This window comes from Passer domesticus, chromosome 3, assembly GCF_036417665.1.
Source record: "Passer domesticus isolate bPasDom1 chromosome 3, bPasDom1.hap1, whole genome shotgun sequence".
NCBI lineage: Eukaryota > Metazoa > Chordata > Aves > Passeriformes > Passeridae > Passer > Passer domesticus.
Genome location: NC_087476.1, coordinates 41,032,159 through 41,154,054, shown reverse-complemented (window position 1 = coordinate 41,154,054; position 121,896 = coordinate 41,032,159). Strand labels below are relative to the sequence as shown.

Sequence of the window (121,896 nt, the reverse complement as noted above, 5' to 3'; positions counted from 1 at the left end):
GTAATTTAGTAGAAAATCTGTGATGTATTAAAAAGGAAACAAATTGGATGGGAACAAAGAAAGCATTTAAATACAACTCTTCTGTTAACAATAATTAACAAATTCAATTTTCATTAAAAAGTGGTAGCACATCTCAGTTTTAGTTATCTGTATTCCAGCTAACAACATCATAACCTAAGTCTACACTAAGTAAGATAGAAAGATAATGTTTAGATGAGAGTTGTTACAACAACCCTGATTAAATAAAGATTTGATACTCCTTAGTTTTCAATATCTGGACTCTATTTTGCTGTGCCCCGTACACATTTATGCATTTGTACAAAGATTTGTATATCTTCATGAAAGAAATGCCACTATCCTTTAGGGGAACCATTTCAGTCTCATTATTTTAGAACAGATTATTGTTGCTTCTGTGTCTATTTACCATATCTTAGGCTGTCATTTTGCCAGCTGTTCTAGCTGTTGTACCTCTCCTGTTGTTGTATAAACAAATTGTAGAAATGGTGGAAAAGTGATTATTCCAAATGATTCATAATCTATTTTTTGTAAATGAGATTATAAAATATATTTTCAGATGGATGTCTGTTTGTGCAAGTCAAAACACTTTCTATGTACAACATTCTGTAAGAAATTTAAGTGAATTTTTATGTTATAATAAAACCATTGCAATGCTTTGCAGCCACTTCACAACTACTTGGTGTACATTCCACTTCTATAAAGTTATAAATACTTCCATCATCATTGACAGCATCGGCATCAGTAGAAAAAACTAACTTTTAAGTATCAAGAATGTTTCTTACATCTATTGCAGCTTCCAGTATTTTTCTAGTACAAAATGTAAAGGTGCAGAACTGCTTTTAAAAGAAAACAAGAGTGTTTATTTTGAGTGAGTTTAGACTTAGCAATTACCTCATTGCTTTCCTAGTTTAGGTGTTTTTTTTGCTTTTGAGCTGTTTAACGTGGGAATTGTTCTAATGTATTCTGTAGTGAAACCACCCTGTCAGTGGCCACCATTCCCTATTTAGCCATTCCACAAAGCTGTGTTCTGATTCTACTGTCATTTATACATGGAGATAATCCCTGGTATGTTCATGTGTGCTTGCACTTACACAAAAGACAATCCAAGAATCAAAAATCTTGTTGCTAAGTTCAAAATACTTGTGAGCAATAAATCAAGCATGTTAAAACTTTCATCTAGTTTTCATTCATTTCCTTTTTTCATCTATTTGAACTTATAGTCTGACTCTACTCTGCAGGTGTTTAAATAGCAAATAGTATTTTTAGAATTTGACTACAGTGCTGATACATGGTACATTTCATTTGTAGATTTCTAATTCCAAATATTACTAAGTAAACAGGGTTTTACATACAGACTGTACTTGAAAACAAACACAAGTCTGATCAGTTTTCCGGTTTAACCAAGGTGCTTTAACAAGTTTCTGTGAGAATAGCTGCATTTGTCATCTATTCATTTTGTCTTTTCATGTTATATATTGTTAGAAAAATGTGTAAATAAAACATCCAGCCACTTGGAAAGCTGTGTAATTTAAACATAAGCTGTATGTTGTACATCTGAGTTAGTGTATTTTTGCTTGTGTCTTGTCTCACGTCATCCCTGCCTGTGGAAGAGCTCCCCAGAGATGAGGCCATATCCTTGGACACCTAAGGTGCACCTCTTGTTTCCCCTGCCTTACCCTCTGTGGCAAAGGGCACAGATACAGTTTGTTCCCTTTACAAGAACGGAGTTCTGCAATTCTGTGGTAAAGCCAAGAGTGGGACTCCCTCACACGCCCGGTTTCAGTAGCAGCTGGAAGTTTGTCCATCATAAGCATCACTCCAGAGTTCCAGCTGTGAGTCAACAGACTTAAAACTTCCATAACACTTCATGGAAAGCATTCTCAATTCTGCCATTCCATGTGACACAAACAGGGGAAAATCTAGAATGCTTCAGCCAACACTAATATGTAGTCTAACTGGCACTGACAATCATTACAAAATTTCTTGAATCCTTCACTTTTCTCTAGATTTATAAGAGTTAATTTTGTTGCTCCGTGTGGGTATTAATATAACTTTATGCAATGATCAGAGAGACTGTGGATGTTTTAGGCGTTTACATCCTAAATGGCGCTGAAGGAAGGGAAGGCAGTGATCCCAGCGTAAGCAATGTGCCAGCTCATGGAAACCTCTGTCCACACAAAGGAGTGGAATTACTCAGTCCCTGCCTGCAGAATCATCCCCGGCGTCCATACAAGATACAAGACGAGCTGTTTACTGCAGGTGATTCGCCCCCCCCCCCCCCCTTCATGCCTTAAAATCAAAGAAAAATGGCAGGTAGAACTCACAGAAGTTAATTTGGATATTCAGAATAACTACTTGGAGAACTGTCCTGCTCCACAAACACTCCTTATAGCCGTACAGCGGCCTGACTTTGAACGCTCACACCCTGCAGCCGTGCAGCGCAAAGTTATTGTGTGTTTCAGTGCAGGGCACTGCCCAGAGCCTTACACCTCTTACAGGCGGAGCTGCCAGCTTTGTTAAGTTCTTCATGCAGCTTCATCAACTTCTTCGAGCCGACCCCGTACGGGACACACGGATCACTCCGACTACAAGTTACCCGTGGGGCCACGGCGCCAGGGAGCCGCCTCACGGCGCCGCAGGCGGGAAGGTGAATCCCGCTCGGCTCTCCCGGCTCCCGGCGGGGCGCGTCCCCGCCTCCCTGTCCCGTCGCGGCTGCCCCGGAGCGCGCCCGCAGTAAAGATGGCGGCTCGGGCGTTGGCGCTCCGGCCGGCGCCAGGGGAACGGGAAGCGCCGCCCGGCCGCCCTCAGCTAAGATGGCGGCCCCGGGCTCCCGTATATGCCAGGCGAGGGTCAGCACCGTGACGCCTTTCACTTCCGGGTGAGCGCCAGCGGGCGCCATATTGTCTTGTCCGTGAAGACGAGGAGTGATAGCGGGGGCAGCGCGGCCGCGGAGCGGCGGCACCGGCGGCGGCGGCGGGAGGCGGGGGAGCGCGTAAGTAGCGGGGCGGGCTGCGCTCGCCAGCGCTCCCGGGGGGCCGGCGGGTGTCGCTGGCCCGGTCTTCCCCTTCGCTCCGAGCCGAACCGGGAGGGCGCCGCGCGCCGCGGTGGCGGCGGCAGCAGCTGCCCGCCGGGCGTGAGGAACCGGCGGCGCCGACAGCGGAAACCGGCGGCCAGGACGAGAAGGGACGAGCCGAGAGCCGCTCGCCCTCCCCCGCTGCCCGTCCTGGGGGGGCGGCGCGCCGCGCATGCGCGGCGAGGGCGCGGGGGGGCCGACGGGGACCCCCGGGACCCCCCCGTCCCGCGCCGCCCCCCGGCGGGGGGCCCCGGTGGGCACGGGCCCGGCGCCGCAGTGCGCATGTCCCGGGGCCGCCCCGCGCCGCTGCCCCGGAGAGGCCGGCGCCGAGCGCGCGCCCCGGCGGTCCCGGGATGCCGGGAGCGCGCCCCGCCGTGCCGGGAGCCGCCCGCTGCCCGGGAGGCTGCGGTTCCGCGGGGCACGGCGTCTGCTCGCTTGAGCCGGTAACCTGGTTAGGGAAGCAGCATGTGCGCGGGGATTTGGGAGTCGGCTGTGTCAGCAGCCCGGCGGCTGCGGATGAAATGTATTTGTGGGCATTTGTGCTGTTTCATGGGTTTCGGGGCCGCTCCTGTGAGTTCGTTCCACTGGAGGGCTCCAGAGAACTGAAATTCACACGGCGGCATTTGTGAGATAACCTGGAGCAGTAGCTTGGCAAGCGCAGGGTGTTTTTAAATGGATTCTCAAACTGATGATGGGTTTGAAAGCCGTTTTGCTTTCAGCGCTTATCCCTGCAGTTTCTCTGTACTTCATTAGACAATCCCACAAAGTTGTTGAAGTGAATTTTAATGGGATGTGCTAGGCTTTGCAGTTAAGGATGGAGACACAAAAGTGGTCCGAGGGCTGCAACCCGTCTTCTGTGAAGACAGGCAAAGAGAGCTGGGATTGTTCAGCGTGGAATAGAAAAGGCTCCAGGGAGACCTTATTGTGGGCTTTCAGTACCTAAAGGGAATGAAGGTACTTTTGAATATGAAAAAGGTGGTAAAAGGCTTGTTACCAGGGCTCTGGGTGAGGGACAACAGTATTAAACCAAAATATAGATTTAGACTGAACGTAAGGAATAATTTTTTTATGATAAGGATGGAGAAGCTGTGGAACAGGTGTCCCAGGGAAGTTGAGCAATTGGAAATGTCCAAGATCAGGTTGGACAGAACTTTCAGCAATGTCATTTCATGCAAGATGTTGAACTAGATGGTCTTCAAAGGTCCCTTCCAACCCGAACCAGTGGATAATTCTGTGCTACCCCAGCCGAAATTTCCTAAGTTTCTGTAACAAGTGATAATGCAGAGTATTCAGTCACCTGGGTTGTTGTTAATTTCTTCTCTTATAGTTAACACCTATAAATGTTTTCAGGCAGTCTGTTGGAAGTGTGGGATACAGGAAACAAGGGGTGCCCTAAAGGCTTTGCTTTAAAGCAGAGTCAGCCACCTTCCAAAGAGAGGGAATGGTGGTGTGCAAAGCATAAAGCATGTCGACCAGCAGCCAGTATTCTAACATCATTTTCCAAAGGCAGGGTTACGAATGCCAGTGCAGGCCAGCCAACACCTGTACTGTTGGTAGGAGTAAGAAACCTCTTTTTGGAGTGCAGCTGCACTAAGGATGGCTCTTACAGGGGTGACAGATGCTGCAGCTCCCCTGACTGTGGAACAGCGGGGAAGTGAAAGTCTTGGCTTTGTCTGGGCACAAGCTGCTAGGATTGCTGACAGACAAGCTCCTGGTTCTTAATTTGTTTGGTGCAGCAGCAAACCTTGTGTCATCTGTGCTGTTATGCCATTACAAGACTTCCCTGTCCCATATGACATACAAACTCCTGCTCTGATAAAAATGCTTTCTGTACTTTGGGCTCAGAGGTGTTGTAGGGCTTAAGAGTCCACAAATTTAGCACAGTTCCACAGTTTTTTAGTGGTTAACTCACCTTATAAGCTGTGGTGGTAGAGTGGAATTTATTATTGTGTTTGATTTTTAGTTAAGTGCAGGATTATGTAAAGATTCAATGGGAACAGGAGTGTCCAGTCTCACTTCTTTTCATGACTGAGGTATATGGTGGTTCTAATGCTTTTGGTGACATATAATATTTTGGGTAGGTGTTATTAAAGTGTTCTTACTTTCACCACTAGCTGATCCCTTATTAAGTGCTAATTGTATGTATCATTGAGGTTAATATCTGCTCATGACTAGTGAGGAGCAGTTGTTTATTTTGTTATTGGCACCATTAATTTTTGTGCAGAGCATGTTCATTGCAGAGGAAGTTGCAGATGGACCATTCACTTCAGAAAAAAAATAATGCTGTGTTACAGGGCTAATTGAAAATCCTGCATCAGGGCTTTCAGTGGAATGATACATGAAAAAAATAATCAGATTAGACTTTTTTTTCCCCCCAAACCCAGCACAGTTTTGACTTAAACTGCCTAAGAAGTTATGATAATGTTTCTGTGGTAGTAAATGTTCTAGCAGTGATTTTGCTTTCCTACTCTATGATAATCAAATCATGTGTTTGTCTTTGTCTTGGAAATACAAAAAATAAGTAAATGGTCTCTGGATGCCAATATCTGGTCCTTTTGCTCTTTTAAAAAAGAATTGTGTTCAGCTCAGTGGATCTGAACTGAACTTACAGTGGATGTAAGTTTGAATTGACAGACCTTGGAAGCTGTACTGCTGGAGTGACTCCCTGAAGATGATTTCACAGTACTTTTTTTTTCTTTTAGTTTTTTTTTTTAATTTGACCTTTGTTCATGCTGCTTCATCTTGTTAGCATTGTAAATATTAGTCAGATGTACTGATGTGTGAAGCAGGTTCTGGAAAACTTCATGGATACTGAGCAAGCTGTTTTCATCAGCTCTTTTTCTGGTTCTGTATTTTGGATCTTGGTCACACATTTGAAAAGCCTCTGTTCTTCAGTCTGAGAAAGAACACTTCTGATGTTAAAGAATGCAGTGGAGCAAATTTTACTGATACACAACTATAAGTGAGCTGGAAGATTTAACATGTTTTTTGACTTGTCATCATGCTAACAGATCCCAGCAGGCACAAAGGTATACTTCTGGCTCTCAGGAGGAGAAAAGATGCATAATATCTGGGCATGAAATACTGGGAACAACTTAGGGTGATGCCCTACGTGGTGTATGGAAGTCTTGGGCCAAGTGAAGGTGTCATGAGTGAAACAGAGTAGTAGGCAAGACGGTTGCTGTAACTTTTTCTGATTTAGTGCAGACTTAAATGATGCCATAAATACTTGATTTTCTAATCATCAGCTGAGTGTAATATTGCTATGTTAATAGTAAATATTAGTAAATACTGATTCTCCCAAGTAAAATTGAAGCTGGTATGTTTTTGTCTGCATTTGTTCTGACTCTGAGTGAATGTGTCTGCAGCCACTCTGTAGTAACTTGCAGGGCCCTTTCCTGTGTGGGTGCATAGGTTACAGTGCTTTTCCAGGTCCCCACATCTTGTTAACTGCAGAAGTGTTCTGACTTACCTGGGTCTCCTATGTTAAGACCACAACCTAATGGTAGTTCTTGTGACACCCTTGCTGCATTGAATTTTTCTTCTTCGTAGGGGGGCTCCTTTGGGAATGCAAAGCTACTTTTCATTTGCAGTTCTTTTCAGCTGCACCTCTTATGTACAGATTCTTACAGAAAAGTATATTTTATTCCAGTGACACAGTCATGGATGAAGCACCCTGTTTACATTTCCTTCCAGTTGGGAGCACTTTGAAATAGACATCTTTGGAGTTTGTACCATGTGTGTCCATTATTGACTTTGGATTCCAGCTTGGTTGGATGTTGATAATACCATGGCTGAGCTACTCATTCTGATTCCTTGGGAGAGCTATGTGAACTGTTGGTGTTGTATCCCTGGAATATTTATCCACTAGTCCTTCCAGCCTCATCAGTGATGTCTTTGCTACCATGGCCCTGTTGAAGCAATAGCATAGTGGGAGAAGAGGGAGGGGGGAAAGAGCTCTGTAGCAACAGTTGTTCAGCTTCAACTCTTGGAGGTATTGGCCTTATTCTTGTCTTTCTACTAACTGCTTTGATCCTGGTGTGGTGAATGTAGGATTAGGTTTATCCTGCTTGCAACTGAGCAGTTGCACAGAATTCATCATGGAAACTCATCATGAGTTTTCAGTCACTGTGCTAAAACTTCACAGAGTCAATAACAGCTACCTTGAATGAAAGATAAAAACCTTACAGTAGAATAAGGCATCCACATGAAAGATCAAGAAATCAGGCTATTAATTTCAAGGAGCTCTGCTCCTGAAATATCTCCATTTTCCTTTAGGTTCACCTTCAGAGCCTAAATATATATATGAGCTGAAGAAACTGCCCACAGAGTATGTGATGCTTTTGAGATCCTTCTCAAGATGTGTTGTGGATGACTTCTGTAGCCCATGTTCTACAAAGAGCATCAGAGACTGATGTGCCTTTGCTGCTTGTCTTGTCTTAAACTCACACCAAAAGATTACCAAGCTAATGACACTGACTGTACAATAAGTGTGTTTCAAAACCAGTAATTGCAGTTATAAATCACGACTCCTATCTCCTGGGGTCTTTCCCTTCAACTATGTAGACCTAAATATAGTCAAAAAGTCATGGCTGCACTGTCAGGTTACCTTAGAGTAGAACATCTTTCTAGCTTTTTTTTGTGGCTTTTTTGTTTGTTTGTGTGTCTTTTTTCTTTTTTTTTCTCTCTCTTTTTTTTTTTTTGGTTGGTTTTGTTTTTTTGCCAAGATACCTGACCTGTAAATGGAGTGCAAAAGAGTGTGTTGTCTTTAAACCCTGAGGTACAAAGACTAGCTGTGTAGGGATTCTTCAAGTATGCATGATGGCCTGCTCTTTCAGCTTCTTTGTTTAATTAGATGATGGATATTTCTTTGCTAAATGCCATGCTTGTTTGGCATGCCTGCAAGACAAACCTTTAGTCACCAGAAAAACTCCTGCAGCTGTGTGTTAAAGAGCTCAATTTGCAAGTAAAACTCGTCAGGCCATCTTGTGTCATATATTGACCTGCTCTTCAGGAATGATGAGTAGCATGATCAGAAAAGTGATGCAGCAGCCTCCCCTCAGCATCAGAAGGCTCTTGATTTCTAGCTGTGGGCTCTGTAGGTTCCAGAATCTTTAGTCTGCCTGTGTACAGGGTTGAATAAACCACCACCAGCCAGGGTGTGTGTGCCCTGAAGATCAGGTCCAATGATTCTGATGTAAGAATTCCTAACCTTGATCTCTTCAGCTCATGACACAGCAGAAGGTGTTGCCACTCTCCTAGTGACAGCTTGACTTCTAGGCAGTCTTCTGATTTCTTGGAGTTGAGACAGTCTAGCTTTTAACAAATACTTGGTTTCATATTCCAAAGATTACTTTTTTCCTCATTTGTAAGATATTTCACTTTGATGGATTTCCGGGCAAGCCATTCAGAATCTGTTGAGCTGTAAGGTGTTCTGCATGGTTAGGATGGTGTGTAACATTGACATTAAGAAGAAGCAGATTGTCAGAGTGATGGGAGTTACTTAGAAGGAGCAAGGAAGCGTGTACAAGATGCACTCATCAGGACAGCGTGGTATGGTTAGTTATCTTCCTGATGCTTTCTGGAGCTGAGCTAACTTCCTAGGTCTCTGTGCTTCTTGTCTTGGACTAGCTGCATGAACTGAAGCAATTCAGTTTATCCATTAGCTGTATTAAATTTTGTTTAGCGACAGATCTTGCTTATCTTTCCAGGGGAAGTTTCTTGATATTTTTCAGTTTTTCTGCAGCCAATGTCGTAAGACATTTAAGGAAGATAGTATCTCCAGGGTGACAAGCAGGCTTTGTCTTTTGACGTTGCCAAGACTTGCTCCATAAGACTGCTCCTCTCCAGTGTTGAGAGGTCAGAGCACAGTTAGCTCTGCACAAGTGCTGTTGAACTGGTAGTGGATTTTAGGAGTTTGCATTATGAAACTGCCTAGGTAGGGTTGTCCAAGGAACCTGAGTGAGCCTGTTACTGCCCAAGTTCTGTTGGTGGCCTTGTCTAAAAGATGGCCCCGTCTTTGACATCAAGAGCCTTCACTAAGCACTGTGCCATTGGTGAGTTCTCAAGAAACCATGCTCTCCTTGACAGGGTACATTCCTCTTGGTGTGGAAATACATAATTTGCTTCAAGATAGCTGTGTTTTGTGGGAAGTGCTTGGGAGAGTCTCCCAGAGTTAAAGGTGAGCTTGTGAATTATCACTCAAGACTGTTTACTGGTAAGTACCTTCTAAATGTGTGCCTTTCAGTGTGTGGTGTGTCTGGACACATCATACAGCTATGTTGGAAAATACCTTATTATGCTAACCAATAGGTTGAAGGAGATGCCTTTTTTCCTAAAAGAACAGGTTAACATTGAGGTGTACTTTGTAATTTAGATGCATGTTACAATCAAGGATGGGAGTGGAAAGCTGCCTTTAAAAATATGTTCTTTGTCTTTACACAAAGAAAAGTTAGTTTAAATACAGTGGCAGAGAGTTTGACACCACATTTAAATGTTTCTGAGTGCTGTTGGCTCTCAGAGGTTGATGGTGATCGAGGTAAGTCCTGTCTGTATTGCTGCCTCAGCTTTTGTCATCAGCAGGGGAGCCCTCACCAGCAGTCCTGTCAAGGATGGCACATTTTCATACCAGTAATTTGCTTTAATAAAACTTCAGCAGATTCTGGTCCGGCCTTTGAATAGTAATTTAAAAAGAAAAAAACCCCAGCATGTGAAAGAACATATTTCAGAACATGTTTGCTCTTAAGAACTCCAACAGGATTTTCAGGTATCATGTGAACTTTCCATAATCTGTTAAATACGTGTAACTGAAATTAAATGTGAGTTGATGGGGTGCTTTGCTCATGTGATTGTGCTTCTGTCTAAAACAAAAAGAATCCTGAATTGGCTTCTGTTTCTTCATTGGTAAACAGATTTTTAATAGATTCAGGTTCCTGTTCTGTGATCTGACATCAGGGAACAGCTCTTGAAGCACCAATAAATGTTCTTTTGTTTGTTTGTGTGTGTATGCTAGAGAGAGAAGGAAAGGAAAAAAGGCTATGTCCAATTGAATTGGAGGGTAGAACAGCTAAGTAAAAGAACCTTAACCCATCATTGTAAAGGAGGGATAGTGTCTGCATTTGCCTTTCCAAATAGGTGCCTACAAAATGGATCCATTTTTTGAACCTGTTGCTTTTCAAACCTGTTGTATGTATGAGTGATATCAGAACCAGTATGTCTTAATGACTGCTCAGTTGAGGTACCCCTCTGTTACTAAATGTTTTGCTAACCTTTGAAGTGAGTTTAATTTTAGCCAGTGTTCATCTCCCTCCCCTCCAACTTCAGTAGAAAATAAAGTTTGTTTCACTGTCATTTGGATGCTTTGCTGTGTATTTGGTCTTAGGTCACTGGTGGGAGGTAGAGCTGTCCATTGTATTAGGTGAAACCTTTCCGGTGGTGCTCATTTGGGAACTTGTGAGAAATAAAAAGCTTGTGTAAACACATTATTTTTGTGGCAGCATCCTAAGTTAATTTTGTCAGTGCAGATTTTAGTTAGTGGGAGAGGACTTTGTGTCTCTTTTCTCCATTATTGAAATTACTACTTGTGTCTCAGGTTGTTTCTTGTCATATGCATTAGGTACAAGAGGTTCCAGTTGTTTCAAGCCTTTAATTTAGTGGTTTAGTGGGTGAGAGGCATTTTTCTTGATTTTGGATTTGTTTCCTCTTTCTCTGCCTTGGTATAGGAGGTGAATTCCCTTGCAGTAATTTTAAAATTACTGAGAACAGGCTACATTTTCTCCGCTGTGTTTTGTGAGTCCTTTGTGAAGTAGTTTGTGGCCTTTTCTGTTTATGGACTCAGGTTCAAAAGTGTTGTTTTGGTAACTCACATCTGGTTTGTTCATTACTGTATGACTTGATCTGTTTTTATTTTTGACACCTTTAAAATATCACTAGGAAGGAAACTGTCAGTGATGTCTGACAGGACAATCCTGAGATTCTGTTGGAAAGTCCTTTCATGCTCAGTAAAGTTTCACAAGCAGAATACAAAGTTACATTATGTAACTTTTCACGTTCTTTATGTAAAAAAAGAGTAACATCAAATAGCACAAGTGCTTGTTTTAGTTACCTTTTAGAACATAACCGCTGCAAATGAAGAGCTAAAACCAGGTTGGGGTTTGCCTCTGAAACTTAAAAGCAGATGGAATTATTAGACAGTGCAGTGCTTACCAAAACAGTTTTTGAAGACAATGAACCATCTTTAAATGCCTGCAGCCTTCCTGTACTAGATAAAAAACACCTATATCCAACTTTTTCATGTTTACTTTGTACCAGTTGGTGAAAACTTGGAGAAAATGCAGGAAAATAGTGGAGAACTAAAAAGCAGGGTAGTTTGTTTCCCAGAAAATGATGATGTCCTGCTGTTCCAGGTCACCATAAAGAGAGAGGTGCTAGAACTGACCTCTTCTGTTTAATGGCACTGAGCCACATGTTTAGTCTTCAATATTAAAAATTTTGAACACATCACCTTCTCTTTTTGCCTGTATATGTTAAGATTACTTCTATAAATATTTTAAGGTGTGAATTTTATTCCTTCCATATCCAATTCCTGTTTCTGTAAAGCAAGGATTGCTCAATAAGGAAGATGTGTTGAAATAAACAAAAAAATAGTTTTGGACAGTTTTCACATCATATTTGGAAAAGGGCTTCTGCATGTATGGTGGCATAAAAAAAGTGATGTCATTGCTTAAGTGTTTGTGTAGTACATATTTCTGATTAGTAAAGAATGCTTTTACACTGAATTTGATAATAAATCTGTACTTGAAAGCCAGTATATTTTATAGTTACCAACCTATGCAAATCAACATTGGTTCAGGAAAATGTAGAAGTACAAATGCAATACAGAATTAAAAGCTTTCAAATACAGTTCACAAACTAAAATTACCTGTTTCAAATAGCAGTGATTTTAAATTGGTTTGTTCTGAGCGGCATAAATTGAATTTATCAAATGTTGAAGTTCTTCAGGGTTTTACGCTGTTGTTGCTGTCTTGTCATAATGTTGTGCATCAAAATAGAACCCAGCTCCATGACTTGACCTATTGCTTTGCACTTCCCCACCTGATTTCTCTCCCCAGAATAGAAGTAGTAAGGTGAAATAATCTCTCTAGGGCAAGTTGAAGACTGGGCCATATTATGTTGCAGAGCAGTGGATCAGCTGCTATCTGTGCTAACAACTAAAACCCAGCTGTGCTTTTTATTCTGGCCCTGCAGCCAGCTGGCACTGAGGGAAAGCCTGTGACCTTCCAAACCAGACTGGACATGTGGTAACTGCTTGTGGGGTCCAGGTCCATGCACACACCTGGGACGTGCTTGGAAGCACCCAGAGAGTGCGAGGTGCCCTGGGTCAGTGCTGTTCTCTAGTGGGGGGACAGTGGGGTCCTTCAGCACCCCTTCCTGTAGCAGTGTGGGCTTGGCCTCGGTGTCCTAGGGCATAATAACTTGCTGATGGGGCAGCCAGGAGGTGAATGAGTGCTGCTGCTGTCTGAGGTCACTGCCTGTCTGCTTTATCCCTTGGTCACCATTTCAGATGCCACTTGGTACAGGGCTGCAAGGTAATATATCTTTCCCACAAGATTTATTTGAATAACTTGTAAAATAATAAGGCAGTTACTGTCTTGAGGGCAGGTTTTACTGAGATGTGGAGGCATTTGTGGTCTTAGACCTTATTAATGATCTAAACAAGTGCTTCAGTTTGTCCATAGTGAGCATCAAGGCCTGAGAGTAAAGAAGGAAAATAGCCAGAATACTGTGTCCATTTCAACTGAGAAACAGATAGAAAATTGTGTTAGCTGGAACGTGTTTAAAAAAAATCTGTAATAAAAAGATTTTAGGACAGAGAGAGAACAAGTCCAGTAAAAATAAATCTCCTCTAATCCTACCATGTAAAAGCTGTGTGTAGGAGGTTCCAATTTAGTTGCATTTGTAGAAGTGGTCTTAATATTTTTACACTTTGATAAGAGAAATTGGTATTTAACTGTGTAAATTTTAGTGCATTCAGTTATATGCAGAGCGGTCTTATTAGTAAAAAAACCCCTAAATCTTCTGCTGAGTTTTAGTGTAATTCCACAAACTTCTTGCAACATACTGTATATTGAGGTAAAGAAATGCTACCAGAATTAGTGAAATCCATGTTGATTCCTGCTAGTGGGATTTAACAGCTGGAAACAAAGGGAGCAGCACCATGAGGCTGTGCACTGCAGTGGTAGTCTGAAACCCCAATCTTATAACTTTTAATAAGTAAATAAATTTATTTTGACATTTGAAGGAATCTTTATTTTGGATGGAAAGATGAACTGAGGGAAGGAAGAAACATTTACTTACCTTTTGCTTTAGGGTGAAAATAGTATTTGCAGTTACTTCATGATATGTAGTATATGAAATATGTGTCTATCAATACCTGGAGAGCTAGTTTAAGGGGTCAGCTAAAATGTTGCATTAAGTGCATTAGTAGTAGCCACCATACACTCAGCTGGTATAAAAAAGTTACTTTCCTAGGTACAGGTAAAAATGTAAAAAGAAAGAGACAAGAGAAAGGGCTGTGTCTTCACTTATTAAAGGTTTGAATAGCATAAAAGTGTTCATGAAATGGGAAAAAGCCTTCATACTTAGTTTGGCAAGAAAAGATGGTGAAAATAATAAAGTATTAGATAGGTTTTGCCCATTACTCTCCTTGTTGCCAAAGTTGATCTGGTCTTGTTTAAAGCCCTCCAAAATGCAACTGTATGTTTCAGAGCCACAGGTGTAATTTTTGTACAGTGTTGACAGTAAGTGCTTTCAAAACAAAGGCGATCTACAGTTTTTCATGTAAAGGATTTCATTTGACAGAAGTATGCAAAATACAAGTTTGTGTTCATCTCTTCATGGCCCAGTGCCCCTGATGTTGAGTGCAGCTCTTTTGTGTGGTGCACTTTTGTAGAGTGATGCTCTCTGCCTGTGCAGCCATGCAGTCCCTTGTGTGAGCGGGTGAGCACAAGATGCCTTTGCGAGCAGGTTCCACTCCAGTGGCTTTGTCCGTGTGCTGAGAGTGGGCTCTGTCTGTGGGGTGAGTGTGTCCCACTCCCTCAGAGCCACTGGGCTTTGCTCCTGGCTGGCCACCCAAGTGGCACTGGCTGCTTTGAGCTGGTTTGCTCTGAAGCAGAGAGGCTCTATTCATCTTTTCTGTATTGCGCTTGGCTGTGAGCCACGACTGGGTCCTGTGTGCTGCTCCTGTGACCTCAGAGAATGAATTTTTCTCTTTCTTTTAAGTCTGGAGTGTTTGAAACAACCTACATGCTTGATGTTTTAACAGTGTGAACTCGGGGATTGTATATTAAATTCCATGAGGATATATGCATTGATTGGAAGGCCTGTTGAGAAATTCTTAACAGATTGGGTAGGGCAGAGGGCGGTCACACAAGCATTCCTACCATACTGGTTTTTGGGAACAGCTTCTGGAGTGAAGTGTTCCCAGAACTGTGCCTAGTCTTTGTCTTTGGAGAAGCTGTTTGGAGCAGTGCAGGTGGCTGCTCTCTGGTCTCCCATGTGTGGCAGGTTAGGTGTGTGCTGGAGGTACAAATGATGGAAGGAACTGGTGTGCCATTGCAGGCACTCCTGCCTGGACTGCTGTGCCTCATCAAACTCCCACAGAGCTGGCCTTGGAGATGCACTGTAAGCAGGCTGTGGGGCTCTGCTGCCTGCCAGCTGCAGCCAGGGCTGCTGCTGCCTGCTCAGTGAGGGTGTACACGGCACAGCAAAAATTGCTTCTCATGATTTTAAGGGACAATGTGGTAATTGCGTGGTCACATTTATCTTTCTTTCTCAGATTTGAAGGTCTATATTTAGAAGTTAAAATGAGTCTGTACAATGCATAACATGCATGTGGGCACTGTCTTGTACCTGTGCAGTTCTCCTGTGCAATCATTAACAATGTGTTTTACCATTTGGTGACTTTTGTCTTGCTTAACAGCCTTGCATGACACTTGTTTGAAGAAATACACATCTTTTCCCCAAGAAGCAGGCAAAGATACCAATCATGCCTTTTGTATTTTTGACTTGCTTTAAATTGCATTTATTGCCAGTTGAGATCTTGTCGTACAAACTTGTCATGTATCTCCTTGAACATCATTTGGTAGTTAATTTCTTTGTGCAAATACAGAGAAAGCATACTAGACTCCTGAAATCTTACAGTAATATTTCAGATATTACTCCAAAGGATGAACCATTTCCTCCAGCTTAAAATATTAAGCCAGCATTGCTTCAGCTTGCTTTGCAAGGCTTAACTATATCTGCAGTTATGTAAGTTTCAGTTATGTGATATTTCATGGGCATCTATTTAAACATACAACTATTATTTTTAGTTGAAATATAGACTATATAAAGACTTAAAAGATGTGGGATCAAGGTGGACAACCTTGGCAGCAATGGCCTTTGAACCAACAGCAGTGGATGCAGTCATTTCAGCACCAGCAAGACCCAAGTAAGTATATAGAAAGCTTTGTGGATTCATTCTTTTAATGTGTTGTCATTTAAATTTTTGAATCTTTGTAACAGAGTATGACTCATAGTTGCCTTTGTAGCTGCTCTCGAGATAATACATTTATGATGCTTTTCTGAACTAGAAAGCGTAGAAAACATGCAAAGGTTCAAATGTTTTCACATCGTTAATATATAATATGCAAATACAAACAAGAAACCTGAGTTATCCTACACAATTTACCAACATTTTACCAGTCATACAGATCAACATTTAGACCTCTGTTACCAGATATGTATCCCTGTCAGTTCTTTAGCTAAGCTAAATCCTTTTCTTAGAGAATCTGCTTTTTTATTCAGTACCTGTGTGGCAGAAGTATTAATGCAGATTACATATACAGAAGAAAACCTCAAAAGTTTTGGTATATATACAAAAAAAACCCCAAAACCTCACTGGAAGACCTATATGGTTTTTGATTTAGGTTACAACATTCATAATCATGATCTCTTGTTGGAATTTTTTTTCCTCACCAAAACCACCAAGTGCTTTAAAGAGTAGAACATAATATACCTTAAATTGAGAATGAGGTGGCAACAATTCAAAATATCAAGAGAAATAGAGAAATGGATGAAAGTGCAGGTGTGTATTTCATAGTAAGGCAAAGTGATCAGGCACACAGGTTTTACTGTCACTTTAATTTCTGTTAAATTCACTGGAGAGTTTTCCTAATTTGATAATAAGCAGAAGCCATATTAGTGTTCTTATCTGAGAGTGCAATTTATTTATTTACTGATAGGAATGGCAGTAAAGAAAAAAAAAAGGGAGAGAGAACTGTAACATGATATCTGGCAAGGGTTATATGAAGAGGGTACGCTGAAGAATAATTTTCCAACTATATATCTTTTTCTCAAATCTTCAGGAATTTGTATTATAAGGATATGTCTATTAATTTCTGATGTCAAAATTAGCTCACATTTGAAAAAGGTGCATTACTACCACCCATTCAATGCTAATGTGAATGTAAAATAATCTGCCTTGTGACATTTTGAACATACACAGAGAAACTGTACTTCAGCAAGTCTGTACACTGACATTTGCTTTGTTTCTTTTACTGTACATTGTGAATGAGTTTAAATAGTGCTCACAGTGCTTGCTGAAGGTAAACGTTGCCCATTTATCTTGAGCAATAAGACATGTAATTGAGAAACAGTGTTAAACTTCAGACGTGTGAGTTCTAACCTTTTTAACTTCCTCTGTTTATTTTAGGCCAGATTGACTGGGCTGCATTAGCTCAAGCATGGATTGCTCAGCGAGAAGCCTCAGGGCAACAGAATGTAGTGGAACAACAAGGAATGATGCCAAATGGACAGGATATTTCAGGAATAGAGTCTGGTCCAAACAACCATAATAATTTTCAGGGGGATCCCAACTTCAACAGAATGTGGCAGCCAGGTTTGTTTCCCTTCCTGTTAATTCCTTTTTTTCATGTTTCTTCATTTTATTCTTGTCAGACCTTTATTCGTGTGAACATGCCCTGTCCCTCAGGCTTCAAAATGCAAAACTACCAGTTGACTTACTAATCACAGCTCCTACTTAGAGAGCTACAGTTGCCTCTCCTGTAGTGTAACACCTGCTTTGGCATGATCTTGACATGTAGAATGAGTTCACAGTATAACTGATGCTGGCTTTAAATGTCTTAAAATCTTTAAAAAGGAAGATCAGTGAAATTCTCTATGAAAAAATATGGTTTTACTGTGTTTCATGTACTTGGGATTTACCCTTTTAAACTCAGGTATCTGATTGTCAGCATTTTTCAGTCATTTTAAGTTAAAGTTGTTTGGATGCTTATGTTAGTATCAATTTTTTCTGTATTTTTTACTTCCTCCAAACTTTATTTTTTCCCAAAAATTAATTTTCTTTATAAAACTTCACTAGATACTACTGGTAATAAGAATGGGATAGAAATGGGTTATTTTCTGCTAAGAATTTTTCTGAAATTGTTTTCTGAAAGCTGGGTTATAACAGTATACTATAATGCAATTTGAAGTGTATGAGCAACACAGTAAGCCTATGTGCATGTCCTCAGTTGTTTTGGGGAAAACTGCACTTCATGCTTGATTCTGTTAATGGTTGAAAGAATAACTGTCCCAGTTTTCACTGTCATTATCCAAATTTATTGAAAAGCAACATTTAATATAAGTAGGCTTAATATGTTATTGGTAGCTCTTACATGTGTGTAATAAAAGGGAGGCAGCCATCAGGTTTCACCTACTTGCACTAGGCTACAAGTTATTGTAGGCACATGTAAGAATTTTTAACTTTTCTATGTGGCAGAGTGTATTTTAGCTGTATTTCTGTACAGTAAGTAGAAATTTTCACAGAAACAGAAAAGCTGTAATAACACTTTTTAGTTGCTACAGTAATAGATCCAATTATGATGCAGATGGGAAGGACAGTCAAAATTAGAAAAATGTACTAAATGACTGGATAGAAGGTAGGAATTAACCTGAGAGGCTAGATACTAATCTGTTACTGGTGAGAGTTATAAGGCAGCTCTGTCATGGTCTATAAGTATCTGTATAGTGCACATAATTTTTGTCTCTTTAAGGAGTCAGTCAAAAATTATGGCCACACGAGCTATTAATTCATTCCTTAGACCTTTTTCACTCTGTTAGCCAATTGAAACCTATGTTTGAGGGCTTATGGCTGTAGCTTATTCTAGGACCTGTGCTAGATATTGGGCAGTCCAAGAAATCATCCATTATCAGGACTGAAGATTTGGAGGACAGGTTTCAGTGGTTGTGCTGCTTACAACATCATTTTCTTTCCACAGTAGGTATTTCAAGTCTATTATGCAAAATAGTAAAATAGCTCCTTGCTTTCAAAATTGATGTAGAGAAGTAGGAGAGGAGCAGATTTTGAACAGTTTAGGCAACTTGTAAGTCTTGTGGTGAACTCATTATTACTAGAAATGTATAAAAACCAATTTACAGGATGTCTGTGCCTGTCCAATTCTGTCCCCCTATTGCATTTGTCAGTTCAGCTATAGCTGTTTGTATTTCCTTCATTTAGTTGAAGAAATTATTGAGACAGTATAATGCAGTCTGCAGATTGATGATTCTTCCTTGCTTTATCATCTGTGATGCTTTGAGGAACCTTATGATAAATACAAGAACACTGAGTGATTGGTGACTCATATGAATTATACTAACTTGGTATCAAATTGTATTCTGAATCCTAAACAGAATGGGGAATGCCTCACCAACCCCCTCACCCACCTCCAGATCAGCAGTGGATGACTCCAACCCCCCCAGGTCAAATGGAAATTGTTCCTCCGTCAGAAGACAGCAACAGTCAGGACAGTGGGGAATTTACTCCTGACAACAGGCATATGTTTAACCAGAACAATCACAACTTTGGGGGACCTCCCGATAACTTTGCAATGGGGCCAGTGAACCAGTTTGACTATCAGGTGAAACATATTTGTTGCTTTAATATTGTAGGCGCGCAGAGTCCCTTCCATGGATGTGTTCCTCTAATATCATCTAGCGGCGACTTTCATTCTTCAGTTCTACAAACATCTACAGAATCTGTTATCTGCTAAGATACATTTTAACCAAACACTTGACAGAAGATACTTTAAAGTTCTCAGTTCTGTTCAGAGGCCAAAGGGTTTTATTTTTCGACAGTATTAATGAGAAACTGCTGTTGTCTGCAATATTAAAATGCATCACTGTGTTCCAGTATATAAATTAACACTATGTAGCTTTCTGTTTAAAAAAAAAAAATGAGGACAAGGAAAAAAACATTCAGACAGATATGCTTAAATATGCTAGATAATGTACCACAGGAAACAGTCCTGTATTTGCAGGGAGATAGACTGGATGATCCATTGATCTTTTCCATATCTATCTACTGTGATTCTTTGAATAAACAATGGTATTTCTAAAAAAAATAATCCATATCCACTTTTTTCTTCATTCTGGCATATAAGTTGTATAGTATAATAAACATGTAGGTGGTTTTGTTGCTAATAATAGCAGGGTGCATTGGACAGATACTTAACACGAAGAAGTTTTGTATCTTCCCTCTATTTTCAGCATTTTTCTTTCAGAACTGCTGATATAAATGACAAACTAGCTGTCTAAAAACCTACCTCCTGTTCATAAACAAATACATGGAAAGATGGGCAGAATTTTTTTTTGTTATCTTCTAGGCTATTTTTTTAATCTTCTAGATTATTTTTCCTCTCACAATTCTCTTGCTCAACAGTATTGTTAAATAGGGAACTAATAATTTTCCAATACATGAGTTTAGTATAATTTTTGTTTATTGTCATGGGATAAGGTCTTAAAATTAGCTTCCCTGAATACTACAGAAATCGTGTTTTGCATTGAATGAAAGAGATGCTTAACCTGAAATTGCAGTGTAGAGTGCCTTAGTGGTAGTCACTTAAATACTCAGTGGAATATTTGATACTGTACCCTTTTCCCTGAATAACCTCTTCTAAAATAGTTTCATTTGGCATTTCTGGGCAGTAAATATTAAAATATAAAACTTTCATATATGCCTCAAGATTTGTGACTTTTGGGTTGTATACAGATTGCCCAGAACCCAGGATCTGTACTAAAATTGCATATTATGCATTTAGTATTTTAAGCAGCGATAATAATAAGATCTGTGAAGGATTACTGGAAATTGCACAGTGCAAAATTCTTATGTAATAAAATGCTGAACTTTAAATTTTTGTTCTTATTTTGTAGTTAAAAGACTGCTAACATAGCTAGACTCTTAAATCTGAGTTTTGTACACTGTTTATTTATCTGCATGCTCTGATGCTAAGCTGGCATGGAACTGATGGAGATAGATGGTGATTATAGAGCTTAATGCTTAGCACAATATGAAAGGAGATTGGTTGAAGCCCTTTCAAGTTTGTTAAGTATCCCTGCTTAAGTCTAAGTTTAGTCATTAAATATTTAAAAGAAACTTGCTTCTTGGGGACCGCAGTGAAAGAGATTGAGAGATCTCAGTAGCATAGAAATCATGGATTCCTACTTGCATGGATTTTTGTAGACCGACTTGCTCACATGCTGCATTTAGTGTTACCATGTGAAGAAAAATAAACTGCATTACTCTTTCAGCATGGGGCTGCTTTTGGTCCACCTCAAGGTGGATTTCACCCACCTTATTGGCAGCCAGGACCGCCAGGGCCACCAGGTCCTCCAGCACCTCCTGCACCTACTCAGAATCGAAGGGAAAGGCCCTCATTCAGAGATCGACAGCGTTCACCTATCGCGATGCCTGTGAAGCAGGAGCCTCCCCAGATTGGTACATGTTAACCACTCCTTAATGAAAAAAATTAAAAGCTGTATTTTATAAAGAATTGCAAAATTTGAAGACCTTTTTCTTTTTAATAGCAAGTAAAAGAACAGAGAAAGAAAAAGCAATTATAAATGTTTTTCCCCACCATCAGATGTGGGACGTGTTTTGATGGGGATAGGGGGCTTACTTTGTTTTGGGGGACATTTTTGTTCCTTTTTGTGGGGAGAAGGTTTTTTCATCTTGCAAAACTGTAAACCTTGCTTATGTAGATGCTGTGAAGCGTAGAACTCTGCCTGCCTGGATTCGTGAGGGCCTGGAAAAGATGGAAAGAGAAAAACAGAAAAAATTGGAAAAAGAGAGAATGGAGCAGCAACGTTCACAGATGTCTAAAAAAGAGAAAAAGGAAAGTGAGGAGGCTGAAGAAGGGGATGGCCCACGGTTACCTCAGAGAAGTAAATTTGTAAGTATAAGGGCTTGTTTTTTGCTCAGGTTGGTATTTCCTGAAAGGTGTCAACTTTTTAGTCTCTTCAAATGAGAGATTCTGTGTTCGTGGTTACCTCATTGCTTTTGTTGTTTAGAGTAAGGTTGAGCTGCTGCTCTGTTGATAATTACTTGATGTTTTAAAGGTTTTAGTGGCTAAGAGGTAGAAGTATATAATTTGATCTGTAATTGCAAGGAAACAGGGATGAAATTGGACTTGTTGTTTTTGGGTTGTTTTCCCTTTTGGAACGTACAGAGCTTTTGAAAGTCAGAATTCCAAATCAGCAGCTGAAAGTATTCAGATACTTGCATTTGCTAAACTGAGCCAATTTAGGAAACCTTGCATTGCCTTCATTTTAGCAGTTATCTTTTTGTAGTCCAAAGTACATATCTGGCAGGGAACTGACAACTAAGTATTTTCTTAGCTTGTGTGGGTATGTGTACCTGCATATTTTTTAGGAAGGGAGAAAATAAATGGTTTTATTGTAATACAGATTTCAGTACAAAGTAAATGAAGCTTACTATTAAAAATAGAAACTAAGGAGCTTGCTATTTAGGTTTTTCCTGAAGTGTATGATGCTGTTCTTGCAGGACAGTGATGAGGAAGATGAAGATGCTGAAAACACAGAAGCTGTAAGTGTTGGGAAAGTCAGCAGGAGTCCATCCCCAGCTCCTCAAGAGGAGCAAAGTGAACCAGAAATGACAGAAGAAGAAAAGGAGTATCAAATGGTATTAATAATGCAGTTCTCACTAAGTATTTCTGTTTAGTTGCTCATATCAAAGTAAATCACTTTTTCTATCTCTGATGCTGTCAACAGAGGTATAGTATGCATTCTGCAGTAAAGCAGGATTATATTTGCATGTCTGTTCATAATGCTGTCTTTTTCATAGAAACAAGGTTATCAGTTATGTAACTCATATTTAGCACAATAGTGAAAGAATGTAGTGACTATAATCTTTGAATTGATCTTTACTAATTCTATGGGTTTGCTTCACTTACCAAATTTCTGAAAACTTTTAGTGATTAAATGCACCCATCTCAAATCTGTGCTTCAGCCTCAGTTCCTGTGAAAGGGAATTTAACAAATGTATTATTGCAAGGAAGTGCTACAACCCTAAATCCTAGATCACCAACAGTGTCACTGTGTCTGCATAACCTTCATACTTGTGAATTCTTGTTAATTAAGGCCCTGAATTCTACTAAGTTTGATTAATATATTTTTGTAGAGCATGTGGCCAGACATAAACAACTTAGAGAACTAGCTACCACCTCAATTTTTTTTCAATTTTTGTAGAAAATATGTAATAATAAAATGCTGCATAAGTAACACCTTATGATCGATCTTTACAGGCAGCATACCAGTCAGAAAAGTGCTCTTTATTTTTTGAAAGAATAATTGGAATCAGTCTAAGTACATTTCTGATTTACATATTCATTGTTATAATCATCTTAGACATTAAGATTAGTGCCCTGGATAGTTGTGTGCAATACATGCAGACACAGTTCACAATCAAAGTAGAAACTTTAGAGTTATGAAATCAGGTCACATTTAAACAGCTTCAGTCTTTTTGGTTTTTAGCCATGTCTTTTCAAAGAAGTTATTAAATAAAATGTACAGGAGATGACTTTCATAGTCATCAAAAGAAGTGAAGCTGTATGGATATAATTTGGATGCAGCATTTATTCAAGATGTTTTGGCCTTTAATTGTGTATGCAATTTTCTTCAGATGATGCTGACAAAAATGCTGCTGACAGAGATTCTCTTAGATGTCACAAATGAAGAAATCTATTATGTGGCCAAAGATGTTCACCGTAAAGCAACTAAAGGTATGCTGGGTTTGGAAGGGTTTTTCTTTTTAGTTTCTTCTGCGAAAATTCTGTATTTGCATGTCGTTAGAACATTTAACCTCCATAGTTCTCCCTTAAGAACAATTCCAGTATAATGCATCCAACTTGGTAGAGTTCAAATCCAGTAATCATGTACTGTCGTCCTGTGCAGTGTATTGTGAATTACTTGAGTTATTCCATTCTTTTCATACAATTCATTTCAGTTAAAATGGTACCTGTGTGTCAATGGCTCTTGAGTTGTAGCTGTTCCTTACTACGATCATCTTTATCTCAAAGCTGTTCAGAAGTGACAAGAGATGAACTTTGAGTCTTTAATTAGTAAATAATTTGCTTTCGCTATTAACATGTATTGTACTACAGAACAGATTATTTTAATATAAAAGAGTTAATCTAACTATGTAACTACTGAAATTGAAAACTATGTGCAGATGCTGTAACTTGGAAAGTGATTTATGAGTATACATTTGGGTTTTTTCTGCTCGCTGTTAATTTGCAGTTAAATTCTAAATCTTCATGGTCAGAAAATCTAGAAGTGGTTTTAAATGGATGATGCGTTTTTAATGTTTCTTCTCTCCCTCCAAAGAACAGCAATAGTAGTAGATTTAACAATACCATAGACTCATGACTATGAAATCGTGGCTATTTGTGTTAACATGTTGTTCCTGTTGTTGATGTGATACAAAGCTCCTGCAAAACAGCTGGCACAGTCCAGTGCACTGGCTTCCCTCACTGGACTCGGTAAGTATGTTCCTTATTTTTGAGAGGGCTTAAAGGGGGAGTTTCACTTTTGCCTTGCATTTCTAGAAATTGCATTTTGAAATTAGATTTTAATTGCCTGGGAATATGGGTCACTTTCTGATAACTTTATCATTATCAGCACCTTTGTTTGTTCCACAGGTGGTCCTACTGATATATAAGTGGGATAGTTGCTGGAGTAAAGGACTAGGCAGTGTGATTTAGTGTATGAGAATCTTGCCCTGATTTTGAAAATACATAAAAATTTTAGATAATTTTACTTGTCAAAGTATTGTAGTTTCAGAAGCACACTGCAGCCTTCAAAGAAAGGAATACTATTTCATACTTTTCTTCTGTTTTGATCCATATGGACCAGAGGGGAAAGTTGGTAGAAGAGTAATGTGAAAGTCTTATACATAAAAATATTATAATCTTTGTAATTATTTTATTGAAAAGCTACATAAACACAAAGGCTCTCATATCATATACTGCCAGAAACAACACAGGAAAGAGAGATTGAAATTCCAGCTTGAGACACAACTGCAAGAGATTTCTCCCAACATGACTTTTATCATCTAAAATGCATTACAGCAGTGTCAGTGAGCAGTTATGTGTTCATTACATGGAATATTGATGAATTAGATTGAATGTTATCATCACAAGTATTCATGTTTCAAAACTATCTCAGTAAAGATCCTAAGGACCTCAGACTGAAAGAAATCCGTGTCAGATGTTTAAACTGACTTTATCCTTACCAGTCTAGTAGTTAAATATCTCTAGGGGAGAAGAAAGTCTGTTTCTATTCCATCTCCATACCTGTCAAAGTGCAGTGTTTTCTTAATCATATGGAAAAAATTGATATGGCATTCAGAATTTCTGTAGCCTTGGACTACGGAGGCCGCTGAAGTCATTTCAGAGATGTCTTCTGGGAAAGATCCCAGGCATTTTCTGTCCCATTGCTGATACAGAGACAGGCATGTTACAGTCTCCACAGGGAGCTTTTTTGCCTTTCCATACAGTGGAAAAAAGTACCATGGTCACAGTGGTTGCTTGCTTGCTGAAAATAAACAAGCTGTTCCAGAAGGAGTAGAAGCAGACAGTGACCATCAATGCAGATACAGGGGCCTTGAACACACTGGCAAACAGCACTGGCACTTACCAGAATAAAGTGACTTCTTCAGAGACGAGGAAGTGAAGGAAGGGCAATGTTACTCTCCTCTTTGCCTCACAGAAGTATTAAGAACAAAGCTTAATCTTTCCTCGTGATAGACTGGACTTTATGCACGCAGGTGGACTGGGTGGTTATGGATCAGGAGACAGTGAAGATGAGAGGAGTGACAGAGGCTCTGAATCATCTGATACTGATGATGAGGAATTACGACACAGAATAAGGCAAAAACAGGAAGCGTTTTGGAGAAAAGAGAGAGAACAGCAACTACTACTAGAAAAACAGCTAGAAGGTAAATCATATGATGTCTTCTTACTGTACCACTGTATACGGAGTTTACTACTTAGTGTATGTAAATTGATGGCAAAGAAACACGTTTTAAGCAAAAAAGGTATGAAACTAAATTTATAAATGAAGTTTTTAAAATTCAAATTAAAGAAAACCAAAACCCTGTGATTTACTTCTGCTTCTCTGTACAAGGTTTGTCCTTTTTTACAAATAATGTAGGCCAAAATGGTAGCACAGTCACCTCCCAGTGCTGAAGAGCTGTCTAAGATGGATGCAATGTTAAGTCATGAACCAAGTTCACAGGTTGGAGGAGAAAGTGCTATTATGATAAACTTCAAATTGATGGTTTCCTCCTTTAACTTTTTAAATAAAAGATTGAAAAGAAAGACATATGGAACCCTTAATGAAAGGCTGGACTGGCTAAACTTTTGGTTTTCTTAATGGTCCAGTCTCTCTTTGAGTGTTGGAAGATGTATGCATAAAAGTGTAGCCATATGGAGAGTGTCTGAGTGGTGGCCTCTGTCTTCCTAGTGCGGGAAGCCAGATGTCAGTGTGGAGACATCTGCATGGGACTGTTTGCAGAAATACAAAACAAGGCTGTAAAGCAGCTGATTCTATACATCCAAAATACTGAAGAATGCTAGTGCAGAGTCTCATTTGTAGCAGTGTTTTGGAAAGGCAGAAGATTTCTAATGGACAATACAGCATCTTCTAATATACACTGGCTTGTGCCTGTATTGCCTAATAACTTGGGGACCAGCTGGAATTGTTTTCTGGGTTAAATCTGACGATTAGCTGCCATTTGGACCACTCTGGGTTTCTGGATGCAGTTTTATTCCCTAACTTAATTCAGGAAATGATGGCCCATATCAAAAGGCCATTTTTAGGCAAAAAATGTATGTCAGTTATTTTTTCTGGTTTCATTTTAAAATGGAGAGATAAAGTTGGCAGTGATGCAAAGAATCCTAGATTGAATAAAAATAACTTTTATTTTGGAAACCTCTGAGAAACACTCAGGGTCTCACTATTGAGAAATACAGCTTCTTCAGACCAGACAGTAATCCTCAAACCCAGATTAATGAGGCTCAAAGAGAGGCAGGAAGCATCAGTACTTCCTGCTGTGCTGATGAGGAGTCTTGCAGGAAGGAGAAAGGTTGCAAAAGGAAAAAGTCTTTTGTGTACATCAATTTGAGAGTTCTGGTGTTCCAGGATATTTGTTGGAGAACTTCATCTTAAACCATTAAAACTGGGAATAACGTCAGTACTTCTAAAATGACTGGGCTCTACTTCGAAACCAAGAGGACAACTTTTCTAGAATTATAAGAAAAGAGAGTGGTTTGTTAAGTAGTTGGTATAGTAGCAGTGTTTTAATTATAAGTATTATGACAGGTGCTTGGAAACTTGTTTTTTTCAATGCAGTGGTGTGGAAATTACTGACTATTGCTCGAAATTAATTTAATTTTGTTTTCCATGTACTTCTTTTTTCAGAAGAAAAGCTACAAAATGAAAAAGTTTCAAAAGAGATGAATGAATTTATCAACAAAGAACAGAATAGTAACTTAGCATCACAGGAGGCAAAAGAAATTGAAGCAGATATGGTTAATGAAAAGAAGAGATCTCCAAATGCAATCGCACCTGATGTAGAACTCAAGAAAGAGGGTAAAGAGAGGACAGGAAGGAGTGGGTCAAGAAGCTCTAGCAGTGGTAGCAGCAGCAGCAATAGCAGGAGCAGCAGCAGTAGCAGCACAGTATCCAGTTCATCGTATAGCACTAGCTCAGGTAGTAGTCGCAGCACTTCACGTTCTTCCTCTCCCAAAAGGAAGAAGAGACACAGTCGCAGTAGGACGCCATCACATAAAGTTAGGCGCAGTAGAAGCAGGAGTTACTCCCACAGAAACAGGAGAGAGAGGAGTAGGAGCAGGGAGAAAATAAGGGAAAGGAGAAGATCTAGTAGAAACCACAGTGCTGAAAGGGGGGAGAGGCGGAGAAATCGGAGTCCTTCGAGAGAGAGGAGCTGGGATAGACGTAGAAGCGGCAGCCGCTCAAGAGACCGGCGAGCCAACCGCGCGAGCCGCAGCAGGAGCAGGGACAGACGTAAAGCTGAAGACCAGCGTAGAAGCCCTACTGGAAATAGGCACAAACATAAAAGTGAGGGTAAAGATCAAGAAAGGAAGAAGGAGCAGGGTGGAGGTGTAGATAAAGACAAAAAAAAGAACAGAGAAAGGGAGAGAGATCAGGAAAAAAGAAAAGATAAGCCCAAAAAAGAGGAAAAAGAAAGTAAGGCTGGCAATCATGATGACAGTAGATTAAAGAGAAAAAGAGACAGCGAAAGAACTTTCTCTCGCAGTGATTCAATATGTGTGAAAATAATAAGACAGGATTCCAGACAAGAAAGCAAAAAAATTACTACCAAAGATAGCAAAAAACGATCAGGCTCTGAATCTAGTGCAAGGAGTAGTTCTGAATCACCAGGAAGCAGTAAAGAAAAGAAGGCTAAGAAATCGAAGCATATTCGGTCATGCTCCATGGAGAAATCTCAAAGGTCTGGTAAGAAGGCAAGCCGCAAACACAAGTCTAAGTCACGATCAAGGTAGTATACTTTTTAAGTATTTTGTCTGACTTTTAAAAAGTTTTTTTTATATTCGTCTTCATGTGTACGGCATATGAACCTTTTTAATAAAGTATGGTATTTATTAAACTTTTTGTCTTAGGCAAAAGTAACTTTGGAAAATCTTTTAAAGCTATTAATTACTAAGCCTAAACTGTGTGTGGGTTTGGGGGTATTTTATTTTTTCCAATTAACTTTTTCCCCCTTTTCCTTTATTTTTCAGATCAACAACTCCTCTTCGTCGTAAACGCTGAGGAATTTATGGCACCAGTGCTATGATGTTTAAAAATTCCATGAGTTATAAAAGGCTTGTCTCATTATAGAGGCACATTGTGGCTATGTAGGTGAAACCAGAATCCTTTTTTTTATTTGTAAATAGGTGTATTTTTTCCAAATGCTGCTCAGAATAATAGGATTTCTTTGTATTACATTTTTTCAAGAACGGTAGTGCTTATTAAGACTATAAAACAGGCCATTCTCTTTCAGCTGTAATGTTCTTAAAATTACTATTGAATGTACTGTGATGTCAATAAAGCTCTTTAGTTCATTTTTTTTGTTTAAAATTCTTGCACCTGAATTTTGTGGTAAATGGTAGAAAGTACTTAAAAAAAGAAAAAGGCAGCTTTTTTGGTATAACAGATTTTTAAAGTACTTGAAAAAGATTTAACGTGAAACACTTGTAATCCATGGACATGATAAGATTACTTTATTGGGGGTATGGAAGAATAGAGAAAAGACATCTTATTTTTCTTTAGATATGTGTAATAGATTTTTTAATAACCCTTTTTTTTTGGTCTAGCTGGTACTATATGCTGTTTGTGTAAAATATGGGTCACTGTAATACAAGGTATACTTAAACAGACTGAACCCCATTAGGAATATGTGCGATTAACTGATCTCATGTGGCAGTATTAAGCTCTGGAACTATATTCCTCACCCAGTTTTCAGAGAGATCTTTGGATGTTCAGGGATATTACACACATCTCAGAATTTTCAGTGTTTTTATGGAGCATGTTTATAAACGTTATTCAGTACACATTGGAAAACTGACAATAGGTTAACTTTACATTGTGGCACATGCATTAAATGCGTAGTGAATATTAAAGCTGGTTCTTAGTGTCACAAGAATTATGATTCATGTAAAGCTGATACATTGATGTATTAGCAATGCCACTAAATTTTTGATTTTAATATTGCCATAAAGTGAAAGAGGTCACTGATTACCTACTTAAGGAAATTGACTATTGCTGTTAGAAACAAGGGTGTGAAATGATATAAGTTAAAAAACAAAACCAACAATACCCAACTCTAGGCCAGTGACTGTTACAAAAGAACATAAATTCAGGGAGAGATCTGTGCCTAAAAGGTCTGGTAAGACAGCAGTTGTGAAAAAGGTAAAAGGTTTAACATTGAAGTAAGTTCTCTTTGATTGGCTCCATCTTCTAATAAAAAATGGTACTAGTACAGGCAACTTGGAAAGCATGTCTTCATGAACAGATAAATCCATTTAACTAAATCAGAATTCAGCTATGCAGCTTTTTGCCACTGTAATTTTTTTCATAAATAAGATGCAGAAATAAACTGCTTCAGGGCAAAGAAATACATTTTAACTATGTGTTTAATAAGCAGGCTAATTGCTAGTGAATACATGCATGTTTATCAAAACACTGTTACAGATAAATAATCAGTTATAATTTATAACACCCCCCCTCAATTATATCTTTCACTTAGAGTAAGCAGTCATATTTATTAGCAAAATAAGGCATAATTTACAACACACAATTTTTACTTGCATTGGTAGGAATATAAATAATGATGTATTGATCCAATCTCACTACACTCTTGACTCTGGGTAAGAGTGAGGAATTTTTGGAAAGTGGGTAGCATAACTGTTCAGATGTCCTAGGAGGAAGTCTTGTGAGAGACAGGAAGAAACTAAGAAGGAAATAAGCTTAAGAAAAGCTGTTGAGGAATACAGTTTCCAGGATGCATTGAATTTGATTTTCAGTTCAGATTTTATATACTCTGTCTAATAATAAAAAAGATTGTGTATGAAAAGCTTTATATACTCTGCCAACAACTGGAATTCTGTCACTTCCTGTAAATATGAAAATTATTTTTTTGACACAAATGCACTTCTATGGGTAGTGACTGTATGCCAATAAAAAGAGCATACGATCTCTGTATTTAACTGTTTCAGAAATCTTACTATAACGGCCTACTCATCACTCAGTAATTAATACATGCCGGTACTCTTGTCAGCATCACTACATTAAACTTATTTGGGCTTTGGAAACTCCCCTTAGGAATGTTTTTCACCAGAAAAGGCTAAAATAACAACCACTCTTTTAATTCCATACATCTGAAGTTGTCCTAAAATGTGCAAATACATACAAAAATGGAAATGTATAGTTTTAAAATGAATGCTGCAAAAACATTTCAGTGCACTACAGGAAAGCAATACATAGGATTTTGAATGTCATGCAGCAACGTGACATTTGGAGGATTTTCCCTTGAAAATTTTTTTAATAAATGAGGGATGGTGTGGAATCAAATGAATAATGATTTCCATGGAAATTGTTCTGAAGGTGAATACAACCAAGCCACTGTCCATATGTGCCCCAAGGAGCCCACAACACCTTGTAAGAACAAGAATTAGCTGTGGCCATGGACAGGCCAAAAAAGAGTAGTTGAGTAAATATTCTGACTTTAAAGATTGAGCAACTACATGTGTTTTGAAATATGGCACAATAACAAAAACTCTGTTCTGTATTTGAGGCTCTGTCTCATGGAATAGCTACTTCTAGTTTCAAACAAGCTTGTCCTGTTAAGTAGAGTACATGGCCAGTGTGCATGTATTTACTTGCTTGATTCTAAAATCAAAAATATAAAAGCAGTGGCAATGTAAGGTTTGGCTCTCCTGCTCAGATTTTGCATTTGCTTTGCTAAAATGAATGACAAATAATAAAGTTGAATAATATGTGGATGCATGATTTGAAGGAAGCCTTCTGTCTCTTAAGGAGGCTATCCATAAAGGATTTGTTGGAGCTCTGTTTTTTTCAGTTGCTCTGAGGTGTTATTAATGACTCGTAACTCCAGTGCACGGTGAGCTTTGTTGGATAGAAATCAGGTGAGTAGAAAAGTGAGGCAGGTACATACTAAGCAGGGTTGCCATATGTTTAATTGCTGTCAAGACAAGCTTTTTTTGAGCCCTTTCAGCAGTCCTTATTTAGCTTTAAAAATAAAAGAATCCAGACTTTCACTACTACATGAATTATACTGTATTTACAGGAGACCTGTAAACAGGCAGATTTCAAGCAGTGAGGGTTGTCTTTCCAAGCCAGGTCCGTTCATACAGCAGGCTGGCACTAGTGGGAAGTCAAGCCAGGACTGGTTATACTACAGATTTCCTGCAGCCCGGAGGATGCTCCTGCCCTTGGCGTTGTGCAGGCCGTGCCTCCTGCGTGCGGATGCCAGCATCTGCACTGCCAGGCAGGGAACCCGGCCTGTGGTCACCGGCCTGGCAGGCACGGGAGCGCTGCCAGCTCTGCCTTCACGCCTCACCTTCGCCTTGCTCTGCACTGCAGCTTTGGTTTTCACTCGGCGTTCTTGTTGGACCTGCTGCTCAATAAAGTGTCGGAAAACTAATCCTTAAAAAAACTGGCTTAATTATTTTCCATTTGTGTGTATCAGCCCTGAACTGCCAGGGCCACTCACCGCAGTTCGGGGCCCTGGGCAGCAGTGCCTGCGAGGGAACAGGGAGAGCAGAAACCCTTCTCGTTCCTGGGCCACAGCCTAGGAATTCATCTGCAAACCGTGACACGGCAGCCTCTCGCAGAGGCAGCGGCATGCCAGCTTGGGTGGCTCCCCTGAGGGGGCTGCCCCAGGCCCAGCCATGCAGAGGTTCTGCTCGGGGCCGCAGTGCCGGCTCCTGGGATCGCTTCCCTCTGAGCCTGCCCCGCTGCGAGGACTCGTACTTTGTGCCGTGCCCTGCAAGCCCGGTGTGCTTCTTGGTGATGAAGGGGACTGAAAGCTGTGGGCTCGTCGCTCTGTCATCCGAACGAGCCTGTGCTTGCGGGTCTTTCCGTGTTCCAAGACACGGGAATGACGGGGCACACATTTAAGCAGAGTTGCTCCAGGTGAAGCCCTGGCGACAAGCGCCACCGCAGGGGCTGGCATTCGCCCCGGCCCCAGCACCGGGCGGAACCTTCCCGGCGCCCGCCCGGCGAGGCAGCCGGCACCGCGGGCCGCGGACCGGGGCGGGGCGAGAGCGGCGGCGGCCATGTGGGGCGGCGGGGCGGCCCGAGCGCTCTCCCGCGCGCTGCGGCGCCGGCGGGCGGCGGCCGCGCTGCCGGGGGCTGCGGGCGGTGAGCGGGCGCTGGGCGGGCGCGGGAAGGGATGAGCGGGCGGGAGGGCCCCGGCAGGGGCGGCGTAACGGGGCTTGGCTTCGCCGGCTCCCTCACAGCCGGGCCCCGCAGACCTGCGGCCGGCAGCTGCCGGCCGCGTCCCGCAGCACTCCCAGCCTGGCGCCGGCCGGTCGGGAAGGTGCTGTTCCCCTGCCGCCTCCTTTGGAGTCCCAAGGTGTCTAGATCGCTCCATCGCTCACTGCGGCCCAAAATCGTCCTCAGGGGGTGCTTTACTCTGGGTGCAGTGAGGCACTGCTGTGATTCGGGGGCTGTGGGTAACCACAGCAGCGGGGTGTGAGCGAGTGTTCTCCGTGCTGGGGAGAGCCCTGCTAAGCACGAGTGGAGAACAGCTGAGGGATCTTGTCCCTGGCCTGTCTGTGCACCCACCGTGAGGGTTTTTTGCTTAAGTTTCCTTACCGGTTCGTACAATGAGTACAAATGAGTATGCGGCTGTGTAGGTCTCTTTCCAACACATAAAAAACCCAGCACTGCTGAGTGTGTGTGTGTTTACAGCTTACGGTCAGGGTAAACATTGTGAGGAAATTCACACTAACTGAAACATCTCAGTTGCATAAAAAGCTCTTTACCATTCAGTCTCTGAACAAATTATTGTACATCATTTGAGGAGTACAGGGGTGGTGAACTAGCATACATTCTTTTATTTAATCCCCAATTCCATAAGTACAATAGTGAGCAAATGTGCAAAGATTGGCATGGTTAGTATTCTACTAGAGCAGCACTCTTACAACTAGGTGTTTTGTCTCTGACTTCTTGTAAAGCTGATGTTTTCCATTTGGATGTCTTTTATTTATGCAGATGACCATGCTGATCTGTCTTTTCAGACAGGTCTGAGAGATATCGTTCAGGGCTACAACAGGAAAAGACAACTGAAATCTGGTAGTACCTTGCCTGTCTCTCTGACTGAAATGAAAAGCAACATGTAAGTATTGTATCTAAAATAACCCTGTGAGATGAGGGCTACCCTATTCTGTAACAATTTAATTTGACTTCCTGCCAGTGTCACATGGAGTCATTTTTATATCTCACATGGTTGATGTGGCCTGTTCTTATTTTACTAATTGCCAACTTAAAAATTAGAGGCATGCAGCCATCTGTTTTGGAACATATGTTATCGATGCAGTGTATAATATCTGTGTGTTACTAAACAAGTCTAACTTGAATCTCTAAAGAAACATGAGTTTTACCTTTTTGTATTTTCTGATGCAGTGTTTGTTTTTCCCGTATTTCAGCTGACATGGAATCTTAGTATTGGTTTAATGATGTTCAGCTTTCATTATTTAGGTTCACTGTGAAGCGGCCTTTCAGCACTTCACACTCATCAGTGGATTCAGAGGAAATTAAAAAATTCCAGCTCCTTGCACATAAGTGGTGGGATGAAGAAGGAGAATATGCAGCCCTTCATTCTATGAATGATATTAGAGTGCCATTTATTAGGTATGGTTTTGTAGACAGATGTTTTTTATATGTACTGTTTCTGTATAACCTCAGAAAATACTGTAAAAAAAGCCAATTACTGGCACTTAAGATAACTACAGCATCTATTGAAACATCTTACGGGTTCAACCTTAATCACATCCCTTTTCTTCCAGAGATACTCTGTTGAGCATGAGTAGTAATTATCATCTGGGAAATCCACTTTCCGGAATCAAGATTCTTGACGTGGGCTGTGGCGGAGGACTGCTGAGTGAGGTAAGAAACAGTGAGCTCTGTGTTTTCTTCTTAGAAGGCATGGAAAGTATTTGAATTGTTGTACTAATTACACTGCCTAATTTCTAATCCTCCAAGGAGGACTTTTTCTCTTCTATGATATGTTAGTTACTGAGTATAGTGCAGTGCACTCATACAAAAAACCCCATAGTGTGTTTGGTTAGCATAGTAATGGTGGTTTACAGAGAATGAGGGAGTTGGTAATGAGAAATTCTAAAATTCTGAGATTCTAAATCAGGAAAATAAGATTTCAAGCACTGTAAATTAAAGGAGAGGGGAAGAATGATGAAAAAGTCCTTGAATATTTCTTTCTTTCTTTTTTTTTTTTTTTTTTTACTTTATAAGTCTAGGCAGGAATACTTGGAATCATGACATTCTCATTACCAAAGAAGCAATTTTTGTTATAAACTTCTTCCACATTTGTTTATTTGAACTGCTTATCTTCAATGTTTTACATGAGGATGGGGATTCTCACCTTTGATTTGATCTCATGGGAAATGCATGGAATAATATCAAGCACCCAAATCATACCTCTCCTGTGTCAGTAGAGATTGCTGTGGTAAAGGGGCTGATGTTACAGTGGCTTCCAGAGAAGTCTGCACAAACTTGGGACTGGGAAGTTACTGTTTGTGGTGGAAGGCTGTCCACACAGGCTCTGAACAGTGCTGTGTCCCATCAATAGGCTAGGGATGGTTTGTGAATTTAGGGTTACAGATCTGGCTGACTTACTCTGGGAACTTCCTCAGCATCTGAAGTGAGGTATTACAAAGGGACCTGAATCTCTCCCATGTTTTCTTTCTTGTTTTTTTCTCCTCCTTTGAGCAAAATCATGTAGTCTCATGAGAGGGGTCTCTCCAACAATGCTGGCAAAACTGGTGTGCTGCATCACCTTCTCAGGCTGAACAACTGGTGAATTTCGGGTTGGAATATCATACATGTGGTCATGTTCTACAGCCTGTTTCAGTTTCAGAAGAGGTGATGACTGAGGTGCTAACCTTGGAGTAAGAAGACACTGGAGAAACCTGAGTGACAGCCAAGGCTGATGCTATCCTAGTAAACATCAGTGTTTAGTTCTCAGCAGTGAGAAAGTCCCAGAGATAATCATATATTAAGTAACCATTAAAAAGATATGAGGATTTACCATTACAGGTGGATGTTGAAGAAAGTAATGACAGTAATTAAATACAGCATTGTTTTCCCCCCTTTAATTACTGTGTTGGTTTTCCCCCTTTGTTTTTCCTGTATCAGAGAGTAGTAGTGGAAGAAATCTTTATTTGGTGTAACAAAATGAATTGAGAACAAGTTATTCTAAAAGACAATTTAGATGTGTGTATAGTCCACTGTATAATTTTCTAAGAAGATTAACACCGCCTTTCCCAAATCTTAGGGTGTTTTTGCTTTAATAAACATTTTAAATAAAACTGCCTGATCAGAGCTCATAATTTACTGTTGTTTGTCTTGTGTTGATGCTTTCTGCATCTTGTATGTACATTGCAAAGTTTCAGAAACCTTTAAGTAAATTGTTTTCATGCAGAGAATAAATTACACTCTTTTTTATTAGCCTTTAGGTAGACTGGGAGCTTCAGTTACTGGAATTGATCCTGTGGAGGACAACATTAGAACAGCAGATCGGCACAAGTCATTTGATCCAGTCCTGGCCAAGAGAATACAGTACAAGTCCAGTTCACTGGAGGAGATTGTGGAAGAGTCTATGGAAACCTTTGATGTAATTGTAGCTTCTGAAGTAGTGGAGCATGTGGCTGACCTTGAAACGTTTATCAAGTGTTGCTCTCAGGTGTTAAAGGTAAGAGAGTTTTTGCTTTCATCATTGGGAATATTGATTCTCTTTTATTATTGTGGCTTTTTTAAAATGAGTGTGAAAACACATCTGCACACATTCCTCCACTAAGTCAGAAACATGTTCTAGAAGTGCCTTCCATTCTTCTCCATGATGCAAATACATCTCCCCAAATTCAGTAACCACAGTTAGGGGAAATTTATTTCCCCAACTCAGCCTCAGAAAAGTGTTAAGGCATTACCTAGCATTGCAGGTTTGCATTGCATCAGGACCTTAAGAAATCTGATTTCACACAGGGGAGAGAAAATGTGGCAGTGTGCTGTTGATGGACAGCTGTGGCTGAGACTGCATAAGAGCTCTGTAATGATGTTTCTGACACAAGATTTTATTCCAGCAGTAGCATCACATCAGATGAGATCCTAGATTGCTCTTAAAGGTTCCTAGTTAATCTTTGGAGATAATCAGGGGGTTATTCATCTTGATACTAGTTCATTTGCAGAAGAAGGATGGTAAGCTTAGCACATAAATGGTAGCTTTTCTTTGATCTCTTTATCTTTCTGGTCATCAGAAGAAATATTAATTATTTCAATTGAATGCACTACTAACTTTTAGCCTGCTAGGGACAAAGAAATTATCCCTTATTTCTAACAAATAGTCCTTTAAGGACTTAGAATTTGTTTCTGGCTTTGTTTCTTTGCCTCTGTAATTATTAAAACAAGCATGGCATGGCATTCAGCAGTCTCAGAAATTGAGGAAGTATTTCACATTTTACTTTGGTTTCAGTTATAAAAGCGGTTTGTGGTTTTATTTTGGTTTTTTGCTTCATTGGGTTTTTGGGTTTTCTGGGCTTTTTTGTTTTCTTTTTTCCCTTTTTTAATTTTTCCTTTTTTGTGTGTTTTTTTTTTTTTTTTTTTGTTTTTTTGTGGGGTTTTTTTGTTTGTTTTGTTTTGTTTTTGTTTTTTACTCTTAACAGTAGATATTGTATATGCTTTAATACCTTTTATTTATCCATTTCCTGAGCATAAAATATTATAAGTGACTTTTCTAGATGTTCTTTGGGCGAGAGAATAGTTTTCAGGCCACCCAAGACCTGATTATGTTGATTCTTTGAAGATTCCTGAGACATACTGTTAGAAAATTATATTCTTTCTTGTATTAAAATGTTATAAATATCTATCCTGGGTTGAAATTACTTCTTAGTCTTGCATTGTCTAGACTGTGACATAGACAAATGATTTGTCTTAATGTGATTAAATTTACGATTTTTAAAAACCCCAAAAATTCTTCTAATTGAACATTTTAATATTTTAATTAGCCTGAAGGTTCTTTATTCATTACGACAATCAATAAAACACAATTGTCCTATGTCCTGGGAATTGTGGTTGCAGAAAAAATAATGGGGATTGTACCAGAAGGAACACATGAATGGGAGAAATTTGTTCCCCCTGAAGAGCTGGAGCGCCTCCTGGAATCAAGTAAGTTTCAGGCCAGATGGTGGGAATGGAGAGAGATATCCAAATGGTCCCTGTGGAAATGGCAAAGGGATAAGTTAGGTGGAGTGAGTGCTAGGAACAATACACAGCTTTTCCTGCCTGTGTTAATGGTTGTATATTAAGAGTATCATTACTGGTTTAAAGACACTGCTGCTTACTGGATTTTGCATAAAATAAATTAAATTGAATCCTAAGAATGCAGTGATTACTAGAACAAAATCACTGTTGCAGCTGCCCTCTGTTCAATAGCCTAAATAAAAAATTCCAGTGTTTTCCATTGTGTTCTGGTGACAGAATGTGTGCTCTGAAGTGGTTCATAAGCTCGAGGTCAGGTTTGAGGAATTGACTGTGTTGGCACTCTGGGGCTGCACTGCTGCCACTGCATTGTTTGTCGCCTTTCCTTTCCTCTGGGAGGAGGTGTTTTTATTTTTGGTTTGCTGCTCCATGTTCTCTATTCACATTATGTTACTAAAAGATTTCTTCCAAAATGTGAAGATGAAACCTACCACAAATTCATTAGTCAGTTCTTGAGAAACTCTGGGATACTGATTATAATTATTTCTAATTAAATTACCCTGGTCTGACTGCTTTTAAAATAGACAAAGCACTGAGCTGGGAAGACTTCTACCCATTGCCCTCCTTCACCACAGATGTTTTAAAACCCTCTCACCAAATATTTCACTTTGCTCTAGTGCACTGCAAAGAAGCTGAAGTATGAGTGGAGCTATTCTCTTAGCAAGGTCTTTTCTTGGCACTTTGCAGTGATGCCATAAGAAATATGACTAATACTGGTTCACATACTGATTTTTTTTTTAGTTCTTCCTTTGAAAGGAGAAGCAGGTGCAGTGGAGTGATTTATTTTGATAGGGTGTTTGTTTTCTGCTTTCCATCCTGTATCCTGCTGGGACACAGCAGATCCATGCAGTGAACTGAGTGCTGCTCAGCTGGGAGTGATAAATCACTCTTTGCACCAAGTCCTTGATGGCGTTAATCTGCCTTTTTCTTACATTTTTCCATTCCTAAAGGGAATCTGAAGAATCCTTGCAAAGATGTGCTCAGAATTTGATTTTGCAGCGTGTGATGTCAACCTGAAGCGCATCTCCACCTCCAGAAAACGTTACCAGTCAGTCAGATGGGGAGGTGTGAGGCTGGGGTTTTCAGCAGAGCCCTGCAGCTGCTGGTGGTGCATGGCCTGGCACAGAGCTGTGCAGCCACCTCCAGGAGCAGGACCTGCTGTCACCTGCGATGCCAGTGGCACTGCACGTGGGGGTGTCTGGCAAAGGCAGATCCCTCACAGCCCAGAGGAAGAACCATGTTTCAGACTTGCTGTTCTAAAGAGCTTGGTGTTGCAGTGACCTACAATATTAAGATCATCTGTTGCTTTATATGGCTTCTTTCTTTCCTAGATGGCTTTTCAGTCAAGAGCGTGAATGGGATGCTGTATAATCCGCTCTCGGGCTCCTGGAGCTGGGTGGAGAGCACGAGCCTGAACTACGCGCTGCACGCGGTCAAGTCTGGGGCTCCGGCACAGGCACACGCCACAGAGCCCCTGCCAGAGACAGATGTTCAACAGCGCTGGGCCACAGCTGGCACAGCTGGCACCAGCCCAGACAGCACTGTCTGACGTGTGTGGTGATGGACTGTCACCAGAACAGAAAATGAGCTTGTACTCAGATGGACACAATAAAACCTTTGCCAACAACAAGCTTCCTGTTTGCATCAATATACACGCGCTATGTTTGGCCAAATACTAAGGGCGCTCTGAAAAAAATCAAGTGCCCGCTATTATTGTAAAATCAGGCAACCCCAGTGTCTGGGAATGATTGGCATCTGACTCCATGGATTTGGAATGCTGAATGCTCACTTTATTAAAACTATATTATATTACATTATATTATATTAAAGAGGATACATACTATATTATACTTACTTCTAACTCAAAAACTAATGTCTCTCTGCCCGAGAGTCCTGACCCACACGTGGATCCAGTTGGTCACCTTGAGTAAAAAATCTCCAGAATACATTCCACTTGCGCACAAACACAGGAGCAGCAAATGAGTTAAGAATTGTTTTGATCACTTTGCTTCTCCAGGAAAAACCCTGAGAGAGAGGATTGTCTCTCTCTATTCAGAGAATGTGAATCCCACACACTATCTCAGGAATCTTTTAAGATTGAAAGGAGCAAAGCTTTTAAAGAGTAAGTATTTTCATGAGAAAGTAGTTTCAAATTGTTGGACAGGGAAATGCAAATTATTCTGTTGGTAGCTTGGAGGGAGCTTTATTATGTGGTGGTTTCAGTCCTGCTGGGACTCAGTTCTCCATAGAATAATGGTGTAGATGTAGAGTGAGTTAAAAACCATGATGCTGTGCAATAAATAAAATGCCTTAAGTAAGATACTGTAAAAATATATGAAACTCTTAAGATCTGCAAAGACTTTTTTTCTGTAATACACCTTTCTCCCTGAGCAGGGGAAACAAAATAGCAAACCTTTACTGTTGAGTCCTGCTGTTTCTGTAACTATGAAATGGAAGAAGAGTCTCAGTACCTATTTTTCAACTTTCTCCCTCTGCCCAAATAAAGAGAAGCTACAGGTAAAATTTTACTAAGCAACCAGAGCTCCATGCTAGAAGAACAACACATTAGCAGTCTGTCCTATGCCTGTTTATTCTTAATGTTCTAGAGCCTGGGTAATGAAAAGTCATTTACAATGAAACAGAACTTTCTAAATAAAGTGTCATGTGTGTGTCTATGACTGCATCTTCTTTCTCTTTTTCCTTTCAGCTTGTACACAGCTGGAAAGGTGTCTTGTTTTTGTTTGCAGGGATGAAAATGAAACTTTTTTTCCCCTCTTACTTTTCTCCCTGTTTTAGTTGCTTGTGCATTTCTCCTACTGTAGAAGTGTGGTGGGCTAAATTAGTTTTTTACATGTTGCATTCTTCCTGCTTTGCTGTATCTGCATGTTGCCTTCAGATCCAAGTTTCCTGATGGATTTGATGATGCCCAGCAGAATACAGGTAAATTTTCATGGAAATAATAATTATTCATAGCTAATAAAGGTTAAGCAGTATCTGGTGTAATTGCTTCCTTGACAATAAGTTCTGCTTCATAATATTTCTGTGGGCTATAGCTTGGCTTTGAGAAGAAGATTCATCATCATATTAAGAGTTCAGTGATTGAGAAGCCACACCAGTACAGAAATTGTTCCAAAGATTCATTAGTTGAAGCGGTTTAACCTTGGAACCTCAGTGATGTCCTATCATCCTCATTTTTACCTCATTTAAGTACCTCTATCAGCTGCAATTTTGAGTTCTCACCCCTTAATTTTCTCTTAGATAAGTGGTTTGAGAGTATCTCTACAGCTCTTGCCACTACATGAGAGTTTCCAAGTTCCCATGAAGTTTTGTGGTAAACATTGTTTCTGGAGCATGGTGGTGGAACTGGCTGCCACAATTCATTAATGGTTTCACTGATGCTGTCCACAGGAGGAATACATCATTCCCTGTCTGCCTTTCTCCTACAAAGGAGTCTCTGCTCCATTGGTCATGCATGCAGTGTGGTGCACAGCGTTCAGGAGAGGGGTGATGCTGGAAAAAAAATGTGGAGTCAAAGATAACCAGTGGTCTTTACTCCAAAATGTGTTCAGGTGTGTTAAACCATGTGGCTCCAGTGAGTTCCCCTAACCAAATTACCAACATCAATCTAAGTTACTACAACTGTATGACTCTTGTTTCAAATTTTGCCAGCAGCTCTGAAAAGCACTGATACCTGGACAGATTCCTGAGGTAGATGACAAGGAACACCGCCCAAGAGGCAGTCCCTCCTCCCCTGATTTGAGACTTGTCAAGTGAATAAAAATAATGTTGTAAAACTGACATCGAAAGAGCTGATTTTAGGGTTTTTTTAGGAGCCCTAAGTCCAGATGTTTTTGTGTCTAGCTGTTATCCTGGCTTTCTCATCCTTTCAGTTTTTCCTCACTTCATAGATTCACAGAATATTCTGAGTTGAGAGGGACACACACAGATTAAGTCCAACTCCAAAGTTAATTACTTATTACTTTCTTATAGTTTTTCATTAAACTGTGAACCACTTAGGGAAAGGGTGTTTTGTTTTGCTTTTTTCACAGTTATTTCTATTGCAATAGGACAAAAAACCTTTGATGCTGCCTGGGTTCTCTGTCCAAGCTCACAAGAGGGATCCTCTTGTGAGGATGAACAATGGCTGGCATTTAAACCACAGGCACATGGACATGGATACCTCTGGTTTTGACAAAAACCTTACCACAACCATCTAATCTTCTGCTCCTACATCTGTATTGAAGCCCTGTCAATCCAGGAGAGTTTTGAGAGCAGTGTGAACAAATGAATTGGGACTGCTTGAACAACTTGCACCTTTAGTATGTCTCTAGATGTCCTGATATGCTCCATCCCCAGTCCTTACCCCTCAGTTTTCTCCTGGGGATTATCCTAACTACTCTGGCTATATTTCATCCCTTTGTTTAAAACAACTTTGTCTTAAAGCAGGAATGATAGAATGCGGTAGAAATAATTTTAATAAGATAACAAACAGTACAAAAATATCCTACACTTGTGAACTGGTTTTGGTGTTTTACATCCATACCTTTTTCATAAATGTGCAGCTGGCACAGTGTAATCTAATTCAGTACTGTGCTGTGAATGTGTACTATGCACTTGTGCTCCAGAAATATTTTCTTAAAATCTGTGGCTAGAAACCAATGACATTTTCACACTTCTGTTAGCCCAGCTGCTGCAGAAATTTCATAGATGCTACTGAAATGGACAGAATTGAAATAAAATAAATTTGCAAATTTTTGTCTTTCATTTTGCAACTTATTCATGTTTATGGAGCCATAGCTTCAATGCTTACAGGAACAGTGGTGGTAGGAGGTGAAAAAAGCAATGTTATTGCAGCAGGCATACACCCAGGACTAGGGGGGAGGCAAGAGGTGATCCTTGCCTTGGGATAGGGAAAAAACTGTATTCGGGGCTTGGTCTTTTTCAGCCTCTGTGTTTATTTCTAGTTGTACACTCTTGACTCTCCTATTACCAGCCATTTATTCCTGCAACAAAACAAATCAGAGTAAGAAGCTGATTCTGGAAAAAAAAAAAAAAAATCCAGCAGAGCAAACAATGATGTTCTGGGTGGTCTTGGCTATTCAGCTGTGGTTTGGCTTGTTGTGTTGTTTCATCTCTCCCACATTGCTCCACATGGTCCCAGTCCCAGCTCTTTGCTCAGATGGATTCTTGTCTGAGGTGTAAAATTTTTTTTTCTTTCTTCCTTTTTTTTATTATGTTTCAGCGGGATGCTGCTGGTGGTTGTGCTGTTCAGGGAGCTGAATTTCCCCAGTGTGGAGGACTAGAGCCATTTGGGAGATAAGCACTGGGAGTAAATGGACAGGGAGAAGATGGGACAGAACAGCCCCTTGAGGGGCAGTAGGCTTTTAAGTTGGCTCAGTCTGTCTTTTGGAACAGCACATTCAGATAATAATTGACACATTAATTGTGCTCAAGTCCAGCTGGAATAGTACGAGAGCCTCAGAGGAGATCTGCATTTAATCTCCTTTTTAAATAAAAATACAGCTTGAAGTTTCCATGGTTCCCATTATGCTATCTTATTGCCTATTGTTCCTTTGTGGTCCAGTGACATTTCATGGTCATTTTTGCAGGACTTGACAATTTCTTTCCTCTACATTTCCACTAACACCCTGTATCAGGTTCCTTGGGGATGGAAAAAAATAGAGAGAAAGGAGTGGGAAAGAAATTGTGCAGTGGCTGTGAGTTGAGATAAGAATAATGAATATATTGTTGGAAGTTTTTCTGAAAATGGCTTCTGAAGTTTTTCACTCTGTTGAAATCTCAGTTTTAATTAAAAAGAAAGGCAACAAACAAATAAACTTATTTTCCATACACTTTTAATAAATGCTTGAAAGGAATAATTCCATGCAGTCTTGAAGTTCAGAAGACTCAGTGTCTTAATTAGCCTGATGAAGCAGACTGGAGGAGAAAAACTGAGAACATTAATTACTACGCAGGTGCTGATACTGTATTTGCAGGGGTTTGAGAGGTGCCCAGGAGTGGTGCCTGGAATGGGAGACAGCATTGAAAAGCCAGAAATAGAAGGAGGATGAGCAATGTCTGGAAGATAATTATGATTCTGATGGAGAGGAGAAATGTGAAGCAGAGGTATAGAAGGCAGTCTGGTTCTAGAGTGCCTTTGAAGAGGAACTACTGATGGCTGGGAGAGTGGCTCTGTGTCAGGCTGAAGTGTAAAAGTTCAGGAGTTCACAGCCTCCCACTTGCTTTTGCACATTAACCTCCAGTGCCTCATTCCAAATGCCTAACTCTTGCTGAGCTCCTAGAAGGAAAGGTGACTTATTAATCAGGAGTTGCTGACAGTTTTCTCATTCATGATGTTCTCCAGGTTATAGGACAAAATTCTAATCACTTGAAGTTTGTGCTGATGGTAAACCTTATTTTTATTGACACGTGTCCACTGAAGCAATACAAAATGTCATGTTATATTCTAGCAAGAAGGGCTGGGATTTCACCTAGACTGTAAAATCACCTGACCTGTCTTGACTCAAACAGGCATTAATTGCACAGCCACCTCTCAGTGCATTAGGAATTCAGGATATATACTTTGATCTCCATTTTATTGTGCTTGTATGCCCCCATGGAGTCACTCCAGCAATATGATCAATATTCACTTGTTCTAAAAATTTATAATATTTTTTTCTTCCTAAAAGGATTGTGAAGGCCATTAGTGTTCCATTAATAAATCTGAAATCTCTGTTGCATTCTCATGAGGTATGTTTAAAAAACTCTGAACAAACAAAAAACCCCCCCCAAAACAAACAAACAACACCAAAAAAAACCCCAAAAACAAAACAAAACCCATTAAAAAAACCAAAACAAACCCAAACCAATCCCAAAATAACTGGGAGATTGAATTGCTAACATTGCTTTGTATGGTAGTTGTATGATAAAAACTTACAATAGTAGAAGATAGAGAAAATGATACGGTGTTTATTTTCCCGAGTTAGAATATGCACATACAACCTGCAGACATAAAATAATTAAACAAAACATACAATAAAGGATACTTCAGAAGGATGTATCCAACTCAAATATAATCCAGCATTTACCTCAAATGCCCTGTGATGAAGCATAGCCCCAGCACTGAAACGCAGGGTTTCCTTTCCAGCTTTGCCTTCCAGCTGTTGCAGCAGTGGCAGCTCAGCACCTTGCCTTCCTTGATCCACCTCCAAAGTTATGCTTTACAGAGCTGACAGGACCTGGCTGTCCCTGGGGGACCCCTTTGGGGTGCTCCCTGCCATGGTCCCCAGCTGTAACTGGGGAGGTCCTGACCCAGATGGGCATGGCCACAGCCACCTGGTGCTCGCTGCTGCTGCTGCAGGAACACTGAGCACTGTGTCTCTCCCACACTCAGAGATGTTAAAAACCATAAAGCTCTATGCTGTTCTTTCTAAACAAAGCACTACCACGTTGCCTTTCGATGTCAAAGATGTGTTCATTATCCTCCTCTCAGCCCTCCCAATCCCAACAGCAAGACCATCCAACCTCTCAAGAGCACAAACCTTTGGAATACTGAGGCAGTTCTCTGACCATGGACTTGTCCAAAGGCCTCTGTTCTGCAGCCAGGAAAAACGATCCCTTGAATTTAGAATCACCAGAACAGCATTTCTCAGTACACCATAGTAAGAAAAGTCCTGCCAAAGCTCCCAACCAAAGGTGTCTGCTAAGAAGAAATATGTGTGGGTAGGATGGGGTTTGGGTCACACTGCTATGGCTGAAGATGAAGTGCTCTGGAGAAATGTTGTTTTTGCCTTCTCCAGAAGAAGTGTGAGGCCCCAGATGAAGACAACAAAGTCTGTGAAGGTGTTGTCAGATGAGATGATGTCCCTTGAAAGGATAACTGAGGATATTATACAGGCTGAAAAACTTAATGGCAGGTAATGAAAGAAACTTTACCTGGCCTGTCTAGGCAGGACAGCATTCCCATGTGGGTTGTGCAGCACCTCTCCCTTATTGAATCTTACCTGTGGATAAGGAAAAAGCTTCTGTCTACAGGATTACTTAACAAGCACTTTTTCCAGAGCGAAATTTATAATCAACCAAAATCCTCCTACCTTCTACAGTGCTCAACAGTTCACCTTCTTGCAGGATGCAAACTGCAGAGCATTGGCTCTGCCACTGTCTCTCCCATTTGTCTTTATTTGCAGAGCTCTTGAGAGACAGAAGCACACCCTTGCCCTCAGGAATATGGCCTCTGGAAGGGTCTCTCCTCCTCCCTGTTCCCATCCCTTCTCATTCCCCTCCCACTGCTTTCAGCTGACAGTTGATTTGCAGACAAATGTGTCATGCTGGAATGATCTCCTCTTCCCATTTTGTGGCCTGATTGCTCTGGATTGGCAGGGTTTGTTTTCTCTAATGGTACATTGTTCCATTTTACAGTGTCTGCAGCAGTCAGTGCTTTTACCTCTATTACCACCTTAGGCTACTTATAAGCAAATCTAAGGCAGATGAATTGAAGCAACTCATTTTTCCTAAAAATCTGAAGACCATATAGATCTCTTGAAAAAAGTAAATATGGTAAGGAAAGGAAATCTGTGTAAGAAAATCTGCAAAACCTTCATATATCTCTATTGTTAGTCAAATATGAACTGAGATGCCAACTAGCTAATGGCAGTATGTACTGCAAATCTTACTTCTTCTGAGGATGCTGTAAATCAGAGAGCATTTATAAATGAGCAAAGACTGGGAACCACTACACCAGGCTATGGCAAGCAATCTGTAGCAGGTTCTCAACATTATTCTTCTGTTGAGAAAATTTCATATGAAACACCTGACTATAAATCATGTAACTGCCCCCATGACATTGTGAGGGTTGTCAGTTGTCCAAAGGACTTGTAAAACAGAGTAATAAAATTAAAAACAACTAAAGAATTGTGGGACTGTGGGTCTGTCAGCTGAGTACCAGCCTGAGTACTTCCACCTGCAGAAAGCAGGAGGTTTCATGCAAAGCCTTTTCTTTTTTTTTGACCCATCAAAGCAAGGAACTTGAGTTACATCATTCAAGGCAGTCTCAGGGTATGTGTTGCCTTAGAAAGTGGCTTTGTTTACCAGCAAGTGCAAAGTAAACTCCGGAGAACTGCTGGAATTGCACTTAATGTGGACTTACGTACAGACACTTCCATATAGCACTGAAGTAGTTTAGATTCTTGATGTTCTGCATTTTATATACATTTGTACCTTTATATGTCATTAAAGTATCATTACTTCCTTTTCTAAATCCAAACTGAAACACAGCATTAGTATTTTGCATCTATACCTTGGCTATTCTTATCTGAATAATTAAAAAGACATGTTTATGAAACTCAAGCTGCCCTGAGAGATCATTAATATTACAACAAAACCAATCCTGGCAGCAGTCAGGGATTGTTTCAGAAGGATCCTGGAAGCCTGCTGGTGATGAAAAACCTTTTTTTCATCCTCTCATAAACTCAGACCTCACCACAAAACCCATTAAATCATGTCATTGGCAGCAAAGGGCTCAGTAAGTCTGGGCTACTTCAAAGAGAAGGAAAGCACTTCCACACCACGGGATGATGACCCTGGCAGCACTCGAAGCGAGAGCCCAGCCTGAGCTGGGGACAGCCAGTCCCTGTGCAAGGGCACAGCAAGGTGCTTTCACTTCAGGCAGAACAACCTGTAAAACCAACCCACTCTGATTCATGGAGCTGTCCAAAGCTCCGTGCTGCCCAGCCTTTGAGCACTTGGAAAAGAGAGGCAGTGTGTAGGAGCCACGGATGGCACCTTTGCGGGAAGTGAAAAATGGGTGGCCCTATTTCTTAATGCCCCAGGGGAGATCTGTTGAGTGAAGCTCTGCTGTTCAAACCCAGCTGGCAGCAGTACATGGAAGTAAACCTGTGGTAAGCAATGAGCTCAGCATTAGCTCTGATTTTTAAAAAGCTGACTTAGTTCTGAGCTAAAACACAGATGGGACAGCTTGTGCACTGGCACTCCACAAAGTCCCATCACAACCACTGGGTTCAGACTGTGGTTTCCACCCAATGCCACCTCAGTGGGCAGCCTGCCATGGTAACCTCAGGCTTTTTTAAAGATGTGCAACAAACTCAAGGACATTACAGTAAAAAAAAAAAAAAAGTAATGAAGATCAAGAGTCTTTATGCCAATGTAGAGAATCTAGTAAAATTCTAAGTGCCTTCCTGCCCCCAAATCAAATTGCAGGCTTCAGAAGAAAAATCTGGCTTGCTATATAACAAGCTCAGATTTATGTTAACTAAAAAAATCTACTTATTCTGTTACTCTCTCTTCCTTTAGGCAGCTGCAGTAGAACAGATTACAGATAAAAGTGTACTTTAATGTATTAGGTCTTTTGCTCTGTGTGATGTATCTGAGGGATGGCTGTTCCAGTCTGCGCTCGGTGTGTGTTTGCAGTCAGACAGATTTTGAGTGCATCACTCTTAGCTCTCATTTTCCCCACCGAAAAAAAGTGAACAGTGGTAATTAAGCAAACATGCTAAACCAGCTGGATTTCCACCCTCCCTAAGCAAGACAGCGAGGCATCTGCTAGTGCAGTGGGCACCACTTGTGAGCCTCTTTGAGGCAAATTTGGGAAAATCAGGAATATCTCAGGAACCACCCAGACTGTGGCACCTGCAATGCATGGGAGCAGAAAACAATACTCAGGTTTGTGGGCATTGCTACCAGCTAATAATCCTCCCTAGTACAAGTCATTTGCCACAGGCAACAGTGCCTGAAGGAATGGACATTGTATTTTTCCACAGCCAGGGAAAAGGCAGGCTAAGGACATACTTTTTGCTGGTTTTCCTGCTGATAAGCTTGACTACCAGGCCAAATGGAATCAATATCTGCTGGCAGAAATATTTGAAACCTGAAGGAAGAAAGGCTGGCCAAGCACCACTAGTGAGCCAGCCTAGTGTGGGACAGGTATGAGGGTACTTGTGCTCTACCCATGCTCTTTATTTGCTATCAAACTCGGGCAAACAAGATGTAGCATTGGGACCTGCACCTTTTAAATGGCCAGGTCTGGTCAGCACCATGCAGGTCAAAATCAACCTCTAAAAATCCTGTTTATGAGCAGGACAGCAAGGCTGCAGGGGTTTCCATGCAGATCTGTATCTGACATACCATGAGGTATATGTGCTGTTGCTGAGGCTTCCCACACTATTCTAGGAGACATGGTTGTGCTCTGGACCCTTTCAGCTTCCAGGCAGCACTGCAGTTGAAATGGGATTAACACAGCATAAAGTCCTCCTCCAAAAGAAGGGCAGCAGTGCCCTTACTGAGCAAGTGCTAAACACCTGACTGAAGTCCTGATCTGAGAATCCCGGGGCAACCAGGCAAAAGCTGGACTACCATAACACAGTACTGATCTTCAGAGCATAAACTGCAGTAGTGCATCCAGGTTTGCCTAACTTTTCTGGGTGTGCACTGGGATCTTCCCTCTCTACTCTCCCCCACAGGTCTCTGAAATGTGCTGGCCATTGATAAAAACACAGATTTCAGGATAATTCATTGGTCTCTGAAAGTCAAGCAGTAGCAGCAGCTGGGATGTGGATGCCCAGGACCTCTCCCTGCCCTCAGAGAAACTTAGATCTCAGCTGTAACTGGATCCCTCTTATCAGTAACACAGCAAGCAATTCCCATGCAGGAACAAAAGCTGAGACCAGCTACCAGGCTGTGACAGTCCAGATTTATTAGGCTGTCTGCCACTTGGAACAAATCTTCGGCCTGAGATTTGCAGGTGCTGTAGGAGACAAAAAGCACTGTTCTTCTTTGTCTCTTCAGTGCCCTGTCGTAAGAATTTAACAAAACCGTATCCTGCAAATGATCAGCTGTGGCATGAAAAGGCTGCTGCTCTCACTTTCCACACTTGTTTCATTACCTGTGCATCACCTGTCATGTGGCATAGCTCAAAAGCTGTGCAGAAGCTGCTCAGCCAGCACCTTGCTAAGGATGAGTGGAGGGCACAACCTGTATGTGGAATGAGATTTACTGGGACCTCTCTGATCCCATGGACTCCTGAGAGTGGAGTATCAGCACAGTCAATATTGAACACATACCTGCATGGCAGCCTGTGGCTACTGAATATGTGTATACAACATGCTCAAAGTGAGGAGCAAAACAAAATGCTGCAAGGAGCTACTGCAGGAAAGTTGCAGAGCACAGCAGCCCTCCCTGGTGAGTGCAGGCAGGAGGCAGAGACAGTTCACAGAATCACAGACTCATAGACTGTCCTGAGATAGAAAGGACCACAAGGGTCACAGAAGAACAACTTCTGGCCCTGCACAAGACAGCTTCAAGGACCACGCCTGAGAACTTCCTGGACTAGGCTTGGTGCTGTGACAGCTTCCCTGGGGAGCCTATTCCAGTATCCAAGCACTCTCTGGGTGAAGAACCTTTCCCTGCAATCCAACCTAAACCTCTCCTGACAGCTTCAGGTTGCTCTCACTGACATTGCACAGAAAAATTAAACTCAAACCTGGCCACTGATGGCACTAGGAGAAGTCACTATATGGATCTGAACTTCATGAGTTTGCTCAGGGACCTCCTGTTCCTCATTCAGCTCCTCTGTCCCACCTGTCCCATATCCTGAGATAAAGCATCTACAAAGTCTTGGTCACAGACTTTGTCCATCCCTCCTGGACACTGAATGTTTGTCCATTTGTGTTAAGGATAAGGTCATTTCTCTTGCCCGATGCCGTAATAAAATATCCAGTTTGTGTGAGCATTTTGGAGCAGCTCTGTACACACCACATCATTTGACAAAGGGCTACTTAGGCAGTGGTATTACCCAAAAAACAAAGGGTGCTGTTTTGGGGTTGGTGTGACATACAGAGCTGAGGCTATTTGGCAGAATGCAGAAGTCCTGCTCATGCCATCATGGGATACCCAAAGATCCTACTGCAGCAGGGAGCCCAGAGGGAATGCTGGCTCCCCAGTGCCAGTAAAATCTCATGACCTTGTGGGACAAGGGATTTGCTTTGAAGCCATTTTGCTTCCCTTTCTGCTCACAGGGGTGTTTTCCTCAGTCACCTCATCGAGCACCAGAGTAATAAGAAGAAAATCGCGGCGGGGTTTGCAGGCATTGCTCAGCTGCGGCCAGGCACCGGGGTGGAGGCGTGGTGCGGCTGGCTTTTTTTGTCCCAAATTCCGGGTGACTGCGAGGCTCTGCTCCCGCAGGAGCAGCGCGGCGATGCTCGGGCCGCGGGCAGTCTGACAGGGCAGGCTCACACGCAACCCCCGAGCGTGGAACCCAGCCCTCAATTCCGGACAGCGGCTGCCGGGCCCGGGGGACTCCGCAAGGGCAGGGCAGGACACACCCGGCCCGGTCCACCCCATCCCCTCCTTCTCCTCCCATCCCCTCCCTTCCCAGCGCGGTGGCGCAGCCGCGCAGCGCCGGCCGAGGGAGCCGCGGAGCCGCCCAGCGCGGCGCGGCCCTTCCCCGCCGCGGGGCCGGGCTGGGCCCGGGGCACCGGGCAGGGCAGGGCGGGGCGGGGCGGGGGGCTCGGCGGCTCCGCGGCGGGGGATGCGGGTGCCGGGCGCAGGATGCTGTGGGGGGTGGGCCTGGCGGCGCCGCGCTCCTGCGTGGCGGACCTGAGCCGCAACCGCAGCCTGTCGCTGGGCTGGTGCGCGGGGCCCGAGGAGCCGCCGCCCGCCTTCTATGGGGGCGAGATCGTCGCCTTCCCGCTGTCGGGCGGCGGCGGCACCATGGCGGCGCTGGGCTCCGACTCCTGGTGGAAGAAGACGCTGTACCTGACGGGCGGAGCCCTGCTGGCCGCCGCCGCGTACCTGCTCCACGAGCTGCTGGCCATACGGTGAGGCTGCGGGGCTGCGAGCCCCGGGCGCTCCGCGGGGCCGAGGCGGCGCCCGGAGCCGCTCACACCTGCGGGGTCAGGTTGGCGACGACCGCCGGGTTGGGGGTCTCTCCTTCACCGTGCTTTTGCCATTTACCTTTCTTTTCCCCCTCCTCTTCCTCCATTCGCCCTTTGCAGCAGCGCAGAGGCGGCTCCGCGGCGGGCCCTGCGCTCGCCCCCACAGGTGGCCCGGGCTGGGCCCTCTCGCCGCCGCCTCCGACCCGGGCAGCCAAAACTGCAGCGGCCCCTCAGGGGCTGACGAGTGCGTTGCCAGGGCCGCGGTTTCTCCTTTGTCTGTTTAACGTACTGATGTATCGTGCACCTGTCCGTTTTTATTTTAGTTTTTTTTATTCTGTATTTTTTTGACAGCAAAGAGGAAGAACTCGATTCGAAGGATGCTATCATACTGCATCAGTTTTCAAGGCCTAGGAATGGCGTTCCGAGTTTATCCCCGTTCTGCCTGAAAATGGAAACCTACTTGAGGATGGCTGATTTACCCTACCAGGTACGTTGTGCAGTTTGCCTTTGCCTTGCAGCTCTCTGTAATTGCGTGAAATGGCACATAGGCGTCCTGCCTCTCGTCCCCCCAGTCTGTCTCACCCAGGGAAATGTAAACATACACCTACAGCTAGGTGGGTATGGCAACGTTTTTATGTCTCCAGTTAAATTTAGTGTATAACCTTTAAAGATATGACTTGAATAAGATTATCTGGAACAGCTGTAGACTTAACTGGCCAAGCTAAATTAATGTTAAAATGCTGAAGTGGGAGAGTAGTCTGGAGTTTATATAACACTAAATAGCACCTCAAAACTAAAGCAGACGACTGTTTGATCCTTGAATTTCACCATGCTAAAGACATCACGATTAGACAGGTTCTTGTTTTTCTGGAGGCCTTATCTCTAAAGCTGTCTGGAAAGAAGTGCTTGCCTTTTCCTTCACTTCCCATGGCTAATGCCTCCTCCCCAGTGAAGTGAGATGGGATTGCTTTCAGAGGTCATGAATACTGCTCCTTAATTGTGGTTGGATGCATCCCATGCCATATTCCTGCAGGGAATGAAGCCTTAGCTACTCCACTGAATAAAAGCTGTGAGAGGGGATGCTTCAATCTCATGATCTTGCCTGTTAGCATTGAGGTTGAGTTGGGACACTCCAAGTGTGGCACACATCTTGTGGTGTTGGCAAGCTGTGCAGCACACAGGCTCTTTGAGACATGGAATGTCTTTTTCTGTGTGTGTTAAGCACTGAATGCCTTTAAGGTGATAAAATAATGATGATATATATATAACTAAGATCTTAGGTAGAAGAAATGGCTGGGCTTTTTTTTTTTTTCCTTTTTTCTTCTCCCTTTGTTTTTTCCTCACTAATATCAGTTTGGCATTTTACTCCATAGCAAGGTATTAGGAGAATGTTTTGTATAAGTCAAATGTTGTACAGCAGAAAACCGACTCTATTGCAGCTCTTTTTTAACACATTTGCCATTGATATTTAGCTTCATTGTGGCTAAGCTCCTTTACATTGAAAGAGGAAGAAAGTCTAATCAGTACATTTTCCTTAATTCTTTTAAAAGCCTGAGTTTGATGTTTTCTTACAATTCAGTGGGACTTGAATCAGATACTTGGGAGTACTAAAGAAGAAAACTTCCATCCTGTGGGATGTATTTTCCTCATTTAGGTTACAGAACTTGCAAGATTCTGAAACGTGAACATGTCCTTGGAGCAGGAGGACTTTGTACACATTGCTTTTGTCAAAATAATTTGGGTAGAAATTGCACGTTTGAGGGGATGACTCTCATGGTGTGATCTGATTTTCTTTCTAATGACAGCTGATGCAGTTCAAAGGTTTGTGATGGTCATGTTTGCTCTGGTGGAGAGTAGGCAAAGAAAGCTGCATTATAAAAGATGGTTGTGATGAGACATGGTCACTTCTGAAGGACAACACAGCATTTGTGTGATTCAGGATGGAGTTGTTTGGAGAGCTCACGCTGTGTCAGAAATCACACAGCTTTTTGGAGAGAGGAATTTCCAGAGGGTTATCCTCCCCTCTTCAGTTTTTGTACTGAAAGACAACATTACTTTTGGTGTTACATGTCTCTCACTAGCTGTGAGTACACGAAACTGACAAGACCATCAAAAGCAACATTGCTACCTTCAGCTCTTCCTCTTGTCCCTTCCTGCACATGGTTTTCTGTGGCAGCTCAGGCAGATCAGAGCTGGCCTAGCTGGAGCCATGATGTTTTAGTTTATTTGGTCTTAACTCAGCTTGGTTGCCCACGTGTTCTGTGTGCCATTTTGTAGGAGCAGGGATGGGTCCTGCGGGTGCTGGGAACACCAGGATGGCGCTTTTAGCCGTGCTGGCTTACATGGGTTTAAGGTGTTTGTGGGGTTACTGACCCTCTGAAGGGTTTTAGAGGTAAGTTTGGTGGAGCTGGGCTTATGAGCTGAGGACACAGCTCTTTTTTCTGGAAGAAGCAAATACTGTTTCTGTCCTTGTGTTAGGAGTGTGGTGCTGCATTGGGCTCTGGCAAGTGGAGGAAAGTATGGCTGCTGCTGTGGGATTGAGTGGGAGGGGAGCTGGAAGGGGCACTGTTCTTGGCTGGAGTCTCTTACACTCTTCCTGTAGACTTGTATCTTGTTCCCTCATGACTGTGCTACCCTTAGGATGCTGTAGGTGACAGAGGCACCTGATGGCTGCCTGGCAGGCAGCAGGGTGGGTGTGTAGGGAGCTTCAGCAGGATCCAGAAGGAGACACCTTGCTTCCCTGCGCACTGTCAGGGGCCATGATGGAGAAGTGCTGCAGGTGGCAGCTGGTGCTCAGCCCAGGACGCCTGCTGTGGTCATTCTCTTGCTGGGCAGGGACTGCTTTGAAGGGAGGGTTCTGAAATGGAGTGAGGAGAAGACAGTGAGATGCTCAGATCGCTTTTACACTTTTGATTCCTTGTGTTTATTGTGGTGCATCAATCAGACTGTTGAGTATTGTGCTTTGTGTTATGCAACGTGCTTTAATGGCACGTGAGGGTTGGAGTAGATTGACATTTTCCTACCTTACTGTCACCTGAATTTCTCCCAAAACATGCACTATTGTCATGTGCTTATGATTTCTTGAGTCTGCCTCTCTATGTGTGAGTTTCCATGAAAAATTATTTGGGAGCCCCACCCCAGCTGGGCTGTCATAATCCCTAGCTGTGTTTTCAAAACATTTGATGCTTTTCTTGGTAAAGCTTGCTTTGAAAGAGCCCTGTCTGTGTGATCATCAAGATCTTTTGGGTATTCCTTGATTTCCTCAAGAATATAAGGAACTGAGCCTTTATGTAATCTGATAAATAATTAGCACAGCAGGAATGTGCCTTTTTCATGCCAGGTCTGTGGAAATGGCAGCCTCCTTAGGAAAAGACATGAGTGAATGTAAAATCATAAACAGGAGTAATAGAAAATGTGAAATCTAATTTCTTCCACATAGTACTGTAAAATTACCCTAGAAATACCTTGAGCCATTCTTTTTGTAAATTTCTTATGAATGAGGTTCTGTAGAGCTATTGTTATTGTTGCTCTGCAGGCACTTAATGTACTGTGAATGAAAAGGCATATTCTTTTGGTTTGTTTTTGGTTTTTAATAATACTGTAGCTTTTTCCTGCTTAACAGCTGGAACAATTTTTAAGTTCATAATTGATAAATATTTGATAACAATTAGTATCAGCCATAAGGATGCAGAGGTTTCAAGCCTAAAAATGTCTGTTTGAAAACAGTGGATATAAAACCAGTATAACAGATTTCTCAAGAGACTAAGATTTTTCTCAGGTCACGGAAAGATATTTCCTATTTTGTTTGATAAACCATATGTAATGAACCACAACAGTCTTTTTAGGCAATGTATTTATAAGTATTAGATATATGTGTTTGAAGAAACGTGCAGCTGAGTAATAACTTGCTCTTTTTCTGGGTTTCAAATGGACTGCAGTAATTGTGAGATGTAATAAGCACATCTTCCAGTCCAGTAGTTTCGGCAAACCACCAGTGTTTGTGTACAAGAAGGGAAATATCTTAATGGAAGGTCTTAATGAAGATTAAGCCAGCAATGCTAAGGATCTTCTAAACATGCTGTGTAGCTCCAGGAAAACCTTGTGCTTCTGTAGTAAAGCCATAATGAAAAATTATGGAAACGTGTCAGTCAGTTTCCGTGCTGAAAGACCATTTTGATGAAGGAAAGGTCTTGGAAGGTGTAAGGACAGGGCAGTGCTGTCCTTTCAGTTTCAGACCTTCAGCGGTTTTAGAGCTTGTGCCGTGGGATTGGCCCCCGTGCCACCCACACGTGCAGGTGTGAGGGATTCAGGTGCTTTATTCACCCAGGATGGTGGATTTATTCACTGGATGATATGGTGTCTCACCCACCTCACCCCAGGCAGGGGTGAGGTGGGTGAGACACCATATCATCCAGTGTCCGTATCGTGCTGCTTGTTTGGGCACAAGCCCTGGAAGAGGCTGCAGCCAGAAGGCATTGTTTCCCAGAAGCGGTACCCGTTCGTTTTCATCCAGAAGGGAAGAGCCTTTGGGAATGGCTGTGTGATCCCAGATGTGCATTGCACATCTGCATTTGGAGTGGCAGCCAGGATGCTGGTGCTGTCAGACTGAGCAGGAGGCGTGTTCTGGTGTATGCTCCTTGCTGCCAGAGCACCTTAATCCATCTTAAGTGGATTCAGGAAGGATAAATACTTGACACCCAAACAGATCAATCCAGAACTGCAAATCCTAAACCTCCAGCAATTAGGAGCTAGGTCCTGAAATTCTTGGGGTGTCTGCCAGAGATTGAGTGCAGAGACTTTACTGTTCAGCTTTCTGTACTAGGAATTTTCATTCACTAAATAACAGGATGCGAGGATGGGAATCACAAAAAAGGAAAAAGGTTGTGCCTTGTGTCTCTGCCTTCAGGAATAAGAGAATTAAGACAAATGTCTGATTATGTTTTGGCAGCCAGCACTTCCTCTCATGCCTGTTACATGAGAGAGATATTCTCTAATCTCTGTGTTCCACCTTGTCATGGGAAAAGCACATTGCTGCTTCTGTGTGAGTGCTGTGCTGGGCAGGTATAGCAGTACTCAGCCGTGCAGTAGTGCTGTGTTCTGCTGTGCTGGGCTGTTGGGAGACCCAGCTGTGACAAGTATGTGTGTAAATCTCTGAGATTCCTAAGTTTTGAAGTTGCAGAAAGCAGATTTCCCTTCTGCTCGGGAGGGAATGATATGCCTTTGATATGTGCTTGTGATTGTGTGTGTTTTGTCCTTGTAGGTGATGCAGCCATCTGAGTTGGGTAGTGAATTTATTTTTTTAAGGTATTCTTAATATGAAAAGGGCAGATGTGTGAAGGAGTTGAATTTAGTTTTGAGTTCTGTGATTTAAAACTTCTTTAGAAAAATGGGCACAATCTTTTGGGAAGTCTGAGCATCTCTAACTCTTAAATAACCAAGGTATTTAAATAATAAATAATATAATTTAAATAATATTATATCACATGATATTCAGCATAAAAGCGTGGAATACCTTGCAGGGCCCGGAAGTAATTCTGTCTGAATTTTTATGTAGGGTAAAGCTGCTCTTCTGATTGAACAGCCATTACTACTCCAGAGTATTATTTTAAAAAAAATAAATTTGTGGATTTGTTTATTTAAGAACACAGAAAATTATTTAAAAATATTTATTCTCATTAAAACAGAACCCGAAGGGCTTTTTTGTCTGTATATTTGTTTGTTTACTTGATTTTGTTTTTTCCTTAGAACTATTTTGATGGAAAACTTTCCCCTCAAGGGAAAATGCCTTGGATTGAATACAATCACAAGAAAGTATCTGGCACCGAGTTCATAATTGACTTTTTGGAAGAGAAACTTGGAGTGAATTTAAATAAACACCTTGGTCCACATGAAAGAGCTGTCTCCAGAGCTGTGACCAAAATGGTGGAGGAGCACCTGTACTGGTAAGTGTGCCTGGCAAAGCTGGCTGTGTTCCTGTGCTGTCACATGTGTCCCTCAGCTTGGCCTTCGACACAAATGCTTCTTTTCTCCTGCAGAAATCTTGGGTACCCAATTATTAACTTCACAGCTCTCTTCATCCTAGGGAACTGCTTCTCCTTTTTGTGTATGGTGGTATGAGCCAGGGATAATTCCCTTGAAAAGCTGTGCTGTGTAAGCAAGGTAGAGTCAGACTGCAGCTTTGTAGAAGGAAGCAGCAGTGGGATGCTCCTCTGTTCAATATGACTTCTGTATAGGAGCAGCCTTGTTAATAAAGACCAAAAGATCAAGGTGGCTGAATGTATTTGTTGTTTGGGGGTGGAGAGGAATGAATCCACTGTTTGTGGTGAATCCAGAATATTGTTGTCTTACTTTTACTGATTTTGATTATGTGTGAGTGATTGCAGTATGGATCGTTGCCTTTCCTGTAACACAGGATTCTCCCGTTGATTTGGATTGTTGACGATACTGCGCATTGATAATGTCCAGCATTAGTCACAGTATCCTGAGAAGCTGAAGTATGTATATGAATGCAAAGTAGAAATAGAACCTTTCTGGGACTTCATGCATTTTACTGACACCTTTGAAAATAATTCCTGTGATTTCCTCTGTGCTTTACATTTCTGTCCTTCTTAAGTGCCCTTTCCAGTTTGGGCATAGAAGCATCAGGTGGACATGCACCTTGGGTATTGCATTTGCTGCCTTAGCAGGCACAAAGCTTTCTCCCAATAGTTTACTTTCTAGTATGCATTTAAATCCTCACTACACTAAGTTTTGCATTTATGTTGCACGTTTTTTCTTCAAAACAGTGTATGATTTTTAAATGGAATGCATTTAAATTGAATGCTTTTTCTTTCACCTTTTGATCGATGATCAGCAGGAATGTGTACATGTAGTTCTTCAAATAATTTTTAGTGTCTTCTGAGAAAATAATTTTAGCACTCAGTAATTAGCATACTGAAATGATTTGGTTTAGAAATTAAATCTTTGCCTTCCAAGAAGTGTGGCCTTCACCAGTTATACCCATCTGCAGTGTCATAGCCTCCCAAACATGATACAGGCAACCTGTAAGTTAACTTTTTTTTTGATTCATTTTTCCACCCTCAGTTGATACAGCTGCAGAAGGGAGGTTGAAGCCTTTTAGTCCCCTGATGCTTCATCCCTTTGCCTTGGTGTCAGTTGTTTTGTGGTTCATAGATTTAACTGTGTTAAATGTGTCATTACTGATGGCAGTCTTATTATGCTATTGTGTTTCGATTACACAGGGCTTTCCTCTCTGAAGCTGTTGTCCATCCATCCAGGCTCCTCTGGAGCTGGCTGGGCACTGCTGGACATGACATGGGCAAATGTGAAAGAATTCAGGCAGTGGTCCAGAGAGGGGCCACCTGTTTTAACAGGTGGACAAAGTTACATCAGGAACAGAGATGTGCATGCCTGGCTGTGTATCCCTGTTGCCTTTCCTGTGTAGTCACACACAGCTGAGTTCATCCAAGGCATGTATTTTTGCTGCAGTGCAGTAAAAAGTCCAACTGTAAGTCTTCTGTATGTCCCTCTGGCTGTACCAGAGGCTTGATATGTTGGTGAGGTTATACTTTGCAGATTCCTTGTAGTAGGCAAAGCCTGAACCAAGAGGTGTTGCAGTTGTACTGTTGTAATTCCTGAAGAAAACTTTGACAATCCTGTACTTAGACCAAAGTAAAATCAGGCTTTCCCTGTGTACGACCGTATTTCTCCTTGACAGCATTGCATCTGTGGTTGTAGGATCACTACACATCTGTCCCTGAACATTCCTGCTAGAAGCTTAGACGCTTTTCTTTGTGTCCTTGTGTCCCATGGTGAGGAATTTGAAACAGTGATATTGCCTTTTTGCAGAATAAGGTATATAAAACCAAGCCTCCAAAGCAGTGATACATAATGTGATTCCTACTGTTTTGTGCCAGCAGCATGCAAAGTAGCTTCGTCATAAATTAGTAATACTGTAGTACATTTATCAGACAAAGAAGAAAAGTGCATCCTGTGGTGTGCTGTCTCTGGGTGGAGCTAATCCTGGCGAATGCTCAGCATTTCCTCCAGAAATGTTTAGTTTTGCCTAGGCAGTGGCTCATCTTCAGCAGTTAGTGCCTCTTACATGTGGAAGTGACTGCTGTGGCTGGAATTGGGAGCAGTGTGGGGCTGTTGAGAACCTCAGCCTATGGACACCTTCTCTGTGCCCCAGGCTGTGGCACCTGGCAGAGCTCAGGCAGGAAGACAAGTGAGCGTGCCTGTGTCCATGCTGGGGTTACACTTACCTCTGAGATGCACAGGACTGATTTGGAGCTGGTGCTGGAGCTGCAGTCCCTGGAGAAGGCAGTAAGCCATTAGGCTTTTGCTGTGTTTGGTTGGTGAAAGAAAAAAGTCCTCTAAGCTGAATGGGTGTTGAGGTGAGCCAGCAGTGAAGAGATGGAAATGAAACAATTTTGTGACCCCAGGGCCTGGATCCAATGCAGACCTCTGTCATCTGCTGTAGGCCTGCTCTGAGTTACCTCTACTGCCTGCAGTGACCCGTGGGCCCCCAGAAACCAGTGGGGCACCCACAGCCACCTTTGGGGAATGTGTTGAGTTTTTGGTGTAACTGCAGCACACTTGTGGGATCAGACCTCTGAGTAAGAGAGGTCTGATTCTCTCTTCTGGAGCTGGCATGCTGGGCTCGACAATACTGCTGGGATTCAGGCCAGGCACCTCCTGGGTGCCTGTAGGGCTAGTAGTTGCTGTGAAATGCTTTCTGTCACTTCGATCTCAGGAGACAGATCTTAGGTTGGTGACACTAATGTGCTTAGTGAGAACATAAAGCCTTGAATATTTGGCTAAAGGAGACCAACCTATTAGATTGGTTGAGCTGTATTGTCAAACACAGCTGTAGTGATTTGTAAATGTGTGTGTATGTGTGTGATTTATAAATGTGTGTGTATATATCTATATATACACTTGCAAATATATTTGACTTGTTTCTTGCTTTTTCTTTCAAGAAGCAAGCATCATATGTGATGAATGCTTGAAGTACAGCAAGAGCATAATATGAGAATATGGATGAATCTGACTTTGGTCAGTATTCAGACTTACCACATGTTAAACATAAAATATTTTTATAATGTAAATATGTTTAAATACATCAAGCCAATTTTAAGAATAGCATCTCTCCTACTGCTAACAGTGATGAGGCTTGAATGCTGCTGGTGACTTAAAAGCCAGTTGCTCTGAGAAGTTGCACAGCAGGTGGGGTTTCTGCAGCTGATTGTGGAATGAATTTGTTAAAGTCCTTTTGTATATCAAGAAATTCTGGTCTGCACAGGTTCAGATAGGAAAAATAACCCCCTGTTCACATCCTTGTGAACGCTTTCCCCTTGCCTAGAAGTTCAGACAGTTTTGGGATAATCAGGCAAGCTACTGTTGATGAGTCACTTTCTTCATCTCCTTGCCTGATTTATGTATCGAGGCCAAGGCTGCTGTTACATTTAGACTTTGGATTTACTTCACCCCCACAGCATTGCTCTTTAATGCATTATTGTTTTATTTATACTCTTAAGATTTGTACAGATGTGCTGGCACAAATGAGAATGGTAATGTTTCCCAAAATGCTCTATTCAAGCCAATATTTAAAATAATTATGTAATCCCATAAATACTTACTCTAGTGTAAAATGTATAGTTATGCTGTACTGAAGTAGATTATGTAGGCTGCCCAATTTCTGGCTTTTCCTAACCTTTTGTAATATGATAATACTCCACTAATGTAGTCTGAATATAGGAGTGATGGGTGGAATTAAATGCTGAGAAGCATATTTTGGCAGAAAACATAGATTAATGAACCCTTGAGTAGAATTCTTTTAACAAAGTACTTGTAAAGCCAATTTTAAAAGTGTTTTTAACTCTCCCTGAATTGGAGCCTACTTTTTGTCATGTTTTGTCTACTCAGAACCGTAACATTTTGGAAGTAAACTCTGTGATTGTCTATTTAGCTGCCTTCATTGCCCATGTAAATTTGAGATTTGGGACATGTAACAATTCTGCGCATTCAAAGAAACAAGCAAATGTCTGAAGATTTATGCTTGACAGTTTAGCCTAAGCAGGATTACCTAAATCCTGTGTAGTTCTCTGTTGCTGTCCTAGTCATTAAACTCCTGGTCTGATTTCTGCCTCTTCCAGACCCAAAGACCTTCTCTCCCAGGGCAAGCAAATGAGCTCTGGGGAAATGTATTTTTGCATTAAAGTATGGGTCAGTTAGCTTTGTGGGAGACCTTGTTCATTATGTTTTATGAAAATAAAACAATTTTGGACATGGTTGATCACTCTTGGTGTGATGCCAGCTCACTTGTGTGGTTGGAGTGAGCAATAACGATGGCAAGTCCATAGGGCCAGGTTTAATCTTGTGAAACTGGGATGACTTAAAAAATGCTGCAATGGAGTTCTGTGTTCTTTTTTCTAGATTTTTTGGACTTATTTTTCTTATTGCCATTCTCTAGGCCAGGCCTGTTGTCCAAAGTAACTAAATTGTATTGCAGAGTTGCCAGATGAAGCAGGTCAGGTCCATCCTGGGGAAGGAGGGTCTTTGCAGCAAGACAGAGCAGTGCTTTCAGAGAGCAAGTTCTTCTTAGCTTATTCAAAGAATAAATACTAACTCAGAGATTAGGAGAAGAATTCATTCAGAGCAGCACTGTGGAGTAGGACTTGGGGGCTCTGGTGGATGAAAAAATGACATGAGCCAACAGTGTGAGATGGCATCCTGAGCTGCATCAAGAGAAGTCAAGGGAGGTGATTCTCCCCTTCTGCTCTGTGTTTGTGAGACCTCACCTCTTTCCAGCTCTGAAGTCCCCAGCATAAGAAAGAGCTGTTAGAGCAGGTCCAGAGGAAGCCACAAAGATGATCAGAGGACTGGAGCACTTCTCCTGTGAAGACAGGTCTGGAGAGCTGAGTTTGTTCAGCATCAAGAACAGAAGGCTCTAGGGAGACTTCATTGTGGCCTTCCAGTACTTAAATGTGGCTTATAAGAGAGCGGGAGAGTGACTTTTGATGTGGGTAGATAGTGATAGATAGTTTTAAACCAAAAGAGGAGAGATGCAAATTAGATGTTAGAAAGAAGTTCTTTACTTGAAGGGTGGTGAGGAACAGGTTGCCCAGAAAATTGTGGATGCCCTATCCCTGAAAGTGCTCAAGGCCAGGCTGGATGGGACCCTGAGCAACCTGGTCTAATGGGTAATAATATCCCTGTCCACAGAGTAGGTGTCCCTGCAGTGGACATTTGGTTGGAAGTAGATGTTATTTAAGGTCCCTTCCAACCCAAGTCATAGAATTCTAATTGTTCCCTAGTGTTTTCACATCAAGAGTTGTTCCTGTTCAGAGCTGTACCTGCTGAAGAGACATTGTCCTTTGCCAGGCCAGTGAAATATGACTAGTGCAACATTCTGCTCTATGGAGTGCCCTTATGCCTTCAGGCCAGCCTTCTTTCCATTTGTCTTAAGTCCTGCTTTACCGTTGTTCCTGGAACAGGGCAGCCTCACACCACATCTTCCAGACAAAGACAATGCTTTAGGAGTTTCAGAAGCTCTTTACTGCTGCGTTTGTTGGCTTCACATTCCTCCTGTATTGCTGGTGCCACTGCTAAATCTGTCTCTGATTCAAACTTTGCATTGCTGAAACCTGCTAAGGACTTGAGTTCATCCATCAAATTTGAAAAACCAGGACCGTGCAGAACACCCCATTCTGAAAGTGGTGTGGAAGCATGTGAAATGTCAGCAGGATGCTTTTGTTATAATTACACAGTTCCAGAGGTTGTGGAGTAATCTGCTGAGGGTCAAAGCCATCAGTAGCAGAGCAGGTACATTTTTGTTCTTCCCTGTTTATACATTTGCAGCAAAGCCTGTTCACACCTCACTGTTACTGACTTCAGTGAAACCAGGTAGAGCAGAAGGCATTGAACTGCAGTGTGAGTTTGATAAAATGTACATTGTCAAAAGAAGTCACAGGAGTTCTCCAGGAAAGACTGATTTTTTTTTTTTTGATTGGGTGAATCATATCAGCACTAAGGAAATGATGTGGATTTGGAAATATGTACAGTGATAAAATTGAAGTCATATTCCAAACTAAAATAATGAAGCCTTAGAATGGCTTGGATTGGAATATGTGTATCAATTCCCAGTGTTTCTGAGACACTGCAGGCTTTCTATGTTTATCTTGTCTACTTTGACATGCCTTTAGCTGATTTTCCAAAAACCCTTGAACTTCGTGACAGAAGTTCATCTATATGGTCTTTTTGGTTTATTTGTAATTTCTGAAGATGCTGGATATTAAAAAAGTTAATGTTTCTTTTTTCATAGGTTTCTGGAGCAACAAATCAAGATATGTTTGCCTGTAATATTAATAAGTAACAGAAACTCATATGGGTAACAAAATTTTAAGCTGATGAGACAAATTATATCAAAAGACTTTTTAAAAGATATTATTTGCCATTCAATAAGGCATGGAATGCAACAGAGTCCTTTAGAAACGTCTCTCTCATAAAATCAGCATTTTGAATAGAGGAAATGGTACAGGAGAAAACTAACTCAATAACTACCACCTCTTAATTTTTTATATTTTATTTTTAAATGATCATGTTATTTCTATTTCTGAATAGAAATCTTCTGAAAAATTCCTCCTTCAGTATTTATGTTGCAGCAAAGTTACTGCTTGTCTAAGCATCAGCAGTAGAGAAAGGAGAAAGGTTGGTGAGAAAGATGGATTTTTTGGGGGGCTGTTTTGTTGTTGTTTTGCCCGGGTTTGTGCAGTGCAGTCTTTAGCTAATAAATGCATTTTGTTACAAGAGTTCAGCAGAATTCTGCAGCTTTTACTATATAATCCAATATGAATCTTGTTTTCTCCTGGAGTGAGTCATGATTTAATGAGAGAATAAGCGCTGGGCAGTCTGCCTAAATACTGTAAAGTGCGTTTGCTCTGCTGGCACTCCGAGTTGCCTCAGAGTCTGCTGTTTATGGAAGCTACCTCTCCGTCAGGGCAGTGAGCACCTGCCTGACCTCTCTGCGAGCCTCTGCTGGGTGGTGTTGGGCACTCTGGGGTTTACATCGCTGTAACTTGTTTCTGCATCCTTCCAGGACTTTAGCTTATTGCCAGTGGGTGGAAAATCTTCACGAGACGCAAAAGATGGTTTCGCTTTTTGGCCCCTTCAGCGACTTGCTGAAGTGGATCTTCTGCCATCTGACCAAAGGAATTGTGAAGCGGGAAATGTACGGCCATGGCATCGGGCGCTTCTCGGAGGAGGAGATGTACACGCTGATGGAGAAGGACATGCGGACTCTGGCAGGCCTCCTGGGTAAGGTACTGCGAGTTACGGTGCTCTGCTCACAGCCCTCTCTCCACAGGGTGGAAATAACCTCCAGTGCTTCCTGACAGCTTGATCACACACAAATAATCTCATTTTGGCAGAAGATAGAGGCTGTCATTTAGTGCCTTCCTTGCTCTGGCAGAGACACTGTTTTCTTTTCCCACTGTTTGCTGCCAAATTGTGTGTCTAGAGGCATAAGAGGCTTCCTTCTCTGAGCACCGAGTATGTGTATGTAGAGCAGCAAAACATGGCCTGCTGTTTTGGAAGAGCATTTAGTGATATGGATTTAGGAAAATGCAGTGTTTAGTTCTGCAAATGAAGCCTCTTTATACCTTTGAGGCCTGGGGGGTGTCTTCTCATTTTTTATTTCCTGGTTGTATTTCCTTTCCTGTTTTTTATTTGTGGCTGTTTGACAGATTGCTGTGAGGCTGTCATTTGAAAACCCTTTGCAGGTGCTGTTTTAATGAGCTGAACTTTATTGTGTTTGGTTGGTGTCAGCAGCTTTATTCAAAGCTCCCAGTAGGAGATAGTTCTGTGCTGTCAAAATACGTGTGTTTAAGATTCTTGGTTATCTTGGGTGGATCCCATACAGTTAGTCTTAAGGTTGACTTCACTTAGCTAGAATTACATGAACCTCATTTCTGTTGTGTGGCTCAGCTTGAAATACGCACTGGAACTGTTTTGCACTGTACTTCTTGCCTTCTGCTCCACTGAGAGCTAAGCATACTGTGCATCTGTGTAAGACTTGGATTTTGAGGAGTTGCTGTGGTGCAGGTCATCACTTTCCTTGAGCTTATGTCTCTCTCGTGTGAGAAACCAAGAGAATGGTACCTGTCGTTCCCTATAACAATTAAGCAATTGTTAAAGAGGTGGCTGAGTGTAGGACAGGAGGATGCCTCCCTGCCCTGTGCTCCAGGGGGACACACTGCACATGCTCTAAAGAGAAAAGTGTGGAGTGGATGAAAGGAACAAGCTGGGGAGAGCCCAACAGAAGGCAGAAGCTGAGTGCTTGCTGAGAAGGGGAAGGAAAAAACATGCTTCTGGACTTCCAGGCTGTTTTGGAAAGGAAGGTATTTGCAGTGGACCCAGCTGTAGAGTTTTCTGTAACTTTGTTTTCTGAAACAAACCTGTTGAGTTGCTGGATGGGAAACAAGGTGGGAAAAAGCCCATGAGATGCATGGACACAATGGGCAAGGGGAAGATTTGTTGGCAGCTCCTCTTTTGACAGCACTTTCTTATGCTGCATTTTGTTTGTTAACAGAAGCAATTATCTATTCTAGTGCCTCTTCAGAGAAAATCTGTTGTTTGGAGATTAGGAGGTCCCTTTTCTTTAAGAGGGAGAAAAGGAGGGAGCAATTAATTTTGGAAGAGGAGATCTGGTCATACCTGCTGCAGAGCTGTGGCCAGCTCCAGGTGTTTTCCTCTGTGGGACCACTGATGCTGTAGTTTTGAGATTGGCATTGCATGCTCCATGTTCATCACAAGGAGGAGTGAGATCAGGATAGGAGCTGGAGTGAATTCAGTAGCTCAGTATATCAGTATATATATGATTTAGTAGCTCAGCAAAGCCCCCTGGTTCTGGCTAGACAACTGTCAGGCTGAAAGGAGTGGCAGTGGATGTGTCTGTGCTAAAGTCATCGCTGTCTACCTAGAGCAACCTTGAAGAGAAAACTGAAATGTGTGCCTGAGTACCTGTAAAAGTATCTTGATTTGCTTATTTCTCTGGAGTGTATAGTGACACTCAGATTTTGTAAGATTCCAAGTTCAGAGGGATCATTTAATCATCTAGACAGATCTCTGGACCGGACTGCTTGACTGCTGTCTTGAGGCCCGTGCCTTTTTGCTGGCTTGGGGATGGCTTCCTAAAAGCCATCCAGTTTTAATTATGAGATTTCAGCAGGTGGAGGTGCCACCATGTTTTGCTGACAGATGTTAGTCACTCTCTAAGTCTGTTCAAATTTGAACTTGTTTCAAGTGAGGGTTTGATTCTAGCCTACAGACAAATGCTCTTCCTACTTCTTTCTCCCTTCCTGGGTGGCTTGGGTCATCTCCCTGTGAATGTAAATGCTATAATCAGTCTCTGGCTTTTATGGAAAATGTACCGAAAATCCTCAAGCACTTCTTCACTATATCAAAATTTTAATTGTATTATACATATGTTACCAGCAGAGTTTTTCTTCTTAATTCCAGATTGTTGTTGAGAATGTGCCTGTGTACTTCAGAAAGCCTTGATGGCCGTTTGCTGTATTCCTGTTATTTTATTACCAGCTGAATGTTGTACATTTTTTCATCTTCCCCTCTGAAATGGTTGTCAGATTAGTCAGTGTGCAGTTACATGAATCATTTTATTTTCCCTTTTGATTATTGATGAGTTTGTCTACTTTTCTATAATTGCCTTAATTTTCATTAACATGACTGTGCTCGTGTTTTCTGCAGCCATCTGTTTATGGTAGGGTCTAGTAACTGTGGCCTCGAGGTGGTATCCTGGAATGGGGACAGGAGGAGGGATGAAGACTTCCAGCCTGACTAGAGGCTCCCCTATTTTGAAGAGGGAAGAGGGCAGTCAGTCAGCTTACTGCCTGCACAGTCTTTGTGAGATTCCCCTCCATATATATGTATCCAAGTGTTTTCCCAGAAGAGAAAGTAGTTGAGATTTTGTTATTTTAAGAGCTTAAAAATGATGCCTATGGTGCAGAATAGCTGCACATACCAAACTGTAGCTGTCAGCCATCAGGAATATCAGATTAATGCTCCCCCTTTTTTAACAAGGACCATTCACATGGGAACGAAAATAACTTTTAATTCTAAGGGCTGCTTCCAGAGAATGATAACTTTGCAGCTGTCAGTTCTTATAACATAAATTTTGACATTTCCAATCACATCTTTGGTGCATTTTTATTTTCTTTATTTTTATTTCTAAGAATAATTTTTCTATCTCCCTTATACCCATTTCCCTGACAGACTCCTCCGGATCTTATAAACATGGAAATTGGAACTAATCCTGCTGTGATGGATCAGCCTGTCCCATTGGTATCACTTTTCTCTCTGTCCTGCAGTCTTTAAAACACAAATGTAATTTCTTTGTATTATAGCAGTTTCCTACTGCCTGGTGTAAGAAAGTGTGGGGAATGAGCACATGAATTAGCAATGTATAAAAATACACATTTTGGTAATTGTTTAGAAGAGGCAAGTGAGTGACCATAAATCTGTTGGTGTACTTTCAGCTCTCTGCCTCTCAGGCTCTTTGGTAGATGAGGATTTTGAGCAGGGATTTGCAGGCCAGCAGCTTCCTGAAGTGGATTTTGAAAAATATTTGATGCATTGGGCAGGGCAGGGGTGCTCAGAGCTGAAAACTCAGAGGTCAGACTAACTTGGATCCAAGTCTCTAAAGCTAGTTAAGTGCCCTGTAGCAGCCTGCAAGTGCTGTACCTGCCTCTGTGGAAGGGTCTGTGTCCTACAGACCTGCTTCTTGCTGGGGTTTCTTGACCCACTTGTGAAGTAGCTGCTTTTGAATCCTCTGGTTTACATGAATTTGTAAACAGTGGAGTTGGATACTCTCAAATTCCTGGGGATTCAGTACAAAGGTGATCCAAGTCCAGTGTGCCCAGGTGGTTTAATTTCTGTTGGATTAGCCCGGGGATGCAGAGAGGTGTTTGAGATGATCAGTGCTATGGCAGCCTGGGTGTGACAGACACTGTCTAATCTTGTCTAAAAACAGACACAGAGATATCTGGTCTATCAGAAAGTCTTCTGGACTAAAGTTGCCCTGGAAGTTTTGAGAACAGGTTGAGAATGGTGGAAAAAATGTGCACAGGTACCATATTTTGTGGAGCAGCATGACTGAAAACCAGATTTGGAGTTTTATGATCCCACAGTTCTATTTTCTCCTCTTGCTCTTTGTTTCCATGCACCTGAAGGTGTGGGGTGTTGTGTCTGGGGAACCAGAGGGTTTAGCCCTCACTCATAGCCTGCTTTAGTTGCAGCAAGGTGGAAATGACAGTATTTCTTCCCAGCACAACATCACTATGGATTGAATCTCAAGACCCAGTTGTATGGTGCTAAATTCCTGGTGCTGGCATATAACTGTGGTTTAGGGACCAATTTTTGAGCTGTGTTTGAGACTGATGAGTGCTTAGGTGTCAGATAAATACCGAAAAGACACAACATTTACAGAGTTTTTAAACAATAAATTGATGGAACTGTGGAAGGAGCTGGGGAGAGTTAACTACATGTTCGAATGACATCTGACAGGCCGGAGAAGGTTATTGTTACTGGGTATTCCTGAGCACTGTTTTGCTGTGCTCTTGTGCAGGGGATTGGCAGCATTCCTTGTACTGTGCACTGGAATTTGATGCATTTTACACTGGACAGTTCCTCTGGACTTGCTCAATAAACTGAACATTGAATAACCTGCTGAATTACTGGCGGCTCAGAAGAATGTCCTGGGGAGATGGGATAACTGGATTTTGAGAATTCAATTAGGTGCCACATTTCACAGAGTTAATGGCGCTTTGGGCCGAGGCAGGAGCAGTGCAACCAGCTAACCTGACCTCTGCAATACTTCATGTTTTACTGTGTGCTCTGTGCCTGGTCTTTGTTCCAGGTCTTCTGCCTGTGATGGGAAAACAAATCTACAGTGGATGTTTTGTTGCAAACAGTGGCTTTCAAAAATGTATTTTCTTCCTTTAGTAAGTTACCTGTCTGTTTGTGCTGTGGTGGCTATTTAGGACCATCATGGTATTGGGGTGCCCAGAGAGGTGAAGCAGAAGTGCTGTGAGGAGCAGACATGTCCCTGCACTGCACCAGGCCAGTCCCAAAGGGCTGCTGTTTCACTTAGTGCCTGACATGCCTCTGGTTGGCACTTGTCAGGGCTCAGTGGGGATGAGGGCACTGCAGGAATGGTGTGTGAGAGGACCTGTCCACTCCTGCCTACTGCTTTGTCCTCTTCCTGGAGATGCAGATTATTTCTGAGCAGTTGCTGCAGCTCTGACTGGTACATCCATTTCATCCTGAACAAAGAGGGAGAGAGGAAAGTTTGAGTGTGACTTTTCTTTTTCCAGCTGATCAGATGAGTAAATTGAACCTGGATCTGTATGTGTGTGAGGCAAAGGGTGACCAGCTTCTTTCAGCAAGTTCATGATTTTGAACTGTGGTTGAGTGGTTTTGGGTTTTCACCAAAGGCACAAATGGTATTTTCAGGTATCTGGTAGCTGCAGAGCAGATTTTAAATGCAGCAGAACAGTGCAGTGTGTGAGTGCTGCCAGCTGTGAGGAGCAGAGGAGGTTCCTTGGCCAGTGGTGGCTCTGTAATTGACCTGGTTGTAGAAGTCTTGAGCACAGGGGCAGCTGCAGTAATAGATTTCACCTGCTGAACCCTAGAAACAGCTTTGGAATCCCTGTCTTTGAACAAGTCAACCTTTTCATTGAAGTGATTTGAGTAAAATAAATATGCTAAAGGTGGAACTGTGATTTTTTTTTTTCTTTTGGGGAAAAGTGACATCCAGTCAAGAAATATTTGCTGTTGTATTTACAGGTGACAAGAAGTACATTATGGGATCAACTGTTTCCACTGTTGATGCCACTGTCTTTGGACATCTGGCACAGGCAATGTGGACATTGCCAGGGACTCGACCAGAGAGACTAATCAAAGGTAAGAAAGCTGAAGTGATCTCTGATTAAAAGCTCTTGGTGGCATTTTTCACATTTAAACTTGGAGTACCTTGGAAGGACATTTTGAAGACTGCAGTACTTCAGCAGACTGTTCTTGCCTTTGATGTAGTGTTTGTATCCTGTAATGTTATCTTCTCTTAAAATTCTTTATTTTCTCTTTAATGTTCTACACAGTAATTGTTTTTGTTTTCATGCTTGGTCTTTTCCCTGTTTTACGTGGCAAAGCCTTAAAGCTTCTAAGGAGTGAATGCTGGGTAATGTATGAGAAAACAGAAGAACAGCCATTTGCCAAATTCTGCTGAGCTGAGTACTTCCCGTGACAGTAGAACTGCAAGTACTATTGTCTCACTGAAATTACAGCCTTTGCTGTTCCTGGAGATGCCAGGCAAAGAAGAGATCCAGCTTGGCTTTGGAGTCACTTTGCTTTTGCATTAATTGAAAGCCAACATACCCCTCTTCCGCACAGAGGGTTGTTCTTTGGTTTGAGTGTTTTTTGTGGGGTAAAGTATCTTTGCATCCATTTTCATAGTAAAACCACACAGCATGAAAAATGGGAAGAACTAAGGAGGAAAATTATGTAAAATAGTGTAAAAGGAGTGAATCTGACCTGTAAACCCACTCTGTACAAGACGGCTCTGCTAAACCTGCGGTGAAGAAGCACAGGCTTACTCTTTTCCTCAGATAATGAGCACTTGAGATGAGGATATAAATATTGGCTATGCATTCTTCCCCTTTATGTCTGGGGCATCACAGGTAAAATTCTGAAGGGATCATGGCTGTCTAGAAGGATTACTGTGCTTGTTGAATTAGTTCGTCTATAGTGAAAATAAATAGAAGGTAATAGATTGAAATACCCAAGCAGTGTGGTTGATTCTGTGTACCTGTCAACCTACTTATGCTGTCATGAGTACAGGTTTTACATGCACCTCCCCTTTAATACGCCCTTATCTCTTTCTCCTTTGAGTTTTTTAAAATTATTTATTCTGTAAGCATACATGTATTTATAAACAAGACATAAGATACTAAGGCTGGGAGCAGTAGGAGTGAGCCAGTGGCCATATTAAATGTGAATTTATGTTGCAGACAACGCTGCCATCTGGTGGTGGAAACCCCACATTCACTGCATTTAATAGGCATACTGTGCCATCTAGAAGATCAAATTTTGTCTTTAGCAACTGGTGTTTGCAATTAAGCAAAAAGTTCTACTACAAAAACCTTACAGTATTAATGTCTTGTCGTGATTTCTTTTTGTAGGGGTTGAATTTGGGATACTTACTTTGCTGTTTGTGTGACCATGCATTTGTGTTTATTCCTGTGTAACCCTTATTGTTGTATGTGGCTAAGAGGATTGATGGCATCTTGGAATTTTGAAACTTCTTTGGAAAGGCCCTACACAGTTTGTTTCCAAACACAACTACTGTGTTTTTGCATCATCAGGTGAGTTAGAGCATTATTGGCTGGATATATTTACTGAAGTCTGTTGTGTTGTGTTGCAGGTGAACTGATTAACCTTGCTATGTATTGTGAAAGAATAAGGAGGAAATTTTGGCCAGAATGGCACCATGATGATGACAACACCCTGTATGAATCTGAGGAAAGCAGCGAGGCAAGCAAGACTTACTCCCCTTTGCAGGACTTCAGTTTTTATTCAAGGACAGAAACATTTGATGAAGAAGGGAACAGTATTTCCCAAACCCCTGACACAGATTACACTGGACATTCCCTCTTTGACTCGGATGTGGACATGGATGAGTACAGAGATCATGAACAATGCAAGTGATATGTACAAGTGTCTCCCATTGTGCAGATAAGCTGTTTCTTGGGATCACTCTGATATCTTTTCTCCTTCAGGTCAGGAAGAGGTTTATACCATTTTGGTGGCGACCATTGTGCTTGATTCAGCTGTCACATACTGCTTGGACTATTTCAAATGTATTTCGTTTTGTGTAATTGTTCAGGTGGATCAAGGTAAACACATTTAAAACACACGTGGGCAAACTGGAGTTCTAGAGGGCAGCAGGACCTTTCAACCTGTTTTTGTTCATGTTTAAAACCAGATCCCCCATTGAAGTGGAACAAACTTCTGGGAAGTGGAGCATTTGTCACAACTGGTTTGTGTTGTTATCTTATCTTTACAGCAATGGGTTGAGGACAAAAATGGAAGAGGTATGACTGGCACAGCTTTATTCCATGGAAGAAAATGATGGATGCTGTAATGAAAAGGCCCTGATGGTGTTGGTTGACTGCCATGTCAGTATAAGCCAGTGGTGTGTTGAGGTGCATCAGATGCATGCAGCGCCCTGGCCTGTGTCAGCAGGAGCAGGGCAGTGATTTGCCCCTGTCTCAGCACTGGTGAGACTGCACCCTGAGTCCTGTGTTCTGTTCTGGGCCCTTCACTACTAGAAAGTCATTGAGCTGCTGGAGCACATCCAGAGAAGGACAGTGAATTTGGTGAAAGGAACTGGAACACAGGTCTTGTGAGGAGCAGCTGAGGGAGCGGGGATGTTTAGCCTGGAGAAGAGGAGTCTCAGGAGAGACCTTATTGCTCTCTACAACTGCCTGAAAGGAGGTTGTAGCAAGGTGGGGGTTGGTCTCTTCTCCCAGGTAACAAGCTCTAGGATAAGAGAAATGGTCTCAAGGTGTGCCAGGGGACGTTTGGATTGGATATTGGGAAAAACTTCACTGAAAGGGTTGTCAAACATTGGAACAGGCTGCCCAGTCACCACCCCTGGAGGTATTTAAAAGCCACATAGATGTGGCACTTCAGGGACATTGTTTGGTGGTGGACTTGGTAGTGCTAGGTTAACACTTGGACTTGATGGTCTCAAAGGTCTTTTCCAACCTAAAAAGAATCTGTGATTTGGCAAAATTTCAGGGGAATTTTATTTGATAGCTACCCATACTTTGCGTGCATATATTACAGGGTCTGCAGGAAAGAACTGCTCCCAGTTCTTTTGGAAACAGTCAGGGAAGGATGGAGGAAAACATAACCCTGCAGAAAGGAGCTGATTAGTGTTTTTTGTTCTTTGCAGAAGGTTGAAATCACTACTCTAGAATACTTTGATGCAGGAGGGAGATGTCAGTGTTAACTCATCTGGAATGTGTGTTGGTCAAATTTCTTCTGTGTTTTTGAATTATGTTTTTACTGCCCCTGGCTGCTGTCTGCTATTTCTAGACAAGGTTAAAGAGCTGGGATTTGTTGCTAAAAGTCTGGTGTGTCTCAGCAGTGGGTGCTTTGTGTTCCTCACCAACAGACATTGCAAACCCATGAGGGTTACAAAGCAGTTTGAGGTATTAGTAGGCACAGGACTGTTGCAGCTGTGTGGTTGCAAGATGTTGGCCCAGGCAATTGAATGTTTTATAGCTGCCTAGGGTGGTGCTTCAGGGGCTGCTGGGCGCTGTGCTGGCTTGCAGTGCACAGTCCCTAAAGCTGATGCACGAGAGGAGCTGAGATGGGACAGTTCCCTCAGCACTGCCGTGTGTTTGGGGAAATTCAGATACTGAAAGAATGATTAGAATTTAATTTAAATTGCCTTTGCTGACATATCTGTGGATCTGGATCCCAAAATGATTGCACAGGTTCTGACATGCTTCATGTCTCCCTAAATGCTGGTTAGAGATGAGAATAAATCCATTGGATTTACTCACAGCTTTGAAGTTAAGCATGTACTTCAGTGTTGCTTGGCCATGACTAGTTGATTTTGATAGAGAGAGAACATATCAAACATACTGAGCTGTTGTGTTTTTAAAAATGCGTATAAAATTGGGTATTTGACTGCAGACTTTGTCAGTGGCCTATTTTAATTATGACATTCTCAGTGACTTACAGTTAGATGAATCAGGATCCCTCAGCAAATTTTTTATAATGCGTTGATTGTACCAAATGTTCTAGGAGCAGACAGGGCAGACAACTGCTTTAGGATGTTAATTGTTGGTAGTTGTAGTGAGTCTGGAGCTTGAAATAACTCCAGCACAAGAATAGCTTGTTCCCTAGAATCCTGGAGTGCCTCCTGCAGAGGAAAGTGCCTGCTCTGGGGAAACTTGGAGTTAGCCTTGGATTTGAAAGCAGGGACACCTTTGGGACACCTTTGTCTGCACTGAAACCCCAGGTCTGTTCATGCATGGGAGCCACTGCAGTGAGAGCTGACAAGTTTGGTGTGAATTTACACCTGTTTCTGCAATTTCCTAGGCATGTCCTTGAAGCCTTGTTCCAGTCAATGTTGTGGGCAAATATTAATGGCAAAGTGAACCAAAGCCAAAGAGGAAGATTTCATCCAGCTACATGGGACCCTTCTTGGGAAACTAAGCACAAAAACAGGGCACAAGAAGATAAGTCTTGGGCTTGAAAGTGCAGAGGTGATGGCCTGGGTAACTCCATGGCCAAGTCAGGAGAGATTTTATCTGCAAAAATGTAGGTACTGATATTCTGAATAAAAGGAATCTGCATCAAAAAACTCCTATTTAAAATCGTTAGTGTGTTGGAAATTCTGATGGAGATGTTCTCATTCATTTACTGATGCATGTTTGAGGGCTGTGCTTTCTCTATTTGTTCAGCATTGCAAGATGTGCTTGCAGCAGATGAGTCCCAGTCATTAAAAGACCATTAAAGGATGGTCAGACCTCTTTAAAAGGATTTAATCCATGCATTTTCTTTTGAAAGATGTCTTGGTAAATTGTTGTGGGGAAACAAACAAACAAAAAGTTTAAAAAAATAAATTAAAAAGTGTTCATTTATTTTGGATTGCATGGGAAGAAAATGTTTTCTTAAAATGGGAACAATTGTTTTTGACTTTTCAAAATTTTGCTAAAAGGACAACGTTTTCTTAGTCCTGCAGTCTTTTTTTTTTCCCATTCCATCATATCTATTTTTAATGTTAGTGCTGAGGGGCTGTACAGAACTAAAAATAGTCAGAGAGCATCTTAATTTCCTTTTGGTTTTTTTTTTTATTTTTCGTTTTTTTTTCTCCCTCACTGATCAAAATTGCGAGTGAGTCCATTGTGGGGATGCTGGAGATCCTGACTGTGCTGCTGTGGGGGTTGAGGGTCAGCAGGTGTCTCTGCAGCCATGAAACCTGGGACAGCTGTGGATTGCCAGCTGCCCAGCAGGTGAGCTGGGATAGCAGCTTCTGCCAGGAGCTGGAGGCTGATGGATGCCAGGACATCATGTCTGAGGTGATACAGACCACAGAAGGTTTTTCCCTGGCTGCAGGTCCCTCTGCCACAGCCAGAAACTCGCTGTGGGGTGAAGGAAGGAAGGATTCACTGTTAGGAGGGATTCAGGGGCCACTGTTGCCCTGGATGGGTGGGACTCCTGTCCTGCTTATGAGCTGGAGCATGAGCCCAAATCCTAGTGAGGAGACAGCACTGTTCCCTGGTTACTTTACCCTAAATAGTGCCAAAGGCTGAGTACTGCCTTTGTGTTTCCATAGTGCTGCTTTAAAGGAATGAGTAATTGGCCTGCCCCTCATTTGGCAAATGGGAGTTCAAGCAAGCCCTGCATTTCCAATGGAGTTAGATTTGAAGCAGTCTGTTGTTTTTTTTTTTCATGTGAATTGCAGTGTTTGACTGTGTGACACCCTGTCATGTCAGAAGGGATTTGTTTACCCCTGTCGGTCTCACTGGCTCTGTCAGCAGAGCTCACTGTTACCGAGTGGGGGAAACAGGCGCTGGGATGTATAGGTCCTACAGAAATCCTGCAAATGTGGTGTTTGATTTAAAAACCAAACTGAACCTGATGTTTCAGATCTGGAGGACTGTTTCCATCCAATTATAGCACTGCAAGTAACACATTTTGATCTTTAAAACCTTGGCAATGTCCCTCCAGATCTATATTCTCTTTGAAAAAATACTGCCTGAAATATTTCTGCAGCAACAGTTCAGGCACAAATTTGCTTTTGTCAGTGATGTCTGCTCAAGTAATCATGACAGTTTCATACTGTTTTCCTTGAAAGGCCTGTATCTGTCAGATGCTAAGCCTTACAAAATATTGCCTGCTGGAAAAGCGTGTTATGTGCAGATTTATGCAGGGCAGCTCACCAAGTGAAATTTCTGTGGCAGGAGATGTATTCAAGTGGGTCTTGTCCTTAGATGTTTGAATAAGAATTTGAAGCTGTTTTTTGACAAGTAGCTGTTTGGCCTAACCTTCCTTCCCTCCCCAAATACTGTGAAATTATGATTTAGGCATGTGATACTAATAAAGTAAATTGTGCTCTCTAAATGCAGAATTAAGTTGGATGGTCCAGTAGCTGGGATATGGAAATGGGTACCCGTGGGTGTGAGTCATGCCCATACCTCTCAGCAGCTGTGGTCCAGAGCAGCACGCAGGTTGTACTGTTCAATCCCACGGAACCAGAGGAGTAGAGGTAACCCTGAATGACTGCAGAGGCTTTCAGCAGTTGTTCCATGCTGTGGGGTATCCGTGTATGCTGTGCCTTGGGTATTCCTTAATGCTGGGTAGACTGTGCAGGGGCTCATTTTGGTAGCTGTGCCTCCTGTGGGGCATCAGCCTGCTGTCATCCTGTGGCTGAGCTGCAGAGACAAGGGTCTGTTTGGGAGTGAGCCTTGGCAGTGAGCAGAGCTTTGAGCCTGCTGGTGAACGTGGGCTGTTGTATTGGTGTGGAGGGATGTCGTTCCTCCACACTGCACATGTGCATTAAATTTTCAGGCCAGTGACTCCAGCCTTCACAGCTTTGCCTTGGTGGAGAGCAGGGTTGCAACACGAATCAGCTCCATCTCACTGGTTTGGGGCAGTCCTCTCTTTGATGGCCGTGGGGAGGGCTTCTTCTGTGTTCATTCCCTATGGAGGTGCCCCAGTGTGAAATACTTCTTAGCAGAGGTTTCTGCAGCTCTCTGAGCAATTTGGAAAGTTAAGTGGTGTTAGTCTGTGTACAGCACGGGAATGCCAGTCACTGAAAACTCTGTGTGTCACTATAGTGTTAAACTTTTAGTTCTGTGCCCTGGTTGCACCACTCCCAGGTTTTTCGAGGCCAAGGAGATTGTTACAGGCTTTTGGTCAGACAGCAGCATAAAAAGGTTTGTGGGGTTTCATGTAATGATTTACACATTCAGCTCAACAAGTTAAAGCTGAAACATATGCTTCCAAAAGGCATTCAAGTTCTGCGGAATAAATAAAATCCTGCTCCACTTTGAAGTCGCTGACAAAAGTGCCATTTGCTTCAGCAGTGCCGGAGTTTCCAACAGAGCTTCCAAGTGACCCCGAAATTACCACTTCTCTCATTCCTGTCTAATTATACTTAAGTAAAGTTTTGCTTTATTGGGGACAGTAAGGCAAACTAGATGTGACTGTTGTTCTTTTTTAAGCTCCCTAAAAAAAAAGTGCTTTTTTCGTCTGCACTGGTCACGTTGGTATTTTCACTGGGCACTATGATTGTATGTGTTCTTCTCTCACTTCTTAATTTGTTCTTCTGACTTATCTTTCCTCAACTATTCAAGTTTTTATTTTTCAGGATACTTGAAGAATGCAAGTCCCAAAGACAGGGGTGTGCAATCCAGCAAGAATAAAGTATATGTAGATGTATATGGGCAAGGGATATACCCAGCTAGCTGCAGTGTACAAGGTTTAACTAACAAAATGAAGCAACACATTTCTAAATGGGGACTCTGATGCTGCAGCTGCATTATGTTGTTTGTCTATGAACTACACAAGACATACGTTATTTTAGCACTGTTATTACTAGTTTATAAAGCCATATTTAAAATTGTACACTTAATTGTAACATAACTTTAAATTGTGCACTGTGTTGATCAATGTACATATATATGAAAATCTGTATATTTTGTCTTTATGCTGTATGTCATTGGTGTGTAAATTATAAGTGATGGATCTAAAATATCTTTCTGGTTCATGTCCTTATTCTGTGTCTGTGCTTTCTGTGGAGCTGTGAACAGCTGAGAGTTGCTCTCTTGAGAGTGGGGATTGCATGAAACTTTAATGACCAGTCAGTTAAGCCCTCATCTCCCCAGGCAAGTACTTTAGCCGCCAGCATTGTTTGGATGGAGTCATTCTGTCACTGATCCCCCTCTCCCCTTGACACTCAGCAACGATTTCAGGGTGTAGCACAAGAGGAGGACTGACATAAACTTGGGTGTGGGGAGGGGTCCCTGCTCTCCTCTCTTTTTATGGCTACTGCTATCCATGTGAAAATAAGTAATCCTGAGAAGGCAACTCTGTCAGGAGTGCAGAAGCTTTAAGGTCTTTGCTCGGAGCACTGTGGTAGCTAGTTTCACTATATTTTTGAAAATTTTCAGCAAGTTCAAGACCTTATCCAGGTTTATTGTGCTGCCCCAAATGCAGCTGCATGACGGGAGATGTGACCTGGCTGGAGCAAATACAGGGCAGCAGCAGGCAGACAATAAAGGTGCAAAACTGTACGCAGGTCTTTCAAACCTCACAGAGGTCTGACATCAAGTCCAGCTTCCTAAGTGGTGGTGTCGGTGTTTCATTAAAAAATCAAAAAAATCCCCAAACACCCAACCCAACCTACTAAAAATAACCTCACTAAAAAAACCAAAGACAAGTCAAGCCGAAGCTGTCGTACCATTCTAGTAGATTTTTAGCTCCTTTCACTGCCTTAAACTTTTATGGTTGGTTAGGTTGTTTATAGACTTTTTCTCTCCATGAAGGCTAGAAATTTCAATGTGTTTAATAAACATAGAGGTCAGAAACATACAGCTAGGTTTAAATAAAGGACTTGAAACATTAAATATTGCAAGCTTGGAAGAGCTTGGGAAGACTCAGCTGCTTACTGCATCTTTACCAGTGGCAATTTGGTCAATTACAGTAACTGGTGGTAAACCTGATCCTTACTTCAGAGAGTGCTGCCAGAAAGGTGAGGGGGGGTGCCTGTGTTCTCTGCGTGAGGAGGTGGAGGCAGGCACGTGGTCCAAGAGTGCCCCAGGACAGCAACCCTTGGGAAACTACACAGATAAGTTCCCTGAAAAGCCATTTATCTATTGGCCAGATCCTGCATGGCAATGTCCCTACTCATTGAAGTGGGATTCGACTAGATGACCTGTAAAGGTCCATGCAACCCCAAAACCTTCTAATACTGCTCATTTTCCAGTTAAATTGTTCACAGCAGCTGATCAGAAGTCTCTGCCAGCTTTTCCCTCATGCTGATGTCTCTTGTGAGATGAGTTCAAGAGCGCAGGGTGGGTGCCCAGTATGTCCTGGGAGACCTGAGGCATCTGTGTAGAGAAGGCTGGCAGCATCCAGGTGAGACCAGGAGCAGCAGCTGGAGGCCAGACAGGCTATCTGCAGCATCTGAAATGATGGCTGAAGAGCTGCAAACCAATCCTGCATAAAGGGAACCTCTAAAGAGAAAATGGAAGTGATGGTGGTGTTGCGACTAATACTATTCAATTAGGGCCCAAATAATCTGGCCAGCATGAGTCCTAGCATGCAGTGTTTTTCAATGGCCCAGATTAACTACTGTGAGGTTTGCAGTCTGAGAAAAAAAAGGTGCAGCAAGAAAGAGAAGAGAAAGATAGTATCAGTTCAGCGTTGGCTGTGCATTTAGCCATGAACATTTAATTTTATCTTAAGGCTTTTCCAGGCTTCTCTAGGTGCCTGTGTTGTAATCCATGAAGATCTGCTCTGAGTGGCCATGCAGCCTCAGGGCTCCTCAGCAGAGCAGAAGTGTCTGCTGTGGAGTGAGCAGAGCTGCTCCTGCTGCACTGACTGCATGATCCAGATCTCTGTGGGGGGACTGTGGAAGGTGAACGTGGCTCAGGAGTGTACCCTATGGTCAGACACCAAATTTAACACCTCAATCCCAGGCTGAATCCCACCCAAAACCAGTTGTGTCTTCACCTGAAAGCCCAGTGATCACCTCTACTTTGATACTTTTTCTGGGCCATGATGTGGCATTTCAGACAGGGGAAGTTGTTCAAGGGAACTTCAGACTCTAACACTGAGCACTCCATGGTTAGGAAATAGCAGAGTTCCATTGCACGTGTAGTTTTAATGCCACCTCTTTTTGCGTAGGTATGGAGTGCAGATTTCAATATTTGCTTTCCCTTACTGTTTTCTTTTTTTTTTTTTTTTCTTAAGACCTCTGCCTCATCTGGTGCAGGAGGTAGAGACTAGTGAATTAATGACAAGGTGGTGGGGATTTCTTTTGAAGTTTGAACACCAAGCCTTACTTACTGCACAGGATTGAAGTCCTACAATGGAAGCAGAATGATTAATTTCCTCATGAGTTTCTCTGTGGCAGTCACTACCATGGTTTCTGGGTGCTTCAAAAATACTAACAAGTTGATAAATGCAGTAATAGACAAGACTAGAAAGACAGTTGAAAGAGCCTTGAAACTAAGTGCAAGAAATTGGAATTTGATATAGGAAGTGCCAGTGGGTGGACTCAAAGAAAGAAGGAAAGGTATAAACAATAGGCATCAAAGAGTTTCTTAGCAGATGCAGTTTAAATGGGTTAGAGGGTCTTAGAGAAGCGCTGATTAGGATGGAAATTGAGGGTCTAAAATAAATACTTGTTTATCAAAACAGGGAGGAAATTTAATGGAGAAATGTGATGCAGAAATAATAACATTTGGAGAGAGGACGCATGGGCTGTCACCAGGCAGATGCAGTTTTTTCTGTCCTTCACAGTAGACTCTGCAGTGGCTGAGGGTGTGCTAACCTTACAGACAGCAGTGAAAGGAGCTGAGTTTTCTCTGTTTAGGCATGAAGGCTTTGAGGCTGGGCCATGCTTCACCGTAATTTGGAAGGCAGCATTTCTTTGGGAGCCACCTGAAGCACGGTTATTATCTAGTAAGCAGCTTTGATTTATCAACTACATCTATGCATAGGGAAATTGCCGTAATTTCACATGCAGTGATTCACTGTGACAAAGAAAACCATAATTACCCGGGGTGCAAACTTCACCGCATGCTAATGCGGCTCCTGTTGCCGCGGCTTCTCGGCTCCGTGAGTGCAGCGCTGCAGAAATAGCCCGTGGAGCAGGGGAAGGTGACTGCTCCCAGGAGCATCTGAAGTATTGGGAGGTAGAACAGCAGGCTCACTGTTGCTTGGGAGACCCAGGGCTGAACATAGGAAAGGTTGTACCCAGCCCAGCATTTCTCTGAGCCCAGCCCTATTTTTGGTCCCGCCACTGAAGATCATCGGTGATTCACTGTCACACAGTGATTCAGAAGGGGAAAATGCGAAGGTTTGCTGGTGAAGGAAGCATCGCTGTGAAAGCAGGTGGCTCCCAAATGTGTGCATGTTTTGATAAAGCAGGGGGTGAAGTTTGTGCCTTCTCTCTCCTGAGTTGTTGAGCAAGTTGTGAACAGCCCATGCTTTTTACAGCTCCAGAGAATTTTCCTGTAATACTTCAACAGTAAAGTACAGTTACACATTTTAAAAGTGGGATTGTAGCTACTCTGCCTGCCCAACTTAGTGCTATCTGAATAGTAAATATTCTCCCAGCTATTTTCTGAAAACCAATGCCAGCCCTGCTATTCCAATAAAATAATTCAAATATCACACTCACTTTATTCTACATTTCTTAACAAACATGAGTTAGGATTTCATTGTAGCACATAACCAGCTACCAAAATCCTGCAGAATAACAAAGAATTATAAAAGTGTGAGATGATATGAAGAATTTCTAGCTGCTGTAACTATTGTTAGGTATTTGATTTCTGTTGAGGCCAAAAGAGGAGAACTGAAGAGGAGAAAAAAGCAACTCCATCTGATACACCATTTATATAGCTATGGATACATTTGGAACCCACTTGGAGTGTCAGAGTGAATAGCAGCCTTTTTAAAGCCTGCTTACTGAAGTAGTTCACAAAATCAAATGCCTCAGAAAAGTTGTTAAAGAAGTATTCATTTTTTTTTACTTGAAAGCCATGAAAATATTAGTATTTTTACAATAAGCCAAAAAATATGGCAAACAAGAATGAATGGTATGACTGTAAAACTAATCTCTCTGTGGTTTTGGATGCATAAATATCAAGTGCTTCATAATGATATGCCTTGCCTATTATTATATATATTTTTTAATCTGTACATAGATTGTGGAGAGCTTTGGAACCATGCTCACATGAGCCTGGTAGCATCAGACAGGACCATGTACTGTGATGTATTCTGGCAAATACGCACGAGTGGCGAGGGAGAAAGAGCAAGCATTTAAACAAATGGGGTAAACCAGAAGCTTTGAATAGGAGGAGGATAATAGAAGACAGGCAATCATTTTACACATGCAAACCTATGGTTATTATGTGAAACTTTAAAATTCTAGCTAGTATGATTGTAAAGCTTCATAGGGAAGAAAGGGAATGAGATCCACAGGAGGGTGTCTCTTGCCATCTTATTTAGCTGTGATACCTGACAATAGAGATCAAGTGGCTGCAGCAGGCAAGTTCCTCTTCACAAAGTCTGTAAGAAGCAGCCTGCTTTATTGCAACTATGGCTCAGTCTGTCTTGAAGTAGCTGCTGCTGGCCAGCTGATTTTGGGACAAACTTTTACCAGTCTAAAACCAGGCTCTGAAGCTTGGTGGCATCTTAAAAGTTTCAGAATGGCTTATATCAGATTACCTTAACATTGGGCACTTGCTATGCTAGCAAGGTGAGAAACTTCTGGATTTGCTACTGACATTTGTGGCTTCCTTTCAAGATGGGAACTAACCATTAGTAGGTTCTGTGACATCTTCTACTTGCACAAATCTAAGTGCATACTTGTCTCATTGAATTGTAAGTCAGGAAGAGGTTCATTCATTATCTAAATTAAACAGTCTCTCAGCTCTACAGACAATCTTGTATTCTACTGGCTTTTGATGGCTGAGGAGATGGGAAGAGGGAAAAGAAACTGGGGTGAGGAAGGAAATTATAAATACAATACTTAATATTCTGGTAAACGTGTTTATAAAATCATAATTTGTACAGCCTTTATTACAAATATTGATGACTAAGTTTCACAGAAAAAAAACATGGCCATGTATTTTGGCGTGAATTTTTCCCTGCAGGCTGGGATGGTGCAGCCCCCTGGGCAGCCTCTCCACACACTCTCTGCCACTCAATGAGGCAAAAAATATTGAAGCAGAACAAGTCATCCTGCAGCATTTCAGCTTGCAAATCTTATGAAATTTTCCTGTTTCCATTCAGGTTCAAGGCCGAACGATGCTTCAAACTTAAAAAAAAAGAAATGAGTTTGAGGCAGCCCTGGCGCAAGAAGCAGCTCACACCATGCCCCTTATGTGATTCCATGCTGCTGGGAGGCACCAGGACCAGTTTTTAATTGCACAGACTCAAACTTCTACGCTGGGGTTAAAATGACAACTTAGGCATCAATCACCCTGATTTTGATCTGGTACAACATTGCCCCAAATAAGGAAAGGCCCAACTAAGTCCCTGTTTAGGTGGTTTTTCATTCTCGCTCAGTGTGTAATCTCCCGCAAACAGAAGTGCTGTTTTTCACTGCAATCTGAGCCTATTTGCCCCGTGCCGGAGCTGAGGGTAGCTCATGTCATCAGACCATTGCTAACATAAGCACACGCAGCTTTGTTAGGCAAGTAAATGTTTTTTCTCTTTGACATGTGAATGAAATGAAATAGATATGAGTGATTGACTGGCACCGGAGATGTCAGACCCCTCGGATGCCCCCCTTCTGGCCTTGTTTAGTCAGCATTTTGTTCCATATGTATTCAAAAATGTAATTAGTTTTTGTTTATCCAGAATGATGTTTGTAATTTAAAGTGCTGATCTTTCCCTCCTGTAACCTCCCCATCCTAAGCAGGGTATAGTCAGACAGTTTAACATTCAAGCCAAGTGAATCAGGCCACAAGCTTTCAGCAACAAAATTACATCATCTAATGCAGACATACCATGCTTTTGAAATGCGGTGTGCTCCCTACTTGGTGCTTCATCTCTTAGCAGCCATATATCAAGAAGCAGAAATAAATCATCCACTTTGCATTCAGCAAAACATCATTGTGGATGACTGAAGTTGGGCTTCTACCTTATTTGCCTTCAGCTTGCTTGTGCTGTTCAGCCTCCTCCTGGTTGTTCTGACAAGTCTCCAGCAGAGCTGGCTGCTCCTGCACACGATGATGTGCATCCTCCTGCTCATGCAGTCTGCCATCTCACTAGGAGAGGATCGAGCAGTGAAACTTTTGATCATAAATATTCCTATTTTCTTTCCTGGGGAAAATTGAAAGAGACTCTGAAGAGATCTGCTGGAAGAAGCTGCAAAAAAGACCCTGACATCTTTCTTCAAGGGGTTGCCCATGTGACACTGTTGTTGATTTTAGTTATGTCTTTTTCCTAGAAGAGAGATGTGAGATGTCCCATCCAATCTCGCTGTATTTATACATCAGGGAAGTGTACATAATTCTGTTGTTTGTGCCCCTTTTTTCTATTGCAGAATCCTTGTTGATGATCAGTTGCTGTCAGCTGCAGGGATGTTCCCAGTTCTGTCCTGAATCATTCCTTTGCAAACACCTCTTCTGTGCTTGCCTTGACGGATACACAGGTGGTAGCACAGCATTGCCAGCATGCTTGGCTGACTCCTGGATCCCCCTGTGCTGACAAATCTGCCTCCTTAGTTTCTCTTGTTTCAGTTCCTGACCACCTACACTTCATTTTGTGGTGCCTGGGCGTAGCTGTCCATGTGTATATGCTCTCTGGATGCATTTGTTTCAATGCCTCCAGGCTTTGCTGCATCTCACCAAATCACTCATCTCTTCTGTGTTCTTGTGGAGAGGAAACCAGCACCCAGCCTTCTCCCTCTGTGCTGGCTACTTACTGAGAAGTTGTATTTAAATAAAAAGTCTTGTCCATCCTTGAAAATTCCCTCTCCAGCCCTTGCTTAGGATTTTTCTCACGACAGCTCACAGGGTGGCTGCAGTGGATCTGGGCCCCAAGGGACATCTGTGCACTGGATTCCCCTGCCACTGCTTGGTGTGGGGACACCCACAGAGGAGATGCTGGCCCTTAATTATCACACGTGCAATGGCACCTGCCCTTCACCTTCTGCCTCTGTGGTGACAGCACATCTCCCCATTATTTTCATAGAAACATGACACACCTGTGTGGTGTCAGCAGTGTGGCAGTAATTTAGCAATTTGTAGATTACTGATGGGTGAAAGTGGGAAACAGTTTAGGCAAACAGCAGAAATTCTGAAAAATGTACTCAATTTTTTGATTTAGGATTGCTGAACATCTCTTAAACCTCAGTTGTATATATGTTGACAACAAATATAGCACATGCCAAAAATGCGGCTGGATTAAAAGCTGCAAAATAACGATTCCAACACACTTGACAATCCCAATCCTTCCCCTTTGGCAGCAGAACAGGAAAATGAGTAACAATGTGCAATCCTACCTGCACCTGATCAGGAATTTTTCAAGGACTCTTGTGTTGTATTAAGAAAAAAAATGGAGTAAATTCAGAGAATAATAGTTTTATAACAAGGTTTGTAAATTCCCTTTTTCACAAGAATACATTATTACAATTTTCTAAAAATTGTAGACAAGTATTAATACATTGTATCTTGTCACAATTTTTCAATTCAGTTATACATGTAACATACCCTCTGTTATTTTCTAGTAATATTCTGCCAGTATTTAAGGTATAAACTATTTTTCAGCCAACAGCCAAACATTAAATGATGGTGAAAGACAAGATAAAGAAAGTCTACTAATTTGGCAAATGTATTCACATGGATTTGAAGAGGAGGCCTTCCTTTGCTGCCAAGTGCTTTGGATGTACTTTACACACAGCCACGGGAGGGCAGTGAATGACTTGGATATGCAGCTTCTTTCTAGTTTTTATCTGTTTTTTAATCGTTTCGTTTCCCTTCCACTGAGCTCCTATCTTGTCAAGAAATAAAAATTTGACGCTGATGCGAGAAAGGGGATTTGATTTTCATTTCCCTCTGCGGGTTTGGCACATTTTCCTCATACTCTTGTTAGTTCAGCTTATCATCAGTGTGTGGAGGGCGTGTGATACCATCCCTGGTGCTGCATGCAGGGCAAGAAGGGAGCGGGGGAAACGTGTTTGCACAACTCCCATGTTTGCACAACTTTCAAGGTCAGGACTTCCTTCCAAGAAAAAAAATAACAGAGAGCCCACAAACAGTTTAATGGTTATTTGTGATGCTCGCAAGTTGTCCTAGATACACTCCAAATTATTCCTTCTTCATTGAAAGACCTGACCCACATTCCACACAGGTTTCAGCCAACAAACAGTTTAACAAAATCATAGATCTAGACCCTCCTGTGGGTTGCTAATAGGCTGGTGTCTCTTTTTGCCTTAGCTTTTTGCTAAGTTAGCAAAGGGTAAAAGTTGTAGTTATAATCAGAAGTAGAAATTTTTGGTAAAACCAAATGAAAACAAATGTCCTCGTAATCAGTGTTAGTGACCAGAAGGACTCTAACAATTAGAAATGCCGGGACAAGCTCTCCAGACTGACCCTACGTGCTGATCAAGGTATAGAAATTGGCAAATAGTCAGGATCAGAGGAGGTCCAGCCTAGCAGCAAGCAGAAACAGCCACATTCTGGCTGGACAAGTGCTCCATGGAGACCGAGCACGAGTTTTACAGTTCACAGCAGAAGTGATGTTTGAAACATTTGGAAGGTAGTTATGGAGAACAAAGGCTGTTTCTGTGGCACACACAGTGTGGGGAGGAGACGAGAGCATCCGCAGCCTGCCAAGGCGGTATGAAATATATGCCTGTGTCTCAATATGCCAGAAGCTTCTGGGCTTTATTCCCAGAACTCCCACTGGCATGTATGACCTTGTGCTAGTCACCCACGCTTGCCGTGCCTCAGTTTCCCTATTGCAAACTGGGGACAAGAGTACCTCTGAGCATCTGTCAAGGAGCCCATTTTGCAACTTTAGGATTGTAGGGATAAGATGTTTTTTGAGTAGTATCAGCTCTCCAGCATTCTGGAGCATTTTGACTTTTACAGTAGAGTAGCCAGTCTTTGCATTGAGGCAGAAAAAGCAGGTCACAGCAGAGGCAAAACTCACATTTCCCCAAGTACAATCTCCGCCAGCTTCTGATGGAAAAACCACCTCAGCAGCTGACAAGGTGGGAGCTCTGGCTGGTGCCGAGGTAGTTTTGGCCCCATGGAGCAGACAGTGTGCAGATACCCTGGCCAGTGCATAACAGTGGGTTATTGACCCATCCTCTCAGCTGCCAGGCTGGCTGGCCACCAGCTCCCAGTGCAAGGTTCAGCACGCCCACGCTGGCAGGAGGGGATGTTCAGGCAGCACTGGAAAAGCAAAAGGAGCCTGACCCTTAACTGTGAAGGGCAGATGAGAAACCATGGGGTGACTGATGAAAATCTCCATTTGGCCAGCCTGGTACTTGCTGGGTCGGACTCCACATGCCCACTGTGAGTGGATTGGACTCGCTGTGTAGGTACATGTGTGATTTATCTCTCAGTGGTTTTACACAGATTTACAAATCTGGCTTATTTTGCATGGAATTACAGCCTCTCAGATCTGCCTTGGGTTGCAATATGTTTCTTTCAAATTAAGGTTTGGATCTAAAATCCAATCCATTTGGATTTTACATCCAAAATTTAATGTAAACTTCAAGAAGTGGGATTTTTCTGTACTTACATTGCTTTCACAAATACACCTATATCAAAATGAAACTTCAGGCTCATACCCAACACTGGTGCATGAGCACAAATCCCTACACAGCCCATCAGTAACTGATTTTTGGGGGAAACAGGGAGAGCATTTTTGCTATTAGATCCTTGTTCCTTTTTCTAATTGGTTACCTCAATAGTCAGGGGAGTAAGTTTGTTGACAGAAACATCTTCTAATCAAATAGATTGTAAATTACTTCTGTAGCAAACCAGGAAGTAATACAGAATCCGTATCTGCAGAGACACTTGTGTTACCTCCTCTCAGCAGCAAATGCAGCACAGGGGCTGTGACCATTTCAACTGTTTCAAATATTGAACATTGCCTACTGTCAGCTGGTTCCTTGTGACCTGTCTACCAATAAGCAGACAGTCCTCTTTTCTTTTTTTTTTTTTTTAAGTATTACTTCTTTTTATGCTTTTCATATCTAGATCTTATCCCAGCATCCCAACAACCAGTTCTAAAAGCTTATCTCCTTTGAGGTTTCTTCTTTAAGAAGAAGAGTTCTTTGTTTTTCTGGGTGGATTTCTGGAAGGAAATTATTGCCTATATCTGGTAGGCCTGTGTCAAGTGAAGGTGGAGGGAGCCAAAGCCAACCCCACACCAAGGCGCCCCAACCTCCAACAGTGCCGTCAGCACCAGAGCACAGAGGTCCTCCTCATCATGACCTACCTCTTCGTGAGAGATATTTTTTGACTCTAACTTCACCCAAGCGACGTAGTCTTTACCAAAAAATTACTCCAAATGCAGTCTAAATTAACTGGAAATACTGAAAAAAAATGTTAATCTGAGTCAACCTGGAGGAAAATTTTGGTTCTGAGAGCTATTTCTGTTGCCTGTAGAGCTGAAAGCCAAATGCTTATTTTCCCAGGCTATGCAGTGAAGTGGGTGGTGGAAGGAGAGAGAAGAACACGAGGTTACCAAGATCAGCTAGTCTTCACTAAGAGTTTTGAGACAAGTCTGGTTTTGTTGCTGTTGTTATTTTTAAGCCACCAAATAAACAAGAAATGTTAATGACATCAGTAATCCCTCATGGACATATGCTTGGTCATTTACTTCTCTTATTTTTGTAAGAAAAAAGCAACAGCATTACATTGTGTCAATGCTTTTTAAAGAAAATATCACTGGCAAATAATCCTCTTAAGGAAGCGAAAGTGGCTGGAGGCAATGCTTGGGGCTGAAAAACACGAAGTGGGCTCAAAACAAAACAAATGCTGCCCTCCATGCTACTCTGCTGCTGGGCCACCCTCAGAATACTAATACAAAGAGGTCTGGTTAGCCAGGCACAGCTCACAAAACGAAAGGGTTTGACCACCTTTTCCGATTGAAGAAAGCTATGTTTGATCAGTGAACACTGTCATATCTTATAAAGGGTAGAAGATAAATCAGCTACCAGATAATTATCATGTCAGAACAGTAGATCAAGTCCATCTCTGCTGCATGCCAGTGGAATTCTGATACATTGGACCAAATGTATTCAGTATTTTTACCTGCTACTTCAGTCCCAGTTAAACTTCCAGTGTGGTGGTGGTGATAGCTGTTTTCCAGTGGGCCCGCAATAGATTTTTTTGAGGTGTTCTCAAACTCATTGCCTGTTTTTCCTCACCTTCATAGCATTCCCTTTCATTCTAAATGGAAGAACAGCCTCATCCTCTAGATCTGATCCTGCTTTTTTAGATTAATCTCTGACTATGCAGTCAGTTCTGGGCCTTCTTCATTGCATCTCTTAATTTTGGTTCAGAAGAACTAAACCTTGGTGAGATCCATGCCTGTACTACCCAGACTGCAATGTTGCTTCACCTTTATATTATTTTCTTTGCTTATGCCCACCAAAGCTGCTCTATTGCTCTTCTCCTCAGCTAGAAAGGAGAGAGAAAAGAGAAAAAAAATGTTGAGGCATGAGGTAAGGAGACATCCTTGAGCACTTAACATTACAGGCAAAACACACTTGACTTGAGGAAATTAATTAAATTTATTGCCCTTTAAATTAGACTGATTTGAAACAATGGGAAACAACTCAAAACCTTAAAAATACATCCCCACCCCTCCCTTCTCCCTGTGGTGATGCTGTGGTCAGCTCATCACAGGTTGTCTCTGCTGCTCCTTCCTCCTCATGGGGGAGGACTCCTCACACTCTTCCCCTGCTCCCGTGGGGAGTCCCTCAACAGGAGGCAGTCATCCATGACTTCTCCAACACGAGTCCCTCCCTCAGTTCTTCATGAACTGCTGGAGTGCAGGTCCCCTCCATGGAGTGCAGCCCTCCAGGAACAGGCTGCTCCACTGGTTCCCCTCACAGAGCTACAAGCCCTGCCAGCAAACCTGCTCCAGCGTGGGCTCCTCTCCCCATGGGTACACAGGTCCTGCCAGGAGCCTGCTCCAGCAGAGGCTTCCCCCAGGGTCACAGTCTCCTTTGGGCATCCAGCTGCTCTGACACAAGCTCCTCCATGGGCTGCAGGTGAAACTCTGTTCTGCCTGAACTTCCATGGGCTTCAGGGACACAGCTGCCACACCATGGTCTGCACCAGGGGCTGCAGGGGAATCTCTGCTACAACAACTGGAGCACCTCCTCCCCCTCCTTCTTCACTGACATTGGCATTGGAAGAGCTGGTTCTCTCATGTTCTTGCTCCTCTTGTCCAGCTGCAGTTGCTGTTGTTCTGCTCCATCCTCTGCACACCCCAGCTTAAATCTGTCATCCCAGAGGCTCTGTTCACCATTTGCTGATAGGCTCAGCTGTGGTCAGCAGAGATTCTGTGCTGGAGCTGGCTGGCATTGGCTTCAGTGGGCACAGGGGAAGCTTCTGGTAGCTTCTCACAGAAGGCTCTCCTGTAGCAAATACAATATGCTTATCAAACTATACCCTTCTTCTCTACCTCCAGGAAGATGGGCATATGATACATGCAAATTCTAGAAAAGTCTGTGATAAAAACTCTAGTAAGTGTAGTTTAAAAGCTTTTTACATTTTTGTAATCTTTATCAGCCTGTTTGCCTTTATTTTTGCTCTAATAGAATTCAGTGATTTTTGTTTTCATTTTTTCTTGTACAGGGGAACTAAGTTCTCTAGGAAGTCTGCATATTTATATGTTCAATTAATTCTTCCTTAAACCATGGGGTTAGTAGGGCTGAATGAATTTCTGGGAACCCAGAGCAGAGCAAGGAGGGTCTGTAGGAGATGCTCCAGTACTGGATGGTGGAATAAACTTTTGCCTAGACTATCTTGTATGGCAAGGCAACTGCTGGAGCACGGCCTTGGTCTGTCTGATGAGGTCTGATGGCAAGAGAAGTTCAGTGGCAACAAACTGATGGGGTCGTGTTGTATCTTTAGGGCAGGACTCCGTTTCTTTATCTTGTTTTCTGCTTTTTATAATTTCCTGTCATTATCTCTAAAGTTCTCTCTGCACTCAGCTGTTGTGCCTGTGCTTGGTCTATTTAGAACTTCCACCAGAGAAGAATTTGAGCTGGACTCACAGCCTGTGCATGGCCAGCAGTAAAGCTGGTGATACAGGCCATGAGAATTACGAGCTTATTTCCCTGGTCTGATCACAGAGGGATAAACCAGTCCGTATATATTATGAGGCAATTATATGAGCTAATGATCGAGTTTTCCTACTCAAATTTTAATAGCTTTTTAATTCCAGCAAGAAAAAATCTGACACAGACTCTGGCCAGGCCAATAATGATTGCCAGTTCCCGTTACACCTTTAAAAGTTGAATAATATGTGCAGCACTTGCAGTGTTTTAGAGGCACTTAACATTGCCAAAGAGCTGAACAAGCAGTATTGCATTTCACACTCATTTCTGTCAAGCAGGTGTTCACAACCACCAACCCCACCAACCTTCCTGCAATGAAACTAAGGTCTGAGGAGAGATGAGAGTGAGTCTGTAGCTCCTGCACATCCTTGCAGTAACGCAGCTCTCTGTTTTCCACACTGGAGTGAGATTACATCCGCCTGCACCTAGTCATGTAAGTGTGCCTCTCATGGCTGCTCATGTTTCCCCTTCTTCTCTTCGTTGTGGGTTTAATGGAGTATTAGGGAAAATTTTGCAGTTTTGTGTTTTGTTTTCTTCAGATGTCTGCAAGAAATTTTGATTCTTTGCAGGGAATACAGGTACATGAGGCGTTAGCCTGAGTCATCCTGTGCTTTGCAGCAGAAAGCAGAGCTATGTACTGAAGTCTTCCTAGGCAAAAACTGGCCAAGCTCAGTTCTGGAGAAGCTGCTGCAATGTCAGCTGCTGCAGGCTGCTGCTCTGCTCAGCATCTCCTTGGATCCAATGCACAGTGAACACCTGAGGTCACTGTGCACTGGAGTCACAATCTTCCCTTCGGAAAGGAAGAGAGAATTACACAAAAGGAAGAGGGAATTACACAAAAGGAAGACTGGGTAAAGTACGTCCAAACGAACTCAGCTGTCTTCAAGTTAGATGTCTAAATCAAATGAGTTCCCTTACTCTCTTGGATCTCTACAGTGGAATGATATCATGGAGGCAGCCTTCAGTGTCCAGTGTATAGAACAGGTATCTCTCTACCTCTAGAGAGCATTTTGTAACATCCTCAGACAGATATCTACAACAGATGGCAATGCATCACCTCTGCAGGCTGCTTTGTCTCCCTGTTCACAATTAAAAACCCACAAATCAACAAGGTCAGGATTTGCCATCTTTTCAGCCCTGAAAATTTGTTCAGATGGCTCCTTTTGTCATGTAATAAATTTCTATGTTTCATTCCCTCTTTGAAAATCTTGGTTTTTCCTCATTACATAATTATATAGTGTCTTCTGACATTGTCCAGGCAGTTTTTCTGTCACGCAAGTGGGTCAGTAATATTATTTTGTTGTTAAGAACTTTGGGGCCAGGCATAATTGCACATTTTCCTCTTGTTTGTCTGCATTTCTAATCAATTTGCACTCTGGAAGATCCAGGCTGAAGACATGTCATTATGGATAACTTAATGCTTTGACTGTGGTGTCTATGGCTATAAAACTTGAAAAATTCTTCCATCTACTGCTGAGGATTTGCCATATTCAGTCCTACTTATATCAGCAAGCCATGCTTCTCTTTTTCTCTCTCGCCCTTTCTCCTTTAGTGGGAATGTTGGAATTTGTTCTGCATAACTTTACTTTAGCCTTAAAGCAAAAGTAACCAGACCTAAAATGTATTTTTGGACCTTGTGTTTATTAAGCTACTAGGTCAAGGCCTAGAAAGTATCAGCACAATCATGTATTACTGACCCAGGGTGTAAACTTTTCCTTGTTTCGATTAAAAGCTTCACGACACACAGAGAGAGAAATCAACTCTGTTTTATGTGAAGAAATAATGAAGGAGGGTGGACACATCAACTCAGGCTAGCACAGAACTTAGGTAGGAAGTACTGGGGTGAAAACTAAGACCAGTAGGGAAAAGTTCAATGGCCTGAGAGAAGAGATTATGATAAAATCCCTTGGTGTTGACTATCGGGTTTTGAAAAGATGATTTATAAAAGAAAATAAATTACCTGATAAATTGTGATGTAGAAAGCACTGATTTCTGTTCATACTGAACACAAGGGAGCTTAAATTATTCTGTTCATTGGAAGAAGTAGATCAAACTACTCATAAATATTGTTGGGACCTCAGTTCAGCATAAGTGAGAAAAGAATTGGCATAGCCAGTGGAAGTGGCTGATCAATATGGAGCTGTAGGTGAAAGGATTGAGAGGTGGGCTGTGCATGGAATGGAGCTGAAGGCAGAACACATTCCAGGCATACCTGACATGTCATGAAGATGCAAATCATAAAATATGAAAAGATGAAAATCATAAAATATGACATCACCCAGAATTCTGGTCTGAGTTCTGCTTTCTTTGTCTCAAAAAAGAAGTGTGAAGCAGAAGCTGCCATCTCAGTAGCAGAGGTGGTTGTTAAAATAGAAGGTGCTCCCATCTGAGTTATGGTTGAAATGACTAAGACTGCTTAGCTTGGAAAGAAAATAAGGAAGTGGGAACATATTGGCAGAACATATAACAGTGAAAATGAAAAAAGTAAATAGAGTGCATATTCTTTCTGGTAATGCCAGATGAAATGAATATCTAAACTAGAAAGCACTACTACTACTTAAAAACAAAAAAAGGGCTTTTAAACATGATACAAAATAAACTTGTGAAGTCATGGTGGCTTGCTATTGTAGAGCTCCAAATCATTAGCAGGATTAAAAGCAAATTAGACGTTTACTATTAGGGCAATTGCAGATAACGAAGAAGTCTACAGCTATATTAGATGCAATGAAAAATACAAAGAGATATAAACCTTTTTGCCTCAGTGAATACAGAAACAAGTCAAGAGATGGGATTTAAGCAGACACTTCCTCCATGTAGAGTCCCACATTCCAAGACCAGCTTTCTCCTTAATTATCTGTATGAAGATTTTTGCATCTTTCTTCAAGCCATCTGTCACTGGACACTATCAAACTTTGGTTGGCTATTCTATTTTTATGGTGGAGATTAGGGAAAACCTGATCAAAACTTGTGAATGTGGCAACTACACTGCATTCGGGACCAAAATAGATACAACAGTTGAAGAAACTGTAGATTTCTTGTAAACCTGCTTAGAAATGAATTTATTTAGGGGAAGGAGATCAATAGTTTGGTGAACTATATAGCCAAGAAAATCTAAGAGATTAGAGAAAAAGGAAAGAAGAAATGATGTTGGAAAAGACATGGGAAGATAACTCATTTTTTGGGTACAATGTGGGCTGGAAGAGATGTAGAACTGGGATGGTGGAAAAAAGGTTTGTACACATGCCTGTAAATAAAAATAAGACTCAAAGAAATAGCAGACTGTATCATCAACTTAAACTACTCCTAATTGTAGAAAAGAGGCTAATTGACCTGTACAAAGAAGCAACTTCTGTTCTGCTCTATCCTATTCTCTCTATTCTATCACAATAACAGTAACTTCAGCATGTCTATACTAAGCTCCTTCTAACTTATATTGAATAATGCGTATTTAATTTTTTATTTTTAAATTTTGTATTTTTTCCATGGCAAATGCAGAGGCATTTGTAGTAGGGTCTTACAGATTTTTTAAAAGGTACCTTGCTGATAGTGTTAAAGATGACAAGGATGGTGAAATGTGTTCTGCATATGGATCAGGCAGAATTAGCAATGGTTCACCACTCCTGTGAGAGTTCATTCGGCTGCCACAGACTGGCCCATGAGAATATTTCTGGAGAGATGAACTTTATCTAATAATAAAAAGTCCACTGACCTGCTCTCATGTCACAATTCCTATAGCATGAATAATTGCACCTTCCTGTATAATTGGCAACATTAAGAATGCTAAGTGAAATAATTAGGCAAGACTCAGACTTCACGAGCGCACCGTGCTCTTACTTTGAGGATTTCATTTGTACCTCTTCCCCTTTTCTGGATAGTCACTGCTCGGCAGGGCTTCTGCTGGGAGATGTGGGCAAGCATCTGCCTCAGCAGCTCCTGCCAGCCTGACCCTGGCAGGGTGTCAGCAGGGCCCCAGGATAACCATGGCATCTCCAGCTATCTGGCCTTGGGCGTTCCAGCCTTGCCTGGTGAGATGCGAGTCCGTGGCACGGAGTTTTACACCAGGTGCCTGGAACTGGGGTTTTCTGGGGCTGGAGGCAGCAGCGTGCTCCCAGGCACCACGGAACAAATCACTCAGGAACTGCAAGGTCCCTGTTCCACAAATTAATAAAGATGGATCCTTCCCTCCCAGATCTCTTGAAAAAAGTGACAGTATCACATTTATGGGAGAGCAGCCATTCAGAGCTGACTGAGTGAGGACACAGCTCTGTGGTGGGTCACGTAGATGGGAGTGTGCCATCTTTGCTGGGTCAGTCTGAAACCAAAGGAGAAAAATCTCTGACCATCTGGCAGGATGCAGCTGGCACCTGGGGTAGTTAAAGATATTTTTGCTGGTTGCAGGGCAAGGCAGAGCTTGCCACAGAGTGCTGCATGACATTCCCAGACAACCCCAGGGAAAAACTCCAGTGATGTGTTCCAGCTTTGACTGGGACTGATCTGTGCAGATAACGTGTTTGACAACCATCCGCTGCCTTATAAAAAAACAAACCAGAGGAGATGCAAATCCACATAAAGACAGGAAATACAAGCTGCTGAGATTTAACTTGGAATTAGGTGAGTGTGAAAGGTACTATGATAATTTTTAGCTCACATGTTGGGGTGGAAATCTGGGATACTGAGTCATACGAGGGATGCAATCGGGTGCACTGATCACAAAAGAGCTGTGTCACAAAATATGCCAGATCACCGACTGGGAGAGCAGGACCTTGTAGGAGATGCACTCCTGGTGCCCTGTGCTCATGCCACACCTCCCCAGCACCCATGTGTGACTGGGAGTGAGGGGCATCACATGGACTGGGGACTGGGAGAGGTGGTGGTCCAGCCTCTGTGCCCTGTGGCAAAGCAGGAGTAAGGGGACACTGGCTGAATGGGTCTCATGGGAAACACCTGACACTTTCTTCAACAGAAAAAATCATGTGAGAAAATCTTGAAATTAGAACAATCAAACTGTACTCTAGGAAGACAAATGGAGGGCAAAAGGAAGAGCTGGGTTATTTCTGGAGAAACCAGTAGTCAAGCAACCCTCTTGTGAACACAGAAGATAAAGAATTGGTAAGGCTTCTGAAGAACAGGTGGTCTTCTCAAGATGCTACATTGCCATAGGTTTGTGATCTTTGCTGCTTGACAGCTGACCTCGGATAATCTGACACCATTTGGGAGAGGCCAGAGGAATAAGTGACAGCAGAGGATTTTCCTCAGGTGCAGTTCTGGTGTATCTTTTCTATCTCCTTGTCCCTGTGACTTACCTTTTGTGTGGGTCTCCATAACACATGCACAATTCACAGATAGTATCCATTTCTCATACACCCCTTCCCAAATTCACTCAATAACCCCCACAGCCCTAGTTCTCTGCACAGCCCCCATGTAATACCAGAGTTTTCACCCCCAACCCATTCAACCTTAAACACTGATGTGCACCACTGGTTCTGCTTGTGCCTCACTGTGTGCCAGCATTAGCCTGGGACTTGCTTTGGCAGGCTTTGGGAAAGAGGTGTGAGGACACGATGAACAGTGAAAGCAGACAAACAAATGTGTCAGCACAGGCCTGAAACAGGGACTAATATTGTGGTTTTGTGCAGACTGCTAAGCTCTTCAGAGCATCTGCTGGGAAAATGCTGGAAACCAGCTCCCAGCCACTGCCCATTATGCCAGCTATTCCTGCAAGGCAGCCTAAATACAGATGTCTTTTTCCCTCATGTTCGTTAGTTTCCATACGTCAACATAAACAATAATAAAGATTAAGGGAGAAAAATTTTTCTAGTCAGATAAAATATAAGGGGAAGGGAAATGAATATAAAGAAGGGTTCCAAGGCATGAGGCAACAGGCTGCCTGCTGGGAATGGAGGAAATAAGCACTGCTACAGATGAAGATTTATAGGGTGATTTCTAAATGTGCTCAGCTGAAGCTGTTTCAGAAAGGGGATGGATCCAGTCTCTTAAGCTAGGTTTTAAACTGGATTCTGCCTGTGTTAACACTCTTTTATTTTGGCAATTATAACATTTGTGTTTATCCTCACTTCTCAAACTCTATGTAATCTGAGGAGATTGTAGTATCATATGTAGTATGGCTGACTCAGACACTAGGAACAGTTTATGTAGTGAGATTATGTGGAGAGATAGTTAACATTTTTGCCACATTGTTTCCAAAATGTCACATGAACAAATTATTTCTGCATTATTGTTTATAAGAACAGTAGTTAAGGCAAAACCGTTATGCTCTACATATTTTTTGATTTTGTCATTTTTACATGGAATAGAGACCAGAATGGTGGGAGCCATGCAGTATTAAATGATGACTTAGCATGTGCTTAGACTAGTTGTTTGCTTTTCACACAGTGGTAATATCGACTAATTGCCTTTTCCTGCAGTAGCAGACAATTCTGATTAATACACAGTGAGCTCATAATCAATTAATTTTGATTATGCTTTACTAATGGTGAACTATTGTGCAACTTGTCAATAAAAATTAAAGGTGTGCCGGACATTCAAAACATCATAAATTTGCAAATATTCAGAGCGTATGGCTGGGGCTACCTTGCCTTAGGATCTAATGGAAATGCATAGTGTTTTTGCATAGTCTGTTCTAACTGTACAGAGAAAATCACAGTTTCACTGTGCCTGGGGCTGTCAGGTAGGCTGGAAGACTGGAGATCAATGGTGCACAAAGGACTCATAAAGAGGGATTGCAAAATGAAGAAACTGGTGCTTGGTGGCTGGTACTGGCTGAAAACTTTCCTTCCAGTCTGTTTTCTTCAAATGGGAAATTGGTAATTTGGCAGAAGAAAAGTAATTTTCCTTGAAACTGTTGCTTGAAAAACAAAAACTATAAACCGATGCTCTTTGCAAACAATTGAAGAAAAAAAAAGGTTTATAGATTCTCAGCAAAATTTCAAACTTCTGAAACAAAGGCTCCCACTGTCTAGTCATGGGGACAGCCCCCATGGGCCTATCCCTCCTGCCTCCTGAAACAGCTCCACAGCAGGTCAAGCAGGACACTTTAGGAAAGGTCATGCTTTGCAGATGCCCTCTTTCATCTAGATGTAAGATGCAAAGCCTGACAAGTTGTGCTTCCCTATCACTTTTTTTGCCATGTCACACTTATGCCTGGGTCAAATGCTGCCTGCTTAAGTTATTAGCATTGTAAACTCTTATTATGTTCAGCCTGCACTTCATATGTCATTGGCCTCCAGCTGCTGGTGCTAGCATAGGAGAAGATGACTTGACCTTAGGTGGAGAGGAGGGGCGTTCTGGGGGACCCTTGGAGTGAGGCAGCCTGGGAAGCTGTCCAAGGGCATGCATGTGTAAAGAGCAGCTGTGAGAGGTAGGACTTGCACAGGGAGCCATGCCCTATCACTCAGATTAGCAATTTCCTTATCGTTTCACACTTTTCTGTGATATCAATAGAGCCTGCAGCTGACGTGGTGGTGTCAGTGAGCCATTAATGATCTGTGACACTGGTCCTTACAAGCCATACCTGACAGAGTGGTGCATAAAGAGCTAAGAGCCAGCCCAACCAGGCCACCTCATGTTCAGAACTCAAGGGAGGGACACGTCTCACTTCTGCAAAACGCACTGAGGGCAGGCCATTGCTCTAAAGGGAAAGGAGTTTGGCCACCTCAGTTGTTGCAGAATGGCCAAGACTTTTTAATGTGGAAGAGATGTTCCTTTCAGTCAGCTGGAAATCACTACAGAGTATGGAAGAGGAAATTTTGAAGGATAGAAGCTAAATGGGAAGACCAGGAAAATGGAGTTCCAATGGGTACCTTAACAAACAGAATACAAATGCATCCCAGAAGGCAGGAGAAAAGGAGAGAGGGAAGGGGTGAGCTGCAGAAGAGATAGATGTTAAATGGCTTTGGGCAAGGCGTGGTGGCAAATCTGTTTGTAAGAGAGGAGAAAAGGGGCAGGGGAGGGAAAGAACCTAGGACAACAATAAGGTGATACAAGGCCCTTTCACTCCAATTTTCCCTTGAGCAGTGAGCTGGAGAAGTTGTTCTTTTCTGTTGTCAGTAGCACTGCTGCAGTTTTCAAGAGGAAAAAGACTGCTGGAGCTCTTCCCAGCATGGAAGAGGATGGCCCTTGGTGTGGAGTTTAGATGGGTGGTGAGGCACTTCAAGGGATTTCAGGAGCACAGCCCAGAGTCCATAGGAAATGGAAGAGGGAAGCCTTTCTGCCACTAGTAGGACACCATGGCTTTACAACTGTGGGACCTGTGTCAGTCAGGAAAAAGGACAGGTTGCATGTTCTTCCTAATGCTACCTCAGGCCCACAGGTGACATGCTAGGCATGCTTTAGCACTAGTTTCATGTCTCTTTCAGTTAGGCAGATTATGTTTCAGGGTATTTTTATAGCTTTGGTAGCAACAGGATAGCCATGAGGTGGTAACCAGAGGGAAAAAAGTGACTCTGACAGGGAAACTTTAAGATCGTTCCATTCCAAAGTGGGAGAACTGAAAGTCAGTGAATGCACCTGTGTGCCAGACAAATTTGGGTACAAGGCTTGCACCTGAAAGAATCAACAGCACTTCTTACACACATGTATATATATATGTGCATGTACTTATGATTCACAGATGGGTGCACATGCAATTTCTTGTTAGGGTTATTTTTTCTAGTAAAAAAACCTAACCACACTGTGAGCATCCTATAAATGAGATATCTTAAAACCAAAGATGGATGAAGATCAGAAATGCCCAAAGGCCTGAATGACTTGGGGACATGATTGCCACCTGCAATCCACCTTGGACTTTGCTGTTTGGGGAAGAGGTTGTTCCAGTCTCCAGAAAAGTCTGAAGGAGGATGCATTGCTCCCAGACCCTGGGGAGGGTGGGACAGGGCAGTTTCTGGATTTGTGGCTCCCTTTCAGTGCTAATTGTGGGTTTTGAATCCAACTGAGCACCACTGTTTCAGGTTACACAATACAGCAGAATGGGATGCGACTGAAAAGGCTACAGATAAAATCAAATGCGAGGGAAGGATGAGAACACGTCCTTTCTTCTAGCCATGACTATTTTGTTGTGTCTGTTATCTAACCCTGTAATTAGGACGGCATTCAGAAAATGCGAACAAAGTTGGTATTCTTTTCATAACCCCCAAATCTTTGCATTGCTGCATGAAACTTTTGGCTTCAGCTTTTCCCTGTTCATTAACCATGCCAAAATTTTTAATCTAACACCACTGTTAAAGAGTGGCAGGCTTCCAGGGAAATATATCAGCCAGGCTTATTAATTTCATGCCAAGTGCTGGAGGCGTGAATGTAGAGAACGCTGTTTGAGTTTGGATAATAGGAATCAGGCAGCTTAAAGGCAGGGGATAAAGATCAGGAGCCCCGTGTCTCAAGAGGAGGAGCAGGTGCAGGCTGCAAGCAAGGCCTTCAGGCCCAAAGGGGCAGCCAGTGCTTAAAACAATCTGCGGTGCCTTTCCCCCCTCCCCCCCTTTTTTTTTTTAATTTGGCATGTGCCTCTCACAGCTTAACAGACCGCTGCTCCACAAAGAGTGGTAAACAGAGAAAGGGAAATTAAAAAGGGAAGTCCCATGATAGACAAAAACAAATTAGGGCAAACAAATTACACAGAGTCAACAAATAAACAAGGGAACATCTGTGAATATATTTCTTGGATTTTCTGATTCTGAAAGCAACCTGAGAAACAGTGGAGGGATGTATAAAATTTAATTGGGGAACCAAGCCTCCCCTCCTCTCCCTGGCCTTGCCTTCCCTGGGAAGGTTGAGTTGCAGCAGGGGATACCTGTGCTGTCACTGGGGACCTCACTGGCAAGGCACATATTGCTTCCTCCCCGACCCCATCCCAGTCCCTGTCCTGCTCCTGTCCTGCTGCCACCAGTGCCATCCCCGCTGGCTGCTGCCCTGGGAGCACCAGCAGGAGCCAAGGCAGCCTCTGCTGGCACTGGGATGGGATGAGGCTGCAGCCACATCAGCACATGAGTGGTTTCCCTTTCCCTGGAGCATTTCCCAGACACTCAGGCTGGGTCTCCAACACGCTGGGGAGTCAATATTTGGTTCTCCAGCTCTTTGATTTACCACTTGTTATATCCAGAAATATGTGGATGTATGAATACATCTAAATAGAAACATAAGTGTAATTATATATTTAGTACATATATATGTGTTTTTATATACAGATATATAGAGGCATTACTGACTATGGAGATACAGACACAGATCCTAAACATTTTAGGGTTTCTCTTCGGGGAGGTTTTGCTGGGATGCCTGAGGATCTGAGGACATATAATTATAAACGTGAACTTGAGTAGAAATTCTGTGACAACCTTTTCACAAATCAATCTGGATCATCAAAAAACCAGTCCTCAGACAGCTGTATTTGCCTTTTATGCAAACACTATCAGAAAAAGACATTTACTTACCATTGGTTGTAGGGATGTGTGGAAAAGGAAACAGAAGAAACTTTAATTTAGCAAACAAGTGTTTGTTTTAGCTTCTAGAAATTTATGGATTTTTTTCATTTTGGAAAGTTCATATAAAGGGTCTGAAATCTGAGAAATCCATTTAAGGAACACTGATCTCAGAATTGACTCAAGAGCACAAACCAAATATTTATTTTATCTCTGGATCTTCACATTGCTCTAAATAATCTTCTCTCCATCAATTACATTTATGACACTAACATATGCTTTCAAAAGAAATTGCTATGTGGATAACCACTCAGAAGAGATACATCAATACTGTCCAAGTTTTCTATGCAGACTTTAATTAACCCCCTTCATAAGAAGTTTTAGTCATAGCATTGCACAACATTTTTCTCACAGAGCTGTGGCTTTCCTCTGTACGTGGAAGGGGCAATACTTATTTAAGAGGCAACTATTCAGCCCTTTGTTTTTGAATTATTCTGTGTGTGGTCTCTGCCTACTATTCAAACTTGGCTCGGCAGGCAGAAGTTGTTAGTTTTTGTGAAGTTTTTCTGTATTGTTCCAAACCATGGTTTTGAGGTGTTTTGTTTCCATGGCTCTCCAATGAAGGTGGTGATGGTGACAGTGTCTTACAGATGAGAAGTGGAGGCAAGGAGCAGCTGCAGGTAGGCTTTTTTCAGGTGATCAGTTTGAAATGTGTGAGACCTAGGCTTTATTGTCCCCAAACATTTGTATTTCTATTTAAGCATGCATCTATAAAGCATATTTACACTTGAAACATCTTTTCATGTGAATCTCTCTTCATGACTTTGATATTTTCTGATCTTTCCAGCTATTGTTTCAACTAATTTTCCTATTTTGTTACATATAGCCAAATATTTCTTTAGCCCTTGGGGTATTACACAGCAACATGACAGAAAGCATAGGAAAAATCAGCCTGGTCTTGCAATAGACCCTGGTTGCAACACTGAAGAAAGCTTCCATGTGATCCTGTGCAGCATCATATCCTACATATGTGAAATTTATCCAAAAGCAATTGTCATTTCAGGTGAGTAAGCCATAGCAGCAGCCATGGGCAGTGACAGCTGGGTGGACATTTCCCAATCAATACTTTCTCTTTTGCTGCAGAGAATATCAATTAAAGTGGTCAATTAATGCTGACTAACTAGAAGAAATTTCAGTGAAAAAGAAAAATAAGACCTTTTCTATTTATGATAATTTTAGAATCATAGAATCATAGAATCTCTCAGGTTGGATAGGACCTTTAAGATCATTGAATCAACAGTTAACCTAGTGCTGTCAAGTCCACCACTAAACTGTCCCCAGGTGCCACATCCACAGTTTTAAATATATCTCCAGGGATGGTGATTCCACCAATTCCCTGGATTGTTCTTCTGACCCTTCTTGTAGATGGGCTTTACATTTGCCAGCCTCCAGTCAACAGGGGCCTCTCTGGTTAGTCAGGACTGCTGGTGGATGATGGAAAGTTGCTTGGTGAGCTCTTACACCATCTCCCCAAGCAGCCTTGGGTGGATCCCATCCAGCCCCATAGACTTGTGTGGGTTGTATCTGCAATTATCTCTATTGATCAGCAGTCCTCTGGGCGTTTGAAAGCATCCAGAATTGTTGTGGTTAAAACAATGAAAAGTAGATAAATTCCAGACAAACCAAAAGTTGAAGCAGAAAGCACAGTGCATGGGTAAAGTTGCTGCCTTACACACTGAGGCTGGAACTTTCCCTGTAGATTTGGACGCTTAGCTGCTCAACTTTCAAGAGTAATTTTTAAATGCAAAATCTGGGAGAGAAGTTAGAATTCAGCTTGCTCTGAGTAAAACGCATTTATCTGAAAGGAAAATCACATTTTTGAAATGCACTTTCTGCCTCACAGCCTTCATGTGGCTCGGTATGCAGATCAAACCGAGTAGGTGCTGGATAAACATGATCAGTAAAGGCTCATATCAGACTGATGCACACCAGGCTTGTGGCTTCCAGTGTTATCCAGGCTGGGTATGCCATGCAGAGAGAGGAAAGTAGATGAGGCAATGAACACTGTTTCTTTCTTTCTCCATGCTCAGGCTGGCTTGGTCTGCTGCTGTAACAGAAATGCTGAAAAAAGTTGAAGAAACTTTTGTTATCTAAGAGTTGCTGTTTAAGGGGGCTGGAGGAGGAGAAGTTCTGAGAGAGTCTGGGCATGCCAGTCTACTTCAGACACTGAAGTTTCTGCACAGTCCTGAGCACAACAATGAAAAGTTTCATTAGGACAGAAAAAAAGGTTATCCAGAAATTTAATATAAGATTTCAACTGAAAGCTTTTAAAAGGCAGGGATTCCTTGCCTGGGCTCCCTTTATTTTTCTTATCATTCTTTCATCTGATTGCAGATAAACATAGCCCAGAAGTTTAATAAGTTTTATTGGTTGGTCTTTCTGAGTCTAAGTGAACGACAGGAATCCAGTGTGAATTTGTCTTTGAGAAATTTTGTTCCTTGTCTAAATGGTATCTGTCACCTTGGAATTATCAAAATTCTGCTCCATCTCATAGGGGCAGGGTGAGATATTTAATGCTATCAAGCAGTTCTAAGGCCATCTTTGTCACACCCAGACAAGGCGTGTTCTGAGGGCCTGGTGTATACTGGGACATTGATTAATGCAGCTGACTGAGGGTTCATCCTCATGGATGGGACATAGGAAATGTGAGCTGGGCAATCCTTTGGCATGGAGAGCACATACCTGGTTTCTGTGAAGAAGGCTCTTCATCAAGCAGTGAAGGCACATTTTGCAATTTCTGTTTGGTCCCAGTTACTGGGGGCAACTCTATGGCCACCTATATCTCCTTAATTAGTTACAAAAATTTCCTCTTCAAAATAAGTCTTGTCCCGTTCATCCATATATTTGTGGTCTACTGGGAATGGTTTTCTTTATCTAGATTTCATAAATTCTCCATCTGTTGTAGAAAATATACTTCCTCCACAAAAGCTGCTACAACTCTAATTCAGAGAACCACCACTGTATCACTTGATAAGACAGAATCCTGGGTTTAATACCTGTTTTCTGGTTTTAACTTTGCAGCATGAGACTGTGTATGTACTTTTAAAATTCAGATCTGTGTCCTGCTTATTTTCTTCTGAGTTCACCTGAGGCATCTTTGCACACTGGTTTAAGACATGAATGATTAAAGATGAGGTACTGTGTCTCTCTTAAAACTACAGGAGCTCACTAGACTCTGTAGGTACTTAACACACACATTCACCTCATTTCAAAAGATGTCAAACAGCTATACTTTTTTGGCTTCTAAATACAAGGGTTTAATTGCACTGTCCACATTTAGATCTTATTACTTAGCTTCTAAGACTGAAAATTTGACCATAGCCAGCTAATCTGAAGCTTCAAATGTTGAAATTTAAATGCTTTAGCATTATCTGCATGGCACTGCTTTCAGTATCTTTGCCTTCTCTACAACCCCAAAAGTATTTTAACATATTTTGTGCAAATTTCCTCTCTCTTCCTTAACTTCTGGGCAATTTCAGGAACTTCAAAAGCTAAATAACACCTGCTAAAAGCAAGTTCCATATATCCCTAGGGATGATATTAACTTGAGTTGCCTATGGTTTTACAAGTCTGTCAAGCACTGTGGTGCCAGTTACAGTGGAGGGAGGTGGGAAGTATTACCTGCTCAAAGACCTCCAGTGGTTTTAAGGGAGATGGGCAAAAAGCCACGAGTCTTTGTCTCTGGATATCTAGGAAAACTCTGCTGCTGACATATAGCAATGTTCTGGGAGACAGAAAAGTGTCTTCACACACCAGGCAGCTCCAAAATTTGCCTCTCCAGTACACAGCTGTGAAATAAACCCCATCTGCACCAGCCTGTGTCTCCTCATGGTCATACCTCAAGGTGTCTGTGTGGCTTTACTAAGCTTTACTAAGCTCTCCAGCTTTGCTCATCTTCTCTGGGCATCAGTGGCAACAGGATGTAATAGGGAGAGCACAGGGATCTTTGGAAAGGAGGTAAATGCCATTGCAGGAGAGGGACTCAGGCTTGGGATGGAGCTCGATGGCTGTCAGAATGCAGTGGAGAGTTTCATGTTGTAGCTAGTGACTTGTAGAGAACACCATGTTGGTTCACTTGCGGTAGAGACACCTGCATAGAGTTGTAATGCTGTTTGAGAGGGCTGCAGGCTGAGGAAGAGAGATTTCATAGCAAATGATGGCTTGCTCTTCCTCTTTCTTTTCCGCTGCTGCAACATATGTGGATGGCTCTTTGCAAAAATTCTTGCTTTAAATTTGTCATCCCATCAATCAGCTGGATTTGATAGGAGTGGAAGTGCCATATATGTGTGTGTGTATGTATATGTAGGTAGATAGGCATGTCTATGAGCTCCTGTGTGCATACAGTGATTCCAATGGACTTGCCACCAGACTCATTTATTTGATCCATGGAGGCTCAAAAGCTCCTTAGGTTGCCATGCAGGCAAAGGTTTTCCACGCTTCCTTACCTCTCCATCAGCAAGGCTACTCGGGGAATAAGGAATCACTCTCAGGGAAGGAAGGGATTGGGTTGGAACACTACTTCAAAGGTTGATTCCCAGGGTGGGTCATGAAGGGAGGCAAATATTTGGTGTTCTCTGTATGACTTGGTGCAATTGTACTCCCCAGCTCCTCTGTCTTAACCCTTGTCTTTAGCAAGACATGCTCTCAGGACTTTCTGTAAATGAGTGTTATTGATAAATGCCATGGAAGTAAATTTGAGGATTTTCTTTGTGTTTAAATAACTCTTCTCAAAACAGATTTTTCTTTCTTTGACAACAGCAGTGCCTGTTTACAGGACTGCAGTATCAACCTGAATACCAGTGGTCTGGTGATAATTAGGAAGAAATTTTTTACTGTGAGGGAAGTGAGACACTGGAAAAGATTGCCTGGAGAAGTTGTAGATGCCCCATCCCTGGAAGTGTTCAAGGCTGTGTTGGATGAGCTCTGAGCAACATGGTCTGGTGAAAAGTGTCCCTGCCCATGACAGAGGAGTTGGAACTAGATGATCTGCAAGGTCCCTCCCAACCCAGACCATTTTGTGACTCTTTGATGATTCTGTGACATCTGTCTCTCTGCACTGCTACAGATAACCCAGCTTCTTGCCATTTCACAATGTAACACAGCTGAAACAGAACACTGGGTATTTTAGACACCTTGAAAACATCAGCGCACAGGTTGAGGCTGGAATTTCTCCATCAAACGTGGCTGCTTTTCAATTAAAGAAGAGGACAACTCTCTGCAGTATCTGCAAAGAGCAGAAATTTACTCCTTAATAAAAAAGAAAAGGTGCCTTTTAAGAGCTTCTTTCAGAAAGACTAGAAAGTACCTTGACTTCCGATTAAAGAAGAAAAAAATTGTATCAGAAAGTGGCCCTGGTTACAGTCCACCTGATTCTTAAGTTTTTAAAAAATAACTGTGACAAAAGATTATTCTTAAATTAAATGAGCAGGGGAGAAGATGAAACAACACATAACTGATGATGATAAGGTCTGAATCATTCTGGTTTGATTCATTAGGCTCCTGAAATGAATGTCAGTACACCTTTTTCTGTACTCAGTGTTAAATTCCAGAAGTGAATGAAGTCTGGTCTTTTAAAGAGAGATGTCTTACCTGAAAATCCATGTACAAATCTAGACTGGCAAGCAGATGTTTTAGTGAACCAGACCCTGAGCTGAATATCAGACTTTGGTAAAACTTAAGCCATGTGGATACAGACATTTTATTTGGTTCACAGTTTGAATAGTTTAAGAAGAAAGATTAGGCAGGGATGAATCGCTGTGTTAATGAAAACTGATAGGTCTTGGAATGGGCTGTTGCAACGTTGATCTCGGTGTCTCAAAAATGTAATGTCATTATCCAGGCTTAGAGATTATAACTGAGAAAAAGTTTCTTTGTGCACATGAATTTTTTCTCAAACTCTCTTGATTATTAGATTACACTAAACACTTCACCCTCACAATGTCTAATGTATTATGAGACAGGCAGACAAAGAAAATAAACAAGCAGGTTTTCTCAGAATTAATTGCGATAACTTTTTTCCTCCTTTTGCCTATTCTCAACACACAAAATGTGGCCTAGTTTCAAGGACATTTTGAGAAGCAATTCGTGGTTTAAAGTAAGAATTCACAGACTCCAGGTAATCTCTCTCTGTCTGCAAGCTTCTTGAAACTCTTTTCGCAGTGTCTCTGATTCTGTGGGACTGCAAGGACAGAGGAGCCTGCAGTGACCAGCTCGTGTGACCTCTCAGGACACAAGCCAGGCTCCTCTCCAGTTTCTCTGCCCAGATAGCTCCTACATCTTCAGAAACTTAAAACAGTACTGAAATGAAAGTTTTGAGAGATTCATAAAACCTCACCCTGTGATTCTTTTAGATACTAATGAAGCTCCTTTTAAAAAATACACTTATACTTTTTTCTCTATCTTTGGCTTCAAACACCTGGATGTCTTTTCCAGCCGAACCAAAAAGCCATGCAGCATAAGAAATCTGCAAGATGCCTGCTTGCAGCAGTCAATCACTTAACAATTTTTTGTTGAAATGCGATGCAGTATTATTTATAATTTATATAATATGTTTTCTATAAACTATATAATTTATATAATAAATAAATCAAAAAAACTAAGATTCTGGAATATTTTGCTATGAGGCAATTTTTCTGAATGTTTACTATGACTTGAGTTTTTTCTATTGTTTCCATCTTTCACTTGCTCAGAGCCTTGGCATTCCTGACCACCAGCTTCCTGACTTTGCAGCTTCACAAAGCAGTGTTTCCAGGGCAGTGGAAAACCCCAGGGCAGGTGAATGTCTGGAAACCACTGATCTAACTATAAATGTGTTTCTTCCAGGAGTGGCTAGACAACACAGTAATGGAAGAGAGAGGCAAAAATCAGGATGCACTATGTACCTCATGCATGACATATGTGTTCCAGCTGTTGAGGTGGAAAGGGAGTCTGCCAAACTATCCAGACCTGCTTTGCAACATCACTTGAAAGCTCCAGCTTAACTGAGAAGAGGGCTAAATAAAAAGTGAGCAGGAACATGTAGAGGTATTTCATGTTTCTCTCTAAGTTAGCATGATGACAGACAGTCTCTTGAGATGCATCTCTACTCGAGAGTTTAATACCTGTAGTTGAATGCTGCCACATTGGAGGAAGCTTTGTTTGGTATTATATTACCTGTTCCTGCAAAGTTTATGCAATGTGAGTGCTGTTAAATCATCAAAGTCAAAGTTGTCTTCCTTTTGAGAATTTTCCCCTTCTGTTTCTTCTGTTCTTGTTGCTTCAAGCATTGTTACAGTTAAAAAATTAAAGTCTGGATCTCTTTTCATTACAGGACAGTTTGTAAATTCCAACTAGGCATTTCTCAATTTGCATTTGTCATCCTTCCAGCTAATTTTCACTGCTGCAAAACAACTCAAAATATTGTTTGAAGCCCTTCATTGAACTCTTCTTAACATGACTAACACAATTTTCCTGTAGTGTTTCGTTTCACTCTGGTCAGTGTTTATTATCATCACAGAAGGCAAAAAAGAGGAGAAACTCTGTTTCTATGCACAAAAATAGAATGAAACTCTTCAAATAACATAATAACATGACTTGGAAATGTTTTTGACCCTCCAAAATTTTATGTTATTAAAAAAAAAAAAAAGTGAGCCAAACAAACAAATCACAAGGACTGAGATGAAAGACGGCAAATTCACAAATTTTCCTGCCTTCCATACCTCTGCAGTGATTAAACAGAAAACCCTTTAGCAACCAAGTTACATTTTCACTTTAAAAAATCTTCGGCAAAATATAACCTTGCAGCTGTAAACATATGTCTGAATAATTATTCTGGCTTTATATCAAAAAAACCACCTCTGCCAGAGCAGACAGATTTTAATTTAGCATTCCCCCCAGAGCTCTGGAGGGCAAGGTGGATGATTGAGAGGGCAAGGTGACTTGGCTTCAAGGGCTATCTTTATTTGCATGAATGAGTAACCGTAAAGCACAGAAAATATCTTTAAGTAAATTCTGCCTGTCACTGACAGTGATCTAAATGGAATTATAGTTGCATGAAACTCTTTTTGCTAATATATATATATTTTTTTTTTCTGTGAAATATTTCCCCCCACCCATTTTAAAATCATGCAAAAAACAAAAGTGAGAACAAAATGAGCATTATCAAAGAGCAAGCAAGGAACATGATTGAGTACAGAGACAAATCTTTAAAAAAAATGGAATTTTACCCCTCCTAGGCTGGATGGAAGGTGTTGCAACTGCAAGCCTCCCATTTAAACCCCAAACAGGCACTGCAGAGCCCATAACAGCCAAGTCTTCTTGTAGTGGTCTGCTGATGTAGCTCAAAGGTGTCCTGGAGAGGGCCCATGCCAGATGAGTGTCTAAGCTAAGTCTATTTTTAAGACCGCAATTTAAAGTTGATGAGTTTCTGTACAGAGGAATTAGAGTTGGGAATGTTCAACCTGAATAAGAGAGAAGATGTAAAGGAGGGAAGGTGCAAAGAACTGAGCCATTTTTCAGTGGTAGCCAGTGGCAGGATTATGGGCACAGAACTGAAACACATGAGGATCCCTCTCAGACATCAGGAAATGCTTTCTTTATGGTGTGGGTGACATGGGTACAGGTTGCCCAGAGAGCATGTGGAATCTCCATCTTTGCAGGCATTCAAATCCCAATTGAATGGAATCCTGCTTATTGCTATTTGTTTGTCACCGACCCTGATAAGTTTCCAGGTTTTGGGGGAGAAAATTTGCTGTACAAGATTCTTCCAGTGAGCAGATATCCAAGATGTGACGTCCTTTGATGCACAATTAATTTATTTAATTAATTAATTTATTTATTATTGATATTTTCCTCTCTCTGTATGCATGATTTGCTGATAATTTACAGAATAGAGCATGATGGTTTGGCCATTTTGCACCTGGAAGTTACAAATGGAAGGAAGAGTTGTAAGTTTTGTTGTAATTCTGAATAATTTCTGCAGAGATTGACACATGGGAGCAAATGCCATCTACCTCAATGCAGCTGAGGTGACATTGCTGCAGGACAGCCAAGAAAAAGACACCCTGACCTTGACTTGTTGCCTCCCCAGCTAAGTGTAATGGATTTCTGAAATAGTTCTGGAGCAGGAAGAAAAGCTGGTGATGTTCTCAGAGCCCTTCCCAGCTTGGGAAGCCACTGCTTGTCAAGGGAAACACAAAAGCCAGCTGAAAGGGCTACAGGCTGGCAGGAGCAGAGAAACTACATGGTATTTAGAGATAGATATGGTTCTGATAATGATCGGAAACCATTTCCCAGGAAAAAAAAGAAAAAAGCACAACTTGCATTTATCACCATATGTAATAATGTGACCAGGGTCTATGTGTAGGAATAGTGGTAACCTTGTAGGTGTTTTGCAATGAGATTTGTTAATGGTGGTCCCACTTTGACTGGAAAGCAAAGCAGAAAGAAAGCAGAAAGCAGGCAGCCCTTCACTGCTACACTGCAAGTCTGCACTGATTGCAGAGAACTGAGAGACTTAGAGAAATACCAAACTGAGAAACACTTCAAGTGCATTGGTGGGCAGGGCTAAAATTCAGAATTACATTAAATATTTTAGGAATTTATCTGCAAAAACAGAGTAGACTTTGATAAATGCAGGCTCCTACACTTCACAAGCGTGATTGACTGCAGAAATGCAAGGCAGGGAATAACTGTCAAGGGAACAGTTTGGCAGCAGAGGAGCTGGAGGTTGTGATGATGAATGCACATCCAGAGCGTTACATAAGAGTAATTAAAGCCACACATGCAATGTTAGCATGCAGATATTCAGATAGCATGGTGCTCAGCACTGGAGACCTCTCAGGTACCACAAATTCCAGAGAGAGGAGAGGCCAGGGAAGGGCAGCAGGAACAGGCACAGCAAACACGACCTTTGGAGGAAAAAATCTCACAGTTGTCTTTGTTTCCTGTGATGAAGAAATAAAAGTAAGGATATGGGGCAATTTCAACACATCATAAGCAAAAATGGGAGGTGTTTGGGTTATCTGGGTGTCTTTTGGAGATCAGAGAAGTCATGGAGGTGTGTATCAGATAAGAGGAAGAGGAGTTTTCTGCCAGCAAGAGCAGCTGAGCACTGGACAGTCCATGAGAAGGAATCTGGGGTGGGGTCTGAGCCATTCAGAGTGGTTTTCTTCCATTCACAATATACTACATCAATGTGCTGAGGGTAATAAGCCATCCCTGCCTTGCCTTGTCATGTCAAACATCTTCAATTTCTCCATGAAATAGGAATTATTTCAAGAGCCTTTTGCAAATTTTGGGGACTTTCACTTTGAAAAGTAAATTTTTGAAGTTTTATTTATTTTTTAAAATAAATTTTATGCTCTTTACTTAAAGGAGTATCATAAAAAATAATGATTCAGGTAATGAAGTTTTAATAGAAATTTTTAGATTTTGCTACTCATCTGGGACTGAAACTTCTTCTGCTGGATCAAACTGTCTTCTGTTTGTGCATTTTAATAAACTGGCTTGAAATGGTTTTATTAATCCCTAAAATAGCTTAATTAAGTATTACTAGGCTAACAGAAGAAAATTGAAAGTACCTGTTCTCAGTCACACATCATGTTTATTGTACTAAACTAGCCTCTTTAATTTGCGCTTTTATGTGACATTTTAAAATGTCAATTTGCCATTAAGATAACATAATAATTAAAATAACATTCGTAGTCTGACCATGAAAATATGTAATGCAGTAAGAAAATGTTTGCACTTAAATGAAATTCAAATAAACACAAAGTAAAATTTTTAGATTCCAAATTACATTCTTACATCACAGTGCAGATATTTTTTTTAAAAAAGGAAATTCACAGAACTGGCAATGATTTCACCTGCAGTTATTTACGGTCAAAGCAAACTTTTGCTAAGCAATACATTTTCTGACCATTTCTGCTTCTAGTAGAGATGAGTCATATGTATGTATGAACAGCTAGCCTTTGGTACATTTTAATAACAAATACTACATTTTAATAATATCCTTTATATTCTTGCATTTATTAAACCTATATATACTGTACTTTTATTTTGCAGTTTCCCGGAATTGCCGAAAAGCCCATTTTTACATACTGACTTTTTATGTCAGTGTTCATACTGATTAACAAGCTGACTTTAAAAATACAGACTGGGCATAGCTTTATAAAGGAAGCAGACATATGCTCTAATCAATTAGAATTTGCAAATTTTTGTTTGCAAATTTTTTCCTCTGTGTGTGTATGTATATATATATATATATATATATATATATATATATATTTTTTAGCAGTTGAAATAACAAAAAAGGTTCTGCAGGGAGCAGAAGACAAACCCTAAATCCTGCAGTTAAATTTTAGTGAATAGTGTCCCAGTACCTTGTCTGTGGTGGAAAGGGCTTCACAAAAAAAAACAAAAACAGATGTTCAGCATTCAGTAAGAACATATTTTCTCACAGTGCCAGCTCTTGCTGCTTGGGTTTATTGAGGCAAATAAGAGGTAAGATGATGATAGAGAAAGAGAAGGACTCCCAGGGTGCCTGGGAAAGTGTTAGGAAAATGCCTGTCTTTTCTACCAGCACATTCTGTGTGTCCTCACATCACTGACCTGAATGAGAAAGTAAAGCCAAATCCATTGTACCACTTAATTTCAGCTTGTTTCTGAACTGATTTACAAGAAAATATGTCAATTGCTTGCAAGAAATATTAGCACATGTAATACTGATTAATTCCACTAAGGATCTTTTCCAGGAGTCCTCACACAAGCCACCTCTCTACTGATTCCATCTGTAGGATCAAGTCCAAGGTAAGGTCTGAGTAACACTTTTTTCCCCCTCTGGCCTCCAGGTGAAATGTCAATGAATTTTAATCAAGTTATTACAAATAAGAAATTAAATCTGCAGTTGTGGTAGTCAGAAAAAATTGTTGCAAAATCAGAATTGTCTGAATAACTTCAAGAGTATTGGGCTCCTTAAACAGAGAAAAAACTCACCAATATCCTGCTTCTCCTGAAGTTTAGGTCTCTGCTCAAAGGCATAGCAAACAATCTTTACAGGAAGACCTCTCAGGACCTCTGACTTTCTATTCCATTTAAGCCCTTCACTGGAAACCCTCAGGACAGACATTTTGTGCTCTCTCAGTCATTGGCTCCCAGGAACAACATTATGTAGATGATGCCTTGAACTGTGTTAGCAGCACTATGAAAAAAAAAAAATAAATTATGTGATTCAGCTTGTTTGGGCAAGGAAAGATAGTGCAAAGTTCCTGAGCAGTAGTGTTACAGGGTGATAACTCAGTGAAATTGAAGCATTTAATCCATGAAGGATAATTAATAGCACCACTGGTTACTGATTCTTGTTTTTCTCATTGTTCCAGGTGGATTATACTTTGAAGGGCAGCAGGCATTTAGACAATGTGGATTAACATTAGACATCACTAAAATCTAAACATTAGATATGATGAACTGGGAAAAATCTCATAATTGTTGTTGTTTATATTATTAATGCTGGTAGCTAGATTTAGAGTAACTATCCCTAACTTCAGTATGAATATTTACTTAAGCAACAACTTTATATTCACACCTGACAATCACTCTTATATTTGGCCAATTCAAGGAAGCAATGTTATGCATCTCATGTATGTATGGTATAGTTTAACTTTTTAATATAAAGGCAGTGTATAACTACTTGCAAAACTCTTTGTGAAGGTTGAAATAATGACGAATGACAACTATTTCCCAGGAGTACTTTATTTTTTCTTGTAGGAGTGTTTATAACATAATCCCAGATGGCCAAAATCATGCTTTCTTTCCATTTATCACAGAACTTGCAGTGTTTCATGGTAAGAGTGGTCCAGCTGGGAACTTACAAGGGTGATGGACAGAAAAACCCTGCAAGGTCTGGGGCTGAGATCTGTGACTTGATATTCACTTTTTATAAGGTATCACGGTAGAATCATGGAATAAATCAGATTGAAAGGGACCTCGGGAGGTCATTTAGTCCAGTGCCCTGACTGAAGCGTGGACAGATATAAGACAGCAGTCTATCTCCAAGGAAACATAAGAGCGAGGATCCCTGCCCCATACTTCATTGCCCATGACCTCAGATTATTATCAGCAACCTGACAGAGGGTTTTGGCAAGTGGCTGATTCGCCACTGAGATCTCCAGGCTCATTATAAATAATAAGTGGGTGCTGGGTATCCACTGTAACTTTTCAATTGCTGGTGCCACAATCCAAACTGAGGGGCATTTTATGGATGATAAAAGACTCCTTTAAACCACACAAATTCCTTATGCTTCCTTTTCTCTGAAAAGTCTCCAGGCATCTAACATGCAAACATGGAGTCCCAGTGCTTTGCCTTACTTCTTGCTCATCATCTGTGTTGTGCCCATACTGTAGAAGCTGAAAAGCCCTTCTTCAGCCCTGCTTCATATTTAATTTATATGTATATGGACCCTTTGGAGTCTTCTCCAGAGATGGACGTTGGTATCTAGGCTGCGGAGGCAAGATGGTTTGTGATTTCTACCAGGTATTTCTTTATACAAACAAAACCCACACTGTCACTTCTGCAATATCATTGCTGTGAGAGCTTCTCTAGGGCCTCTTGTCCTCAGTGGTTCAGAGTACTTTTTGATGCCCAGGCAGAGCCTGCTCTCTGCTGCCCTATGTCTTATCTGAATTACACTTCATTCACCTGTCTTAAAATGCTCACTGCTGACTCACAACCACCCATGCAGGCAATTCCCATCTGCCTGGAGCAATAATCTGCTCTCCTTGTTTACCATTCTACCAGTCTTAGTGCCATTGGTGAGTTGTGCAAGATTTTATTTTATCATCTGTACTGCAGATAAAAATTCAAATGTGCTCCTGCCTGTAAGCCCTCTCTTTTAGCAGTGGCCATCCTTCATATTTCTCCACAAACACTGGAGTTTAGGCCCTGATATTAAGGCCTGATACCTGCTCTGCTTTTCATAGAGTCTTTCTGAAGGAGTTCAAAGTGCAGCTTTAAAGTCAAGGCAAAACAAAGGTCTTTAGATTTTGAACTGCAAATAGCAAGTAGCCCAAAGTTACAGAAACAAGTATTTTTTTAAGCAGCAGGAATGGAAATGTCTTTCTGTTGTGTTCACCTGTTCTCAGTGTTCTTCTTGCATCTCTTTATGTCTGGTAGTATCCCTAAAGCTGTACAGTAAATTCCTTTCAGTGATGGCTTGGAATGATTGATAGTATATAATGTTTTATGAGAAACACGCAGACCAGGATACAACTCTTGGAAGTTAAAAAAAAAAGAAAAAGAAAAAAAAGAGACAGCTTTTACGTTTAGTTTTTCAGATAGTATTGGAATAATTTCTATTAGAGGTGCGCATTGTGGCTTTAAGGTTTGGAAACTATGGCATCTAGCTTCAAGGTACTCTTGATGTTTGCCAGAGCATCCTCATCACTGTGTAAACTCTTTCTTCTCATCTTCCCCTAACACTGAGGAGAGGGGAATACACAGTATTTTTATTTCCACAGGTGGATCTCTGCTTGCTGGATTTGCTGCTTGTGGCACAAGAGTGCCCTGTAAGATTTCACCCACCGGCATGTCTCCCTGTGGAGGCAGAGTGCACTCCCCAGGCTCTTCTTGCTGGTGGGACTAGAACAATCTGAATTTCAGCTGGGCCTTACCTGCAGTACCAGTGAGACCCTGCTGCACAGAGACAGGGATTTGCAGGAAATAAAACTGCAGATATGACAGAGGGTGTCCTCAATAGGATGTCCCCACACCTACAGGCTGCCTCTGCAGCCCCCTGCCCACAGCCACAGGTGCCACATCTCAGGACAGGAGCCAGGCTCAGGCAAAGCACACGTCCTGGTGGCCTCTGGCATCTCCCAGCCTCTATGTGCTCCTCCTTGTAGCCAGCGTGGGGGAGAAGGCAGAGCTGGCTATTATTCCAGTTGCTATTATCCCAGGGACACAGGGACCCTATGCTCTCCCAAGGGTCTGGTGTGCACTCATGTGCCACGGGGCTGTGTCCCAGATCCTGGCACACTGGCAAGGTCAGATGGTCTCACAAACCAAAGGAATCCTGGCTTGTAGGCACACTGTTGTTTCCTGTCCCAGGTTAGTGCTGCAGTATTATTTAAATTCAGTGTTTTCCAGAAAGGTAGCTTTAGTTAATGATTATTTTGATAGGAGAAGATTTCCCTTTAGCCCTTTAACTTTTATGGTGCTGCATTTTTCTGATAATTCCTATCCCTTTTGGAGCACACCAGCTCCTGAGGGTGGACCAAATCTCCGCCTAAGCAACATATTTGCCTGACACTTCTAACTGCCCCATGCTTGCTGCCTGCACCCAAGCACAAAGCCCAGCCAAAGCCACATGCTGCTTGCCCTCAGATTAGCCAAAAACTCTGAGTGGTGGCTTTGGCTGAGCAGAATCTACTGCAAGAAAAGCCTAGCAAAGCCCAACAGCTTTCCTCGTATCCCTGCTTGTCAGCAGAGGGATGGATGAAAGTGTGCTGCAAGGGAGGTGAACCCTGCAGCTGTGCCCTGTGCAGGGGTGTGTGTGCAGCTGTCCTGCAAACCAAATGTGTGCTCTGACAATGCAGAGCTAATGTGATTTGTGGGGTTCCAGCGATGAGCGTTTGGCCTAAGATGTAAATTCAATAAATGGGGAGGGGGGAAATACATACATACATACATACATACATACATACATACATATATATTTGTACATATATATGTATTTTTTTTCCAGCTTCCACTCTTGCTTATCTCAAGCCAGTTAAAAAAAAAAAAATCCCCAAGTTTCTATTGGACTTTGGATGAAGCAGAGACAGCATATTTTCCCTGTCTCTCCTGAAGCATCACACCCCACTTTGGGAACTTCATTTATATGCACATCATATTCAATCTGACTGACTCCTACTGTACCTTTGAACAGATCCAATCAGATACCCATATGCATGTAAATGAGGTTCCCAGAGCTGCGCTCTCTGTGCCGAGGAAGAGGAGTTAAAGAGCAGCTCTTCTTGAAACTTGTTACGGTGACAATCTCATCCTGCAAAACACAATAAAACCTTCCCCATCCCCCCAGCCCTGTTCCCCAGCCCTTCGCTTTTCTCTCTGCCACACATGTCAGGAGAATGCCCTGTAACTCACTTTTCCAGGCTGAGGTAATTTATTTAAACATGGATTATTTAAAAAAAAAAAAATGGGAAGGGATACAGGGTTTGATTTTAATCCCTGCTAACACAGAGGAAAGAATGCTCGTGTCACAACTCAGTGAGTGTAAAAATTAAAAAAGGCTGAGACTATTGTTCGAAAACAGGCAAAATAATTAAAATTATTATGGAATAATCACATATCACACAACAACCTCCCACTCTTCTGAGCAACAATCCAAAACAGCTCCTCCAAAGCAGGCCCAGGGGCAGAGGTTCTGTATATCATTCAAAGACCATCTGTCATTCAATTCCTGTAGCCCCTTTCCACTATTCTAAGGGCAGGCTGAAATTTAGTCCTGGCATTTCTTTTTCCATTTGCTAACAAACAGCAGTGATGGCAGATAAATATGGCAAACAATAGGTGTTTGTAATGAACTGGAAAGGGATATGGATTTTTGGAACCGGCACCAAGAAGTTCCCGGTCCCGCGTGATGCTCTGGGGACCCCCAAAGCCTGGTTCTGCCATGTGGCTGCACAGACAGACATCTGCAGGCTGTGTTAGGCTTTCAAGAATTCAGCCAACCTGCTAAGGGGCTGATTTGAATAAGATCAAATTTAAGGAAAAAAAAAAAGGAAAGACTGAAAGCTAATTCCATTCCAGGGTAGGATAAAAAGGGACACAAAAGGATCATGGATATACAGCACAAGCAGTGCAGAAAGCCCCCTGTTCTAACAATAATCTCTATTTTTTTTTATTCTCTGCTTTTCTTAACTCATTCAGCATTTCCCATTGATTCACATAAGGGAAAAGCAGCAATGGATCCTGCTTTTATTCTGTTCTTTGGGAAGTCACGCGTGTTAAATGCTATTTAAAGCCAATGCTCATTTTATATTTATTTATTGTTTGGAGACTGAAAATGAAGTGTGATTGTGCAGAGTCGAAGCCGAATGACAGAATTACTGCTGCACACCCCTTGAATCGATACCGTTTCTGCTCACAAATTAACTCTCTGGGAAGTACTCAGTGGCTGGCATCAGAGGGATGCAAGGACTGCTGGAGAGGAAGGAGGATGTGGGAGCGTGGTGCCTTACCTCTGTTCTGGCTTTGAGAAGCCGCCTGGGCAATGGGACTGCCTTCATCATGTGCAGCAAATGAGATGGAGGGGCAAATAATGAAAAGGGTGCAGCTGTTTTGGGTGTTGGGAGGACACCCTTCAACACCCAACCCAGCAGCAAGAAGATTTTGTTTTCCTGGGTTGCTTTTCTGGTTTGTGAGAAGCCATGCAAAGGGCTGAATGGCCCCTTGTTTGGGACACAAACCAAGGCTGAGGCGGACCATGGCCCAGAGTGGTTCTGGACTCATCTGGATGTAGCTGGCAAACCATTTCTCCCTAGAGGGAATTACCATGAAATCTGTAACAGATCCCACAGAGACTGGGATGAGATGGCCTGTGTCCCCATCACCTTGCTGCTTGGCTGTGACATCCTGCCCTGTCTGTAAAGGGCATTCCTGTGTGGCACAAAGTGCAGTAGCCCACAGCTGGGCTTCCCAGGGCATGGCAAGGCTGAGCTGCATGGGTGGGAGAGGGAGGCTGGTCTTCACCACAGGCATGGGCGCCAGGGAAAGGGGAGCCCAGCCTGGCTCCCTGTGCTCTGCAGCACTGCAGGAAGGAAAGGCCAGGTGAGGATTTGGCCACTTGCAGCCTCCATCTGCTGCCCTTTCCACCAGTGCCTGGGGCTGGTCCAGCTGTTACCATTACACAGCAAACCCTTCCATGGGGGCTCTGCCTCTACCCCAGAGAGAAATCAAGGGTCAGCTCCAGTGGCTTGCCCCAGCTGAGGTGAACCAAAAAAGCTTGAAAACAGAGGAAAGCTTGAAAACAGAGAAAATTGCAATTTTTGCAATTGTCACATTTTTGCAATTGTCACATTTTTGCAATAATTTTCTTGCACACATAAATAAGCCAAGCTTTCTCCTGCATACTGAGAAGGGAAAGCACAACTCCTTTGATGCTGCCTCTATTTTTAGAAGCTAGGAAGTCTTGGGTACAATGGGAAACATGGAGAGGGGGAGCATGTATTCACACAGATACAATTTGGGTCCAGTATAAAACTGGACTAGTTTTCAATTTTAATATAGATTCTAAGCAAGCCTTCTAATAGCTCTCTTTTGGTGTCTCTAAATATAAAGTATGGATAATTCTTAACAACAGGTGTGCTATCAGGCTTAATTAATTAATGTAATGTAATTAATGAGAACTTGAAAGCAAGGTGACATGAAATGCAAACTAGCACTGTAGCAATCAGTCACTTTTTCCAAGTTGATTGTCTTTGCTACCACTAAATTGCTCCTCTAGAAGAGCTTGTAGCTGCTTGTTTCAACGTGGAAAATGATAAGCGGCATGTGTGAAACAATATGCTCTTAATATTGCACTTTGTGGAGAACTGATGACTTTGTTAGATGATTTGCAGATGACTGAGAGAGAACCCTGACCTCCAGAGCTTTCTATACTGCTTTTTTATAGCTTTTGCCCAGGACAAGAAAAAGAAAAGACTCAATGTTTCTCAGAGCTGGGACGAGGGGTACAAAACTACACTGGAAAATAATATTTTAAAGCTGAATTTTACAGAGTACTTCAATTTCTAGAGATGCCTTAGCCATGAACTATTGCATACAAGTTAGACAGTCAGATCCTCAGAGAAATTCTTTCTCCAAAGGATTAAGAAAATGAAATTAATTGGATCAGGGAAAGTGCAGACTGGATATTAAGACAGGGTTGCTCATCAAGAGGGTCACCAGTCACTGGAACAGCCTCCTTAGGAAAGTGGCTATGGCATCAAGCCTGTCAGAGTTCAAGGAACATCTGGATGACATTATTAGTTATATGATTTAGTTTTAGGTAGCCCTGTGCCCTTCTAACTTGAGATATTCTATGACTCTATGATAAGGCTTTATATTTCTGCCAGGAAGAGCTGAATGCTGGGAAAAATCTGGTGACATCATAGAAAAAGGTCATGTTGCACAGTTGGATTAGAAATCATGACTCCAGCTGTGAAAGTTTTTGAAGACAAAACTGTGGGACTCCAGATGAGCTAGGATCAACGTGTAGAAACGTGGAACAATGTGCCAATGGCTCTGTCAAATCCACTTGCAATTGTTCCCCATGTGGCACTGTCATTTCACAAAATTATCTGGGTATGGCTGTGGCTTCTCAGCAAAAGGAAGAAAGGCTGTACACCAAGAATGGACAGCACCAATCTGTCTGTCTGTCTGTACATCAGTCAGTCCTTAGGCTTGCTGGTTTTCATGGGGAAAACCTTCTAGATATCTTATTGTAGACAGATATATACATATGTAACATATTTGGTACAGGGCATGGTTTAAGTAAACTGATAAAACACCTTGTTTTTCCTAAGCTTTTGCATTACTTCAAGAGAATAACGAGTTATTGCTACTTACCTATGCTAAAAGAGCAAGAGATGAAACTTCCTTGACAGTCCCCTGGGCTATCTCGATACCTCATGATCATTTTCAAAGGGTATAATTTACATGAGATTTTTTTTCCTGCCTTGTGAGCCATAAATTTATAGGGAGCCCCTCTGAAAGACTTACTGCTTTTGTGAGGCCTCAGATGAAGTCAATCAAGCCAACCAGTACAAAATCCAAGCTCCAATTAATTCCATCCCTGAGGACCATGTTGTTTGCTGTGGAATTGGAAG

At 41.9% G+C, this 121,896-nt stretch overlaps 3 protein-coding genes across 9 annotated transcripts; all 3 read left to right on the top strand.

Moving 5' to 3' along the window:
* Positions 1-2,861: 2,861 nt before the first annotated feature.
* On the top strand, positions 2,862-30,214 carry PNISR (PNN interacting serine and arginine rich protein). 3 transcript variants are annotated; one of them, XM_064412783.1, is made up of 13 exons: positions 2,918-3,010; positions 9,182-9,272; positions 15,463-15,581; positions 16,845-17,030; positions 18,824-19,050; positions 20,720-20,906; positions 21,170-21,360; positions 21,972-22,109; positions 23,109-23,208; positions 23,914-23,967; positions 25,254-25,424; positions 26,909-28,010; positions 28,252-30,214. In XM_064412783.1, exons 3-13 carry the CDS (start codon positions 15,494-15,496, stop codon positions 28,280-28,282), a joined length of 2,475 nt encoding a protein of 824 aa, XP_064268853.1. In that variant the 5' UTR covers positions 2,918-3,010; positions 9,182-9,272; positions 15,463-15,493; the 3' UTR covers positions 28,283-30,214. The 3 variants fall into 3 exon arrangements, with proteins under 3 accessions (XP_064268851.1, XP_064268853.1, XP_064268852.1); XM_064412782.1 differs by having other exon boundaries at positions 9,182-9,308; XM_064412781.1 differs by lacking the exon at positions 9,182-9,272 and having other exon boundaries at positions 2,862-3,010.
* A 1,972-nt stretch (positions 30,215-32,186) lies between these two features.
* On the top strand, positions 32,187-39,158 carry COQ3 (coenzyme Q3, methyltransferase). 5 transcript variants are annotated; one of them, XM_064412788.1, is made up of 7 exons: positions 32,187-32,395; positions 33,277-33,374; positions 33,737-33,889; positions 34,045-34,144; positions 35,724-35,966; positions 37,276-37,435; positions 38,860-39,158. In XM_064412788.1, exons 2-7 carry the CDS (start codon positions 33,361-33,363, stop codon positions 39,075-39,077), a joined length of 888 nt encoding a protein of 295 aa, XP_064268858.1. In that variant the 5' UTR covers positions 32,187-32,395; positions 33,277-33,360; the 3' UTR covers positions 39,078-39,158. The 5 variants fall into 5 exon arrangements, with proteins under 5 accessions (XP_064268858.1, XP_064268857.1, XP_064268854.1 ...); XM_064412787.1 differs by having other exon boundaries at positions 32,273-32,395; positions 33,251-33,374; XM_064412784.1 differs by lacking the exon at positions 32,187-32,395 and adding an exon at positions 32,416-32,609.
* Positions 39,159-50,947: 11,789 nt separating this feature from the next.
* Positions 50,948-72,443, top strand: FAXC (failed axon connections homolog, metaxin like GST domain containing). The gene is made up of 6 exons (XM_064412773.1): positions 50,948-51,357; positions 51,766-51,901; positions 57,160-57,356; positions 64,514-64,731; positions 70,276-70,392; positions 71,909-72,443. Exons 1-6 carry the CDS (start codon positions 51,089-51,091, stop codon positions 72,190-72,192), a joined length of 1,221 nt encoding a protein of 406 aa, XP_064268843.1. The 5' UTR covers positions 50,948-51,088; the 3' UTR covers positions 72,193-72,443.
* The last annotated feature ends 49,453 nt before the right edge of the window (positions 72,444-121,896 follow it).

Coding starts and splice junctions, on each gene's coding strand:
- PNISR (XM_064412781.1), top strand. CDS start 15,494: ATGTGGGATCAAGGTGGACAACCTTGGCAGCAATGGCCTTTGAACCAA. Junction 23,968..25,253: donor GGCTTCCCTCACTGGACTCG/GTAAGTATGTTC, acceptor TTATGCACGCAG/GTGGACTGGGTGGTTATGGA. Junction 25,425..26,908: donor ACTAGAAAAACAGCTAGAAG/GTAAATCATATG, acceptor TTCTTTTTTCAG/AAGAAAAGCTACAAAATGAA.
- FAXC (XM_064412773.1), top strand. CDS start 51,089: ATGCTGTGGGGGGTGGGCCTGGCGGCGCCGCGCTCCTGCGTGGCGGAC. Junction 51,902..57,159: donor TGGCTGATTTACCCTACCAG/GTACGTTGTGCA, acceptor TTTTTTCCTTAG/AACTATTTTGATGGAAAACT. Junction 70,393..71,908: donor ACCAGAGAGACTAATCAAAG/GTAAGAAAGCTG, acceptor GTTGTGTTGCAG/GTGAACTGATTAACCTTGCT.
- COQ3 (XM_064412784.1), top strand. CDS start 32,427: ATGAGCGGGCGGGAGGGCCCCGGCAGGGGCGGCGTAACGGGGCTTGGC. Junction 32,610..33,276: donor GCCTCCTTTGGAGTCCCAAG/GTGTCTAGATCG, acceptor CTGTCTTTTCAG/ACAGGTCTGAGAGATATCGT. Junction 35,967..37,275: donor GTTGCTCTCAGGTGTTAAAG/GTAAGAGAGTTT, acceptor TATTTTAATTAG/CCTGAAGGTTCTTTATTCAT.